The sequence below is a fragment of the Equus asinus genome, chromosome 14, assembly GCF_041296235.1.
Source record: "Equus asinus isolate D_3611 breed Donkey chromosome 14, EquAss-T2T_v2, whole genome shotgun sequence".
Taxonomy (NCBI): Eukaryota; Metazoa; Chordata; class Mammalia; order Perissodactyla; family Equidae; genus Equus; species Equus asinus.
This window is the reverse complement of record NC_091803.1, coordinates 6,290,772-6,425,241: the sequence shown is the minus strand read 5'-3', so window position 1 is coordinate 6,425,241 and position 134,470 is coordinate 6,290,772. Positions and strand designations below refer to the sequence as shown.

At 43.1% G+C, this 134,470-nt stretch overlaps 1 protein-coding gene across 1 annotated transcript; it reads left to right on the top strand.

Annotated features, from left to right (window-relative positions):
- Nucleotides 1-16,954: 16,954 nt before the first annotated feature.
- On the top strand, nt 16,955-129,410 carry SMURF1 (SMAD specific E3 ubiquitin protein ligase 1). The gene is made up of 20 exons (XM_044747758.2): nt 16,955-17,009; nt 18,361-19,116; nt 99,098-99,136; nt 100,287-100,395; nt 101,605-101,738; nt 101,888-101,953; nt 103,195-103,270; nt 104,805-105,046; nt 105,764-105,848; nt 106,468-106,545; nt 107,441-107,587; nt 108,657-108,855; nt 110,633-110,736; nt 117,518-117,632; nt 118,852-119,030; nt 120,197-120,334; nt 121,313-121,433; nt 122,466-122,667; nt 124,319-124,403; nt 126,045-129,410. Exons 1-20 carry the CDS (start codon nt 16,955-16,957, stop codon nt 126,142-126,144), a joined length of 3,030 nt encoding a protein of 1,009 aa, XP_044603693.2. The 3' UTR covers nt 126,145-129,410.
- The last annotated feature ends 5,060 nt before the right edge of the window (nt 129,411-134,470 follow it).

Here is a 134,470-nt window from a genome sequence, read left to right as displayed (position 1 = left end):
TACGTCTTTGAGGGCCAGCCCCGTGGCCAAGTGGTTAAGTTCACACGCTCTGCTTCAGTGACCCAGGATTTCACCGGTTTGGATCCTGGGCACGGACATGGCACCGCTCATCAAGCCATGCTGAGGTGGTGTCCCACATACCACAACTAGACAGACCTACAACTAGAATGAACAACTATGTACTGGGGGTAGGGGTTGGGGAGAAGAAGAAGAAGAAAAAAGATTGGCAACAGACGTTAGCTCAGGTGCCAATCTTGAAAAAAGAGTCTTTGGGGAAAAAACTGTAGTTAAAGTTTGAAACGCTGAGGTTAGTCATTGTTGCCTAAATGGTCTGACCTTGTTGGTTCAACATCCTGTCCGCCTTTTCTCTCCTCTCTGTCAACTAGTCTTTACTAAAATTGCATAACAAAAGAGCATTCGTAGTTTAAAGATACAGATACCAACTTGTCTAGCAAGGTTTTAAAAAAAGGAGCTATTTGCCTATTGTACATGGTTTGGGTGCAAAGAGATGGTGTTATTCACCTTCTGGCTGGGCGCCCATTGCTTGGACTCATCGTGTTAGGATGACTGGCAGAGCAAGAAAGAGAGAAGGAAGGAGGAACCGGCTCTTTGTCGGCTTTACAGTGTAAAAGCTGAACTGGAACAACTCTGATCCTCTTGCATTTACCCTAGATTTGTCATGTAGCATAGAAGGAATGCAGTTCTCTTGGTTCCCCACGTACAATCCATAATTTACCTGCTGTCTGTTTTCCTGACGCACGGAGTGGCCGTGTTTAACGATAATAGCAGGTGATACTTTAGACATAGTGGGGAAAATAATTGCACTTGGAGTCACCAGCTCTGGGTTCCAGTCTTGGCTCTTTCTCTAAATAGTTGAAACCTGGATGAGTCAGGTGATTCCTCTGTTCCTTAGAGCCTTATCTGTCAATTCTTTTCATTCCTTTGGGCTTTAGGTTTTCACCTGTAAAATAAAGGAGTTGGATTAGATAAATTATGGTATAATGTTTTCAGATATTTTATCTTATGAGACTCATAACAACCCTGAAAAGTAGGTGAGGCGAAAATGGTCATCAATTTCCAAATAAAGAAAGGAGCTCATGAGGTTATCCAACTTGTCCTGCATCTTTAAGCAAGTGGTAGAGCAGGGACTTGGGTACAAATCCTGATGTATTAATTATCTGCTACATAACAAGTTTTCCCAAAATTTAACAGCTTAAAAAAACAAAAACAAAAAACATCACTATGTATAGTTTCTGTGGGCCAAGAATCTGCAGATAACTTAGCTGGTGGTTCTGGCTCAAACTCTCTCGTGAGGTTGCATTCAAGCTTCCACTGGAAATGCAGTCTCATCTGAAAGCTTAACTGGTGGAGAATATGCTTCTAAATTCACTCATGTGGTAGGTAGTAGGTTTCAGTTCCTCCATGGCTGTTGACTGGAGACTTCAGCTCCCCACCACATGGGCCTCTCCACAGACTGCCTCAATCTCTTGACCACAGGGCAGCTCACTTCTCCCAGAGCAAGTGATCTGAGAGAGTATGTGTGGGAGAGAAATAGTGTGTCCAAGACAGAAGCCATAGTTCTTTAGAACCTAATCTCAGAAGTGATATACCATCACTCCTGCCATATGCTACCGGTTACATAGGCTAATTCTGGTAGGATGTAGGAGGGGCCACGCAAGGTGTGAAGACTAGGAGATGAGATCATTGGGAGCAACCTTGGAAGCTGACTATCACGCTCTGCCACTCTCCCATATGTTCACATTTTAAAAGATATCATTTAGATGATAGCCTAGGGTCAACGAAGTCTCAGCAAAGAAATAGAGATAAACAAGAACCATGTGGGAATTTCAGAACTGAAAAATACAATAACAAAACTTTACTGGATGGGCTCGACAGCAGAAGGAAGCAGACAGAGGAAAGAATCGGTGAACTTGAAGATAGAACGATAGAAGACATTAAACATCTAGATGCAACTACCAACTTACAGGAAATACAGAAGATGGAGAAAAATGTTAAACTACACTTCAGAGCTACAGTCAGCAAAATCCAGACTGTGAGAAACTCTGCAGAACAAAAAACTCAGTTTCTTCATCTAATAAATTCTAATTAAAAGATTATGTATGGGGGAGCCTATAGATTAAGGGAGACTTAAAAGATATATCAACCAACCAGAATCTGTGGACCTTACTTGTATTCTGATCGCAACAAACAAATGCAAAAATAAAAACACGTGCCGTGAGACAATTTGAACGTCGGATGGAGTTTTGATATTAAAGAATTGTTTATTTTTTTAGGTTTAATAATCATACTAAGGTTAATTTAACTAAAAATGTCCTTACCTTTTAGAGATATGTACTGAATGATTACAGATGAAATGATGGTTGGAATTTGTTTCTAAGTAATATGGGATAAGGGAAGTGGAAGAGAGAGAGATACCGGGCAGAACTGACAATGTCATGATGGCTGTGGGGCTAGCGATAGTCCATGGGGGGTTATTATACTATTCTGGGTTTTTTTTTTCCTGTGGCTATTTAAGTTCTCCATAATTAAAAGTTAAAAAGAAGCCATTATATCCTCTTATTCTACGAAGCTGATCATCTGCCCCTTTCCCTTCCTACCGGTAAACAAAGGTTTTCTCGATTGGGTGAAAAAGGTATGTGCACTGGAAACCGCTGGGCGAGGTTGAAAGCAGATTTATCACGCTGGATGCAGGGGGATTCAGTAAATTACTTTGGGAATCGTGAGCCCTCCTCACCCCTACATCCCACTGGGTGAATGGAATGCTGCCATCCAGGTGTGTATCCTCCAGGAAGGAGATGAGAAGATCCTTGCCTAGAAAATCTGACCATCCCAAGAGGAAAGACATAAAGACACTGACATTGTGGGTTCCGCAAGGAAACAACCTGGCCCAGTTTCCCCAGGCTCTCAGAGCTTCTGGTCAGCTTTTTAGCACCTCACTCCTTAGGAGCAGACCAAGAAGCACCAAGAATCACCAGACATTTGAGAAAGGCCTCTGACATAATAGAGACAAAAACAAATAGGGTGGTGGGGGATTTGGAAGAAAAACCACACAAAGAAATGAAAGTCAGATAAAGAACAATCCTAGCATACTGGAGAGATAAGAGATTATACTGCTTCTGTGATGCAAAAATAAGATGCTGTTTTACAAAGTCCAAAAACGAAAAGGATTCTTGGAAATGAAAAATATAGTAGAACTGAACAACTCAACAGGAGGGTTGGAAGATAAGGAAATCGCCCACAAAGTAGATCAAAATGACAAAGATAAAAACATAGAACAGATGAAATTATGTAAATCCTGGAGACCAGGAGGTCCGAAATCTGAATAGAGGAGTTCCAGAAGTAGGGAATGAACAAAACAGGGAAGAAAATTATCAAAGAAATAATTCAAGAGCATTTCTCAAAGCAGAAGGAAACCGGTTTCCAAATTTAAAGGATCCAATGAGTGGCCCAGAAAAATGGATGAAAGCTAACCTATGTCAAAGCATATCTTGTGAAATTTCAAAAGTCTAGTAAAAGAAAAGATCCTACAGATTTCCAGAGAGTAAAAACAAGTCACATACAAAAGATCAAGAATCAGGATGGTTTTCTTCTTCCTCACCTGCCAGTCAAGAAAACTTTTATCGCATCCTTAGGGCACCCTGTCTACTAATCTATTCCCATGTATGTATATATACAAGAAATCTGAACCAATTGTCCAGAAAAATCAACCCAGGCTCCATTCTTAAATATGATTAGGCACAAGAAGAAAACCAGCATGATGAAAGAAAAAGACTAAGGCAAGTGAACACAACTGTTCTCAGAAGAAGCAGACATAATTCAGAGAAGCTAGGGAAATTAAATAACTCCGTACTCTCAACAGACTTGAGAAGATACTGCAGCCGTGAAACAAGAGGATGCTGTGAAACAGGGATAATCGCAGAAATTAAATTATTACAAAAAAAAAATTCAAGAGAAGGGTTAGAAGATAAAGGTAAGTAAATCTTTCAGAATACAGACCAGAAAATTACAAAGAGATGAAAAAGTTGGAAGGAAAATAAGAGGACCACTTCAGGAGCCCACTCTCTGTGTAACTGGAGTTCTAGAAAAGACAAAAGAGAAAACACAGGGAAAGGCCTTCTTGAAGAAAATTTATCAGAATTGAAGGAAGTGAATCTCCAGGCTGAAGGACTGACTGAAGGCCCAGCAGAAAAAATGAAAAAAAAGGTGAATACCTACATTTAATGCTGTGAAATTTCAAAACACAAAGAATAAACAGAAGATCCTAAAAATTTCCAGAGCAAAAAAATAAGTTACCTACAATAGAACAAGATCACTGACATCAGATTTCTCTTGGGGACACTGAATGCTAGAAGATAGTGGAATAATACCTTCAAAGTTCTGAGGGAAATTACTTAGAACCTAGAATTCTATAGCTATATAAGGCACACGATCACATCACAATCATATTTAATCATAATATTGTCAGATATAAACTCAGAAGGATTACCTTTCAGATACTTTTTAGGTAAGCAACTTGAGAACGCACGTCATCAAAAAAGGATGAAAACAATCTATGCCCTGCCAAAATAAAAGACATAAAATACAAGAAATGGTGGAACCAACCCGGAAGTCTAAGGAAAACAATTGCAGGATAAGAGCTGCATAGCAAACCTGGAAAGCTGTTTGTCCCATATCAGAACAGAAAGGCAGGGAACTCCAGGCAGAATGTCTTCAACAAGACGAGTGAAATAGATCAGAGCAATAGAATGCCTAAGAAGCCAAGTGTGGTTAATGACATGATGAAATAAACATAAATCTGTTTCTTCCATCAATAAGAAAGTAAGGCAATCAGAAACAACAGGGCAGGGGCTGGCCCGGTGGCTGAGTGGTTAAGTTCACACGCTCCGCTGCAGGCGGCCCAGTGTTTCGTTGGTTCGAATCCTGGGCGCGGACGTGGCACTGCTCATCAAGCCACGCTGAGGCGGCGTCCCACATGCCACAACTAGAAGGACCCACAACGAAGAATATACAACTATGTACCAGGGGGCTTTGGGGAGAAAAAGGGAAAAAAAAGGCTTAAAAAAAAAGAAACAAGAGGGCAAAAATTGAGAAACTCATGACAGGACGTGAAGCAAACCAAAATGTGGTGTGATTTTGGTCTTGATTCTGAAACCACCAACTCGTGGAACCAACAGACAAAACCGGGAAGTTAAGTCTGCATGCAGAAGAGAATGTGAATGCTGTCTTTGACATTGTCAAAGTTCAGCTGACAAAAGATGAAAGTGGGAGTGTAGAGGAGAAGTGGGACAGAAGATAGAGGTACCAATATCTTCATCTAATGTGGAGGGGATCATGGGTTACAGGCTGATAGAAGAGCAAACACGGGTTTAAAAAATTACTTAAAAGTACAAATAAAAGAACTGAAAATAGTAACTACAAAAGCGAAGGTAGGAGGACAAAGTGTTAGCTACCTAACTCCTCACCTTTCATAATGGGGAGCCAACAGATGATGTCTTAAATTGGTGAATCAAGAAATACCAGTGTGTATATATTATTATTTATAAGAATATTGGGGCCAGCCCCATGGCCGAGTGGTTAAGTTTGCGTGCTCTGCTTTGGCAGCCCAGGGTTTTGCCGATTCAAATCCTGGGCGTGGACGTGGCACCATTCATCAGGCCATGCTGAGGCGGCGTCCCACATGCCACAACTAGAAGGACCCACAACTAAAAATACACAACTATGTACCAGGGGGCTTTCGGGAGGAAAAAAAATTAAATCTTTAAAAAAATTAATTAAAAAAAAGAACATTATATATCTGGTAATATATGTATAGAAAAAGATTCTGGGAGCATATTCACCAAACTGCTAACCTCTGGCTGGGAGATAGAATAGAAGGGCATCCCAATTTTGTCACTGGTAGTTTTTTAGTAATAAGTAAAAATAAAATATCTCTGGGCTGGCCTGGTGGTGCAGCAGTTAAGTGCACACGTTCCGCTTTGGCGGCCCCAGGATTCGCTGGTTCGGATCCTGGGTGCGGACATGGCACTGCTTGGCAAGCCATGCTATGGTAGGCGTCCCACATGTAAAGTAGAGGAAGATGGGCATGGATGTTAGCTCAGGGCCAGTCTTCCTCAGAAGAAAAAGAGGAGGATTGGCAGCAGATGTTAGCTCAGGGCTAATCTTCCTCAAAAAATAAAATAAAATGGCGAATTAAAAAATAAAATTTAAAAAAATTTAAAAATCTCGAAGACATTAGAATTGTGTAGTCTCATGGTATATTGCATGCATACAGATCTGATTCCTGCATCCCTGAAGCATGAGTACATACACTGAAAGATGAGAGATGACTTGGGTGATACGAGTAATAAAAAGGCTTTTCCGCCTGCGAGCTTCTCTCTAAAGTAAACACGCCTTCACTCAGTTTGGGTGAATCATAAATGGGAAAATATTCCATATCGCTGTGCTCGTCTTTGAGAAATGTGATTGTTTAGACAACATTTACAGTGGCTTTTTTGAGGGGGATCATAACATTTAACAATTGTTAAAAATTACGAGAACTTTTATTATTTGTAAAGTTCTGGTCACTACCTGCACATTCAGTTGAGTAAATACATGAAGGAAGCGAGGTCTCTCTCTGGCAGGCTGCAGGTTTAGATCCAAATAGCCCCGGATTAAGAGCAATCATTATGTGACACTTTTATAAAGTATTTTCACAGACATCATCTTACATAGCAGTAATGCTTATAATAACAGTATGATGTGTTATATCTACTTTATAGATGAAGAAAGGGAAGTTCAGACATTTTAGGGAATTACTCATGATCACCCAGCCAGAAAATAGGGCGGTATTTAAGCCCGCTCTGCTGACGCCAGATCCGCTCAGGTTGCAGCCCTAACGTGGAGATTGCCAGGCCGGTAATGGCTCTGGGTTCACCCTGGTCCTTAGATGCCTTGCGCTTTCAGTCCTGTGTGCATTTTGACGGAAGGAAACTCTGATGACTGTTAAACAGTTCCTGGCATGCGTCTAGCTTTGAGGAAAGGTGCGGAAAGGAATGTCTGGGTGATCAAGAAATCAAAATCCACCCGAGGCTTGAAAGCGATTTTTATGGGACTTCTCTACAAGGATTTCCAAGAAGCATCCCCACCCTAATAACCCTGGGATACTGTAGACACAGGCTTTCTTTTTGCCCACGGCCATAAATCTGGCTTCCTAACTACAGGTACTCCTCTTTTATCAAAACCCCAGGAATTTGCTAATCTAAGTGACCTAGGGTCAAGGCAGTAACTCTTTCTTTTGAACTTCTAGGCCAATTCTTCCCAATTAGAGAAATAGCTCTTTGGCAAAACAACCCAGTGCTACCCAAATACTAGATTCCAGGCACCTGGCAGGTTCACAGCTTTCCTAAGTCATTCATCACAGGCAGCAATCCCCTGACAGCCCCTTTTCCCTTCCACTTATATGGGAATCATTCCACAAAGGATGGCATTCAGGGAGTGGCAACTCCTTCAGGCGAAGGAGGCGTTAGTCCAATGGGTTCCACGAAACATCTTTAATGATACTCGGCCCCACCCTTTTTCCAAGAGAAGCCTTCTTCTCAGACCAGCCCATAATTATCAAAATATTCCATGCAGGATATCGATTAACAGTCAAGTCTCTTAATTTTCATCAACGAGTTGAGAAACCAACTATAACCCGTACATTCAACCGTAGTAAGTAGTTTTCCTTGCAGCTAGGACTTGCCTTACTGAAAATAAAAGTTTTCCTGTTTGATTGCGAGGACCTTCCCTTGCCAAAGAGAGGCAGGCAGCCCTGTCCTGGGTTCAGTTAAGACATCATGGACTTTGCCCTCCGAGCAAATGGCAGCATCTTCATTGATGAGACCTCTAAGTGACAACCTAAGATGAAAACTCACTGCAGAAATAAATGTGGCTTGTTGAGAAAAACTGCTTAAGCTTTTTATTTCTTTCTTTTCTTTTTTTTAAAATTGAGGTAACATTGGTTTATAGCATACATATTTCAGGTGTACGTCGTTATATTGGGACTTCTGTATACTACTCTGTGTTCACCGCCGGAAGTCTAGTTGCCATCTGTCACAGTACATGTGTGTTCCTTTACCTCTTCCACCCTCCCCAGCTCCCTTCTAGTAACCACCAATCTGTTCTCTGTATCTGTGTGTTTGTTTATTCTCCACACATGAACAAAATCATATGGGAATTGTCTTTCTCCATCTGACTTACTTCATCAAGCCTTTTACAAAGCAAAGGTTGGGTGTTGTCTTATGAGAAAGTTATCAAGCACACATACCAAGTGTATTTAAATTGGTGATGCTCCTGAATTAATCACAGCTATTATTACTATTTTTTTGGTGAAGAACATTGGCCCTGAGCTAACATCTGTTGCCAATCTTCCTCTTTTTGCTTGTGGAACACTGTCACTGAGCTAACATCTGTGTCAATTCTCCTCTACTTTGTATATGGGACACCGCCACAGCATGGCTTGATGAGTGGTGTGTAGGTCCACACCCAGGATCTGAACCCGTGAACCCCAGGCCGCCTAAGTGGTGTGCACAAACTTAACCACTATGCCACCTGGCCAGTCCTTATCACAGCTAATTTTTGAACCTCTTTAGAAACTTGCTGCTTGAGATATGAGGCCAAAACGCTCAGCAAGCTAGTCACCTTCCATAGGCATCCAGGTGAAGCAGCTGAACCCACTTATATTGGTGTTCACAAGAAAGGGAAGCCTTTGGTCCAGCTCTTCTCATTTGTACGCTCTTCTGATGATTTGCTTATGTGACGGTCTCCACTACTAGATGTGAGCCACAAAATGCAGGGACCATACCTAACCCACCTTTTAAAATTCCTTGCCAAACAACCTGACCCAGAAATGGGCAAAGGACTGGAATAGATATTCCTCCAAAAATATACGAATGGCCAAAAAGCACATGGAAAGATGCTAAACATCATTAATCACCAGGGAAACACAAATCAAAACCACAATGAGGGGGCCGGCATAGTGGTTAAGTTTGTGCACTCTGCTTCAGCGGCCTGGGGTTCGCGAGTTCCGGTCCCAGGTGCGGACCCACACACTGCTCATCAAGCCATGCTGTGGCAGCATCCCACATTCAAAACAGGGGAAGATTGACACGTATGTTAGCTCAGGGCCAATCTTCCTCAAGCAAAAAGAAACCACAATGAGATACCACTTCACAGCCATTAGGATGGCTACTCTCAAAAACCAGAAAATAACAAGTGATGGCAAGGATGTGCAGAAATTGGAACTCTTGTGCACTTGTGGCAGGAATGTCAAATGGTATAACCGCTATGGAAAACATGATGTTTCCTCAAAAATTAAAAATAGGATTACCGTATGATCCAGGAATTCCACTTCCGGGTATATTCCCAAAAGAATTGATAGCAAGCTCTCGAAGAGACATTCATACACCCATGTTCACAGCAGCTTTATTAACAGTAGCTAAAAGGTGGAGGCAACCCAGTGTCCACGGACAGATGAACGGAGAAGCAAAGTGTGGTCCGTCCATGCAACGGAATATTATTTAGCCTTAAAAAGGAAGGAGATTCCGACACATGCTCCAAGGTGGATGAACCTCGAGGACATGCTAAGCGAAATAAGCCAGACATAAAAGACACGTGTTGGGCGGTTCCACTTACATGAGGTATTTAGAGCAGTCAAATTCACAGAGACAGAAAGTAGAAGGGTGTTGCCAGGGGCTGGGGAAGGGGGGGATAGGGAGCGAGTGAGTAACAGAGACAGAGTTTCAGTTTGACAAATGAAGAGTCCTGGCAATGGATGGTGGTGACAGTAGGACAACATTATGAATGTATCTAATACCACGGAACTGTGCACTTAAAAATGGTTAAGATGGTACATTTTATGTGTATTTTGCCACAACAAAAAAAATAGGGAAAAAACCCTGATAGCTCATGTCCAAACTCCATAAAGAATGCCTATAAATCATTAAGAAGGACAGACAATCCCATAGAAAAATGCACGAAAAAACCCCAAAACCTTGAACGTGCGCTTCACTAAGAGGATTCCAAACAGCCAAAGCAATACCCTAAAAAAGTAAATTAGGGAATGCAATTTAACAAAATGTTCGTATTAGTCAAAATGCAATTTAACAAAATGTTCATATTAGCCCCAAACTGGAACAGTCTGAGAGTCCGTGAGTGGGTAACTAATTTGAGGCATAGTCATACAATAGAATACCATACAAACAGTAAAAATAAATGAACTATGTCCACAACACAATAATATGGATGAATCTCAAAAACAACGTTTAGTAAAAAAAAATAACAGATGCAAAATAGTACATACCAGATGGTTCCATTTATAGAAAGTTCAAAAACAGGCAAAAGAAAACTGTGTGCTTAGGGAGTCATACTTAATTGATAAAACTATGAATAAAAATGAAGAAATGACTACACTGACTCAGGAGGGTGGTCAGGTCACCCTGGGCTGGGGCTGGGAGAGATGGGAGTCAGGAGGCGGAAGGCGGGGGTCTTCTGGGGCCTGGCAATGTCCTATTTCTTTACTTAGTGGTGGCTATATTGGAGTTTCATTTTTCTGTAAGTGTGTCATATTTCACAATAAAAATGCTTTTTTTTTTCTTCTTCTTCTCCCCAAAGCCCCCCAGTATGTAGTTGTATATTCTAGTTGTAGGTCCTTCTGGTTGTGATCTATGAGACGCCACCTCAGCATGGCTTGATGAGCAGTGCTAGGTCCGTGCCCAGCATCTGAGCTGGCGAAACCCCAGGCTGCCACAGTGGAGTGTGTGAACTTAACCACTCAGCCATGGGGCTGACCCCCCAAAAAAGGTTTTTAATAGCAAGAAAAAAAAAATTCCTGCACCCTAGCACATTGTCTGGTACACTGAAGGTTCTTAATAAATGTTTGCTTAATATTCTCCCGTGCAATAAAGAGGAAAAGTGAACTAATATAAATCGGTGCATACAAATGACAAATTGTGTTTTCTAAAGTATGGTTCCTGGGAAGAAACAAACGGAAGTCTTAAAGCTATTCTGTGGCCTAAACCTCATTCATTCAGGGAGATCCTGAGCAGACAGAAGATTGAGCAAGCTTGAGAGATGGCTAGATGGACAAAGTGTCGTCCATCAGCACAGTGCTGTGACAAGCACCGCAAGAGGGACGAACCTGGACTTGAAATAGCTATCCTACAACATCTTTATAATGTTCACTAAGCAGGAATGGAAGCTAATAATTATATAGCATCCCTCCTTCACACAAACCGGAACCCCAAATTAACTTAATTTGTTTATACCAATGCCTTTAAATAATGAGGTTCAGCTCCCACCCCTTTCTGGGGACGAGGGGAAACTTTGGCACATTCATCTGCACTTGTTTCTATTTTTGCACAATCAGGGTAAGATAAGAGCCTCGCCGGATGTCGGCAGAAAGATGAGTTTGATTTAAACACAGTGCAGAATGCAGAGAGACTTGATTTGGTTACGGGTCCAGCGCATCTGTCGGACTGGGGAACAGGGTCAGCTCTTTGCTGGCAGAAACTGTGGTTAATACTTGCCACAGATGGGCACTTGTTACAGCTCTTCTCTGATAATTAATGCAAGAGTGCGTGATTCATGAATTTTCCAGTTTGTTTTAAATCACAGCCTTCAGCCTTTCCTCTCATTAGGCTGTCTCCGTCTTCGCATTAGAGTCAGTGTGCGCTCAGGGGCTCAAAATCAGAACTCTAAATTATTGGGATCAGTTTAATCAAATTATAAGAAATGTTGATCTGCGGCCCTCCTTCCCTATCACCTTCCTGAGGCAGATGTTAGCCACTGGGGGGCTGTTCAGTTCTCTTCTTATTAGGGAGAAAGCCCTACTGTGTGTCGTTTGGGCAGGAGGCAGTGGCCCAGTTCCCACTACAAAAGTAAAAGGGGCTTCATCTTTCCTTCACCCTGTCCCCAGGCAGCCAAGGCATGAGGCCTGGTCTAGACTTAGCAAATAGGGAACTCCTTCTAGAACTTACAATCTTGAAATGTAAATAAAGATGGCATTAATTCCTCAGGGAGCAGGGGCTGAGTCCTGGCCGTACTGTTTCCTTTCTTTTTTTTTTTTTTTGGTGAGGAAGATTGGCCCCAAGCTAAACTTGATTGCCAATCTTCCTCTTTTTGCTTGAGGAAGATTGTCCCTGAGCTAACATCTGTGGCAATCTTCCTCTATTTTATATGTGGGATGCTGCCACAGCATGGCTTGATGAGGAGTCTGTAGGTCCAGGCACAGGATCTGAACCTGCAAACCCTGGGCCACCATCGCGGAGCACATGAACTTAACCACTACGCCACTGGGCTGGCCCCTGGCCATACTGTTTCTGATAAAAGAATCTGCTCCTTGGCTGTTCAGATATGTTGATCACGACCCATGGTCTAGCTTAAAATCTAGCAAGGATTCTATGAGCCCCTGAAGTTCATCTAATATATCCCATTTTTGCTTAAGTTATTGAGAGTTTTTTTTTTGAGGAAGATTAGCCCTGAGCTAATTATTGCCAGTCCTCCTCTTTTTGCTGAGGAAGACTGGCCCTGAGCTAACACCTGTGCCCATCTTCCTCTACTTTCTATGTGGGACACCTACCACAGCATGGTGTGCCAAGCGGTGCCATGTCCACACCCGGGATCCAAACTGGTGAACCCCTGGCCGCCGAGAAGCGGAACATGCGCACTTAACCACTGCACCATGGGGCCAGCCCCTATTGAGAGTTGTTTTTAACATTCTGGCCAAAACACCTTCATTTTGGATTTTGCGCATCACGGCTCTCTTCCTTTAGTTAGGCCAATAGAAAGGTAACTAGATGCCTTTCACAGTGGTTCTCAAACACAAGCCTGTGTCAGAATCGCCTGGAAGGCTTGTTCAAACACAAGATTTTGGGCCCGCCTCCTGAATTTCCGTTGCAGTGAGTGTGGGGTGGCGCCTGAGAATCTGCATTTCTAACAGTCCCCAGGTGACTTTGCTGCTCCAGTGACCACACTTTTGAGAGCCACCGGCCGAGAAGATAGCGGAGCTTCCCCCAACCCTGGCCAAAAACTAGCAAAAATATTTAGCCGGTAAACAATGATTCGGGGTCTTACCTGGGATTTCTTTTGGCTCGTTGATTTCCCCGGTTATTGTTGCTTATATATTATAGATGCGATACAAAGAATTTGGATAATTTTTTATCTTATTTTGCTGGACCAACGACAATCATAAAACCTTGAAGGAGTAGTAGACCAAAGGCCTGGACCTCTCCTTTGTTTATTTGCCATAAAATTGTCATGTCTGCATTTTATTTTATTTATTTTTTAAAGATTTTATTTTTTCCTCTTTCTCCCCAAAGCCCCCCGGTACATAGTTGTATATAATTCTTTGTGGGTCCTTCTAGTTGTGGCATGTGGGACACTGCCTCAGCGTGGCCTGATGAGCAGTGCCATGTCCACGCCCAGGATTCGAACCAACGAAACACTGGGCCGCCTGCAGCGGAGCGCGCGAACTTAACCACTCGGCCACGGGGCCAGCCCCCATGTCTGCATTTTAACATTGAGCTTATCATATTCTTAATAGTGCCTTAATTACTTTTATTAGGATAATAAATTAGGATAATAAATAAAGTGGGAACTACTCTATAAACAAAATTACATTTTAAATAAATAATAGCACTTCAATTTCCTCATTTTCACTGATGACCTTAGTTGTATCTGGACGTACACTGTGGGGTTCAACTAGGATCTTTAAAGAAAGACTTTAGGGGCCAGCTCTGTGGCCGAGTGGTTAAACTCACGCGCTCCGCTGCGGCGGCCTAGGGTTTGGATCCTGGGCGCGGACACGGCACCGCTTGTCAGGCCACGTTGAGGCAGCATCCCACATCCCACAACTAGAAGGACATGCAGCTAGGATATACAACTGTGTACAGGAGGGGTTGGGGGAGATAAAGCAGAAAAAAAAAAAAAAAGATTGGCAACGGTTGTTACCCCAGGTGCCAATCCTTTAAAAAAAAAAAAAGAAGATTGGCAACCGTTGTTAGCCCAGGTGCCAATCTTAAAGGAGAAAAAAGACTTTAGAATTATTTTTCTAGAATTGTCCCTAATTACCTGGCTACATATATTTCAAGAAATAATCTATATCTCAAGAAACTCCACAGCTATGAAACACAGCTACACACCTGCCAGGATGGCTAAAAGGAGAATTAGTGACAACACCAAATGCTGACAAGCATAGTGAGAAACACTGCTGGTAGGAAAGTAAAATGCTACAGACACTCTGGAAGATAGTCTGGCAGTTTCTTGTAAAACTAAACATGTAACTTCTAATATGACTCAGCAATTGCACTCTTGGGCACTTATCCCAGAGAAATGAAAACTTGTGTTCACATAAAAAGCTGTACACAGATGTTCACAGTAGTTTATTTGTAATAGCCCCAAACTGGAGTTAGCTCAGGTTTCCTTGAAACAAACTGGGATGCATTGATACCATGAAATACTACTTAGTAACAAAAAGGGACACACTATTGATACATGTAACAACTTGGATGACTCTCCAGGGAAATATGCCTATCCCAAAAGATTACCTTCTGTCTGATTCCATCTATGTAACATTTTTGAACTGAAAACACTGTAGAAGCAGAAGACAGATTAGTGGTCACCGGGTGTTGGGGGCGGGGCAAAAGGTGAGGTTATAAAAGAGCCACAGGCAGGATCCATGGGGGGTTGGGACCGTCGCGTGTTCTGACTGTGGCGGTGAATAGTTGAACCAACACAGGAATTAAAACCGTATAGAACTTAATAAACACACATAAATCAGTACAAGTAAAACTGGGAACATCTGAACATCATTGGACTGTATCCTGGTCAGTACCCTGGTTGTGATAGCATACTACAGGTTTGCAAAATGCTACCGTTGGGAGAAAGTGGGCAAAGTGTACAAGGGATTGCTCTGCATTATTTCTTACAACTGCGCGTGAATCAACAATGATCTCCATACAAATTTCAATTAAAAAAACCAAGCAATAAACGCTACCAAATGATAATAATATGGTAAGACTTGCATATTGGTAATATTAAATTTAGGTTGTAATTCAGAGGAAGATCCTAAAGGCTTCTGGGCATAAAAGAATAAATAAATGTACTAATTAATCACAATTTTGTACATCCAATTGTTTTAAAAACTTCACGTTCAGGTGAAAAGCAATGGAAGCCTTGATCCTAGATGTAGAAGAGACCTTAAAGGTTAATCTGATCTGGCCACTGGCCTCAGAGGCACCAGCTCAGGTGAGCAATGTGCTCTCAAGGGCTATTTGTTATAGCTGTCCATTCCCCCCAGAAATGCCCCGCGCAATATCCCAAACATTTCCCTAGGGGAATAGCACTCGTAGGTGTTGGAGCAAAGACTAGCACACACATTTTACATATACTAATAAGAACTACCATTTACCGAGTGCCTGCTGTATTGGACTGCTAAATCTATATCCACGATGTAATTTAAACCTCTAACTTTCCATTCAAACCACTAACTTTGGGTGAGAGGCATTATTATCTCCATTTTACAGATGAGCAAAGTGAGGTTTGGAGAATTTAATGAACTTGCTCTGGCACCAGCAGGTAATGTGGTGGAGTCAGGGTAGAGCCTGGGTCTGTGTGGGTCATAGCTGCCCTCTTTGCAGCATAGCTGCTGCCTTCAGAAGGGGTGCTACTGTGCTGGCTCCTCAGCAAATACAGAGGGGACATTCCCAATGTAACTTGCTTGATCATTTCCTTTAGATTAGGAGTTCTCAAGCTAGGGGCTTTGGGACCTTACAGGATCCACAAATTGGTTTCAGATCACGAATCCACTGAAACCAGACGTAAAATTTGGTGTGTATTTCCTCATATGAGTTTTTCTGGGGAAAGGGTCCACTGTTTCCATCAGATTCTCCAAAGAGGTCTGGGGCTCAAAAACAGGTTAAGAACTATTGCAGTCAGATCCAAACAGAGATTTTCTTTCCCCACTAGAAAAATGTTTCAAATGCCCAATAACACTGACACAAGGAAGTGATACATTCGGGAGAAATAAAATCAGCTGCCGGGTCCTATGTAGAGAACAGGGTCAAAACTGCTCTTTGTAAAGTCATGGCAAAGAGGATACTTAAAGAGATTCACCGAATTTCATCTCTTGTCTCTGCAGAGTTGTTTGAAATTTCCCATCTATTTGTTCCAGATCGCTTTAGAAGATAGTATTTTTGACGGATCCGACACACGATGAAAGGGATATTAAGGTACACCTTAAGTTCAATATAAGGGCTGGCCCACTGCCTTAGAACAAAATAGTGCCTGATGACTTTTAAATGGGCAAGTATCTTCTTACCATCTTTACCAACTTTTAATGGAATAAGATGTAAGGACAGAAAATAGAGCAGCTATGTGACTGCACTTACACTGAAAACTGTGCTGGAAAATACATTTTCATGCCTTTGCACACACTGTTCCCTCTGTCTGCAATGCCCTTCCCCATCTCTTTGCTCAACAAACTGGAACCCTAGATCAAGGTCTTCTGTGACTCTTCTGAGATCTCCCCATTTCTCTCCATCACTGTATCATTGTCGGTTGTTCATGTCTGTTTCATCCAGTTAACTGTAGCTGTGAAAAGCTGTAGCTGTCACTTATTTTGTGCTCCTTGTCCCTAGCCGCATGGTAGCTGGCTGATGTTTGCTGATGAATAAAACACTAGCTTCCATTTAGGAAGGTCCTCCTTGTGTAGGCTGTGTTGCAAGACATCGTCAGGTGTATCCAGTGAAATGACAACAGCAATTAGTTGTTAATGAGTAAACGAAATGCCTTTCAGTAACCTCCAGGAGTGACCTCCTGACTTGGGCGTGAGGAAACAACCCAGAAAAGGAAGGCCCAGACATCTAGGCAGGTAAGAAAACAATGAGGTTAAGAAATGAAAGGTTTGGGGGCCGGCCCCATGGCCGAGAGGTTAAAGTTCCACATGCTCCACTTCAGCAGCGTGGGGTTTGCGGGTTCGGGTAGTGGGTGTGGACCTACTCCACTCATCAGCCATGCCAGGGAGGCATCCCACATAGAAAGTGGAAGATTGGCACAGATGTTAGCTCACAGTAATCTTCCTCAAGCAAAAAAAGAGGAGGATTGGCAACAGATGTTAGCTCAGGGCAAATCTTCCTCACCAAAAAAAAAAAAGAAATGAAAGGTTAGGTCAGAAACAGCTGGGGACCAGAAGCGGGGCCAGCACTCAGGTAAGTAGAGATAACGATGTTTAGTCTGGTTTAGAGAGGAGACTTCTTGAATACGGGAATAAAGAGGAGAGAGAACTACCCACTGGACTGAAAGGAGAATGCAGATTACTTGGGGGTGATGGAGATTCCAAATGGATTTATTCAGACCCAGGCACTCACTCTCAGTGACAGTCACCTACGAAGAGAAACAGCTGGATTCCGGATCTACTGCTGTGTTGCTTAGACATAGCTTGTATTCTTGGATATGTCACTAGAATCATCGGAAGTCTGAGCTGGAAGGGGCCCTGGAAACGATCTAGGCCTGTCCTTTGATTTAAATGGTCGAGGCTCCAAGGGGCAGCCTTGAATCCAGCCCAGGAGACAGTCTGCTTTCACTGGGCTCAGCCTGAGGCAGGCGGGCATGTCAAGGGACTCTGGGGAGAGGGCTCTATTCTGAGGACCGCGACCCCAGGGAAGGCCCCCAGACGCAGCGGACGGCTGCAATGGCTCAGAGCCTAGTCTTCCTAGGACACAAACCAAATAAAGGCATTCAAAGAATTGGGTAGTTGGTCAAAAACAAATATGACAAACAACCCCCGCTTTCCCTCTCTGTGACAGGTTAACAAAGAGAGGAGTTTGTTTGCTGGAGAAAGCAGAACGAGCTTTCAGTTCTACCCTGCAACTCCGGGAAGACGAGAAATGTCAGCAGCAGGCAGGGAAACACAGGCCGCAAAGCTGCCTTTTTGTTTGGGTGGTTAAATTGTATGCAGATTGGATAATCACAAACGTCTCAGCTACCTCTCAGCCGTATCCTTTTCTCGCATCGTGTTTACCGTGTCCATATATGGCACTTCCTGCGATCCTGGCAACTTCGTTAGGGGTCAACGGAGCGCACTAGTTGCACAGAACGCACCTCTAGGGGACTTTGTCTCTTTGAGAAGTCCCTCCCTCGAAATCGAATTCCCTAAAGGTTCTTCACTCAAAAAAAAAAACAAGGTATTGCACGCCTATTCGTGCACGGCGCTCGGTGTGCAACAGGCCACGGGCTCTCGCAGCGCTCCCGTCGGGAGGCAGCAGGAGCCCGGAGCCCTGAGTCACAGGGAGACCTGGAAAATCCATTTTCTTCTCTGACCCTCAGCGTCCGCATCCGCAAATCGCGCCCCTCGGAGGACGCGGAGAGGACGAGGGCTACCGGGCGCGCTCCGCCCCAGCCCCGCCCGCCCGCCTGCCTGCCTGCCTGCCGTCCGCCTGCCGCCCGCCTGCCGCCCGCGCCCGGCACCGCCTCCGCCCGGAGGAGGCGGGAAGCCCGGGCCACACGCTCCAGACCCCGCGCGCCCGAGGCTGGGCGGGCGACGCAGCGGCGCGGCGCGGCCCGCCCCGACGTGGCCCGCGGGGGCGCGCACGCACGCAAGGCGCGGGGGCGCACGGCGAGGGCGCGCGCAGGGCCGGGCCGGCACGGCGGCGGGCGCGCGCGCGGCTCCGGGAGGCGGCGGCGGCGGCGGAAGCAGCGAGGGCGGCGGGCGTCCGGCTCTGAGGTGCTGGTGGAGGCGGCAGCGGCGGCAGCGGCGGCGGCGGCTCCGGACTGGGCTGGGCTGGGAGCGAGTGAGGGTCGGGGGTGCCGGGCGAGCGGCCATCCCCCGGCTCGACCATCCGCCCGCCGCCCGGACGCCTGGGCCGCGGAGTTTGTGTCCCGGCTCGGACCCCGGCGCCCAGCCCGGAGCCGTAACCTTGAGGCGGCGGCGGCGGCGGCGGCGGCGGCGGCGGCGGCGGCGGGGCCGGGCCGGGCCGGGCCGGGGGGCGGCGGCGCTGGATCCGCGGCTGCCCGATCGTTGGCGGGAGATGTCGAACCCCGGGACGCGCAGGAACGGCTCGAGCATCAAGATCCGTCTGACAGGTACGGCCGGCTGGGGGCCCCCGCGCCCCCCCGGCGCCCACTCGCACCCCGCGCGGCCCCCGGGCAGCCCCGGAATTTCCCGCAGGGCGCCCCGGGGAGGTGGCCCTCCCCCCACGCCGGCCGTTGTCCCAGGACCTCGTCACCCCCTCGGCCAGTGCCCCTCGCCGCTCCCTCCCGGCCCCGCCCCCTCGCTGCTCCCGGCCCCGCCCCCTCGCTTCTCACCACCCCCCCCCATCCGCCCTATTCTCGCTTCCCTCCTTCTCCCCCCTCCTGCCCGCTCGCTTCTCCCCTCCCGGCCCCGCCCCCTCGCTTCTGCCCTCTGGGCCCCTGTCTCACCCCCTCCATCCTTCTCCTGCACCCCTCCCTCTCCTCCCCCTTACCCCCTCGCTTCTCCCCTCCATCCTCCTCCTGGCCCCCCTCCCTCTTGCCCCCTCGCTTCTCTCCTCCTGGCCCCCCTCCGTTTCACCCCCTCCATCCTTCTCGCTCCCCTCCCTCTCCTCCTCCTCCTCCTCACTCCCTCGCTTCTCCCTCCTGCCCCTTCTTCTCACCCCTCCCCCATCCTCTCTCCTGCTTTCCTCTCCGTACCCTCCTCGCCCCCTCGCTTCTCCCCTCCTGGCCCCGCCCCTTTCTTCTCCCCCAGCCCCGCCTTCTCACTTTTCCCCCTTAAGCCCCGCCCCTCATTTTCGACCTAGTCCCGCCCCCGCTTATCTCCCAGCCCCGCCCCCTCGCCTGTGCCTCGCGGCCTCCACCCTTTCCTTCAGTCTCGAATTCCTCAATCCTATCTCGCAGCTTCTCCCGGTCCTGTTCTCCTCACTTCCCCTCCGGTCCAGACCTCTTCTGTCTGGTCCACTTCCTCTGCGGCCAGGCTGCTGTTCGCTCTTGACTGTGCCGCTTCAGCTCTTCCCTTTTCACCCCCACCGCCCAGCATCCTTGAGCCCCAGGATTAGGCACTGATCCCCCTACCTCCGCCCCTTGCACACTGGAGGCTTTGGCAGCTGCCGTAACGCAGGCTCCTGGATTCACTCTCGTTTAGTCTTCAATGAAATGCCCGTGTCTTCCAGGTGGCTCTGTAGTGCCACCTTCAAGGGTGAGCGCGAAGCTCTGCCGTGGGCCTGCGACGTGGTGGTTTGGGCGTGTGTAGATGCTCATGTGTGTGCTGGAGGTGGCCCTCGCTAGCGGGCTTCGGAGGGCCTGGACCAGTCTGCACCCTCGTCCGTCTGCCCTTTCTCCCTGTCATCACTGCCACGGGGCTGCTGCTGCCCCGTCTCCCGGTTTAAAGTCATACCTGAGGCCGGACTGTAGTGTTGCAAATACGGTTCTGCTGGGGGACTTTCCAAACTCAAATATTTCCAGCTCCGGAAAGGAAACACAAAGTTCGGGCTAATCCCCGGCAGGGGTTTCCCCCTGGATTTTTCTGTTCAGTGGCGGGTCTGGTGAGGACTCCAAAGCCAGAGTCTGGTCAGATCCTTTCAAAGAGAGAATAAGCGCTGGGGACACTTTCATGGTAGATGCGTAGCCCTAAGTCATTGTAAAATCTCTGAAAACAACAATGGGTGATTGTTTTCAAACTAAAATTTCCTTTGAAAGTCATAGTTGTTGCATGATCCAATTTTTGTTTCAAGAGAGGTGTTATAATTTTTTTGGTATAAAGATGTCAGAGCAGGTTATGATCGGATAATAGGATCATATCAGATGATGATTTGGATTCAAACCCAGACCCTGGTTTTGCAAAGAGACAGGCATATCCCAGGGATCTTTGCTTCTGGAGAGCCAGAACCCTTTCTTCCAGGGCTGGTGGGAAACGCTTCTCACTATGTCTGTACATTGTTATTTTTATGGTTGCATAAAAGCCACGTTTTTGACTTTGCAACGCTTGTAAAACTTTAATTACTGGCACCTTTAATTTGGTTCTCATTTACAAAGTAATCTATAATTGACATCAGATTGGTTTCAGTTTTCTTGTTAAAAGCAGAAGTAACTGATTTTGTGAGTTCGAGTAGAAATGTGATTAATGTTTTAGAAGGAATAGGTTTTAATTACAATGTTTGTGTTCAGGTGTAAATGTATTAATTCAGGCTGGCAGGTCTGGGCGCGGGCCATTTTCTCGTGAAATGGAGGGCTTGGTTTGTCCTCCGGAATTATTTTTGGATTCACGAATTTAGAAGTCATAGATGCAGAATGCTTTCAAGAGTTTGGGGTGGCATTTGATACTGAAGGATCAGGTGGTGAGCGTTCCTTCCGAAACACCGTTCCCCTTTCCCTCAGTTGGTGTTATTAACGATCTGAAAGGATCCGTGAGTGTGGTCATAAGGGTTGCGGTTAGTGGCGATTGTGGACGAACGTAATGCCACTTGTCTGTTGAACGTTAATTTAAGTGGAAACGTTGGAAGTAGATATTTTGTTGAAGATGGAATGGGTTTCTGCCTCGTCTTTAAGGTCATCAGGGGAAGTTGGATTCCCCTCACTTCTGGCACATTGGGTCCCCATCTTTCAAAAGTTGTACACTTTTATTACAGGTTTCAGAGTTTATTTCCACGTGTGATATTTCAAAAAAATGATTTTTAAAAGTAAGGGATAGTCTAACTAGTCAGTGAATACCACGCAGAGTGTAATTCAGTGCAAAGTATGAAAACGTTGGAGCTGCCAGAGAGCATTTAGAACTTTGGGGGCCACAGCTATATTTGATGGTGAGTAGAATATTGGCTTTAGAGTTGAGCCTTGATTCCAGTCGGATTTACCATTAAGTGCATGATAAGGAACAGATTCTTTAACCTTTGCCGGTCTCCGTTTCCTAATATAAAATGAGATTTCAACTCCATTATAACATTCTTTGTCTCTTTTTTTAAGTTTTGTTGTTTTTTTGGTGAGGAAGATTGGCCCTGAGCTAACATCTGTGTCAATCCTCCTTTATTTTGTATATAGGACGCCGCCACAGCACAGCTTGACGACCGGTGTGCATGTTCGTGCCTGGGATCCAAACCTGCGAACCTGGGCCAACCGAGCAGAGAGCATGAACTTAACCACCACACCACTGGGCAGGCCCAAATTCTGTTTCTTATAGTATTTATCAATGTGGCTGCCTACTTATTCCAAATTATCATTAGGTGCTGATCCTTTCTGTTAAGTGTCAATCCTGATATTCAGAAATTTGTGTTAAAATACAACACTTGTGTTTGATTTATGCCAAACATTAATTTTGTGTATTGATTCCACTTATGACTTTTTTTTTTCTTCCTTTGGAATCCCTTTTGGTTTTGAAAACTATTGGGTAGTGTGTTGAACTGCTTTGGACCCTGGCCTAAATAGTGGAAGAATACTTGAGTATATTTAAAAGAATATAATTTTAATCAATGTCTGTGCTGTTTTAGCAGGGAAATAGTTGTTAAAGGTTTCGGTAGGTTCATGGGCAGCATACGTGCAAAAGTGAGTGGTCTTTGTTAGGGAGCACTGTCTCGCAGACATTTGAGACTTCGCTGGCAATTCAAACACTTTGGAAACATTTTTCTTTTAAATTCAAGCAGGATTTGCAAAAACTTTGTTCTTATGTGGTACACAAATGAATCCCAGATACGTTCCTGAGGCCACTTTGGGTAAAAGAATGGAATTTTGAGCTCTGAAGGTTCCACAGTACTCTTCAAACACATTAAATTGTATTCTGATGCGAAGCAGTTAGTTGAAATCCCAAGTGCCTAAACTTTCTGTGCTTTTATGCCTTGAAATCCTCTCAGACCTCCTTGTGTTTTTCTATCTTTCGGAGCATGACTGCGTATTGTCAAGAGAGAAATTCTAATTCCAAGGAGAGTGTGGGGAAGACAATTTTCTTGATAGCCAATGGCAATGGAGACTACTTTTAAAGTTGTAGCATCTGTACCGTGAGGCTGACTTGTGTTTTGGCATCCAGATGATGCAACTTGGAGAGAAATAGTCAGAGTAATAGTTGTTAATAACTTTAATTGACCAATAAGAGGTGGCCTAATACATCTAAAATACTTAAGTTCCTCTTAAGAAAGGTTAAGAGAGCTGTTAAGAGTGTTGCCTTCATCAATTTCTACCAGCCAAGAATGTGACTTACGTAAGGCAGGCAGAAGCTTTAATAACTATAGCTGTCATAAGATGGAACAAGTCGTCAGTTTTTAGCCGTGCTTTGCACCTGAGTTTTCGTAACGTTTTCCTTACGGTCTGCCTCAAGCTTATGAAGGTACGGTCGAGGCACTTCTCTGAGCTGTGTTCTCGGAGAGTGCGGGATGGGTTAAATCAACTATTACTGCAAAACTTAAACTGCAATTATACTGTAAAGGGAATCACATTCTGGGGCCATCCTGGTGGTGTAGTGGTTACGTTCCCACATTCTACTTTGGTGCCCAGGGTTTGCAAGTTTGGATCCCAGGTGGGGACCTACACACCGCCCATCAAGCCATGCTGTGGTGGTGTCCCACATACAAAGTAGAGGAAGATTGGCACAGATGTTAGCTCAGGGACAATCTTCCTCACCAAAAAAAAAAGAAAGAAAGAAAGAAAGAAAGAAATCACATTGTGCCAAATACAGGTTTTATTATTGATTTTACTTGTGATTTAATCTCATGTGTATTAAGAAGAACCTTTTTTAAATCCATTTTTTTTCTTTTTAATCTTCTTGACCCACCTGACAGACTTGAGAACTGAAACAGTTCATAGACTTTATTTCTATGGGTGTTTTTATAGTAGTTGTGATTTATCAAACTAGAATTTTTCACTTCGAGTCTGTTTGTCGGAGGTCGGAACTCCTATTTTTGCAATTGTGAAAGTTGTGTCTCACTTTGAGTTTTTCCTTCTCTTCTACAAATTTTCGTTTTCTCAGTTTGGTCGAACTGTAAGGTTCTCGCGTGCGGCACTGGGCGCAGGGCAAGGTTCTGGGGGCTGACTCACTTGTGAAGGAGTGTTTCCTCACAAATCAAAAAAAGCAAAGAAAGACTGACCCATAATATTTCACCATCAGCTCAATGATCCAGTTAACTAGACTGGCTGTTTTGTAACGTGTTTGTGGGCATTTGTTGAAAGTTAAAACAGCTGAACTGTGCATTTTATTGCGTGCTAAGAAGAGCAAAAGGGAAGTTCAAAAAACCTTCTGAAATAGATGAAATGATTTGATAGCCTCACAAGGCTCTGATTTTCTGGTTGAGAAACCCGAACTTTTAGGATTCTTACCTGTGTCAAATTTTGGTAATTTCAAAACCATTTTAGAGGTTGAATATTTTTAAACAAATAGAGAATAAAAAAATATATGGATTTTGGTCGCCGAATCACTTAAATTACTGGTATGCCTATTGTTTCATTAGTGAATTTTATTGAGAGAAAGCCCCTGACTTAAATTGGCTTGCTGCCCACGCGTTCTCACTCTAGCTGACCCAAGTCCCTAAGGCCATTCTGGTCACAGAAGAGCCGGGGCTGTGTTGGAAAAAACAAGCTCACAGCCGTGTGCATCGGTGTATCTTTTTAAAATGTTGCAATTAGTTGTGTCTACCGATGCAATTTAATCTGCTTAGATATTTAAACTAAGTGGAATGTTGTTTCCATATTTCTGGATTAAAGGAAAAAAAAAAAACCCTTTTATTGTTTTAAAACAAGGCTTAAATAAGGGACAATCAGTGCGCCTGGGGATGCGCCCAGCTCTGTCATTCCAGCTGTGTTCACCTCTATTGCAGCTGAAAGGAATTCTAATTGGCTGAAGAATGTCGGCACCAGCATGTATCACTGAGCATGAACCTATGACGCTGGCTGCTGGGTGATGCATTTCAGATGTTTTAAGCTCCGGAGTCCAACTTGGAGCCTGCTCTCCGGAGTCTGGAAGACAACGTTGTGAAGCTGCAGGTTGTAGACGGCAGCCTGCTTCTTTTGCGTGTTGGGCATCTGCTAAATTCTCTGAAGGCCGTGGTGCTTTCTTGTGGCGTAAACTCTGGATTGGGAATCAGAGGTCTGAATTTTATTTCTAACTCACAGAAGTGCCGCAATGAAGAAAGGGGTGGGCAGAATTATATATAATCTTTTCCTATCTCAATTTTCCTTAGTCAGTTTTCCTATCTGTAATGTGAGATACCTGCCTTTTTATATCGAGCAAGGACTTAATGTGGATTAAATATTTTGATGAGTAGTTAGGAATTATTTATAGAGTAGCACAATGTAAATACAGAGTCATAGATGTCTCTTATTTCTTATTCCCGAATCATCACGTAAATGCTAAAGCTGACAATGTACTTTGACACTGAAGAAAATCTACAGGACCTGTTGATAAACATGGACGAATAACGCTCAAGAAGAATGAATTGTGAAATTCTCTGTGCCTTCAGAAAGTTCCTTAGAGAAACAGTGTTACAAGCCCAAACCAGCGTGTCCTTAATTGTGAAAGCTTGGAAGCATTCCCGTTAAACTCAGGAACCGTACAGGGATGGACCCTGTCACAATTGTTAGTAACTAGAGACGGACATCAGAAAGCAGAAAGCAAAATTGCTATCGTTTTAGATGATCTGATTTTATATCTCTAAAAATCCCAAAGAATCAGCTGAAAAACAGTTATAAACAATAAAGAAAAGTTTCAGTAAAGTAGTTGCATAGAAAATTTCTCCATGGAAAAATAAAATGGATAAAAATTGATATGCAAAGACGAACTAGGAAAAACAGTTTGCAATCTGTATGAAAATGAAAGACTACCTTCCTTAATATATAAAGAGCTTTCAAAATCAATTAGAAAAAGGCCAAAGACCTATTTGGCAGAGAATGTGGACAATTCACAGAAAAGAATGAAATTGCCTTTCAAACCTGTGAAGAGACTCTTAGCCCTGTTTGTACTAAATTTACAAAATAACAGTTAAAACTAAGGGCGAGATAAGTTTTTCATCTAGCAGATTGGCAGAGACCAAAGAGGGAAAATACGTCATGATGACAAAGGTGTGGAAAAGCGGAAATTGTTTTCCACTGTTGGTTGAGAATGTAGATTGATACAATAGAATGAGGAGAGCAGTTTGGTGCTGTCACATAATAAATGTGTGTATATCCCCTTTGAGCTCACAATTCTGCCCTAGAAATTTTTCTTACAGATATATTCACACATTTATGTAAAGTCTTAATGTACAAAATTATTGCAGCATTGTTTGAAATTATAAAACACTGAAAACAACCTAAATATGCGTCAATAGAGAACTAGTTAAATAAATTATGGTATATCCCCGGGGACGTGTAGCAGTTTAAAAGAAAGAGAGAGTGCTTTATATTCTGATATGGAACATTCTCCAAGATATATTATTCAGAGGAGGCAAAAAAGCCTGATTCAAAAGAGTGGATATTGTACATGCTATCTGAGTAAAAATAAAACGAAAATAAGGGCTGGCCCAGTGGCGCAGTGGTTTAGTGCGCATGTTCCGCTTTGGCAGCCTGGGGTTCGCAGGTTCGGATCCCGGGTGCAGGAATGGCACCACTTGGCAAAGCCATGCTGTGGTAGGCGTCCCACATATAAAGTAGTGGAAGATGGGCACGGATGTTAGCTCAGGGCCAGTCTTCCTCAGCAAAAAGAGGAGGATTGGCAGATGTTAGCTGAGGGCTAATCTTCCTAAAAATATAAGTAAATAAATAAATAAAAGGGGAGATTTATAGATGTATTTGTATAGCCTGTCACCAGAAGGATACTGTTGAAAATATTGATGTGATTTCCTCTGGGGTGGGGAACTGGGACCTGGGGGGTCCAGGTGAGGTCTCTCACTGTATTCTTTTCTCATTTCTTTTTACTGTACTCAGTTCTTTTCGCTATATTCCGTCTGTACTGTTTGATCTCCTCTCTTGAGCAGATGCTGCTTTTCAACAATTAAAAATGTTAAAAACAAAACAAAAAAGAACCTACAGTGCTTAAGAAAAGAGTTTCTTCGAGTAACTAGTACCTTAATTGCCAACAGTAAGTGTTTTCAAGTGTAGGTGTTCTGAAAATTCAGAAGAATTGTGCCGAATGCATTTTAAAGGACTCAAACGGCATTTCAGGGCATCACCTGTGTTCAGGTGTGATTCCCTACCAGGAAGATTCTTGGGTTCCAGAGAGTGAAATACTTTGCATCCTTTGGAGGTCTGAACAAACTTTTTTCCCAGAGAATATGTTCATTCTGATACGGAGACACCCTCCTGCCAAAAAAAAAAAAAAAAAAAAAAAGAACCACCTGCTCCAGCAGGATGTTAACATGAGCCCGCACGATTCTCCCCAGCTTCAGGAATCTGGGCCTCCGTAGACCTACTTTCTATAAGCGAGTCCTTTGAAAGACTGGGGTCGTGATTCTGAATAATAGTGCTGGTTTACATAATTTCTTTGGAATATCATTTGGGGTTATCTCTGGCCCATTTCTGTAAAATAACCTCACCCCTAAATGGGAGTAATAAGCCAGTAATAATAATTTGGTATTTTTTCCCCAAGTATTTACAATCGATATGTTTGTTTTGAACTTCTTTAATGGCCCATTCGTTAATTTTAGCGGTACCCGAAAAAGAAATATTGGTGTGACTCTGTAAAAGTAGAAAGAGCTGTAACCATCTGTAATTTATTGCCTTTTTATTCTCGTCGATCTTTGGGATAAAAATCCTAAGTTTTACTGAATGGTATTTCTCCATATATTATTTACAGATCATAGATTTGAGAATTGCTTGATGCCTGTTCATACATGTCAGGAATAGTAATGCGTTATGTTTATCCAGCATTTCATAGTCCCAGAGAATCCTAATATACGTTTCCTCACTTGAGCCGAGACAGCAAGACAAGCTTAAAAAGGTGCTTTTTTTGTGTGTATTTTTATTTCTAGCTTAAAAAAAGAACATGCAATTTGTTTGGGTCTTTAAAAACACATTTTACAGGAGAGAAAAGGCTAGTTTCTGTTGTCCTAAGTGGATAATCATTTCATGTGCAGCTAGAAAAATCCGCAGAAGCACACCCAATCCAACAGTAATAAATTCACGTGCTTTACAGTAATCAATAGTCATGGGCAGGAGAGGGCCTGCAAGGACTCATGGGACATTGATTGAACACTTCTTAGGTTTTAGGATAATTCACACTCACAAAATTAAAGAAGTTTTTTGGGGGGGAAGGTAGCCTTTTTTCTCCTTAATTATGTAAGGCTGGAAACGTGACATTCCTCTTCTCCCCCAACCATGCCTAGTAGACGCCTGAAGCTTAACTTGCCCAAAACAGTCTTCTTGATTCCCCCTTCCCCAGAAACCGTCCTCTCCCTGGTCTTCCCCACTTGATCAAGTCTATCCTGTTGCTCAACCAAAGATCAGGACTCATTGTCGTTCTTCATATCTAACTGATCCTCGAGCCCTCTCGTGTCAGCCACCACAGTTTATCTGGAATGTGTCTTCTCTTCATGTCTGTTGCCCTCATCCTAGTTCAGGCTGTGATCACCCCTTGCTTGGACAGCTGCTTCTTGCCCCTTTTTATTTAAATGTTACTCGCAACCAAAGCTATCCTGCTACAGTCTTAGTTCTTTCTTTATCTCAAAGATGTTAAAAGATTAATTAACATCGAGATGGAAAGAGATTTACTAATTGCCCTTTCTCCTGGCGAGGGCAGCCCCGTCCCTCTTGGCTTCTGTTTTCACTGCCTCCAGCTTCAGCTCCAGGAGCATTGGTGAGGGTGGCCGGTTGTCTCTGTGCAGGTGACACGGAGCTGCTCCTGGTCCGATGATTTAGGGATGGCCAATGACAGGTTTAACTGTGTACAATGGTGGAGAGACATTAGGAAACCAAATGGAAGACTACTATTTAAGAGTGGGGGATGGGAAATATATAGTCTTTATGGTCCAGAGCACATGTTACGTTCTCTCCTACAGCAACAGCGCAGCAGGTTGTGTCTGGATGGCTGGTGATTTTGTCACCCAGGCAATCATTCCCCAAGATGCTCTCACCCTAGTCTGCCCCATCTTAGTAAGTGACGTCATCAACCGGTTGGTTGCTTGGACCCAAACCCTTGGTGTCCTCCTTGATTCTCTTCTCTCTCAAACTCTAGAAGTTTCGACTCTGCCTCGTATACCATATCCTGAATCTTTTTACTTCTCTCCAGCTCCGCTATTACCACCCGAGTCCTAGGCATTGTCACCTCCCACTAGATGCCTGCAGTAGTCTCCTCCATGGTCTCCCTGCTTCCGTATATTGAAATGCCATACACACAGAGAAGGGCAGTGTACGGTTTGTTGATCTTTGATGAACTGAACATACCTGTGTAACTATATCTTAGGCCAGTGGTTCTCAGCTGGGAGAGTTTCTCCCCCAAGGATGTTTGGTAACGTCCGGAGACATTTTTGATTGTTACAACTTTGTGAGTGCTGTTGGCACCTGGTGGATAGATGCCAGGCATGCTGCTAAACATCCTACAGTGCACAGAACAGACCTCCACACCAAAGAATTATCCAGTCCAAAATGTCGATAGTGCTAGAGAAACTGATCTAGATCAAGAAATAGAATATTACTAGTGCCTGGAAAACCCCACAAGCTCCCTTCCCAGTTTCTGCTCCCCACTCCCCACCAGCCCCAAAGATAATCATAAGGGAATCATACAGCATACACTCTTTTGTGACCGGCTTCTTCTACTCAACGTTATATTTGTGAGATTCGTCCATATTGTTAGGTGTGGTTGTGTAGCGTTCATCCTCTCTGTGGTATAGTACTCCGTTATGTGAATACACCGTGATTATCCCTTAGCAGTTGATGGGCAGTTGGGCAGTTTCTAGTTTGGGTTATTATGAATAGTGCTGCTACGAACATTTGCGTGTGCGTCTTGGCGAGTGTATGTCTGCATTTCTGTTGGGTGTATACTTAGGAATGGAATTGCTGGGTCACAGAGTAGGCATATGTTCAACTGTAACAAAACTGCCAAACACTTTTTCCAAAGTGGTTACTTCAATTTACATTCCCTCCAGCCAGTGTATGTGAGTTCCCGTTGCTCCGTATCTTTGCCAACCTTGGTGTTTTCTTTTTCATTTTAACCCTTTTGGTGAGTCTGACATGCTATCACCTTGTGGTTCTGCTTCTGCTTTCACTTTTCTCTAATCACCACCTTAAATGGCAGCCCTAGACATCTTTTATTTTTAACTTTTTTTTTTGGTAGGGTGGAGCTTTGGTGTAAGCGTTGTAATACCTGAGGTTTTTTCCTCTCCCAAGAAACAATTTTCACATCCTTCTAGGCATTCTGTTGAGAATGAATGATCAGAGTGTGTGTCAGAGTCATCTGGGGGGGGGCTGGTTAAAACTCAGATTGCTGACCTCTCCCAGCCACTAGCAAATATGTTTATATAAACAAATCTAGGTCTGTATTTGGATATAATGTAAAAAATGTAAAAAAATTTTAGTTAAAATCTTGAAAACTTGTTTCTGTGAATAGTTTCTAATTTATTGCTTATATAAAATTTTGTCTGTGTGCCAGGTTTTCTTTCTGAGATCTCCTGTATAGGTTCAGACTCTTTCTTTTCAATTAGCTGGTACTGTGTTAAAATAATATGAACCGAGAATCATATGGACTGCTATGTTATAAACATAACTTTAATATTTTTGGTCCAAAAAGAAATAGATGCATACTTTTCACACATTCACCATGTGACTTTTATCAATTTAATCTTTTATTTTTATGAACACATCTATTCTCCCTAAAGCCCCAAATAGAGTAACTTGTATTTTCTGGGTCAAATATTATGAGCGTTATCTTAGGATTTGTTTAAATATGATTTAGTTACACTTTTAGTTTCCTTTTTGTTTGTGTATTTTTAAATTGAGGTGTAATTGACAGGTCACCGTTTAGGTGTACAACATAATGATTTGACATTTGTGTGCATTGTGAAGTGACCACCACAATAAGTCTAGTTAACATCTGTCACCTTACATAGCTACCAAAACCATTGTTTTCTTGTGATGAGAACTTGTAAGATCTACTCTCTTCACAACTTTCAAATATGCAATATATTTTTAACTTTTAAATTTGAAGTAATTATAAATTCACAGGAAGTTGCAAAGAAATGTACAGGGAGGTCTGCGCGCCCTTCATCAGGCTGCCCATTTTTAACCTCGTGCGTAACCATAATATCAAAACCAGGAAATTGACACTTGACACTGGTGCAATCCACTGGGCTTATTCAGATTTCAGCAGTTCGACGTGCTCTCGTGTGTATAGAGTTCTGTGCAGTTTTGTCACATGAGTGAATTTTTATAACCACCACAGTCAAGATATGGAACCGTACCGCCATCGCAAGGCTCCTGTGAGCTACCCCTTTATAGCCACACCTGCATCCTCTCCCCCCTCCCTGGGACCCCTGGCAGTCACTCATCTGTTCACCTTCTCAACAACTTTTAAAGCATAAACCAGATCATATCATTCGCTTCCTTAAAGTCCTCCAGTGGCTTCCTAGTCAGGATAAAATCAAATCCCTCTGGGATCCTGCCCCGTCTGCGTCTCTCGCCTCCTCTCTGTCACTCTCTCCCTTGTTCTCTAGGCTGCAGCCACCCGGTCCTATTGGAAGAGGCCGCATTGTGTTAGTAAGCCTCTTCTTTTTGGCCACGTTGTGAGTTAGGGCGCCTGGGGACTGGGCAATCAGAGGCTTTTGTTAGCCAGGCTGGGGGTTTTTAGACCATATGACACTCAAAAAACCTAGTCTGCTTTCTCCTGGGCTTCTGGGCAATTCCCGGAGCTTGAACCAAAGCCTGAAATGCTCTCAGGTCTAGAATTTGGCTTATCTTTTTATTTTTCTTCTTTTTCTCTTTTCTTTTTTGTGAGGAAGATTTGCTCTGAGCTAACATCCGTTGCCAATCCTCCTCTCTTTTTTTTCTTGAGGAAGATTAACCCTGAGCTAACATCTGTGCCAGTCTTCCTCTACTTTGTATGTGGGATGCCTCCACAGCATGGCTGATGAGTGGAGTAGGTCCACACCTGGGATCCAAACCCGTGAACTCCAGCCACCGAAGCGGAGCACACAGAACTTTCACCACTCAGCTGTGGGGCCGGTGTCTTGGTCCATCTTTGTAGCCTTTGGTTTCCTAGCTTTCTCCTTAGCCTCTCTGTCAGGGCTGGTGGTGACAACTGGTTGGAGTGGAAGGACGCCATTAATTTGTCTCTTGTCCATGGGATGCTTGGCAGTTGCATCTTAAGTGATGTTTCCCATTTTCAGGCTGAGAATACCTGTTGGGGACAGAGCTGCGGGTCAGGATTCTTTGTCCACTCTGCCCCACAGTCTCATCTCCTGCCAGGTCCACCACTTCCCTCCCTCCCTTTCTCCTATTCTCTCTCTTCAAATCCCTTGCTTGCAATTTGTAGCAGAAAGGGCCTCTTTCAGCAAAGCCATATTTTCTTCCCTTTTCGCTTGTCTCCTTACAGATCCTTACTGTACGCTGTGAGAAGCAGTCAGAGCCTTTCCTTATCTTGAAGGTTTCCTACCTTTAAGTCTCTTCATGTTCCTTGTCGCCTTGGTGGGCACATCAGGCCACAATCTGATTGTTCCTGTCCTAGATAATAAAGGCGGTTAAGTGCTCTGGCTGGGTTGGTAAGCTTTGTTGAGTTTTACCCACCCTCCTTTCTTCAGCCAATTTCGCATTTTTATTTCTGTCTTGTATTTGCAATACCACGCTTCCTGATACTGATTGTTATTAATTTTTAAAAAAACAGAGTGCTTTCAGATGTACGTAGCAGAAAACTTAAGTTGGCTCAATAGAGTTTTAGTCAATAAAATAACTGAAAAGTCCAAAAGTAGTCCCAGTGGCATGGCAAGGACCTGGCTTCTCCCCATGTCTCAGTGCTGTGGCCTCAGAACTATCCTTGGCTGTCTCTTTTGCGTGTGTTCAAAATGTGCCTCCCAGCAGCTCCCGTGGCTGTTCGCTCCTCACTTTAACCAGGAGAAAAGTTAAAAGTCCACCTCCTAACAGCTCATTCCTGGAGTGGAAGTCCAGGAGTTGAATCTGCTTGTCTCATTGGCCCGATTGGGGTCATGTGTCCATCTCTGAACCAACCCCTGTGGCTGGGATGACGGGCTGTGCTGGTTGGACAATAAGGGTCCATCTTGGAGTCCAGCAATGCTGTTAGTCCCATCCAACATCTAGAACTGGGACATTTGAGGGAACAGGAAAATGGATGCTGGGAAGGCAACCAGCAAATAACCAGACTGTATAATTTTTTTTTTAATCACTGAGGAACAGTAGCCCCAGCTAACGTCTGTGCCAGTCTTCCTCCACTTTATATGTGGGTCGCCGCCACAGCATGGCTGACGAGTAGTGTAGGTCCACACCTGGGATCCGAACCCATGAACCCGGGCCACTGAAGCGAAGTGTGTGAACTTAACCACTGTGCCATGGGACCAGCCCCCAGTATAGTTTTTTAAAAAACGTATAATATTAGCTTTGTGTATGCTGAGTGTAAGGATGTTAGAGCTACCATTTAATGAACTTCTGAAAAAGAAGTATGCTTTCTTTGTAGTAGTGTGAAGCAAAAGATGTATTTTTGTAAAAGTTCCAGACATTTTTGCCAAGAATTAAGAATGGTGTCTTTATATGCGAACTTAGCCGACAAGTAATCGTTGTGGATTTGTATTACAGAACATTTCTGGATTGTTGTATAGTCTTGTTTTATTTGGGACTATTTTAATACTAAGATTTAAACAAAATTCAGATACACATTGTAGGAATACATTCTTAGATCATTTCTCTAGAGATAATGGGGTATTTTTAAGAAAGAAAAATACATGTTAATTGTAAATTGAATTCAGGATGTATCAAAAGGGAAAAAATTTGGTTTTTATGCAAGAGTATAATTTTTTGTAAGACAATGATTACCAACCCTCCCTGTGATAAAGGCTTTGAGTTAATATATCTGTTCTTGATGTTTGGAGCTCTGTGTTTTCCCTCCTATATTCATTAAAAAGGGGGCTTGACTGAGCTTTGAACCTATGCTCCAAGGAATGGTTGGCTCTCTCAGACCCCGAGCTCTTCCTTCTGTGGAGTCAAGGAGGCAGAGTGGTTCAGAGCTAGGCTGGAGCCGGCCTGTGCCTTCAGACAAGTGACCTCGTCTCTTAGTTTCCTCAGCTCTAAAAATGGGGAAAATAAGCGGAACCACTTCAGAGCGTTGTGGGTATTAAGTGAAATAATCCACATGTGGTGTCTGGTACATAGTACTGAATATGTGTTAGCTGATATTAACATTGTCATATTTCAGCGAATCTAAGATGACTCTGATTGAAAGTCACACTGTTGTTTTATTTACCACTAAAAAAAGAAGCCAGTAATTACACTATAACATACGATTCATTTAAAGATTTCCGAGGTGTTAAAATATGAAAAAAATGTGTCTTCGAATCAGTGATAGATGAGATTCTGGCTGTCTGGGACTTGAAAGCCCTGGACGTTGTTTGCACACCCACAAATTAACGCCATCTGTCTTCAGTTTAAACATAACACAATGTGATCAAAAGTTCCTTTTCTTTTTTTTTTTTTGTCCTAAACTTACATTGGATGTGGTCTCATGTGTCGCAGCATTGGCAATTGACTAGTTGCTGATTCACTCTGTAGGTTTACTAATGGATTAAACTAGACCCACGATGGGCTTGGCAACTTTGGTTATTTGCTTTACTTCGGTGATTTAGAAGAAATTTGAGATGGCTTTTTGGAAATCATTAATATTGGTTGAATAAACCTATTTAGAAGTGAAAGGCAGGTTAAATGGTAGTGCCTGTAACCTTTTAGAATAGCACAAGTTGTTGGCAGAAAGCCTGTTGAGGAAAACACCTTTGATACACCCAAACACATTCAGTTTAGAAAGCATAATATTGATATTTGAAAGCAATGCGTGATAGTTGATTTTCCACGAAAATATAAATGCGGACAGTATATTGTAAAGCTTGCGAGCTAGTCGCAGGCGGTTTAAGTACCAAGTTGGTGTAGTAAAAAGCTGCTATGTAATGTGCTTAACATAAATTTAGACGTAAAACCCATGAGGATATCACATAACCTTGAGAGAATGCTATTTCTCTTGAAGCCTGGTGTACAGCGTGTTGTGAATGGGATGGTAGACGCCTGGTTGGGTTTTTTTAGGCCCATTTTTGATATTAAACTTGGAGTGAATTATGGAAGTCTTTTTGGAGACCTGACCTGTTTACTTAATGGATTATTTATGGCTTACTTCATCAGCTGAATGTCAGTGGGATTCTACTTTTGTTTAAGATGACCGCATGAGTGAGGCAGATGAGCTGTTGGGTTACCTTGTCATAAGCCCCAGAGGCTGGCCTCTGGCACATGTGGCACATGAAGTATTTAAATATTATTTGAGGGTATGGATTATGAGGGATTTTGGAGAAGACTATATCCCAGTGCATTCTGTATTTTAATGCTTTCTGACACAGCAGTGTCGTTTTCTTTTTGAAAACCCAGGAGGGTTTGTTTGCTGGGTTTTGTATCAGGTTCAGCTTAACAGTCCAACACAATAGCTTTTCTTTTAGCAAAGGAGTTTTACTTTAGAAAATGGTACCTAAATTGAAATGGGGAAATTTTTTCAAAAGGAGACAACTTAAGTCCCTTTTTATCAACTTAAGTTTATCAGTGTATGTGCTTTTCTCATCACCTGCGTAGTAGTGATGTTTCTATTTAGAATGGACAGAAGCGAGTCCAAGATCTCTCAACAAGGCTTCACAAAAGGGTACGATTATGTCAATGGTACTCCAGGTGTTTAATTTCAGGCAGTATGAATCAAGGATTTGATGTTTCTTATATTAGAAAAGATTGGACTTGATTCAGAAAAAAACCAAAACAACTCATTAATTTGAAGTGTATACATCACACCCTAAAAATTATTCTAGTTAGAGTTTTAAAATAGATAATGCATGCATATGATATAAAAGGGTATCCATTCAAAGTAAGTCTCTGTTCCTCCCTGTCAACCAGCTTGCCTCCCAAGAGATAAATATTCTTACCGTGGTATTCCTAGTGTCTCCTGTGTTCTTCTAGAGACTTTCTGCTCCCTTCCCTTTCTCCCTCTGTCCCTCTCTTTCTCTTTAACACACGGGATAGCATCCTATGTGCACTGTGGTACATCTTGCTTTTTTCACAAATCAGGGCTTGCTCCATTTTTGTGTCTCCGGAGCTGCCTCTGTGGCAGAAAGGTCGCTGCTCCATGACTGTCCGCGTGCTCTTCAGTCTGTCCCGGCTGCTTTGAAGTTAGGTGGGACCGTGTGGTTGGTTCTGGCTAGTGAACTGTGAGACGTGCTGTGTCCCTCTCTGGGGCTGAGGCGTAGGAGCCTCCAGCTCTGCCATGGGGCACCCTGGGCTGTGTATCATATGGGAGCTTCTGTCAGCCTGGGTCCCTGAATGATGTGGAGCAGAGGGTCCCCTTCCGCCCGGGCCTGCCCCCCAGACCCAGCCTATGCTGGATATATAGTGATAGCAAGGAGTAAACCTCTGTTGTGTTAATTTGTTTCTACATGGCATCAGCCTCTCCTAATTGATAGAGCCTGCTTCTTCTTAACAGCTGTGAAATGCATAACGCTTTGAAGGAACCCAGTTCAGATGATCTGATAGGTTGTTAAAGAACAAAAGGGCATCTAATTAAAGAATAATCATTTGAAATAAACAAGTACCAGAGAAATACATTTTACCCCAGTGCGTTACTACACGAGCGTAGCATCTCTGTCTATCTCGGTAGTTTTTTTTAAAGAAATAGACATCTATTGAAAAATAGAAAGGAGAAATAAACATTTTGTTATTTTAATGAGGCTTGATTCTTTAACGTTGTAGTTCATAATTTTTGCATTCAAATTTGTCATTAATTTTCTAACGGAGATTATTTCTAACAGAGGGTAAGCACCAAACCCATAGACACCAGCTTTACTTGTTATCGAACGTGATACTCAAGGATGGGAGGAGTGTTGCAGAAATGTCGGCATCTCTCCCAGGGACTTCATCATGCAGAGGACAAAGAGACGTTCACTAGAAACAGTTCAGCACAGGAAGGAAAGTGCCAGGTCCAAGAGGGAGCTCCTTGTGGGCCAGAGAACAGAGAAGTCTAGCTTCTGGGGAGGCCAAATCGGAAGTGGCTCTGAAAAGATCTGGATGGAGAGAGGGAACATGCAGTAACAGTCCATGCAAAGACAGAGTGGAGCAAGAGCGTGGCCTTTCAAAGGTCAGATCGAAGCGAGAGATACCGAGAAGGAAAGGGACAGGGACAGAGGACACAGGCTTCCGCCGCAGGCTGCGGGCTCTGGGTAGCCGTAGTTAGACGTCGGAGAGATTCGATCAGGAAGTGAGACAATGAATTCTAATTTTCAAGGCCTGCCAGGTCGAAGGGGCTCTTTTGCGCCCAGAGAGCAGCTCAGGATCCAGCAGATAGAGCAGTGTAGTGGCTAAGAGCCGGGGGACCGGAGGCCTGGGTTCCAATCCTGGCTCTGCCACTTTCCAGCCGTGGAAAGTGCTGGGAAGGTGGCACAGGGTTAGCACTTAGAGAACATGACTTGTGATGCCTTGCGAAAGGAACTTAGTAACAGTGAGAAGTGTCTAGTGAGCGAATCCGTGATGCCCTTCAGCAAGTAGTAAGCGTTGTGTTACTGTGTTTATGCAAGTCCTGGGTGATAGTCTTTCTAGGGTACTTTACAAGGAATCCTTGACTGGGGCCAAGTTTGGACTAAATGGTCTACAAAGTTTCTTCTAACAAATATTTATTGAGTAACTACTATGTGCTAGGTTGTCTGGCAAGCACCATCTGGGACATGATGAAGGGGATAGAGACCAGAGGAAGGAAGTACTTATTGTTTACCCAGTCTGTGCATTGTTACAAAGTTAACATCACACGCCCTATTTGGCCCTTGAAAAACCATTCGCACTGAGATAAGAAGTGTCTGTAAAGCAAGTTAAATGTTGCAAGTACTCAGTGATGTTCCACATCATGATAAAATGCAGCCGCTGATCAGGGAAGTTGAGTTAGCCCTTCTCGGATGTATTCACTTGAGTATCTTTCTCGTTCATTGCAACATGCTTTCTTAAAACCTTCTTCGAAGTTCTAATTAGAGCCCAACTGTGGCTGCTCCAGTCTTGATCGTAAGTTGGTGCTTGTGCACTGTTTCTTGTTTGTTGACACTGGGCCTACTTCACTTTACAATCACGTACTCTTTAAAATCTTTTTGTGGGCAAAGGAGGTCAAGTGTAAAGTGCCCGGGAGAGAATTGCTCAGGGTGGAGAGGCAGAGCCCGTGGACGGTTCTGTCCCATTTCCCTGCCCTCAGCTCTGCCCTGGATCACTTCTGCTGGGCTGTGCAGCCTTCACGCCCAAAGTCTGGAGTCTCTCCAAAAATATTCTAGGATGAGAGTCTGCCAAGCGCTAGCATTAAAGCTTCAGTGTTGGGCCGTAGTTTTTTGGAGTGCCCCTTCTGTCCTTTGGCCTTTTTGATGGGAACCAGGTCAGGTGTGCACTTCATGCTGTCAAATTCTAAGGTGCACACTATGGGTGGAGTACGGGTTCCAACTTTGCTGCTCAGGAGCTGGGTGACTTTAGGCAGTAATCATAAGATATTTGTCAATTATTGAAATTTTTCCTACTTGCCAGGGAGGCACTATATGGAGCACTTTTCATGAATTATCTTATTGCCTCCTCTCAATAAACTTACGAGGTAGGCATTCTTCTTGTCCCCATTTTGTAGACAGTGGAGTCGGCCGACCCAGTTCCACCGCATACCAGTGGCCTTGGGCTGGTCATGCATTTCATCTTTAAGTGTCTCAGACGTAGCTGCCCGCCTCATAAGGTTGTTGCAAGGAATAAATGAAGTAAGCTGTTGCCCAGCGCATGGTAGGAGCTTGCCTGCCCTGGTGGTCTAGTGGTTAGGAGTCAGCACGCTCATCTCCACCTTCTGAGTTCACTTCCCAATCAGGGAACCACACTGCCCGTCTGTCGGTTGTCATACTGTGACAGCTGCGCATTGCCGTGTGCTGAAAGCTATGCCACTGGTATTTCAAATACCAGCAGGGTCACCCATGGCGGACAGGTTTCAGCGGAGCTTCCAGACTGAGAGATTAGGAAGAAGGACCTGGCCACCCACTTCCGAAAAAAAGCTGGCCATGAAAACCCTATGACTAGCAGCTGAGCATTGTCTGATAGAGTGCCAGAGGGTGAGAGGATGGAGCAAAAAGGCCAGGCAGGGTTCCGCTCTGCTGTCCACAGGGTCCCTAGGAGCTGGAATCTCCAGCACTGAGGACGGCAAAGCTGGCCTGAGGCTACACTGAGGATCTCGGAAGTGGTCTAAAGTTTAACTGCTCTGTGAAGTTACTCTGCTTCTTTATAAATTGGCGTAGACGTTGTTTCTGAATCTAGTTCTTTTGCCTTTTGTCTCCAAATTAAAGTCTTCCTTAAACGTCACTCAGTTAGGAGCTCCCCTGTTCAGTCAACCTTCCCAGGAAGCCATCTCTTCAAGGGTGTTGTAAATTGTGATACCTATGAGCAACAAAGTAAAAGGAAAGAGAATATTTGTTCTCCCCAAACTTCCGCCACTTCTTACGAACCTAATATTTATTATTTATTGCTGTTTCCTGCTTAGCCTACACCCTTATTGATTACTTGCTAAAAAATCAGAATAAACTGTGCCTTATTATTATTTATCACATACGTATTCCTGAAATGTTACTCTATAATTGTGGTTCCACTAGAAAATAAATGTAATTTTGGTTTTAAAAAAATTTCAAAAGTTTGAAAATTCTTAGTTTGGGCTCACCCTGTGCTGGCTTTCTATCTGGTTTAGTCCTCAGGCCTCATCACCCCCCTCTGTCTGTGGAAGAACTTTATATTCTACTTTGTGTCATGAAGCTGGTTGTCACTTTGAGATGGAACATTTTGTGGTCCCACTTGATCAGGCTTTGAACTCATGAACCAAGTTTAGGAGAGAATTTGCTAGTATAGATAATTGTTGGATCCTGGAGACAATTTGAACAGGACCCAAATACAACCCCAGTGGTCGTCCAAAACACACAAGAGAAATGATGTGAAATGATGATTATGTAAAAAAAAAAAAGTGTGGTTGATGTCAGTGTGATTGAGTCAGTCTTTTTTAGGAGTGCAGGGACAAAGACGTTAACATTTCAAAAATAGTCAAAACAGGGCATTCTAGTTGTTTTCATTGTGTCCTAATGATGAGGAAAACTGCAGATGAGAAGCAGGCTCTGAGGACTGGAATTTGCTTGCCCTTTTGAGAGACATTCGCATTTGTGAAGGAAGGGAGATGACCTTGTCTCTAGAAACTCTTAATGGGGAAGGCAAGAACTTAAGTTGGTTACTATCTGGCAATCTTATGTAACTGATTTAGGGTGGTGGCTTCTGGCCTGTACTTAATCTGATTTGATTCTTGTCTAAAAGTCATGGCATCACCCAATAGCCAGATCCCACCTGCACTGATACCATTTTAACCTTTTACATGTTCTTTCCTTTGTCTTGTAAAGAGATGGCTCACATACCCATGCCTTAAATTTAGCCTTACTCTCCACTCATGTTTGCAGCAGAAGCAGCGGCAGCAGCGGCTCCTCCTGCCCGTGGGCCCTGTCCCCACGCAGCAGCCTGACTGCCCATGGGTCCTGTCCCCACACAGCAGCTCTGACTGCCCATGGGTCCTGTCCCCATGCTATTCCACACTATTCTCTAAATAAAAGAGCACTACTGCCAGATCTTGAGAGTCCAAGAAATCTTTCTTTTGACTCCTCGGCTCACCGACCCCGCATCACTAATAGCATCAAGCAGCTCCTGGGGTGGCAGTGAAGGAAACCTGCAGATGGTGGAGATTCTGTTCCCCTCCCGGCTCCCCGCAGGGAGTAAGTGCTGTTGGGAGCTCATTTGAACAATAGTTCCCCCTGAAGTTTGAGGAGCTTGTCCTTGGGTGGGGTGTTTCCCTCCACCATTGGTATAGTTTCCAGACTGCTATGATTTTATCTCTCAGCAATGTTCCCCGAGGTTTCAGTGAACATATAAAACTGCCAAACCGCCTATCAAACTGAGTTTGCAAAAAGACCTCTTGGGAAAGGACGAACTAAGTATTCTAAGTGGTCTACGATCCAAAGCATTTCCTGGGTTTGAGTGTTTATCACGGCTGAGCTTTACTTCCAAACTAAGCTTGAGAAGGATCTGGGAATGTTTCCCAGCTGATTGGGGCTGGGGAGAAGAGGAGGGTGCAAGGCGGAATGAGCAGACAAAATCGCACTCTCTTTTTATCTCTTACACAGTTATCTGCTGAAATCTGTCTACAGATAGGGCGTGCAAAATAGAACCATTGTGGAATATGAAGTAGGCTAGGCTCTTAAATGTTAATTTAAAAATTATGTATAATATTTTAATTTTATTTTGGAAATGGAACATTGGGTAAGATTAGCTTTTAAATGGATGAGCCTTATTCTTCAAGGTTAAAAAAATGCAGAGCAAAGAGCGTTATCTTTCGGTTAGTTGTCATTAATCTCAAGTGACACCTTTGTTTTTGCTGTGTCTCTTATCATCTCAGAGTTCAAGGTCTAAATTGACACATTTGGGAAGAGTGAGGTGTTGGGGAAATCGTCCTGGTAAGTGACTAGATGGTTTTTCCTTCTTGTCTGACTCAGGATCAGAGAACTCTTTGGACAAGGTGTTGATTTCAGTACCTCGATGCTGAATTGTATCATTACAGACATCTTGGTACATAGATTAGTTCCTTGCTCTCTTAGTAGAAATCTTATAAAGAAAACCTGTTTCCCTTATTTCACTGCTTCTTTCCCTAAAAGTTTTTGTGGTCACTAGTCATTTTTTGAGAATTAAGATGGTGGTGGTGCCAGCAGAAAATTTCTTTGGCCTGAATATGCCAGTTTCACTTCCCTCAGTGATGGCACATTCATATTTATTTTAAAGTTGTTGTGTTGTGTTGTCGCCCCGCCACCCCCAACCCCCCGCTAGGCCACCGCGCACGTGGGTTCTCCAGCTGAAGAGGCTGGCATCGGTGGTGAAAGACTTCAATCTAAATTTAGATTCTTTTCAGAGGTTTCGTAGAATACTTCCTGAAATCAAGTCACAGACTGCAGAAGCTGCTCCTGTGTGGGGCTTCCAGGTTTGTTTTTTTTCTGCTCTAGAAATAAAGAAGAAAGGGCAGGAAGGACTGGCTGTCACTCCCAGCTGTTTTGGGAGGTTCTGCCATTGTAGCAAGAATCACTAGCAGCTTCTGTAATGAGTTCAAAGATCAGGGGAGAAGATCTGGTGGTAATCTGGGAGAAATGGAAGACAGTCACCAGTCCGAGGGAGTGTGGGTGAAACAAGTCACTTGGTTTGGTTTGTCCTGTAGGTTGTGGGTACTAATGGATAATGAGAGGACTTCTGTTTCTCTGACCCCTGTAAATGTACCTGGAGACTTATAAACCGTGAGCTAAACCAGTACATTTAACACGTAGGGAGAGCGCTACAGTTGGAAGATCTTCAGAGTTAAGTGGAGAATGAGCTGTTGGACTATAATCATGGGTGTCTCATACCATCTTCCCCTCTCTCCTTGGATCATAGACAAGGTGCTTTAAGGCTCCTTTCAATGTGGAGAACTAGCTTACCTGTCAGCACTGCAGGCCCCAGACTGGAGGGACTGGAGACACCGGAAGTGGAGGGAGGAAGTACCCGGATTTTCCCGCCCCTGGGCAGTCAGGGGTCTGGGACTACTTGCTGGTCGTGTTTAGAGTCGGCCAGCCTGTCGTCACTACTCAAAGAGCCTTTCAGATTCTGTTGTGTAAGCATCACATAATGCTTTATATCATCTTATATTTGGGAAATGTGTGATTATATTCGTAAGGACGATTCCAGCGTCTGCCACTGTTATACGCATGGAGAATCTTGGTGCCAGTGTTTTTCCCCCCAGCGTGGATCAACAACCTTCCGGTGAGCCTATTTTCAGTGTATAACCACCCCTTTATTTAAATATTTACTTTTAAAAAGGTTAATTTGGTTTCAGGGGAAAGGTAGTATATACACGGTGCAACGTTTAACTGTACAAGATGGCTTGTTTTGAAGAGGAAATCTCTTCACGCCTGCCCCTTGCCCTTGAGTTCTCTTCCCCAGAGACCATCCACGGGTAACGGTTTCTTGCATATTTTTGCAACGATATGTTAGACAAAAATGCATATACATTCTTCCTCTATCCGCCCCGTTTTTAAGGGGGAACAAATTATACACAGTTCTGTTCCTTCCTTTTTTCGTTCAATAATATATCTTGGAGAGCTTCCCATATCAGCATATAGAGAGATGCTTCGTTCTTCTTCTTTAAACTGAGGTAAAATTCGCCATGTATATTTCAGTGGCTTTTAATACATTCGAGTGCTGTACAACCATCACCACTATCTGACTGTAGAACACTTTCATCACCCCAAAAAGGAACCCAATACCCATTAAGCAGTCAGTCTTCCATCCCCCTAATCCCAGCCCTGGCAACTGCTGATCTGCTTTCTGTCTCTATGAAGTTGCCTTTTCTGGTCATTTCATAAAAATTCAGTCAGACAGTAAGTGGCCTTTGGTTTCTGGCTTCTTTCACTTGGCGTAATGTTTTCAAAGTTCATTCATGTTGTAGTATATTTCAATACGTCACTCCTTTTTATGGCTGAGTAATATTTCGTTGTATGGATATACCACATTTTGTTTTTCCATTCGTCAGTAGATGAACATTTGGGTTTCCACTTTTTGGCTAGTACAAATAATGCTGTGAATGTTTGTGTGCAAGTTGTTGTGTGAACATGTGTTTTCAGTGCTCTTGGGTATATGCCTAGGAGTAGAAATGCTGGGTCAGGGGCCGGACCCAAATTCTTGTGCTCCGCTTTGGTGGCCCAGGTTTTCCCCGGTTCGGATCCTGGGTGCAAGACATGGCACTGGTCAGGCCACGCTGAGGTGGCATCCCACATGCCACAACTAGAAGGACCCACAAGTAAAGTATACAGCTATGTACTGGGGGGATTTGGGGAGAAAAAGAAAAAAAAAGAAGATTGGCAACAGTTGTTAGCTCAGGTGCCAATCTTTAAAAAAAAAAAAAAAGAAAAGAAAAGAAATGCTGGGTCATATGGAATTCTATGTTTAAATTTTAAGGAACACTAAACGGTTTTCCACAGTGGCCGCATCATTTACCGTCCCACCAGCAGTGTGTATGAGGGTTCCAGTTTTCCTGCATCCTAGCCAACACTTGTTATTTTCTGTTGTTTTTCTTTAAGTTACTATTATGGCTATCCTAATGGGCATAGTAGTATCTTGTGGGTTTGATTTGCATTTTCCTAATGACTAACGATGTTGAGGATTTTTTCAGGTGCTTGTTGGCCATTCAGATATCTTTAGAGAAATGTATGTTAATTGAGTTGTTTGTCTTTTTGTTGGTAAGTTGTAAGAGTTCTTTATATATTCTGGATACTAGGCCCTTTCCAAATATTTTCTCCTGTTCTGGAGGTTTTCTTTTCACTTTCTTTTTTTTTCAAATGTAATTTTTTCCTCCATTCCCAAATTGAGTTATGTTTCAGACTTGGAACCCTGCATTGGTGGATGCAGACTTGATTTCTCTTTTCTCTCTCTCCTCCTTTCTTTCTTTCTTTCTTTTTTTTTGCAGGGAAGGATTTGCCCTAAGCTAACATCTGTTGCCACTTTTCTCCTTTTTTCTTCTTCTTTCCCCCCAAACCCCCAATACATAGTTGGGTATAGTTATAAGTTCCTCTGGTTCTCCTCTGTGAGCTGCCACCACGGCATGGCTACTGACAGGCGTGTGGTGTGGATCCGTGCCCAGGAGCTGAACCTGGGCCACCGAAGTGGAGCGTGCCGAACTTTAACCACTAGGCCATCCAGGCTGGCTCGTGTCTTTTCACTTTCTTGATAGTGTCCTTTGATGTAAAGAAGTTTTAAATTTTGATTAAATCTGTTATTTTTGTATTTGTTTGTGCTTGTGGTGTCATGGTCAAGAAACCATTGCCTAATCCAAAGTAATGAAGAATTTGCCCCTACATTTTTTCCTAAGAGTTTTATAGTTTTAGCTCTTACATGTAGGTCTGATCCATTTTGAATTAATTTTTTATATGGTGTGAGGTAGGGGTCCGATGCGTCCTTTTGCAGGTGGATATTCAGTTGGCCCAGGACCATTTGTTGAAAAAGACTTTCCCCCATTGAATGGTCTGGGCACTTTGTCGAAAATCAGTTGACCATAAATGTATGGCTTTATTTCTGTACTCTCAATTGTATTTTATTGATCTATCATATAATGTCTCTCCTTATGCCAAAATCACACTATTTTGATTCCTATTGCATTGTAGTTAGTTGAAGCAGGAAGTGCGAGTCTTCTAACTTTGTTCTTTTTCAAGATTGTTTTGGCTCTTCAGGATCCCTTGCAATTTCATATGAATTTTAAGATGAGCATGTCCATTTCTGTAGAAACGCGGTTGGGATTTTGATAGGAATTGCTTTGAATCTGTACATCAATTTGGGGAGTGTTGCCATCTTAACATTATTAAGTATTACAACCCATGAACATGGGGGTACCTTTCTATTTATTTAGTTCTTTTAAAATTTCTTATAACAGTGTATTGTAGTTTTCAATGCAAAAGTCTTGTGCTTTTTTGGTTACATTTACTGCTAAGTATTTTATTCTTTTTGATGCTAATGTAAATGGAATTGTTTTCTTCATTTCGTTTTTGGATCGTTCATTGCTATTGTACAGAAATACAGTTGATTTTGGTATGTTGACGTTGTACTCTACAATTTTGCAGAGCCCATTTGTTAGCTCTAATCGTTTTTATGTGGATTCTCTATGGTTTTCTGTATATAAGGTTATGCCATTTGTGAATAGAGATAGTTTTACTTCTTTTCCAGTCTGGATGGCTTTTATTTTACAAGAGCAGACGTTCTAGTCTTATTCCTGTTGTTAGGGGGAAACCATTCAGTCTGTCACCATTAAGTATGATGTTAGCTGTGGGTTTTCATAGATGACCTTTATCCAGTTGAGATAGTTCCCTTCTGTCCCTAGTTTGTTAAGTGGTTCTTTTTATCATGAAAGGGTGTTGGAATTTTTCAAATGCTTTTTCTGCATCAATTCAGATGATAATTGTGGTTTTTTTCCCTTGATCCTATTAATACGATACATTCATATGCTGCATAATAACATTTTGGTCAACGATGGACCGCATATACGAGAGTGGTCCTATAAGATTAGCCATATAATCTAGGTGTGCAGTACCATCTAGGTTTGTGTAAGTATACTCTATGATGTTTGCCCACTGACAAAATCGCCTAACAATGCATTTCTCAGAATACATCCCCATTGTTAAGTGATGCATGACTGTATATTACATTGATTGATTTTTTGATTGTTGAACTACCCATGCATTCCTGGGATAAAACCCACTTGGTCATGGTGTATAATCCTTTTAATATGCAGCTGTATTCAATTTGCTGGTATTTCATTGAGGATTGTTTGCATCTGTATTCACAAGGGATGTTGGTCTGTGATGTCTTTGTCTGACTTTAGTGTGAGGGTGATACTGGTCTCACAGAATGAGTTGGGACATGTGCCTTCCTCTTCTGTTTTTGGAAGAATTTATGAAGGCTGGTGTTCATTTTTTTTTAAATGTTTGATAGAACTCCCCAGTGGTGCTGGGCTTTTCTTTTTTGGAGTAATCAATCTCTATTTATTGTAAGTCTATTCAGATTTGCTATTTCTTCTTGAGTGAGTTTTGGCGGTTTATGTGTTTTTAAGAATTTGTCCATTGCATCTAGGTTACCTAGTTTGTTGACATACAATTGTTCATACTATTCTCTTATAATCCTCCTTATTTCTGTAAGACTGGTAGGAATGACCCCACTTTCATTCCTTATTTTAGTGATTTGAACCATCTCTTCTTTTCTTGGTCAGTCTAGCTAACGGTTTGTCAGTTTTGTTGATATTTTCAAAGAGCCAACTTTTGGTTTTGTTAATTCTCTCTATTGTTTTATTCTCTATTTCACTTGTCTCTGCTCTAATGTTTATTATTTCTTTCCTTCTTCCTGCTTTGGGTTTAATTTGCTCTTCTTTTTCTATTTCCTTTAGATGGAGGGTTAGGTTATTAATTGAGATCCTCCTTCTTTTTCACTGTAGGCATTTACAGCTATAAATTTCCCTCTTTGCACTCAGTGTTTGCAGCGTCTCATTTTGATATTTTGTATTTTCGTTTTCATTTATCTCAAACTATTTTCTAATTTGCCTTGTAGTATTTTTTCTTGATCCACTGGTTTTTTTTTTTAAAGTGTGTAGTTTAATTTCAACAAATTTGTGAATTCCACAATTCCTTCTGTTATTGATTCCGAATTTCATTCCACTGTCATTGGAGAAGATATTTTGAATGATTTCAGTCCTTTAAAATTTATCGAGTCTTGTTTTGTGACCTAATATATGGTCTCTCCTGGAAGAGAGTTGCGCATGCACTTGAGAAGAATGTGTGTTCTTCTGTTGTGGGACGGAGTGTTCTATGTGTGTCTGTTAGGTCTAGTTCAGTTATAGTGTTAAATCTTTTGTTTCCTTGTTGATCTTCTGTCTAGTTGTTCTGTCCATTATTGAAAGAGATATATTGACGCCTCCAACTATTATTGTAGAACTTTGTATTTCTCCCTTCAATTCTGTCAGTTTTTCCTTCATGTATTTGGGGTTCCATTGTTAGGTGCATAAATATATGTTTATAGTTGTTTGATCTTCTTGATGAATCAATTCTTTTCTCATTATATCAGGTCTTTCTTTGTCCCTTCTAACAATTTTTTGTCTTAAAGTCTCTTTCATCTGACATTAATATAGCCACTCCAGCTGTTTTTGGTTAGTTTTCATGGAATATCTTTTTCTTTCCTTTCACTTTTAACTTACTTGTGTATTTGGATCTAAAGTGAATGTCTAGTAGACGGCATATAGTTGGGTCGTGTTTTCTATCCATTCTGTCAATCTCTGCCTTTTAATTGAAGAATTTAACCTATTTACATTTATGTAATTGTTCATAGGGAAGTATTTCTACCATTTTGATGTTTGTTTTCTATATGTCCTACGTCCTTTGTTGGTTACCCTATTCCTCCATTACTGCCTTGTTTGTGTTAAATCAACTGGCTCTCTTTGATGGACACATAGGATGTGTCCAGTCTTGCACTTTTAGACGTGATGCTGCAGTGAATGTCCTTGAATATGTGTCGTTTTACACATCTGCTAGCACATCTGTGGATAAATTTCTACTGTTGGAAATCCGGCTGCTGCTGGAGTGATGCTGACAGGCATATGAAAATAGGGAGCAAGCCTCTTTTTCTGTCCTCTCCTCTTTCAGCCTCTCTCTAAGACTTCCCATTGGCAGAAGTGCATGAGGAGCCAGCCAGCATGAGGTCTGGGAAATGGAGTTTGTGGAGCTCTAGCCCCAGCGTCACAGAGTAGAGTCTAGCAGACTGGACTTGGAGAGAGAACATGGGTGAACGATTGCACGTAAGAAGTCATCATATTCCCTTAACGTCATGTTTCCAAATGTGCAGACTGATTTTCAGCTTCTTAAAATTAATTTAATGTAACTTCTTAATATCATATTAGGAGAAGTAAATCTCTCCTATATTACTGGTCACATCACAAATTTGTTAATCCTTAGATCCTGAATCCCATCCATGGTTCTTACTAACCTCCCTTGATTTAAGGTGAGCATATTACTTTAGGCTTGCAGTTGTTTCTCTAGTGACTGAATTGAAAAAATGGCTCTGGAAAGCGCTGTGCATCCGATGGGCAGCGCTGCTGTGTCCGTTTCAAACGTTGGATGAGCAAGAATGCTGTCAGTTCCTGCATTAGTTTATTGAACGAACAATGTATTTCAGTATTTCAAGTCTTAGCCATATCTTATCTTTCCTTTTTCCCCCAGTTCCTATTATTCCACCATTATCAAATAGCATGCCTAAGAAGAAGTGACTTATTGCATGCTTTGGCATCTTTAGAACAATAGAAATGTCTCTTGGAACTGGAAAAAAGTTTGATCTGGTGGGCATATTCTAGAGTGGCCATATTCTCCACTCTGCCTGGAACAATTCTGTTTTAAACCTGTTGTCCTGGTAACTATAATAGCACCCTTTCTTCTTCTGAAAAGTGCCCTGGTTTGGTTGATATGGTCACTTGATGTAAAACTTAACCTATGTGAGTGCTGTTCAAGCCATCTTCTTGGTGTGGTTCTATTTTTAGAAATTCTAAAACTGAACCTCTCAGATGTTTAGCTGTGTCGTAGGTCACCATGTGAAGAAGTCATACAGAGAGAGGCTAGAGTGTGGGGTTGGGGTTTACAAAAGGGCCTGCGACTGAAGGCATGTGTGGATAGTAGATACATAGACGTAATATACAGTGTCTTCAACATATGTGCTTTCATAGGGCCAACACTCATATATGCGAACTCATTGTGTTGTTATTAAAGGAATGATTCTTTTCAAGATGAGACATCCTATTAGTCTTTTTTAAACTGAAAGTCTTGGATACAAGGACATAACAGGGACTGCTTGGTATGGGCTAGCTGCTAAGACTCCACACACAACAATGGCCAAGTGTTCTGTAGGTTGTGAGTAAGATGTGAATTTCATTATGGTTTGATTAGATCTGCTCTGTTAGTGCCTTTCAAGGGATTTTCTTAAACTTTTGAGTGAGTTTGAAGATGGCTATTATGAATGGTTTTTTAAAGAAGAATGACTTTTGAAAGTGTTGTCACTTAGGCAGATTAGGTTAACAACCTCACTTTTCATCCTTTTCACACCTTTGGGATATTTGTCATATCTTCTGGGACGGGTGTGGATAAATGCAAAGAAGTTTCCTGGGGAGGTGAACAATGAAATGTCTCACTCCCCTAGTGTTGTTACTGATACTCAAAAGAATGAGTGAGATTTGGTTAAGGGTAGCCTCGTTTCTCCAGGAATGCCATTTGATGCCACCCTGGGGCTGGCTTTGGGAAGGCGGGGACCGGCTTCCCATTGCTCGCTCCCTGTAACTGCATGCTGCTTGGCACAGGGCAGCCCGCAAATAGGACAGAAAGATCGTTTCCACTGGGGACTACTGGAGGTTGTTACCCAACTTTCTCTGTGTCCAAGAAGAGTTGTTGCCTCGTTGTTAGTTGTGTTAAGTCCAAGGGATTTCCGGGAACTTTTAATGAGTCTCGATCATAGGAATCAACCAAGCCCCATCAGAAAGACCTCAAGGTTTCATATTTTTCCAAGTGAAGCTTTAGTTTTTGAAAGGAATGTGCTGTTTGAGGTGCTCCTGCCTGTGAGGGTTCCTCCTGGTGGCGGAGGAGTCAGTGTGTTAGGCAGTCAGATGAGCTTTCTTAACTTTGACTGAATCCCTAAATCACTGGAGGAAAACCAACTGAAGGAAGAAGAGAGATGGCAGAAGGCAATGGGATTCCGAAAGGAGAGCTGGCCACCTGTCCCATTTTCCTGCAGTCATGACCCTCCCTCCTTGCTGTAGTGGCCGCCGGACTTGAGGCTTTTTCCTTGTGGTTCATGTGACCTTGGGTTCCCAGTGTTTACCAAATATTTTAAATAGTTTTCCAAAAAATTTCCTCCCTCATTTCCCACAGTGTGCGCACTCAGGCTGTAAAAGGACCTATTGAGATAAATGTTAAAATTCCACAAATGATAGTGTCTCTTAATGACAGGTTTTTAGATTGAGATTTACAGGGGCTTAGGGTAGTTTAATGATAGGCTGAATTTTTCTAAGCCTTTGATATTTCCCGGTTTACTTCCTTGGAGCAGTCCATCTTGATAAGAGAAGTCTGCAACACCCTCATTTCCTTCACCTGAGTGGGCATTAATTGAGCAACTGCTTCTTGCGGTAACCTTTTTCTATACAGTGGACGACAGCAAATAAAAGAAGGGAATTTATCCGATGTAGTCCCTGCTTTCAGGAATCTTACATTGGGAAGGAGGGGAGGGGGGAGAAAACTGGCAGATTGCAATGCACGCTCCACCGGAGGTAAACAGAATCACAGGAATATAGGGGCAGGCAGAGTCTTTCCCTCTGGGAGGGTGTGAGGAGGGTGTGTGGAGGATGTGGCGTTGACCTTGGCGTTGCGTTATTGGATGAAAGTAGGCGGACGGGTGATGGTTGGGAGGGCATTTTAAATGATGGAACTAGCTCGAGGGAAGGCTTGGAAATAGAGCAGCACTTGGCCTGTGTTGGGGAAGGAGAATGGTCCATTGTTCTGTGTTCTGGGCTCGTAGTCTTAGTGGGAGAAGCCGTAGAAGAAGACAAGGTATTTATTGGAGTCCAGCTGTGTGGTAAACATCCTCTTGCCTTTTAGATACCAACTGTGACACGTTATAATAGAAATGTAATATGCGATCAGAATTTAAAACTCTGTCATAAGGCAAAAATCAAGAAGCAGTATATATATGGTGGTTAAGAACACATTTTGAAGCTGGATCGCCTGGGTTCACATCCTGAATAGCTGTGTGACATTGGGCAAGTTACTTGATCTCTCTGATTCCTCAGTTTCCTTACATATAACATGGGATAATAACAGTAACTACTTACAGGTGTATTGCAAGGATTAAATGGCTGATACGTTAAGTATTTACAACAGTGCGTGGCATTGAGTAGAGTGGTATATAAGTATTAGAAGTAGGAGTAGTGGGAGCAATAAAAGTATTAGGATTTGGGTGTAATGTGCAAGTTGATTTTTTTCTCTGAGAAGGATTAGATTAGTCTTTCTGTAGATGATCTATTCTGTGTGGTTTTGCATCAGTGAAATCGTGGCATCCCATAAGTGCGTGCAGACTCTCATAGTAGAGTGTTCATTGGAATACTGCAAATGTCTTTCGTTCTGAGAACCTTGGTGTTTGGCATTGCAGCTGTCTGCTTTTACTGACTGCATCCTGGAACGTAGCAGATTGTGAAGGTTGGTTGGTCGTGTGGTTTATCGTTTGTGTGTGTGTAATAGAAGATTATGGAAGAGAATGAGACCTTGTATATTGGTCAGGTGTTTTGGTTACAAGCAACAGAAACTGACTTGAGCTAATTTAAGCTTGAGAAAATGTATTGGGAGGCTGTTGGGAACTCCTAGAATGGCGAAGGCTGGGCACCAGGCTTGAGAAAAGGCAAGAACTAAGATAGCTCAGGCGGCCAGGAAGCACACCAGCCATCTCATAGGCAGTAGCCTGTGTGTAGCCCTTGTCACTGTCACTGTGATTTAGGACATCCACCTGCCAACCATTCCTCGTCTCCTGTTGTAAAGACCCCACTGTAAGAGCAAAAAATTGGAAACACTTTAAATGCCTGGCAATAGGGATCAGAATACATTGTGGACCAGCCATGTAATGAAATACAGTGTGGCCTTTAAACATTTTATATAAAGACATGTAATGACATGGCAACTGTTGACACATTCTATTAAGTGCAAATGGCAGGTAGCAAAACTGTATGAGTAGGATAATTATCTTTGAAAATTCAATGAAGTAGCTACTATTACTATTCCTATTTGACAGACAGACAAAGAGCTATTGACTAGTTTGCCCAAGGTCACGTGGCTAGTAAGTGGAAGAGGCAGGATTTAAATCTGGGAGTTAGGCTCCAGAACGGGACCCTTAGCCACTTCATTGCACACTCTCTGACAGAGACAGAACGTTCTAGATGAAAACAGTAGCGGCAGTTATAGCTAGATGGTGAGATTATGGGTGCTTTTGTTACTTACTCCGATTTCTACAATAAGCATATGTTACTTAGTGACCAGGCTAACTTGTAAGTTAGTGTAAAAATTTTAAGTTTTAGAATACTTTTCTTCCGTTTGAAAGTTACGTGTCCAGAGATATTCATTGCAAATTTCTTTTCATAGGTAACAAGAAATCCCAGTAATTATCTCTGTAGTATATGAATTTCCTCTTTGAACTTGTATGTGTCATACAGTGTGTGATTACCATTGTTAAAAGCAGAAAATGTTATTGGGATTTTAAACTCAGTGTTGCTGCATTTTCAAATAGTTGGTGTTTTAAATGGAAGATTGAAATCTGTGAAGCTTTTTAAGATTTGTGTTTGTCACGTCTTGGCACGCGTTTCTCGTTTGTAGTCTGATTATGAAAAGACTCTGGTTTCCATATGTATATTTAAAATACTCTGAGTCATGGATTCAAATGAGTAAGAGACGTTATATCTATATCGGATTTCTGCTTTGTCATAGCTTAACCTGAAGGCAGTGCATTTATTTTAGTACTTGCAATAGCAAACACTTTGAATGGGTGAAGTGGTATTCATTTTAAGTATTCCTCCCAATATTTTTTATTACTTTCCAGAAATTACTTTATTAGAGTGAAAATTGCTGTCTGACTTCATGGAAAGTTTAGGAAAAGGGCCCGTGTGTATACGCTCATAGGCCCGCATATATGGCACTGTGAGTAGTGTCTGCGTAGTTGTTTGCAAATTAAACGTTGCACGTCTCCATTTCCTTATCGTTTTTATTAAGTCTCAACTCAAATCTAAAACCACATTGAATGTGAGATGTGCCATTGTAGGCACCACCAGAAGAGAAAAATGCTATGAATTAAATGATGACAAGGCTTTCTTATTATAAATAATTTTTATTTATACTATTGAGAGTGACAAGTATAGATTTTTATCATGTAGTATTCTTGTGCATCATCATTAAAAAGTATAAGCAAAATAGATGAAAGAATTAAAATATCTTCACATTCAGTGTCCATCTCTTGAGTCAGCTGTTTGACACAGAATCAGCGATATTTGTGTATTTCCACATATCATGCCATAAAAAGTGTTGGCAATGCAACTTTTTTAGAAGAGTGGTCCATTCTTTGTAAGTTTTTAAAAACCGCTTTGTTGAGATATAATTCACATACCAAACAATTCACCCATTTAAGTGTAAAATTCAGTGGGTTTTGGTATATTACATTATTAATTTGCAAAAATTGTGAACTATATGTAGCAAAATTTGCCATTTTAACCATTTTTAAATATGCAATTCAGTGGCATGAATTGCATTCATAATATTGTGCAACCATCACCACTATCTATTTCTAAGACTTTGTGTGTGTGTGAGGAAGATTGGCCCTGAGCTAACCTATGTTGCCAATCTTCCTGTTTTTGCCTGAGGAAGATTGTTGCTGAGCTAACATCTGTGCCAATCTTCCTCTATTTTATGTGGGATGCTGCCACAGCATGGCTTGATGAGTGGTGCTACTTCTGCCCCTGGGATCCGAACCTGTGAACCCTGGGCCGCCGAAGCGGGGTATGTGAACTTAACCACTATGCCACTGGGCCAGCCTCCCCAGAACTTTTTTTTAATTGCCCCAAACAGAAGCTCTGTAACCATTAAATAATAACTCTCCATTTTCCCCTCTCCTGAGCCCCGGGAACCCCTAATTTACTTTCTGTCTCTGAATTTGCCTAGTCTAGATATTTCGTAAAAGTAGAATCATACAGTATTTGTCTTTTTGTGTCTGGCTTCTTTCACTTAGTATAATGTTTTCAAGGCTCATTCATGTTGTAGCATGTGTCAGAATTTCCTTCAGTTTTGCATGACTGAATAATATTTCATTTTATGGATATAGTAATATAATTTGTTTATCCACTAGTCAGTTGATGAACACTTGGGCTAGTTCCACCTTTTGGCTAATGTGAATAATGCTACAGTGAACATGGGTGTGCAAGTATCTCTTTGAGGCCCTGCTTTCAGTTCCTTTGGGTATATACCTAGGAGTGGAATTTCTGGGTCATGTGGTAATTCTGTGTTTAGCTTTTTGTCCTCTGAGTTTTAACGCTGGTACTTTTGATCTCCACACATACACAGGCAGTGACAACCACATCCCAGCTGTGACTGGCTGGCTGTAAGATGCATCTCGATTTCAGAGGTGTTCGAATGCAGCTCTTAGAATGGGTGACATATTGTATTTTTATATTCCATAAAGCTGAATACCTTTAAGGATGTAGAGAGTCAGCATGCCTATATTAGGAGATTTTCATCTGAATGTATTCTTAAAAATCGTTTTTAAAAAATAAAAGTTTTGGGGCTGGCCCCGTGGCTGAGTGGTTAAGTTCTCGCGCTCTGCTGCAGGTGGCCCAGTGTTTCGTTGGTTCGAATCCTGGGCGCAGACATGGCACTGCTCATCAAACCACGCTGAGGCAGCGTCCCACATGCCACAACTAGAAGGACCCACAACGAAGAATATACAACTATGTACCGGGGGGCTTTGGGGTGAAAAAGGAAAAAAATAAAATCTTTAAAAAAAAAAAAGTTTCTCAGTATAAAGGAATACATCGTCTTTGTATGATATTTGGAAAAAACCAGAAAAATATGAAGGAGAAAATAACCTGCCATTCTCCTTTTCTCACTAATACTAATGTTAATCTTTTACTCTGAATTTTTTTTCCAGTCGTTTTTCCAGGCATATATGTTTTAGTTTATATTCTTTATCTTTAGGATCCCTGACAAAAGTAGTATACACTCAATTTTTAAATTACAGAATTATTTCCTATAGAAAGTGAAAGCCTGCTTGCTGGTCCCCCTTCTCTGCCACATTAACCCATAACATAACTAACTGTTGGGTACAGAATTAGGAATATGAATGAACAGATTTTGTCTTGTGCCTCTGTCAACCTTTTTTTTTTAATTTTTGAGGAAGATTAGCCCTGAGCTAACATCTGCCGCCAATCCTCCTCTTTTTTTGCTAAGGAAGACTGGCCCTAAGCTAACATCCGTGCCCATCTTCCTCTACTTTATGTGTGGGACGCTGGCAACAGCATGGCTTGATAAGCGGTCTGTAGGTCTGCACCTGGGATCTGAACCGGTGAACCCTGGGCCGCCAAAGCAGAGTGTGTGCACTTAACCACTGTCCCACCGGGCCGGCCCCTCTATCAACATTTATTGCCATAATTTTATTGTCATTATATTCTGTTGTCGTGGGATCATACTCACATTGTTTTCTAATTTTTTTTCAATTTAGAAACAGATCTATATGTAAGGAGACCTAGCAACTTCCTTTTATTTTCGTCTTAAATACCTGCATATGGTAATAAGTAAAGTAGTACAGAAGAGATTAGAATGAAAAATTGACACTCTTTCCCTTCCTCTCTCCACTCCCCTGAGTTTCTATTTTTAGTTCCTTTGGTAACTCCAGATAATACAAATACACTTTCCAGCGTTTCCTTAATTTTGCAGAACAGCGTAAGTATGCTGTGAGAACTTCCAGGTTTGCATAGATTCTGTTAGAAGAGAGCTGGCATCTGTCGTTTTAACTTTTGCGTCACTGTCCTCACCCTCTTTTGTTCATAAGTGTCACCTGCACGTTCGACCAGGGCAGAGTCCGTGCTCCGTTATTGACCTTCTCTCAGATCTTTCTCTTTTCTTTTTTTTAAAAATTATCTTACTGAGGTCGTACGGGTCTATAACGTTGTGTAATTTCAGGTGTGCATTGTTATATATCAGTTTCCGTATAGACTGCACCGTGCTCACCCCCAGTAGTCTAGTTTTTTTCTGTCACCATCCATATGTGCCCCTTTACCCCGTTTGCCCTCCCTGCCACCCTTTCCCCTCTGGTAACCACTAATCTGTTTTCTTTATCCATGTGTTTGTTGATCTTCCACATATCAGTGAAATCACATGGTGTTTGTCTTTCTCTGTCTGGCTTATTTTGCTTAATATCAAGGTTCATCTGTGGTGTTGCAAATGGGACAATTTTGTCTTTTTTATGTCTGAGTAGTATTCCATTGTGTATATAGACCACATCTTCTTTGGCCATGCATCAGTTGATGGGCACTTGGGTTGCTTCCACTGTCTTGACTATTGTGAATAATGCTGAAATGAACGTAGCGGTGCGTAGATGTTTTGAATTGTTGATTTCACGTTCTTTGGATAAATACCCAGTAATGGGATACCTGGGTCATATGGTATTTCTGTTTTCAATTTTTTGAGCAATCTCCATACTGTTTTCCCTAGTGGCTGCACTAGTTAGCATCCCCACCAGCAGTGTATGAGGGTTCCCTTTTCTCCACATCCTCTCTGACATTTGTTATGTTTTGTCTTGTTAGTTACAGCCATTCTCAGACCTGTTTCTATTCCTTGGTTTCTTTAACCAGTGAATCTAGGAATATACTCTCCTCCCTCATCATACACCATGCCTTTGTTAGGATATTGGTGTGACTATTGAGTACAGAAACTCTTTAGAGACAGATGTATAGGATGTTAGTAATACATACAAAGAACAGGAAAATACTGAGATGATTCCGTCAAAATGTTAGTGAGATTTTAGAATAAACTTTAAAAATTTCAAGCTGCTTTTTATAGAGGATCATATTTTGCTTATATTTTGCGCAGAGTATAGATTTAAATAGGATCAAAATTCAGAATCCCGGCATGCTCCTATAAAAGGGTGGCCAACTTATGATGCCTTCTCGTCTTCAAATTTCATATGCGCACCATAATATCATACTTTTTATTCCCCCTGACACCCTGCTCTCCCAAATACCATATTAAAATTGTCCTTGAGCTTGCTAGGGATGGAAATGCAAAATAAGGAACACTAGATTTTTGTGTATTTTTGTATATATCATTTTTTCCCCTTTAGTGTGAGGTTGAAATGTCTGGACCTTCAGATGTGGAATGCCCATCTCCATTTACAAAAACTGATTGCACATCATACAATAAATAAAATATACGTATTGTGTTTCAGTTTGAAATTTAATTGTGCATGTCTCCTATAGAATATTTATTTGTGGCTAAACCTGCGCTCCAAACATGAGCCAGGAATATAGTATCTCAGTTTTTAAATGGGTGGAAACTGCATGTTACCTTGATGGGACATTCTTATCACTACTCTTCCAACCCCTCATTTCTTCAGGACGTAATAATAGCATTGTTCCTTATCAGGAATCAATTTCATTGATAACTTTTCAGAAAATTGAACTGAGTTCTAAAATGAAAATAAATGGCTGAAAAATTTATTGTGTGGTTAAAAACTGGTTACCTCTTCCACTAATTAGTGAAAAAAAAAAGTCTCAAAATCACAAGTAGAGTTCTTTTTCCTGCTAGGTTTATCTCTAGCCATTGTTTTTTGGAATTTGATTTTAAAATTTGATGGGGATTATTTTGTGTGTCTCTTTGGCTTTGAATATTCTTGTTGCTTCACAGAGTCGGTGTAAATTTCATCTCTTCTTCACTCCATATCCTGAAATCTTCCTTCTCTGGTCTTCTGTTTCACTCTCAGTTTGATCTGGATAGAATGTTTCTAGTATCAACTTGTAAACTATGACTGAGTTAATGATCGTTGTTTTAAGAAAGATATAAAACTGCTTCATATAACTGTGCATCTTTCCACGCATCACCTGGGAAGGCAGATATATAGTTCCAGAGTGTTGGGCTGAGAACTTGCAACTGCATCTTTAAATTGAGGTGCTGGTTGCTCTCTTCCTTTTTCACTAGATACAGTGAGTGCAAAGTCTTTCCAGTGCTAAATTCGTAGATTTCCTGTCATCTGGCCTATTGTTAACCTCAGTGTACTCAGGTGAACATTTGAGTATTTATAAGCCTCAGTTATTATTAATGATCCTAGACCAATTATTTAAAATACAAAACAGTCTCTTGTAGTTTTGAGCATAATTTGCTTCAAACCCTCTGAACAGAGGAAATCAACACCTGTTCTTCCATTCTGTCCCAAGCGATTAAGTTGTGTCAGCCCGTGTCTTTGTCAGGTACCTTTCCCCCTTTGGTGTTGTTGTTTAGCCCACATGCCTGAATAGCTCTGAACTTTGTAAAAACAGAGACTGTTGATTGCACTGAAGAGATTAAGGTGACAGTTTTTAAGTAGATCTTATCCTGTACATTTAGAAAAAGTGTAGCATGTTGCCATTATTTAAGGTTACAAAATCTTTCAGAGTCCTGTCTCTTTGATGTTCAGCCCACCTTTGTGATGATTTTCTGGTTCAGTATTTTTCCAAATAATTTTTAGCTGATTGTTTTTAGAATAAAAAATAACCCATCAAAACAGGTAACAGTTTAGTTGATACACAATAGGTGGGTACCATCTTTAAAAAAATGTATATATATAAAACAGCTTTATTAAGATATAATTCACATACTATGAAATTCACCTTTTATTTTTTTTATTTTTAATTTTTTTTAAAGATTTTATTTTTTCCTTTTTCTCCCCAAAGTCCCCCGGTACATAGTTGTATATTCTTCGTTGTGGGTCCTTCCAGTTGTGGCATGTGGGATGCTGCCTCAGCGTGGCTTGATGAGCAGCGCCATGTCCGTGCCCAGGATTTGAACCAACGAAACACTGGGCCACCTGCAGTGGAGTGCGCGAACTTAACCACTCGGCCATGAGGCCAGCCCCCACCTTTTAAAAGTATACAATTCAGTGACTTTTAGTATATTCACGATGTTGTATAACCGTCACCTCTTTCTTATTTTAGAACATTTTCATCGCTCTAAAAAGAAATTCTGTACCCTTTAGAGTTCAGTTGTATCCCCTCCCCCCAGCCCCTGTAGTCATTAATCCACTTTCTGTCTCTATGGATTTGCCTATTCTGGACATTTCATATCAATAGAGTCAGACAATATGTGGTCTTTTCTTTCTTTAATTAGCATAATGTTTTCAAGATTCATTCATGTTGTATGTATCAGCACTCCATTCCTTTTTATTGCTGAATAATAGAATAGTATTCCCTTGTATGGATATGCCATATTTTGTTAATTCGTTCATCAGTGGATGGACATTTGAATCGTTTCCACTTTGGGGCTATTCTAAATAATGCTGCTAATTGAAATTGATGTCCGAGTTTTTATGTAGACATATATATTCAGTTCTTTTGAGTATATACTTAAGTGTGGAATTGCTGGGTCATCTGCAACTATACTATGTTCAACATTTTGATGAACTGCCAAACCGTTCTCCAAAGTGACTGAACCATTTTACAATCTCACCGGTAATGTTTAAGGGTTCCAATTTCTCCACATCCTCACCAATACATGTTATTGTCATATTTATTTTAATCATGCTAATGAGTATGACTGCACGATCTAGTGGTTAAGATTCGGCTCTCACCTCTACGGCCTGAGTTAATTTCCCCGTCAGGGAACCACACCACCTGTCTGTCAGTTGTCATACTGTGACAGCTGCGTGTTGCTGTGATGCTGACAGCTATGCCACCGGGATTTCAAATACTAGCAGGGTCACCCATGGTGGACAGGTTTCAGTGGAGCTTCTAGACTAAGACAGAGTAGGAAGAAGGACCTGGCCACCCGCTTCTGAAAAAATTGGCCATGAAAACCCTGTGAATAGCAAGAGAGCATTGTCTGATAAAGCGCTGGAAGGTGAGAGGATGGCACAGAAAGACCAGGGAGGGTTCTCCCTGCTGTCCACAGGGGTGCTGGAAGTTGAGTCCACTTGATGGCGCTAACAACAAATGGGTATGAAGCAGGATCTAACTGTGGCTTTGATTTGCATTTCTCTGATGAGTAATGATGTTGAGCATCTTTTCATATACTTATTGACCATTTGTATATTTTCTTTTGAGAAAATGTTTCTTCCAATCCTTTGCCCATTTTTAAATTGGTTGTCTTTTTATTGTTGATTTGTAAGAGTTCTTTATATATTTTGTATACAAGGCCCTTCTCAGATATTTTCAAATAGTTTGAAGTAGTCTCTGGATTGGCTTTTTTACTTGATAGTGTCCCCCGAAATACGAAAGTTTTTAATTTTGATCAAGTACAATTTATATATTATTTCTTTTGTCACTTACACTTTTGGCTTCAGATCTAAGTAGCCACTGCCAAACCCAAGGTTATGAAGACTCACTCTTATATTTTCTTCTAACAGTCTTTTTTTCTGAGAAAGATTAGCCCTGAGCTAACATCTGCTGCCAATCCTCCTCTTTTTTGCTGAGGAAGACTGGCCATGAACTAACATCTGTGTCCATCTTCCTCTACTTTATGTGTGGGACGCCTGCCACAGTGTGGCTTTACAAGCAGTGCGTAGGTCCACACCCGGGATCTGAACTGGCAAACCCCGGGCCGGCGAAGCAGAACGTGCGAACTTAACCGCTGCACCACTGGGCCAGCCGCTCTTCTAAGAGTTTTATAGTTTTATCTCTTGTATTTAGGTCTGTGATCCGTTTTGAGTTAATTTTTGTCTATGGTGTGAGGCTCCAACATCATTCTTTTGCATTTGGATATTTAGTTGTCCCAGCACCGTTTGTTGAAAAGACTGTTCTCTCCCCATTGAATTTCGTTCGCTCTCTTGTCCAAAATCAGTTGACATAAATGTAAGGGTTTATTTGTGGACTCCCATTTCTATTCCATTGATCTCCATATGTGTCTGTTCTTATGCCAGTACCATACCATCTTGATTACCATAGCTTAGTTCTAAGTTTGGAAATTGGTAAGTGTGAATCTCCAACTTTGTTCTGTTTTTCTAGACTGTTTTGACTTCTGGGTCCTTTGAATTTCCATATGGATTTTAGGTTCAGCTTGTCAATTTATGCAAAAAAAAAAAAGCTGGAATTTTGATAGGGACTGCGTCAAGTGGGTGCCATCTTATTTGACCAAATCTTTAATGTTGATTGCCTTTGACTTCTGGAACACATCTCAGCAATTGGGAGTATGCATAGAAGATTTGTATTTTGGGAGATAAATTGATGCAAATCCCAAACTAGATTATTTGAGGAAACACTGGATGGGTACTATCTATCTATTGACCCTTTTCCTTGATTTCATTATTTAAAAAAAATGTATACATGGCATCCTCTGCTCAGCATACTTGCTGTGCAGGTTTTTTAACTCTTCCCACCAATGTTTGGAGATCAGTGAAGAGGTGAAAAAAATGAAGATACGGGAAACCTGAGAACCAAGATTCTTCAGGATCTTGCCAGTATGTTAGCCTAGCGTGAAAGACATTGGTGGTCTTATCAGAGTCATCATGATGTGGCTTCTTTTTTAGTTTTTTTTCCTATCTTGAGAAAGGAATTGCCTTAGAAAGCAGGAAAGCACTTTGTAAGAAATTTAGTTATTTTCTCTTAGAATCAATTCAGTTCGTTCAGCATGATTGTTCTCTTAGTACGCGGAAGGCACTGTGCTAGCTGTTGCAGGGGAGGAAGTTGATTTGAGACCTCCTTAAACCGTTGAAACAACCTCCGAATAGGTCATCTTCCTGCCTCCTGCCTCTCTCCATTCCTTTGCGTTGTCTACTCCAGAGCCAGAGTTTGTAGCTTCCTGGAAAAGCCAGTCTGGTCCTGTTTGGCTTCTCCTTGTCCACAGGGTAAAGTCCAGTTCCTGAGCGTTGCACACGAGACCTTTCCTCGTCTGGCTCTAGCCTTTCATCTTGCTCCTGAACCAAGCATCCGCTGGAAGCATATGTCCCCCTGCATGCACCGTGGCTCTCCACATGTCTTCATACATGTTCCTTCTCTGTCGATTGACCTCCCCCTGCCTTTGCTGCTTGGCAGGGGCTGGCCGCCCTTTCTAGTCTTCCCACAGCAGTGTCTTCAGGACCTCGTTCGTATTCATTTCTTTGTCTTTGCTGCTGCCAAAGATGAGAGGCAGAGACTCAATCATCTCTCTTTCTCCAGGGGCGCAGGGCTTGGCCAAGAGTTCTCAAGTGCTATTTTAAATGAATGAGGTTGAGTACCTGCTCAAAGGACCTGACAGTCTAATGGGGAGGGAAGATGGTCAAAGGGCTGAAACTCATGAGTGTGTGGTGGAATGGAAAACAGTGTATTATTCAGCTAGATTCTGCAGTTTCTCTTGACCAGATCTGGTACAAATAGATAATCATCCATATGGCTTAGTGTTCTGTGCCTTTCTCGAGCTCCGTGTTAGGTGCTATGTTGCTGACCTTTGTTCAGTAAAGCTCCGGGCAGAGTGCCTGTGAATAGGGGGCTGCTGTGTGGTGACACAGGGCAGAAATATGAGTCAATTAGTGACAAAAATGAGGAAGTGGACTGTTCTACATTATAGGCAGTCATGTCAGATTTAAAAAAAAAGTATTCTCCCTGTATCGTGAGGCCACCTGGCATTCAGTGTCTTGTTCTTGTCTCGCTGGCGCTCTCTCTCTGATTACCAAGTTCATAGACAGAGATCCCTCTGTCTCCGTTGCCTTTTGTGATGTCCCTAAGAAGATGTTCATTTGGGGATTAAAATATTATATTATAGTTTCCCTTACCCCCACTTCAGTTTCTTTACCTTACCAAAAAATAAGGTTAGGGGCTGGCCGCGTGGCCGAGTGGTTGAGTTCGCGCGCTCCGCTGCAGGCGGCCCAGTGCTTCGTCAGTTCGAATCCTGGGCGCAGACATGGCACTGCTCATCAAACCACGCTGAGGCAGGGTCCCACATGCCACAACTAGAAGGACCCACAACGAAGAATATACAACTATGTACCGGGGGACTTTGGGGAGAAAAAGGAAAAAAAAGAAAAAGAATGATCTCTAAAAAAAAAAAAATAAGGTTTTATTTTAAATTTGAGGATCAGATTTAACTCCTGAATATAAGGTGAAGAGGGTAGATTATTTATTCTTAGATTATTTATTCTTATGGTAAATTTAGCTTTATGTGTAATTATTTTATATAAAAACTTCACTGATTGGGAACTTTTTTTTTTCTTTTATGTGTATTTTAAATAAAAGCATCTTGTGATGGTAACAATGACAGTTTCTCTGGTGGCTAACTCAGGCTTTGTTTGTCTGAAAAGATCTTTATTTCATCTTGATTCTTGAAAGCTATTTTTGCTGGGTAGAGAATTCTAGGTTGGTATTTATTTTTTTGAGATATCCCCCTGCCTTCTGACTTCCGTTGTTGCTTTTGAGAAGTTAGCCATCAGTACATGGAAAGTAACCTTTCCTTTTTCTGTGTCTGCTTTTAAGATTTTTCATTTTGTCTTTCATTTTCTGCAGTTTCACAGTGATATAGTCAGGTGTGTGTTTCATTTTATTTATTCCGCTTGGGCTTTTTTGAATTAATGGATTGATTTTTTTCTTTTTAATTTTTAAAATTTTTCCTTTTCCTCCCAAAGCCCCCGGTACATAGTTGTGTATTTTTAGTTGTGGGTCCCTCCAGTTGTGGCATGTGGGACGCCACCACACATGGCTTGATGAGCAGTTCCATGTCTGCACCCAGGACTTGAACCCACAATACCCTGGGCCACTGAAGCAGAGCGAGTGAACTTAACCACTCGGCCACAGGGTCAGCCTCCTAGATTGATGTTTTTCATCACTTCTTGAAAATTCCCAGCCAGGATCTCTTTGCCCCTTTCTCTCTTCTCTTTCTGGAACTCCAGTTAAACTGAAATTGGAGTTTCTTACTGTAACAGTTTATTTTGCTCTTCTTTTTCTAATATCTTGAGAAATAAAGTTAGATTTTCATTTGCAACTTTTCTAACGAAATTTTTTAATCTTATATGTGACATTTTATGGATAAATATCTTGACTGCTAATTATTTAATATATTTTAAGAGATGTGAATTTGTTATTTTGTACATTTTATCAAAATAAGCTAGCTAATTGAGACTTTTTTTCAGAACTGCTGTACCGTCTTTTCCTATCACTTTTAGTCTGTTAATTTTATTTAGATTAATTAGAAACATACCCTATTAAATACTTGAGTTGAAAATTTTAGTCCAGATTGGTTAGGACACTCTTTGGACATCGAGGCACACGTAAAAAGATGCTTTAGCGGCTGGCCCAGTGGCGTAGTGGTTAAGTTCATGGGTTCCGCTTCAGTGGCCCGGGGTTCACAGGTTCAGATCCTCGGCACAAACCTACACACTGCTCATCAAGTCATGCTCTGGTCGTGTCCCACATACAAAATAGGGGAAGATGGGCACAGATGTAGCTCAGGGCCAATCTTCCTCAGCAAAAAAAAGATACTTTAAACATTTTGTTATAGTTTTTCTTAGTAACTTTGGTTTATTAATGACTTGAGAGATTATAGAAGTGCAGCTTAAATCCGAGTTGGTGGTTATTGATTCTTAGTCTTAATGTGGTTACCTACTGGTGGGTCTTCAGCGCACTTTCACCGTATTGGCTGTCAACTCCCAGAAAGTGCCTAAAGCTTAATTTTCAGATATGTCTCTACTGTGCCCTTTACATTAGAAAAATAGAGAAAAAAAAAATCTATCTTATAAATTTCCTTCTAAGTACTGCTTTAGCTGAATTCCACCCATTTTGATATATTACTTTAAAAATTTTCTTTCGGTTCAAAACGTTCTTTAATTTCCCTGAAGACTTTCCCGTTCTCCTGTGGATTATTGAGAACTGTGTGTTTACCATCCAGGTGTTTGGAGATTTTCCTGTTGTCTTTTTGTATTGCTTTCTAGTTTAATTCCATTGTGATCAGAGAACCTGCATTGTACAATTTCAGTTCTTTGTTAAGATTTGTTTTATAAATGTTCCATGTGTATTGAAAAGAATATGTATAGTGCTGTGGTTGTGTGGAGCGTTCTGTAAGTGTCAGTTTGGTACGGCTAGTTGACGGCATTTGATCCTTCTATATCCTTGCTGTTACTAGTTCTGCCGATTACCGAGAGGAGTGTTGACGTCTCCAGCTGTGATTTTGGATTTTTCTGTTTCTCTTTTCACTTCTGTCAGTTTTACTCCATGTGTTTTGAAGCTCTGTTGTTTGATGCATACACAATTAGGATTGTTATGTCTTCTTGGCAAATTAACCTTTTTTTCATTATGAAGTGTCCTTCTTTATCCCCTACAATTTTCTTTTTTCTGAAGTCTGCTTTGCCTGATATTAACACAGCCATGCCAGCCTTCTTATGATTAGGGTTTGCATAGTTTATCTTTTTTCCCCATGTGAGTTGCAGTTTTCCTGGTTCTTTGTATGCTGGGTAATTTTGGATTATATCCCGGACATTTCAAATATTATGTTAGGAGACTCTGCATCTTGTTTAAATCCTCTGGTGAATGTTGATGTATTTGTTCGAGCAATCATTGACCTAGTTGGGTTCAGGGTGTGTGTTCTAACCAGCCTTCTGTGGGTGGTGATTTCAATGTCGGTTCTGTTTTCATAGTCTTTGCAGTGTTATTTGTATCTGACCTATCTGTGTGCCACTAGTGGTCCCCTGGAGCTTGGTCAGTGGTTTGCCCCAGAGTGCAGATGTGCTGGACGTTTATATTTGAAAGTTATCCGCAGTAGTCCAGAATCAAGGCTTGAGATTTTCTTGACCGCCCAGCTGATACAAAGCTGGGCTGCCGTCTGAACCCCCACCCCCAGCGTGCTGCCTCTTGAGGATTAGCCCACACTGAGAGTTCAGCAGGACTGCATTCTTGGCAGGTAGCAGATTCCAGCCCTCATCCTCCAAGCCCTTTAGGGACACCTCTCAGCAAATGACCCCATGGCAAAAGCAGCTGGACTTCTGGGTTCTCTCTAGGTTTAGGTGCTGACTCAGATCTGGGCTCAGTACATCCTCACTACCTCGTTGGCTATTTGGTGCTTTCAGGAGGATGCTTGTTGTATTTCCTTCAGCTTTTGTTGTTTTCAGCTGACTGACTGACCGCATCTGCCATTACCAGGAGCTGGAAGTAATGATAATTTTTGGTATTTTCCAGTTTGTGAATTAGAGGTTGTGATGGGTTGCATCGTGTCCCTCCAGAATTCTTATTTTCAGTACCTCAGAATGCAATCCCGTTTGGAAATAGTGTCATTGCAGATGAAATTGGTTAAGATGAGGTCATGCTGGAATAGGGTGAGCCCTTCCTCTAGTGACTGGTATTCTTATCAAATAGGGCAGTTTGGACGCAGCCACACATGAAGGGGAAATGCCATGTGGACGTGAAGGGAGAGATCGCTGATGCATCAGTCGGCCAGGGAGCCCCAGAGATGGCCAGCGAACCACCAGCAGCTAGGAGAGAGCCCCGGAACAGAATCTCCCTCACAGCCCTCAGAAGGAACCAACCCTGCCGACACCTTGATGTCGGACTTCTAGTCTCCAGAACTGAGACAATAAATGTCTGGTTTTGAGCCACCTAGTAGCTGGGACCTTGTTATGGCAGCCCTAGCAAACTAATGAAGAGGGTTTGTTTCTCTAAGTTGAGGTCTTGAAGAAAATACCTTCTTTTAGGTCCTTAAGTTGAACTTTAAGAACCTAGCCCATTGCCTGTACCAGTAGGTAGGCACTCGGTAAATGTTTGTGTTCCCAAAAAACCTTGCATTCTGCAAATCATGCACTAAAAATAGTGTCTTATGAGAAAAATAAGATTGTGGCAGATCTCTGAAAATCTGTGCAAAAGCAATCATTGGTACCTCAGGAGATTACATGGGCCACCTGCGCAGACATCTCAGTGTGGCTGGATGCTGCTAAAATAGATACTAAAAATGTACAAAAACAGCAAAGGGGAAATTCTAGCAGTGCTTGAATTGGTACATGGATGGTGGGTGTTGAGACAATGCAAATAGGAGTGAAGTTCTGAGCCACTGGGGCTGCTGTTAGGGTGAGCGTTGAAGGAGCCAGGCAAGAGCAAGCTGAGTGAGACCTCGGCCTGGTGTGGGTGCAACCTGGGTCTACCTGGGGAGTGAGACCCAGGTGCAGGCACTCTGACAGCATTCTTTTTTTTTTTTAATAGTTTATTATTTATTTATTTATTTATTTTTTGAGGAAGATTAGCCCTGAGCTAACATCTGCTGCCAATCTCCTCTTTTTGCTGAGGAAGACTGGCCCTCAGCTAACATGCGTGCCCATCTTCCTCTACTTTATGTGTGGGACGCTGCCACAGCATGGCTTGCCAAGCGGGGCCATGTCTGCACTCGGGATCCGAACCGGTGAACCCTGGGCCACCAAAGTGGAATGGGCACACTTAACCACTGTGCCACCGGGTGGGCCCCATGACAGCACTCTTAAAATACAGCTTCTTGTTAAGGCCAAGTTAGGTGAGGGCCTTTTCCTTCCTTGCCTAAGATTTCAGATAATTCCATTCCCTCCACTTCTTCGCTTTGGAAACTCACAAATGAATCAGTGAGACTTCCGCGTCTAATGATGTCATTGCCACTTACCAATCAAACACGAGCTCCTCTGTGTTACGGAAAGTCAGAGCAGAACAGATGCTATTTGGATCGAACTGAATTCCCTTTTGTATTCTTCAGATTCAGCTGTTAATCTCCTGTGTAGCTGCTCATGTTAAATTTAAGTGACTTAAAAGGCATAGATTTAGTCAGAGCTGGAGGTATTTTAAAAATTAGTTGTGGAGTTATTTAAAAATTAAGATCATAAATATTGCCCTAAACTCGTTTAGTTTTAACATTTTCAGTTAATAGATAATCTGTTTATGAAATACAAAGCTATTCATTGGGGCTATTGAGTTCCTTACAAAAGGGATTATTTATGATTTTTTAGTTTGATCCATTTGTATTTCTAGTATTTTTAGTTTGCTGTCCTGAAATATTTAAGGTTACTTTTGGATAACAGTTATTGGATTTTAATTTTGAGATATTATATATATATGCTTTCAAATAACGTCTCTTTCAATTATTTTTAATCTTGTGCATAAATTTCAACTGAGCTATTAATGAAACTTACAATTTGGTTTTTGCTATCTGTTACTTTTGAAAATTCAAATTAATGTACCACAGTGTAGAAAGTCGGTTTATTTGTCAAAACTTTGATAGTTAGACAGCAAATCTTTTATTTTAGCAAACTGTTTATAATCAATTTATAGTTGAAAAATTGGTTTATCTCAATTCAACCTGGGGATATATACTTGGCTTTTTAAGAAATTGGAATGTACATACAGAAGAGGGCACATGTAGGATGATATACATTGGAGTAGATTAATTTTTATAAATAAAATATCTTAAAGAGCAACCCTCTGTAAGGAGAAAAGAAATCATAAACTACACTTAGCTTGGCATAAAATGATTTTCGCGTAAGAATTTTGGGAACAAAACTGCGAAAACTCCTCAGGATTTGGGTGCCTTTTTGTGGGGCTCTGGCAATTTGGTAATAATGTCATGTCATTTGGGGGTGGTTGTTCTGGTGCCTTTTATTGAATTTTTGGCAGTAAATTCCAGGAGAATCTTTATTTCCGGGACAAAACATAATAAATCTATAATACTGTCCATATTCTCACCTAATCTCTATAGCTCGAGTGGAAAACAGAGTAAAAGTGTGTCTTTGAAATGAGAGGAAAGGAAATTTGATTATCAAGAATGCCAGACTGAAGACAGCTTTTCTTTTCTTTTTTTTTTTTAAAGATTTTATTTTTTTCCTTTTTCTCCCCAAAGCCCCCCGGTACATAGTTGTACATTCTTCGTTGTGGGTCCTTCTAGCTGTGGCATGTGGGACGCTGCCTCAGCGTGGTTTGATGAGCAGTGCCATGTCCGCGCCCAGGATTTGAACCGACGAAACACTGGGCCGCCTGCAGCGGAGCGCGCAAACTTAACCACTCGGCCACTGGGCCGGCCCCTGAAGGCAGCTTTTAATTTGAGTAATTTGTAATTCGCTTTTGGAAACGCTTTCTGAATATAGGGAGTTCAGAGATTATCAAAGCTTCTTATAATTCTGGAAGTAGGAAGGAGCAGAGAGTTAGCACTGTATGTTTTTAGTGTGTAACTTGCATTCTCCCCTCTCACTTTCTGATCAATAAGATGCTTGGAATGCCATATTGCTACATCTTTTCTTCATTTTACTCTCGTTCCTTCCTACGCCAGCCAATTCTTTCCCCACCCGCCATCGATGTGTCTGATGAATGGTGTGGTGTAGGCAGTGGGAGTGGAAACTTCCGGTGTGAGTCTGTGTTAGTGTCTGAGGTGTGGATAATACCAGACCTTACGGTCAATAGAAGGAGGATGTGGGGTTGATTCTTGTTATTCTCGGTAGCTATTCTCTGTTATCACTACAAACACTGAATTAGTGGATACTGAACCATTCTCCCTAGGGAATACAGGATTCTGTTCCTGTGAGCCTCTGGTGACATTTTTGTCAGCTGATCAAGACATAAGCTTGTGTTATGTGTGCTTCTGTGTAAAGTCAGCTTACTTAGTATATATTGCTCATTCATTAACATTGAACTCGGGGCCGACAGCTCTGTAAGGCATGGCTGAAGGAAGCCTATCGAACACATGTATCTTTTCCGTAAGGCACATCACGGCCTTCTTGAATTTAGGAACACTAGACAGATCTTCAACACTACACTTGGGGCTATTTTATACAGCAAAATCACCAACAAAGCACAAAAATGTGAAAAAAGTGGCACTGAATAGACCACAGAGAGGACATGTGTTTATAGCGTGAGAGTTGAAACAAGAAGGCAGAATGTCGCCCCGTTCGACCACTGCTAGGAACGTGTACATTGGATGACTCAAGTCTTTTGTCACTCTGACTTGTCTGTGAATGACTGGGAAAGTGCTGTGAGTGTTGACTTGGGGGCTACAAATACATTTTAAGAAGGAGGTGAATTCACAAATACGGAATCCACGAATAATGAGGATCGACTGTATTTGAAAGAGTAGGATTGGAGTCCCGACCCACCGCTTAATAAATGCTTTACCTTCAGCAAGTTACTAACCTCGCTGTCTGTTTCCATCTTTGTAAAACGGGGACAAATATTACATACCTCAGAAGTTTGCGAATTTATTGAGGAAAGTCGCTGTCACATTGCCAGACGGATGGTAACACCTTGACGAGCTGTGGTAGTGGTGGCAGCAGAATTAGTAGCAGTTATTAAGACAAGTCAAAGCTGTTGCTCAGGTATCCCAATGACGGTCTTGACAGTGGTCTTCCCCTGAAAGTCGTAGCTTAGAGATGGGTCCTTTCTTTGGGTGGTTTTGGAGAAGGGCTTCTCATACACAAATATGTCTATAGATGGAGTGAATTGGGAGCCCTCCAGTTCTCACGGAGCCCGAAGTGTCTGCTCTTTGGCGAGTACAGGCCTCCCAAGGCCCCTTTCTCCTTTCCCCTCCCGACACCGGCGTAGAGATTTTCCTGAGCCACGGCTGAGCAGAGTGTCGTGAATGCCCAGACTCTCAGAGAGACTCATGGCAGTGTTCTATCATTTCCTACTTGGAGTCTGCAAATAGTTTTCGGAAGACTACAGCATAGCAGTTGGAGAGGAATGCTTCATGGTGTCCTCGTGGAATGGTTATTCCTTACATCTGGTTCAAATTTGGCCGGTATGCATTGCATGGATTTCACCAAATTGTGTTTGTCTTTAACATCCATATAAATAAATGAGTAAGTAGGCAAACGCCAGGGTAGGATTTTGGCGACGTGTTATTCTTATTTCATGAATCCTCAAGAAGTCCGTCCACTGGGGTTATTATGTCTATATAGTTGGTTCTACTGTACTTTGGGAGCAGGTGCCTGCAGCCTTCTGCTGAAAGGCCCAGAGAGTAAATATTTTATGCTTTGTGGGCCATATGGTCTCTGTCCCAGCTATTCAGTTCTGCCGTTTTAGCCGTAGACGCTAAGTACACTGATGAGCGTGGCTGCATTCCGATAAAACTTTATTTACAAATATAGGCAGTAGGCCTGTTTACAAAATTTGGCACACAGGCAGCAGTTTGCCAACCCCTGACCTAGAGCAGAGCAGTTCCTTTAAGACCTTCCTACCTTCTTTGTAAGGTTAAACCCTAGCAGAATTGTGCATGTGCAGCATTTTAAAGTTCGCGTTATAACCCTGGGCAGTGAAAGTAATGTTGTATAGAAACTTGTCATCTCTTAGGAATTTTGCTTTGAGAAAAAGATTCTAATACCAAGGTATTAAGTTCGTTGAACATTTTTTCCTTGGTGGTAGGAAAGGAAGTTGGAATTAAGTACCAAGATCTCTGACTGCTAGCTCACCTCATACTTGTTTTTCTTCCATTGCAAATTGTGTATTGTGATCAATTTGGGGGTAGGTAACATCCCAGGGTAGAAGGCAGAGATCGCTAATTTGTTCTTCTCCCCTAAAATGTAACACATTCTGTCTCTCTCCTCCCCCTTTCCTTCTTTCCCTCTCCCCGTCTCCTCCATATTGGTTAGAGAAGGTGACTATAAGGGGACATGGATTTTAGGGGAGGAAGAGACAACGGGGTCCTGATCCAAGATGTCACCGCCTCCGACCCTGAGGTAGCTGTAAGCTGTGGGGAAACAAAGGGGCAGCTGACGGCTCTCAACCCATGGTCAACTTGTTCAGCCTCCCTGCTGGTTTAATCATGACCAGTTAGTGGAGGATCTGTTTCTAAAGAGCTTTATTTTAATGCCTCCTTCTCAAAACACTTGAGATTATCCCGGGACCTTGTGTCACCTGGTCCAGGCCACAGAGGAGTCGCAGCGTCTGTGTGCAGCTTCTGCTGGGAAAAATAGTGCATGTCAAGTAGCATCAACAATTATCCGTCTATTTCCCACTATCCCTTTCCAAACTGACTTCTATTAATTCATGTCCATGAAAGTGTGTTTTCCTGTAGTTGCCAATCTTCGTAAATTCATGGTTGGGTTTTTCTTTTGCCCCAGGAGGTCAATTCTTTTCTTTTCTTTTCTTTTTTCAGTGAAGAAGATTGGCCCTGAGCTAACATCTGTTGCCAATCTTCCTCCTGCCCCCCAACCCCGAAGCCCCAGTACATAGTTGTACATCCTGGTTGTAGGTCAGCCTAGTTCTTTTATGTGGGATGCCACCACAGCACGGCTTGATGAACGGTGTGTAGGTCCGCGCCTGGGATCCAATCCAGCAAACCCCTGGCTGCTGAAGCGGAGCATGCAAACTTAACACTTGGCCACAGGGCTGACCTCAATCCTTTTCCTTTATGTGCTGTCATATGAAGGCCACACATCCTTTAAGCACTTGTGATAATGTTATAATATGAAAATGAGCCCCTTCCTACCACACACACTCTCTCTATTTGGAGATTTAGGTTGAGTGAGCAGAAAATCGTGTGGTTAAAAGATCCATGCAGGTGGATTTGCAGAAAAGTTAACCCCAAATCTGTTACCGGGGAGTCCCAGACTGAAAACACATACTTCCGACTGTGTCATGCAAACCTCGGGTGGATCAGCGCTAGTTTACTTTCCAACATTATTTTGGTGAATAGCATAAAATTTTGAAAGGCAGCAGAGCAACTAATCACTGTATTTTGGAGACTCAATTTGTATCTGTGTCTGGATCCTCCCTGCAAGATACAAGCAATTGACACATGGATGCGGCAATATCCCTCCCCCCCCCACCCCCCTGTCTGATTTCTGGCAATATTTCCTCTGGGTAAGTGCAAAACCTCCCCGCCCTTTGAAACCCAACTTGTCTCACCTCAGAAACAAACAAACAAAAACAAGCTTTCTAGGCATCCTCACAATAGTATTCTGTTTCTCTGAACTCTTGTAATCTATCCATACTGCTCATTTTGAAATTCAGTTCCGTATGGGGGTGTTTATTGAGGGAGATGTTAGTCTTCCATGTGCGTGTCATGGATCCTGCTTTCAGTGAGTTTAAAATCTGTTTGGAGCATTATATAAGAAATAAAAAATGTCTAACTCTACAGGGCAGTCAAGGATAGGGGACAGATGATAGAAGAAGGGAGCCTTGAACGAGGCCTGGAAGCAGAGATCTGGGTGGGCGAGGAGGAGGAGGGGGGCGCTGGGAGGTCTGGGAGTCAGGGAGGGCCTGGTCTGACCGCTGATGGGGCGGAAGGTCCTACGACCAGAGAGCGAGGGCGACGGGATTATGGCAAGCTCTAGATGCTAGATGCTAAGAATTTATATTTTCTCTCTTTTTCAGGGAACAGGGAGGAATTTATATTTCATTTTGGAAGTGGTGCTAAGCTCAAAGGTTTCTGTGTAGGAGAGTTACATAATGAAGTGTTTTATTCATTCATCCAACAACTAATTACTTCATGATGAAAATGAATGAGAGAAAGGAGATGCCAGAGCCTATTGTGATAATCCAGACATGAGACAAGAGTTGCCTGGAATTGAGCAATAGCAGTGGGACTGGAAAGAATAGATTTAAGATACTACAAAAGATGAATTGACATGACTCGATGAGTAATTGAATGTGGTTGGCACAAGTCATCTGCTTTGCACGGTGGTGTGGTTTTCTTGGGCATTTGTCTGTCAAGCTAAAGTGTAAGCTCTTTTGGGACAGACACTACATTTTTTACTCCTTTTGAAGTAGGTGTCCTTGTCTCTTAATTCCTGTTTAAAGAGTTTATTGGGCACCAGTTATCCCACACGGCCTGGCACTTTAAACAGTGACCTACAACTCGCTAATAAGATCAAGCTAATACTGAAGGGTTTGTCTTGTGAGAAACAAGCACGACTTATATTAGTCTTCAAATCACTATTGCATTTAAATTTTTTAATTGGAATATAGCTATTATACCATAAAGTCTAGCCTTTAAAGTGTACAATCCAGTGTTTTTAGTATATTCACAGAGTCTGTAACCATCACTGTCTAATTTCAGGATATTTTCATCACCCCCAAAAGAAACCCCCTCATACTTCAGCAGTCACTCCCTCTTCCCTTTATCCCCAGTCCCTGGGAACCACTAATCTCCTTTTTGACTTTGTAAATGCCTTAGTTTGTTTGGGCTACTATAATAGAATGCCACAGACTGAGTGGATTATAAACAACAGACATTTATTTCTCACTGTTCTGAAGGCTGGGAAGTCCAAGATCAAGTGAGGGGCCACTTCCTGGTTCATAGATGCTGTCTTCTCACTGTGTCCTCACGTGGCTGAAGGGGCAAGGGAGCTCTCTGGGGTCTCCTTTATATGGGTACTCATAACATTCGTGAGGGCTCCACCCCATGACCTAATCACCTCCCAAAGGCCCCACCTCCAAATACCGTCACACTGGGGCTTAGGATCTAACATAGGAATTTTGAGGGGACACAAACATTCAGTCGATAGCACCAGATTTGCCTGTTCTGGACATTTCATATAAATGGAATCATGTAATATGTGGTTCTTTGCGTCTGGCTTCTTTCACTTAGCATAATACGTTCAAGGTGTATGTATGCTGTAGCATATATATCAGTACTTTCTTCCTTTTTACGGCTGAATAATATTCCATTGTGTGGATATACCACATTTTCTTTATGATAGATATTTGGGTTGTTTCTACTTTTTGGCTACTGTGAATAATGCTGCTTTGTGTATAAGATTTTGTTTTCAGTTCTCTCGAGTATACCCAGGAGTAGAATTGCTGGTTCATGTGGCAACTCTATGCTTAACATTTTGAGGAACTACCAAGCTGTTTTCCAAAGTGACTCTACCATTTTACGTTCCCACCATCAATGGATGAGTGTTCTGCCTTCTGCATATCCTTGTCAACACTTGCATTTGTCCATCGTTTTCATTTTAGCCATCTCAGTGAGTGTGAAGTGGCATCTCCTTGTAGTTTTTATTTGCTTCTCCCAGACAGCTAAAGACGTTGAGCATCTTTTAGGGACTTATTGGCCATTTGTACGTCTTCTTTGGAGAAATATCTGTTTGGATCTTTTGTGCATATTTTATTCGGGTTATTTATCTTTTTATTGTTGGTTTGTAAGAGTTCTTTATAAATTCTGTATACAAGTTGCTTACCAGAATTTGCAAATATTTGATTTACAAGTATCTTCCTCCATTTTGTAGTCTGTCTTTTCACTTTCTTGATAGTGTCTTTTGAAGCAGAAAAGTTTTTAATTGTGATGAAGTCCAATTTATTTTTCCTTTTGCTGCTTGTGCTTTTGGTGCTACATCTAAGAAACGACTGCCTGGGCCCAGGTCATGAAGATTTATGCCTATGATTCCTTCTAATTTTTGTCTATGACATGAGGTAGGAATCCAGCTTCATTGTTTTGCCTGTGGATATCCAGGTGTCCCAGCACCATTCGTTGAAAAGACTGTTCTCTTCCGATTGAACTGGCTCAGCACCACCATTAAATTTTAATTTTCACAAGTTTGACAGCACATTCATGAAATAAGGTGCTGACATCTACTGTTTTAACAGATGAACTTTAAATAACAATTACTGTTGATTGAGTCTGAATTTTACAGAGATTGCTTAAATTAGTGCTGATTGTAGATTTGGAGAGTATTGGGACTTTTTCGAGCAACACTGTGAGAACAACTGATAATGTCATGAAACTTGGGGTCCTTTCCAAAGCCACAGTATTTGCAGCCAGGAGATGTCACCACACGTATCTCCCTGTGTTTATGGATTGGCTTAGTGATACCCCTGAGTTCTTCTGATAACTTTATGGTTTGCATCAATGAGGATAACTTCAAAGGATTTGCGTATGGAATTTTCGCCCGCCTAGTAAGAGTTCAAGACTCCTAGGGCCCTGGTGGTGTCCAGTTCAGGCTACATGTCAACTGCAGTTGGTTGGCACCCATGATGGCTAGGTTTGTCGTGGGTTGCACCTTTAGGGACCCAGGTACTTGCATCCACCACAGCAGACACAAATCTGATAAATGGCATGAGCCATGCTAGCCTCATACCCAGGCTGTTTGGTTTATTGGGTGACATTGGGGTTAGAGGGGTTTGGGAGCACTGGGGGCTGGTGTGCAGCACATGAGTCTGTGTTCTCCACTGCAGCTCCTGGTGTACTGTGAGTCACCCATCTGGCTTAACTGATGGCTGCCACCAAATAGAAAGGCCACCCTTGTCTTTTATCTGGATGATAAGAAATTTTCATTAAAGTTACTTTAAACATTAGGTGGTATTACTTCCCAAGGAGAGCAGTATGGCTACTCAAAATAACTTTGATGTGTTTAAGCCCAATTTTGTAAGACAGAAAAATGTGAAAAATAAAAAATAATGCAAAGGCCACAGACAGGGAGAAAATATTTGCAAAGGATATATCTGATAGAGGACTGTTAATCCAAAATATACAAAGAACCCTTAAAATTCAATAATAAGAAAACAGAGGGGCTGGCCCTGTGGCATACTGGTTAAGTTCACTCATTTGACTTCGGCGGCCCAGGGTTCACTAGTTCAGATCCCGGGCACGGACCTACACACCACTCATCAAGCCACGCTGTGGCAGCAACCCACGTAAAACAGAGAAAGACTGGCACAGATGTTAGCTCAGTGACTGTCTTCCTCATACACACAAAAAGAAAACAAAACAAAAAATTCAGTTAAAAAGTGGGCAAAAGACCTGAGCAGACATCTCACCAAAGAAGATATACAGATGGCAGATAAGCATACGAAAAGATATCCTACATCTTATCTCATCAGGGAAACACAAATTAAAACAGCAGCAAGATGCTACACATTACATATTAGAAGGGCCAAGATCCAAAACACTGACAACACCAAATGCTGGCAAGGATGCAGAGCAGTAGGAACTCTCATTCATTGCTGATGGGAATGCAAAGGAGAGTTTGGCAATTTCTTATGACGCTAAACACTCTTACCGAATGATCCAGGAATTGCACTCCTTGGTGTTTAACCAAAGGAGTTGAAAACGTATGTCCACACAAAAACCTGCATACAGATGTTTATACCAGCTTTATTCATAATTGCCAAAACTTGGAGGCAACTGTGGTATATCCAGACAACAGAATATTATTCAGTACTACAAAGAAATGAGCTTTCAAGTCATGAAAAGATATGGAGGAACTGTAAATGCATGTTACTAAGTGAAAGAAGTCGATCTGAAAAAGCTCCCTACTATATGATTCCAACTATATGATATTCTGAGAAAGACAAGACTGTGGAGACAGTAAAAAAAGATGAGTGGTTGCCAGGAGTTAGGGGGAGGGAAGGACAAACAAGGAAAGCACAGAGGCCTTTCAGGGTGGTGAAACTATTCTGCGTGATACTGTAATAGTGGATACATGTTGTTACACTTTTGTCAGAACCCATAGATTGTGCAGCACTCAGGAGCCCTAATGTAACCTGTGGACTTTGGGTGACAGTGTTGCGTCAATGTAGGTCCATTGATTGCAACAAATATAGTATCTGCTAAGGGATGTTGATAAGGGAGGCTGTGCTTGTGTGGGGGAAGGGGGTATATGGGGAATCTCCGTACCTTCTGCTCAATTTTTCTGTGGCTCTAAAAACTAAAGTCTACTTCGAAAATATAATTCAAGGCAGTAGAGATTTATGTGTCAGAGGCAGGAAGTACTTTAGAAGATCAGAGAAAGGAGAGATCACAGTTGGCTTAACAGGAAAGAGATAGGATTTGAGCTGTAACCTAAAGAATAATTGAATTTCAATCACCGGACAGTGGTTGGATGTGTGTAGCCTTGGGTGAGTAACCTCTCAGACCCTTAGTTTCTTCACAGGGTTTGTGGAGGGATTACAGGAGATAACGGACGTGAAGTGCTTAGCACAGAGTCTGGCATAAAATAAGAAATAGAGCCCTTTGGTGAATATTGATTGAGCACCTACCATGTGCCATGTGCTATTGTTGAGCTCACATTTTAGCTCAAGAAATAGTGGTTAGATGTCATAGAAAGAGGACAACAGGGGGCTGCCCTGTGGCGTAATGGTGAAGTTCAGCACACTGCACTTCAGCGACTCAGGTTCATGGGTTTGGATCCCAGGCGCGGACGTACCGCTCATTAGCCATGCTGAGGCAATGACCCTCATACAAAATAGAGGAAGATTGGCACAGATGTTAGCTCAGGTCGAATCTTCCTCACCAAAAAAAAAAAAAAAAAAAATGAAGAGGACAACATGGAACACGAGGAAAGGCCCAGAGGTAAGAATTGCTACACTGTTGTATGGGAACAGTTAAAAGTAAGCTATATTTGGGTGACTTATAGTTGGTAAAGTAGATCAAGAGAAATTGTATTTTGAACTCCAAAGAAAACAGATTGTAGGGCAGTGGAGACCTTGAGATATTATCAAAAAGGATTTCGATAATGTTTTAAGAGTAATTTGGATTTGAATCAACAACGGAAGCAGAGATTTCAGCTGAGAGACTGTTTCAATAATTTTGAAATCATTGCAGCAGCCTTTAGTTGGTTTGTTTAATGGGCATGTTATTTATTTGTCAATCTAAAATGTGCTTGATCGGGGCCGGCCAATCAAGTGGCGCAGCAGTTAAGTGCACACGTTCCACTTCGGCGGCCCTGGGTTTGCTGGTTCAGATCCCAGGTGTGGACATGGCACTGCTTGGCAAGCCATGCTGTGGCAGGCGTCCCACATATAAAGTAGAGGAAGATGGGCATGGATGTTAGCTCAGGGCCAGTCTTCCTCAGCAAAAAAAAAGAGGAGGATTGGCAGATGTTAGCTCAGGGCTAATCTTCCTCAAGAAAAGAAGTACTTGACCAACTTTATAAACGTAACAGCAGATTATTTTTCTTCGTCTCGTTTAACATTGTGACAGTCATATCAAACTTTATTTCAGACTAATTTAACAGGAGTTAATGTTTCCCATAAATCACCCGTGTCTTAACAGTGTCTTTTTGACATTGGCCTGGGGAAGTGGAACCTCTTTCCTATTGAGATAAGTGAAAAAGTACAAAATGCTCAGAGTTTGTTTCGTCTACTCGTTGGGGTTCATTCTCTGTCTGTCTGTCTCCCTCCCCCATTCTCTTTCCCTCTCTCTTTGGTAATTTGCCCTGAGCTAACATGTGTGCCAATCTTCCTCTATTTTTTAGTATGTGGGCCACCAGCACAGCATGGCCACTAACAGACTGGTGTATGTCTGTGCCCAGGAATCGAACCCAGGCCACCAAAGCGGAGCGCACTGAACTTAACCACTAGGCCACTGGGGCTGGCCCTCCAGTAATGTTTTTATTGAAATATAACTCACATATGTAAAATCTACTCTTTTAAGTGTACCATTCAGTGTTTTTTAGTATATTCACAGAGTTGTGCAACCATCACAGCAATCAATTGTAGAGCATTCTCATCACCCCAAGAAGAAACCCTGTACCCCTTAGCTATCAACCCCCAAATCCCCTCATCCTCCACTTCCATATGCAACTGCTAATCCACTGGAAAAGAAATTGAGAGAGAGTTCCTTTTAAAATAGCATCAAAAAATTAAAATACTTAGGAATAAATTCAACAATAGAAGTGCGAGACTTGTACACTGAAAACTACGAAACATTGTCAGAAGGAATTGAAGACCTAAGTAAATGGAAAGACATCCCATGTTCATGAAGCGGAAGACTTAACATTGTTAAGATGGCGGTACTCCCTGGACTCCTCTACAGATACACAGCACGGTACCTACCTATCAAAATCCTAGGAGGTTTTATTTGCAGAATTGGACAAGCTGATCTTAAAATTCATATGGAAATGCAAGGCATCCAGAATAGCCAAAACAGTCTTGAAAAGCTAGAACAGAGTTGGAGGCTCACACTTGCCAATTTCAGAACTTACTACTAAGCTGTGGTCATCCAGACAGAGTTACTGACAATAAGGATAGACATGTAGATCAATGGAATAGAATTGAGAGTCCAGAAATAAACTCTCACATTTACAGCTAATTGATTTTTGACAGTGATGTCACGGTAGTTAGATGGGGGGAAGAACAGTCTTTTCAACAAATGGTGCTGGGACAGATAATAATAAGTGGTGGCAAGGACGTGGAGAAATTGGAACCTTTATGCATTGCTGGTGGGAATGTAAAATGGTGCAGCCACTTCGGAAAACAATTTGGCAGTTCCTCAAAATGTTGAACATAGAGTAACCATATGACCCAGCAGTTCTCCCCCTAGGTGTATAAACAAGAGAATTGAAAGGTATATCTACATAAAACCTTGCTACATGAGCGTTCATTAGCAGCATCATTCACAGTAGCCAAAATATGGTAACAATGGAACTATCCATTATCTGATGGATGGATACACAGAATATGGTATATCCATATAACTAAATATTATTTGGCAATGAAAAAGAATGAAGTACTCATACTTGCTACAACATGAATGAACCTTGAAAACGTTATGCTAAATGAAAGAAGCCAGTCATGAAAGGTCACATATTGTATGATTCCATTTATGTGAAATGTCCAGAATAGGCAAATACCTAGAGACAGAAAGTAGATTAGTGGATGCCAGGGGATGGGGAGTGGCTGCTAATGGCTACAGGGCTTCTTTGGGGCGTTATGAAAATGTTGTGAAATTAGCTAGTCATGATGGTTGTACAAGTCCGAATATACTACAAACCATTGAATTGTATTCACACTTTAAAAAGTCTCAATTTTATGGTTTGTGAGTTATATCTTAGGTTGTTGTATTTTAAAATGTATACTTAACGAGTTACCACTATTTTCCCTTTTTTTCATTCTCTAGTTAGAAGCAGGATCTAGTAGAGTTCTGTTTTTGTTGTGTTTTTTTTTGTCATGTTTGTTTGCTTTTTAAAAAATACATGTTTCTCTAGAGTATTCTGGCTTCCTTATGTTGTATGTCAACTTGTCACCATAATTATACCTTTTCCAAACACACTGTTTGGAGTATGGCGCAGCGTGGAGCGTGGGCTCCGGAGTCCCACAGACTCGAGGTTTCCCTCTTATAGGCTGTGTGGTCTTGGGCGAGTAACAATCTCACGTAACCTTCATTTCCTTTTCTGTTGTGATACTAGATAAGATATGATCTGGAACGTGCTGTTAATAGTTTGGCACAGACCAAGCTTAATAAGTATTAGCAATTGCTGTTGTTAGCTTTACAATTAATAATTATTAAATCTCCCTCCAGATGTATCTGTCCATATTGGGGCCACTGCTTCCTACAAAATCAAACCTGGAAACTTTTTTGAAAAATAAATCTTATGTTTATTTTTCCCCTGGTTTAAAAAGAAGATAAACAGAAAAAAAAATGCACCAGTAAATAGTTTAGATGGTCTCATATCTGTCAAAAGGGTGGTCTGAACAGCTCTTCCAATTCAAGATTGTACAAATACTGTGAGATTTTTCTCCAGATGGTAAATTTTCAATGAATCTCTTCCCTCTCCCTCCCCCTTAACTGACTTCCCTCCTTCCAGCTTTCCTTCTTCCCTCTCTTCTATTCATTCTCTTTTTCTCCTCTCTTTTTGTCTTGGACCTATGAGATTTATCTTTAGTAGCAATATATAAATAAATACATTTTCACTGTGGAAGAACAAAAATGTTAGGCTGAAGTCCCCATTGTCCACCAGTTCCCAGCCTGGTGTTCTCCCTGCACCCTCCGTCTGTACCCTCTCCTCCATCCCTCCCCCATTTCCCCAGGTAACCAGTATTCAATTTTTGCACGTGCTCGTTGTGAGTCACGGAGGGCTGTTTTCCACGTAAGCCATTCAGACATCAGGGCGGATAGGGCTTCTGCTGGTCCACCGTCTCAAGCCTTGGCGTCAGGCTTCACAGAGGCAGGGACGTCTCTTACGTTGTGTTCTGTACTCTGGCCCAGAAATGACACCCACCGCTTCTGCTCCAAGTACTACAGTCAGATGATCCCGGCAAACTCAAGGGAGCTGAGAAGCACAGTCTTGCATTTGCCTTGAAGGAGAAGAGGACTAGATATTGGAAGCATTAGGGAGCTCCTCCACAGCTTGTAATTTGCTTTTTTATTCCTGTAGTTTCTGGTTTTGATGTCAGCCTCATAAACTCAGTCAGAGTGGCTTCCCTTATTTTATTTGTTTTATAGGGTGGGAATTATCTCTACTCTGAAATCTTGGTAGAATTCTCCTGTAAAACTATCTGGGCTTGATGCCTTATTTTTGTAGGTAGGTTTTCAATTACCGTTTCAACTTCTATGGTTACTGGTCAGGGTTTCACTATTTTGGGGGCCAATTTTGGCAATTTAGATGTTTCTAGAAAAATTTTCATTTTGGTCATTGTTTTAAAGTTGTCCCTGTGATGCACTCTTAGAATTTGTAAAATTCGTTCTTGTGTTATCTCCTGCTTTTGTCTTTGTGTGGGTTATTTGTGTTGCCTTTCTTTTTTCTTGAGCTGATTTATAAAAGATTTGTTCACGCTTTAGAAATCATCTTTTAAAAGAACTGGCTTTGGATTTTATTGACAACTCTCCTATTTACTTTTTCATAAATGTTTGCTATCTATTAATCCCTTCTTTCTGCAGACTTATTTTATTTATTTGTCTCTGTTGAGTTGGAAGCTTAGTTCATATATTTTCCATCTTTCTGGATTTTTAATGAATGAAGTTAAGCCCGTGCTTTTTTATTTATTTATTTTTTTGGTGAGGAACGTTGGCCCTGAGCTAACATCTCTTGCCAGTCTTCCTGTTTTTGCTTGAGGAAGACTGTCGCTGAGCTAACATCCATGCCAATCTTCCTCTATTCTATGTGGGACACCTCCACAGCACGGCTTAATGAGCAACGTGTAGGTCTGCATCCAGGATCCAAAGCTGTGAACCCCGGGCCACCAAAGCAGAATGAGCGAACTTAACCACTACGCCACTGGGCTGGCCCCCCATGCATTTTAATATATAGTATATTTTGTTTTCATTTGATTTAAGTAGTTTCTTATTCCACTTTGACTTTCTTTTTAATGAGTTATTTACAAATAGGTTTTAAACTTTCCAGATGTGTGGATTTACTTAGGATCTATATTTGCTGTAGAATTTTGATTACATTTAATGAGTGAATGTGGACTGTTTATCAATTTGGGAAATTTGTTTAAGTTTCCTTTGTCATTTAGTACGTAGTCAGCTTTTCTAAATTCCATGCATGTTTGAAAAGAATGTGTAAATCTCTGCTTTGGGAGGAAAGCAGTTTTGTTGAGTTCCTTTACTCTCTTGTGATGTGGCTTCCCGTGAACCTTTGGTGATTCTTAGTTATGTATTCATTCTTGCAGCTGGGATTTCCAGTTTTTCAGTCAAGGTGTGAGAGGGGTGGGGCGGGGAGGGGCTGTTGTTCTGTGTAGTGCGTGAGCTCTGAACTCGTCAACCGTTCCCCACCCACGACACTGCTGTGTCCCGGAGCCACGCTGCTATGCTCAGTCTTGCAGCTGGAGGCAGAGCCTGGCCCTGGTCGCTGGCCTCCATTGGACAGTGGCCACACCTACTACATAGCTCTTTCAGACCCCAGCTCACCGCTCCAGTGGCCTCTCCTGGGCCTCATTTCCTCGCTCCCACACCTGGAACGCCGCAAGTGTTGGTGTCCCTTTCTGCAGTCGCCCGTGCCTGCATGTGGCTGTGCCGTCTGTCTGTAGCTAAGGTGTCCCTCTCCTTGTTTGCTGTCCATCTTCTAGGGGTTCCTTTAATTTGTGAGCAGAGTTGTGTGTACATCTGTCTTGAATTTCCATTTTACCGTTCCCGTTGGTTTTTGAGGAAGGGGCAGACAGCAGCCGGTCGTCAGCCTGGGAGTCTAGAAACCTAATAACCTGTCAGCTTCATTCAACTTGGAAGTGGGATCAGTGTAGTGCTACTATTTTTTATTTTAAATAAATGAAAAGCTACACGATTTCAGATAGGAAAGAGCGGAGTAATTGACCACTTTCAGGGCTCTGTGAAAACCATTTTGTTTGTGAATTAATTTTTGAAAAGTTTACCCTCAGGATAATCTTCAAAGCTTTATATTCTGTGTTCTTACTAACTTTAGTGATGTCCCTTTTCCATTTGCTCCTGTCTCTTCTAACATGTTTGTGTTCCAACCTGGAAAAATGGGCCATTTCCAGCCCTATGAGTTGCCTGATGGTGGAAATCATAAATGGCAGATTAATAATCTGGATGAAGAACAGGAAGTGGAAGAAGGGGTCAGCCCCGGGGCTGAGTGGTTAAGTTTGTGTGCTCTGCTTCGGTGGCCCGGGGTTTGCTGGTTCAGATGCTGGATGCAGACCTACACACCGCTAATCAAGCCTTGCTGTGGTGGTGTCCCACACAGAAGAACTAGAATGACTTACAACTGGGATATACTACTATGCACTGGGGCTTTGGGGAGAAAAACATAACACACACAAAAAAGAGGAAGATTGGCAACAGATGTTAGCTCAGGGCCAATCTTCCTTGCCAAAAGGCATACCTTAAAGAAAGAAAGAAAGAATGGGGCCAGCCCGGTGGTGCAGCATTTGGGTTTGCATGTTCCACTTCTGTGGCCCGGGGTTCACCAGTTCGAATCCCAGGTGTGGATATGGCACTGCTTGTCAAGCCACGCTGTGGCAGGCGTCCCACATATAAAGTAGAGGAAGATGGGCACGGATGTTAGCTCAGGGCCAGTCTTCCTCTGCAAAAAGAGGAGGATTGGCAACAGTTAGCTCAGGGCTAATCTTCCTCAAAAAAAATAAATAAATAAAAAATGACAATAAAAATAAAATTAAAAAAGGAGAGAGTGGAAGTAGTGTTAGTGACTAAGCTGAGAAGTGGATTAAGAATCTTTGCTGACATTACAGTCTTTCTCACGAAGTCGTTGATTTTTTTTAACTTAAAAAGTAAGATTTAGGAGGCCAGCCCTGTGGCCGAGTGGCTAAGTTCACACACTCTGCTTTGGGGTTTCGCCGGTTCGGATCCTGGGCACAGACATGCCACCGCTCATCGAGCCACACTGAGGCGGCGTCCCACATGCCACAGCTAGAAGGACCCGCAACTAGAGATACACAACTGTGTACCAGGGGGCTTTGGGGAGAAAAAGGAAAAATAAAGAAAATTTTTCAAAAAAAAACCCAGTAAGATTTTATTTTTTCCTTATGAATGTTGTTCATATAGTCATTCTTTTCAGAAAATTTAAAGATTATAGCCAAACAAAAAGAAGAAAATACATTATACCATATTAGTTTATATCATTCCAGACTTTTAAATACATATTATTTGCACACACAATTTTACCAAAAGAGTCATCCTGTACATGCTACTTGTTCTGTAACCTGTTTTTAATATTTTTATTCCTAGACCTTACTTTTTAGAACAGTTTTAGATTTACAGAATTATTGCAAAGATAGTAGAGTTCCCTCCCACACACCTGCCTACAGTTTCCCCAATTATTAAAATCTAACATTAATGTGGTACATTTGTCATAATTAACGAATCAATATTAATGTATTATTATTAACTGAATGCTTTTTTCAGATTTCCGTAGTTTTTACCTAATGCCTTTTCCTGTTCCAGGATCCCATTCAGGATATGACATTACATTTAACTGTCATGTCTCCTTAGGCTTCTCTTGGCTGTGACAGTTAGACTTTCCTTATTTTTGACGGCCTTGACAGTTTTGAGGACTACTGCTCAGGTGTTTGTAGACTGTCCATCAGTTGGGATGTGTCCGATGTTTTCCTCGTGGCTAGGCTGGGATTCTGCATTTGGGGAGGAAGACCACAGAGATAAAGTGCCACTCTCATCACATCATGTGAAAGTCCACGCTATCGCATGAGTTATGACTGTTGACGTTGACCTTGATCACCTGGCTGAGGTCGTGTTGGTTAGGTTTCTCCCCTGTAAGCTTCCTCTCGCTCCTCCTTTCCATTCTCTGCTCTTTGTAAGGAGGTCACTGTGTGCAGCCACCACCGAAGGAGTGGGGGTTCTGCTCCCCCTTCCTCAGGGTGGAGTGTCATCATTTACCTGGAGTTCTTCAGCACGTTAGATTTGTCTCTTTTCTCCCGTCGTTAATTGACTCAATTATTTGTTAATATCAGTATGGGCTCATGAATATTGATTTTCTACTTGGGGTTACAACCCAGTACTACCTGACTTACTTTGTTGCTCAAAATGTGCCAGCTTTGGCCATTTCGAGCTCTATCAGTTGGCTCCTGTCCCCTTTGTCATACCCCCATCAATGTGGTGGGATTTTTTCTTTTTTTTTAGCATTTCCTTACCTTCTCTGACTACAAGATGCTCATCTTGTATATTACCTGTCCCAGTCCTAGAATCATCTGTTTCCCCATGGAGCCCTTTTTCCTTTTAGTGGATGATGATATTAGAAATGTAAACCTTTTCCCAATTCATTATATCTATTATCGTCTCGTGTCATTATATATTCTTGTACAGCCCTATGACTTTTTTTACTTTTAAAATAAACTCGCTGGGCCAGCCCGGTGGCACAACAGCTAAGTGCACATGTTCTGTTTTGGTGGCCCGGGGTTTGCAGCTTCGGATCCCGGGTGCGGACATGGCACCGCTTGTCAAGCCATGCTGTGGTAGGCGTCCCACATAAAAGTAGAGGAAGATGGGCACAGATGTTAGCTCAGGGCCAGTCTTCCTCAAAAAGAAAAAAAAAACTCGCTCTGAGCTAACATCTGTTGCCAATCTCCCTCTTTTTTTTGCTTGAGGAAAATTAGCAATGAGCTAATATCTGTGCCAATCTTCTGCCACTTTATATGTGGGTCACTGCCACAGCATGGCTAATCAGGGGTGTAGGTCCGTGCCTGGGATCCAAACCTGCAAACCCAGGCCACTGAAGCAGAGCATGCCGAACTTAACCACTATGCAGTGGGGCTGACCCTCAGATGTACTCATTTTAAGCGTATAGTTCAATGAGTTGTAACAAATGTATGGCACTCGTGTAACCAATACCCAAGTCAAGATACAGAACATTTCCATCACCCCAGAAAGTTCCTGATGACCTTTTCCAGTCAGTCTTCCCGCCTGACTCCTGGGCCCAGTCCACTAGTGACTTTCTTTTTATATTGATTAATTTTGCCTATTCTAAAGTTTTATTTACATGCATTCATATAGTATGGACTCCTCAGTGTTTGTTAATGTTTCTGAGGTTTATCCACGTTTTTGCATGTACCAGTGGCTTATTCTTTTTTATTACTGTGTTGTATTCATTGCATGAATGCACCACCATTTGTTTGTCCATTCACTTGTTGATGGATATTGGGTTATCATTTTTCGCTCTTATGAATAAAGCTGCCATCAACTTTTATGCACACCTTTTTGTGGATTTATGTTTTCGCTTCTTCAGGTCAAAACCCAGGAGTAGAATTACGAGGTCATGGGGTCAGTATGTACTAAACAGTTCTCCAAAGTGGCTGTTCCATTTTATACGTCAAGCAGTGATGTATGAGACTTGTTCCCCGCATCCTCACCAACACTTAGTATTGTCGGTCTTTTTAGTTTTAGCTGTTCTAGTGGGTGTGTAGTGGCACCTTATTATGGCTTTCACTTGCCTTTCACTGGCGATTAGTGATGTTGAGCATGTTTTCACGTCTTTCCTGGCCATTCGATGTCTTCTTCAATGAAATGTCCAAGTTTTTTTGCCCATCTTTAAATTGGGTTGTTTTTCTTTTGATTATTGAGTTGTAAGGGTTCTTTATATATCCTCCATACAAATCTTTTTCAGATATATGTATTGTGGAGATTTTCTCCCCTCTGGGAGAATTTTCTCTTGCCTTTTTGTTTTCTTAATGCTACCTTGTATTTGTGTTTAAGTCTGTGCTCCATTTCAAGTCAATTTTTGTGTATGGTGTGAGGTAAGGTGAAAGTTTATTTATTTTTTTCTCCTTAGGATATCCCATTTATCTCAAGTAGATAGCCATCCCATTTTCCATCTGGAAAAGACTATCCTCCTCCCGCCCCCATGGAATTATCTTGGCGCCTTTGATGAGAATCAATTGACCTTAGACCTGTGGGTCTATATTTGGACTTTCTATTCTGTTCCGTTGATTTTTATGGTTGATTTGTAAATATTTAAGTGTATAGCTCACTGAATTCTCACAAACTGAACATGCGCATGTGTAATCAGCACTCAGATCAAGAAACAGAGCCTGACCAGTTCTCCAGACACCTTCCTCATGGTTCCTTCCAGTCATACCTTGTCCTGCTAAAGGATAATTTTAGCTGACTTCAACAGCGTACATTTGTTCTCCTGTTTCTGTGCTTTATATAAATGACATTGTACAATATATATTATGTCTTTTGTTGAGTATCATGCTAATGAGATTCATTCATAATTTTGTGTGTAGTTGTAGTTTGTTTTTTCATTGCTGTATAATATTCCGTTTTGTGAATACCACAGCCTCTTTATTCATTGTACTGTTGACGGGCATCTCAATAGTTCTTAGTCTTTGGCTATTACTAACTGTGCTGCTATAACCATTCTACTATGTGGTAAACATATGTATATGTGCATTTCTGTGGATTACACACCTAAGGGTAGAATTGCTGGATCACGACCGATTTTTTTTTTTTTTTTAATTTGAATGATCTTATGAATCCAGTGCTGGCCACATTGACTCGAAATTTTTAATGTTGTGACAAATTGTTTCATTCTTAACACTCGGTTGTCTTAATGATGGAGCATAATTCATTGAGCCTCTGTGGTTTTCATTCATGGATGGATCAAGTTCTTATCTCCATCACTAACTTTGCCGGGTCATCGTGAGCAAGTTATTCAATCTCCTCAGCTTCTATTTTTCTCGACTAAATTGAGCATGATGATTTTACCCTGATTTACACCATGATGTGAATGATTAGCTAAATAATTATAAAAGATTTTATGATAAAACCATGCAAAATAATACCTTGAAATACTTCAGTGCTGTAGAACCTAGCACTATAAAATGACAAATAGGGAAGAAATTATAAGGGACTTTGTTCTAGAAGGTTGTATATCATGGGTTTTTTTCACAACCATGCGTGAGGATGTTTGCAGTGTGACACCTTGCTAAACTTTGTCCTCACCTTTGGGTTTTCTGTTGACATTTCTATGCATCAAATTAATAAGGCCTCATTTGTCAGCTCAATAACTGAAGGAGAGAAAATACCGACAGAACTTCGTTAATTTATTCATTATTACCTTTTTCCCTTTCCTAATTGTTGTAGGTCTGGTCTGATTATCACGTTGCAGACCAGTTTGCTTAATTCGAGCTTTCTTCCCATCAAATCCGTCAGTTTCCCCTTTCCCCTCAGCAGTTGTCACCTTGTTTAGACTGGCTTCATCAGAAGAACACAGCTTCATTTATATGACCGGGTCTTCAGGAGGTCAGGGGGTGAGGCCATTTGGATTTATGCGGGGTCCCCTCCCTCTCATCTCCTCCCCGGCTTACCTCCATGAATGGAGTCCATTCAGGTTCCTTCGAGGGTGACAATCAAATAGAATTTACTTAATGACCGGCTTTTGGGGGTCAGAATTCATTTCCTTCCTGACACAGTTGAGTTTTATTTTATACTGTATAACCTTAGGAAGACAGTCCAAGCTGGAGAAGTCAATTTGAAGCAGTTGTTTAAGAAAAAAAAAAAAGCATGATCTTAGTTTAGTTTTCTTAAAAATCCCTCTGGCATGGGAAGGACCCTGAGGACAAGCACCATTTTTTGTTGTTCTTCATGGATCCTCTGAGTTTAGAACAAGGCTTGTTAAATGGAGGAAGACATTCAGTACTCAGAAGCAGCAGCTATTACTCACTGACCTTGGTTTGTCAAGTTATGTGACCTTTTAAAGCCTCAGTTTTCTCATCAGGAAAATGAGTATGACAACAGTAACTATCTCGCAGAGTGTGGTGTCGAATGAACGCAATCACAATGGCGGATACTCCCTCGGTATAGTGCCCACTGACCTTGTAGGCATTCACTGACTTTGGGCTGCTGTTGCTAGTTATACTCGGAATTAGATTGTAGTTTTAAAGTTTCACAAAATAATGACAAGGCTTCCAGGCTGTCCACTGTGATTCCATCGATGGGCTTCATCAGATGTTTCTGGCTGATGTCTCAGTCGCTCGGCTGGTTGCCTGGGAGACCGTCAGCTTCCAGGGCGGTTTGGGAAGCTCAAGTTGTAGCCGCTCCTTGGTTCCTGGTGTCCCGTCACCATGCGCTCGCTGTGCAGCAGATGAGATACTAGACATCCCGGCTGGAGTGTTGGAGTTAATAATAAACATTGCCATTGCGTATGGCGTTTGAATAAGAGCGTTAGAAAGGAAAAATAAACGTGTTTAAGGAGACAACATTTATAAGTAACTGATCTGGGAACTGATTACTTTTGGAATATAGCTTGAAATATTTAGCTAAAACTTTCTCTAATGGCAACTTGAATTTTCCTGTGTTCTAAGGCAAGGAAATATGCGTCACCTGTAACATCACCCTGACTCTTCATGCCTCTGTTCCACTCTCACATGGTTGGAAAACATTCCGTTTGGTTTATTTAAGACAGAAACTGGAGACAGGAGATCAGGAGGTAGAAATTAAAGACAGCGACTTTAAATGAGATACTACTTTCCTTGTCTTCCAAGGCAGAGGTGTCTAGCCTGGAATACTTGGGAAGAAATCAGAACGAAGCCAGCGGTAGCTTTGGAAGTCGCTCCCTGGGAGGCCTGTCTTCTTGCTTCATCTGCAAGAAGTGCTCCTACTGTAGCTTCTGCGGGACAAATCCAGGGTGTCAAGAAAAGCAGCATCTTAGGATGAAAAGTTAAAAATTAAAAATGTCCCTCAGTTACAGACTGACTTGGAAGGTAATGGCCTGATCAGTCCCTGGAAATCGTCCTTATGATGTAATGAATGTGTTCATTAATGAGGGCTTTGTTCAAATAAAAAGTTCCAGATGCCCTCTGGACTTTATTACTTGTTTTTTGACGTGGACTTATTCCTCCTGCATTGTGATATTACCTCTGGTTTGATTCATGGGAACGTTTTTTTCCCTAGTGCCACCAAATGTCACTAGTGATATGTTAAGAAATAGCATACAGTTGTTCTAAAGAAGATCTGTCAGGTGGTGATGTGTGCAAAGCTGCCAGGCCCCGGCCCCTGGTGGAGTGTGGGGTGGGGGTCAGACACACTACAGTGGAGCACTAGCAAAGCTATCTCATTCATTCATTCATTCAAGCACTTATTCATTTATTTCAACAAACATTTCTTTTCTTTTTTTTAGTTATATTGAGGCCATAATAGTTTATAACATTGTGAAATTTCAGTTGTACATTATTATTTGTCAGTCACCGCATATATGTGCCCCTTTACCCCTTATGCCCACCCCCCAACCCCCTTCCCCTCTGGTAACCATGAATCTGTTCTCTTTGTCATTGTGTTAGTTTATCTTCCACAAACGAGTGAAATCTTACGGTGTTTGTCTTTCTCTGTCTGGCTTATGTCGCTTAACATAATACCCTCAAGGTCCATCCATGTTGTTGTGAATGGGACGATTTTGTCTTTTTTACGGCTGAGTAGTATTCTGTTGTGTGTATATATATATATATATATATATATATATACCACATCTTCTTTATCCAATTATCAGTTGATGAGCACTTGGGTTGCTTCCACTTTTTGGCTATTGTGAATAATGCTGCCGTGAACATTGGGGTGCATAAGTCTCTTTGAATTGTTGATTTCATGTTCTTTGGATAAATACACAGTAGTGGGATAGCTGGGTTATATGATAATTCTTTCTTTTAGTTTTTTGAGAAATCTCCATACTGTTTTCCATAGTGGCTGCACCAGTTTGCATTCCCATCAGTGGTGTATGAGGGTTCCCTTTTCTCCACATCATCTCCAACATTTGTTATTTTTTGTCTTGGTGATTATAGCCATTCTAACAGATGTAAGGTGATATTTCATTGTGGTGTTGATTTGCTCCTCGATGATTAGTGATGTCAAACATCTTTTCATGTGCCTGTTGGCCATCTATATATCTTCTTTGGAAAAATGTCTGTTCGTTTCTTCTGCCCATTTTTTTTTTTTGTATCAGGTTGTTTGTTTTTTTGTTGTTGAGTTGTATGAGTTTTTTTATATATTTTGGAGATTAACCCTTTGTCAGATATATGATTTGCAAATATTTTCTCCCAGTTGGTGGGTTGTCTTTTCATTTTGTTCATGGTTTCCTTTGCCTTGAAGAGGCTCTTTACTCTGATGAAGCCCCATTTGTTTATTTTTTCTTTTATTTCCCTTACCTGAGTAGACACGGTATTTGAAAAGATCCTTCTAAGATCCATGTCACAGAGTGCACTGCCTATATTTTCTTCTAGGAGTTTTATGGTTTCAGGTCTTACCTTCAAGTCTTTAGTCTATTTTGAGTTACTTTTTGTGCATGGTGAAAGATAATAGTCTACTTTCATTCTTTTGCACGTGGCTGTCCAGTTTCCCCAACCATTTATTGAAGAGACTTTCCTTTCTCCATTGTACCTTCTTGGCACCTTTGTCGAAGGTTAGCTGTGCACAGAAGTGTGGTTTTATTTCTGGGCTTTCAGTTCTGTTCCATTGATCTGTGTGTCTGTTTTTGTACCAGCACCACGCTGTTTAGATGGGACTTCAGAGGAACTGAACTTAGTTTGGGGGCAAAGCCACCTATATGAAGGGTGATCGAGCCCTGAACTGTGTGACTCTTATAGTAAATAGGAATAAAAAGAGGCAACAGATTGCTGGCGGTTAGAGTAGCGATTCCCAGATGAGTGAAAACACATTTATGTAAATGAGGCTATCCACGTAAACTTGCCCACTTTTTATTTTGCCAAGTCACTGTTGAAACTATCACTATTTTTTGTTACCTCATTTCATTAAAGATAGGACATTTTAATGCGAAAAAAGTAGAAAAGACATAACATGGGAGTGTTTAAAATGAATTAGTTCAGTTTTGTGAAAAGCCCACCGCATTGTCCTTTTGTTTTCATTTTGGCACCAGTAGAAATGTTATCACAGAGTCAGATCTGGGAGGCACTGGCTGAAGTGAGGCTTCCCTGAGACTCTGGGCCTCACCTGGCCCGCAACGGTGGAGCACAGAGAGAGGGAGGGAGGGGCTCTCCAGTGGGTTGAGGAGCAGGAATTACTGCCCAGCGGTAGCCCTGGGTGGGGCGGAGAGGAGCGGGGAGTGAACCCAACTACACTTTGAAGACAAGTGGGAGATGAAAGTGATACTGGAGGATGGAACGCTTTAAAACCCAGGGAGAAACCTAGATTTGCAGTAAATACAAGAGAGCCACTGGCGTCCTTTGAGCTCCAGGACTGGAAAATGGCATTTCAGAAGGTGGTTCTGGTGGCTAAGGGTAATGTGAATGGGGAGGCTCGAGTCAGGGAGGGCGCTGTGCTCTGGGGTTAAGCTTTGAGTAGGTGAAGCCAAAACGAGGAGAGTGGGTAGAAAAGCAGGGGAAAGGACGAGTTCAGGGAGACATTTAGAAGAAAGAGAAGTAGGATGTGCTGACACACAAATAGGAGGGAGGAATAAAAATTACAGCCAAAGTTTCTAGCTTTGGAGAACAGAAAAAGAGTGAAGTATTGACACAAATTAGAAAATTTCTTCTATGTCAACTATTTCTCATTAAAACTGGTGGGAAAAAAAACAACAAAAATTTCTTAAGTTGATATAATAAAATACTAAATTTGTGTCGACAGAGTGGGTGGAAGCACCAATGGGATCTTGCGGGCCCTGTGCTTTTGTCAGGGTCCTCCCAAAGAAGCTTGTCTTACTGATTGCGTCAACCTCAAGTGAGCAAAACATTGCGCTTCCGTGTATTTTCAGATGTGAAGTGAACATCATGCAGTTTACTCTTACTTTATGCCCAACGTGAGGAAACTCTGGTATGTGCTTAGGAAATTATGGGATGTAAGAGACGTGATTTGTCCAAAGTAGAGGGCACTTCAGAGCTGGAGTTGAAGGAACCATGCTGTGGCCTACACTGAAAAAATAAGCTTCGTTTTCTGGAAATGTCTTTTTTGTTCATTGTGGTCTTCCCAGAGCCTCACTCATAATTGGTGTATCACATGTTTGTTTAAAAATGATGGTAGATCTAGACAGAATTGGATTTTATGCGTGTAATGAATGACCTTTTATCATTATACCTCCTAGAGTGGACAAAGAGAATTCTATCTCAAGATCTTAAAATTATTCTAGTAGGAGAAATTATATCCCATTAACTAAAGTAGATTCAGTATGATCCCAAATGATCTTTGCACAAAATTGAGCAAATTTCTTTTTGTGCTGACACTATTGAGACCTTCTCCACTTTATGATGTAAGCAGATTCCACTGGAATGAGCCTTAAATTAAAACATTGCTAGTCTTGTAAATATGAACAAAGATTAGTCTTTTTGAGATGATACCAGAATTCTTCCAGTCAGGAGCAACCTAGCACCAGCACTTCAGAAAAACTAGGGCCCAGAGGTGGTGGATAATCTTTGAGGCTGGGGAGGTGAGGTTGGTTGGGGGCAGAGCGTGACAGGTCTAGAGTTTTGCAATGGGACGCGACTGTGGAATTTTTTAAAGGAAAGAGACATGAGGAGATTTAAATTTTGAACAGATTCCTTGGTGATGGCTGATGGTTGGGAGCTTGGCAAGGGTGGAGATGGTAAGAAGTCAACACGTGAGAGATTGAGAAGTAAAAGGATGATGACATGTAGATTTCTGGCTTGTGCAGTTGATGGGTGTTGCTGATGATCCTGAAGTGACCAGGGTCACTTTAGCAGAGTAGGAAGATTTTAACTTCAGTTTTGGACACTTTGAATTTAATCTGAGAGCCTTTGAGACTTTCAAAGCTGTGGGAAAGAAAAGCAAAGTTGAAGGAAAGAGAACATCACAGGCCTGTTTGAAGAGCGTTGAAAAAGATGGCTGACTTTAAATTAACTTAAGAAAAGTAATAGCTTTGCTATATCCAAATGACAATTAGAAAATGCAATGAAAGGAACAGTCCTGACATTCATGATAGTAACAAAATTCAAAAGAATGCAAAAAAAGATATTAGAGCTAATAAATGAGTTTAACGAAGGTGCACGATTCAAGTCGAATATAAAGAAATCAGTTGTATTTCTGTACACCTGAAATGAACCATCGGAAAATGAAATTGAGAAACTTCCATTTGCAACAGCATCAAGAAGAGTAAAATAAAAATAAAATAACTTTAATAAAAGGAATGCAAACCTTATACTCTGAAAATTACAAAACAAAGTTAAAATTAAAGGAGACCTAAATAAATGAGAGGACACCTCATGCCCGTGGGTTAGAAGATTTAATATTGTTAAGATGACAATACTCCCCAAATTCATCTACAGATTTGGCGAAATCCCTATCAAAATCCTGACTGGCTCTTTGGCAGAAATTGACCAGCTGATCCTAAAATTCATACAACAATTTAACAGATCCAGAATAGCCAGAACAATCTTGAAAAAGAACAAAGTACGAGGACTCGTGCTTCCCAATTTCAAAACTTACTACAAAGCTATGGTAGTTACTATGGTCTAAATGTTTGTGTCCCCCCAAAGTTCATATATTGAAATCCTAACCCCCAAAGGTGATGGTATTAGTAGCTGGGATCTTTGGGAGGTGGAACCCTAATGAGTTGGACTGGTGTCTTATAAAAGAGACTCCAGAGAGGTCCCCAGCCCCTTCTGCTGTGTGAGGATACAAGAAGAAGTCTGCAACCTGGAAGAGAGCGCTCGCCCAACCGTGCTGGCACCATGACCTCAGACTTCCAGCCTCCAGAACTGTGGGAAATAAATGCTTGTTGTTTATAAGCCACCTAGTCTATAGTATTTTGTTATAACAGCCCTAACAGACTAAGATAGTAATCAAGACAGTGTGGTCGTGGCGTGAGGAGAGACGTAGAGATCAGTAGAATAGAACTGAGAGGCCACAGATAAGCTCTCATGTTTCCAGTGAGTTGATTTTCAACAAGGGTGTCAAGACAAGTCAATGGGGAAAGAATAGACCTTCAACAAATAGTGCCGGTACAACTGAATAGCCACCTGCACAGGAACGAAGTTGGACCCCTTCTTCATATCCCACACCAAAATGAACTCAAAACAGATCATAGACCTAAATGTCTGTTTAAGAGCTAAAAGTATAAAAAAGCTAAAAGTATAAAACTCTGTGAAGAAAATATAGGAGTAAATCTTTAAGACCTTTGTTAGGCAAAGCCTTCTTAGACATGACACCAAAAGCACAAGCAACCAAAGAAAATAGATAAATTGGACTTCATCAAAATTAAAAACTTTGGTGCTTCAAAGAACACCATCAAGAAAGTGAAAAGACAGGGGCTGGCCCCGTGGCTGAGTGGTTAAGTTCGTGCGCTCTGCTTCGGCAGCCCAGGGTTTCGCTGGTTCGAATCCTGGGTGTGGACATGGCACTGCTTGTCAAGCCATGCTGAGGTGGCGTCCCACATGCCACGACAAGAACAACCCACAGCTAAAAATACACAGCTATGTACTGGGGGGCTTTGGGGAGTAAAAGGAAAAATAAAATCTTAAAAAAAAAAGTGAAAAGACCACAGAATGGGAGAATATTTTAAATCATGTCTCTGATAAGGATATCTTGTCTATAGATATGTAGATATTTATATAGAGAGAGATCTCTATAGATAGGGCTATATAGAGTAGAAAACAATTCTCACAGCTCAATAATAAAAGGGCACATAACCCAATTAAGAAATGGGCAAGACAATCTAAATAGAAATTTCTCCAAAGAGGATATACCAATGGCTAATAAGCACATGAAAAGATGCCCAAAATCATTAGTCATCAGAGAAATGCAAATTAAAACCAGAGTCAGACAATAACAAGTCTTAGTGAGGATGTGGAGAAATGAGAACCCTCATACACTTCTGGTGGGAATATAAAATGGCGCAGGTGCTGGAGGAAACAGTCTGGCAGTTCCCAAAATGTTAAACATCTAACTTAGCAACTCCATTCGTAGGTTTACAGCAAGAAATAAAATCTGTGTCTACGTAACAACTTGTACAGCATTATTCACAAGAGCCAAAAAGTGGAAACAACCCACATGTCCACCAACTGATAAATGGATGAAGAAAATGTGGTACATGCATACAATGGAATATTACTCAGTTATGAAAAGGAATGAAGTACTGGTTCATGCTACAACGTGGATGAACTTGAAAAACATTATGCTAATTGAAAGAAACCAGTCACAAAATACCACATATTGGATGATTCCATTTATATGAAATATGCAAATCCCCAGAGACATGGAGACAGAGAGTAGATTAATGATTGCCTAGTGGTGGGATTTGAGGTTAAATGAAGCGTGACTGCTAATGGGTGCAGGATTTTTTTGGGGGGATGATGAAAATGTTCTAAAATCAATTGTGGTGATGATTGTACAACCCTGTGCATATGCTGAAAACCGTCGAATTATACACTTTAAATGGATGAATTGTATTATATATGAATTGTATCTTGATAAAGCTGTTATATATTAAAATATACTAAGTGAAAAGTTTGCAGAACCATATATGAATATATTTTTGTAAATAATATATTTATAAGTTCCTAATAAACCAATTAAAAATTAGCAAAGTTTGTGAAGCAGTGGAAAAGAGACATTGGTAAATTTTCCCTTGATATAGTAGTTTTAATCATGCAACAGGTCTGGTGACAAAATTTCTTAGCAGTAATTGATACCCTCATTGATAAAATCATAACATCAGTAGCATTTATTGCCTCCCTTCTCTGTGCCAACATTGTGTTGAATTCTTAATGTGCGTTTTGTCATTTATTTTTCACAACACCTCATGATGGCCCCATATCTTCTGTCACTCTCCCCTTGCTTTCTATTCTCCAACCTACCAAAGTTTACATTTACAAAACTGTATTGTTTATCAGAATATCACAAATGCCCAGTTCCTTTTATTGTTGTTGTTGTTAGCAGTAGCTGTAAAGGTAAATACTGTAGGTCTTAATTTGAATTGGTATTTCTGTGATCCTGTGCAGTTAAAAAAGCCTATCGATAAATCCATCTGTCTATATTTAAGTGAGACTTTCAAATGAAACTAACACATTTTATATTTGTTATGGTCAATTCCCAGTTGGAGGAGAAAACACTTTTTAGTTACTTGTCAGATTTTTGCTTAATGCAGTACTAAATTTGAAAGACAATCATCGGCAAAGATAACTGAGAATTTTTTTTTCTGTTGCAAATATAGACTAGTGTCTCAGTCCGTTGGGGCTGCTATAACAAATGCCATAGAGTAGATGGCTTAAATGACAAACAGTTATTTCTCACAGTTTTGGAGGCTGGAAAAGCCTAAGATGAAGGTGCCCGCAGATTCAGTTCTTGGTGAGGGCCCTCTTCCTGGCTTGTAGGCGGCTGCCTTCTTGCTGTGTCCTCACACGGATCGCAGAGCGAGAGCAAGCTCTATGGTCTCTTCTAAGGGCACCAATGACATCCTGAGAGCCCCACCCTCATGACCTCCTCGAAACCGAAGCCCCTCCCTCCAAATACCATGGCATGGGGGTGGGAGGGTTAGGGCTTCGGCATAGGAATTTGGGGTGGGGGGTGGGGAGGCGAGGGCGCCATTCAGTCCCTAGCAGCTAGCTCTGGTGAAAATCTCGTCCATAAATGCTAATCCTAGCATTTTTTATTTGTTTTAGTATTATGTGCCAAGAACCTTGCAAAGAAAGACTTCTTCAGTAAGTAAACACCCATTTTTGCTCTCTTACAATAATAATATTCTTCACATCTTTCTGAAATGTTGAACTTTTTAAAAAACACTAGGTGTATTCTCATGAAAGTCCTGCCCTTTGCTGAATAGAAGTTATGGTTTGACAAACTTCATTTCCCAGTTGACTGCAACAGACAGGCTCCTTAGCTCAAGGGCCAGAATTTAGAGCTCATACGAGAGGAGCTCTCTCTCGCCCCCTGTTCTGGCCACACCCGCTGTTTTGTCTTCCCACCCATTCATATATTGCTTTCTGCTGGACGAAGTGTTCTCAACTCAAATACAGATAAGGCATTTTTCGGTCAAGTAGCTGGGTTTGAGTCAAATTGTTAGTCAGATTTTACAAATTAAATCGCATTTTAAAAGTCTTATAATTGAAGGAATTGTGAAAAATAGAGGATTTTTTTCTCAAGGAGGGAATCACCCCTTGACTTAGGAAATTTGCCCGCTGGAAAGTAGGTGCCTGCAGCGTGGAATTCTGCATGCTCTTTCTGATCCCCGCAGGAATGCTGCTCATTCTTAAGTGGTATTATTCGCACTTTCGAGATGAGGAAACTCAGTCTCACAGGCTTTGTGCCAGCAGCTAGGAAGATCCGGGCCATGGCTCACAGCCAGGTCTGTCTCTCAGACCCTCCCCGGGCTACCCCTCTGATCTCATAAACCTGCCTGATTCACGCTCCAGCATTTAGGAACTTCCCGAATTAAGACTTGGTGAATACTCGCTTCCTTAGATAAAGATGAGTAAACAAGATTTCTAGGTATTATTCTTTTGTAGAAAGTATAAATACAATGAATTATAGACAGTTTTTCCTCCACTTAATTAGCCCCACTTAGTGATCATCAGAAATGGAAATTCGAATTTAAGCCTATTTTTATTGTTTTATAGCCTCTAAAAATCGGACAGTGATGTCATACTGGGTTGCCTTTCTTAGAAACCTAAATGGAATTATCTTATTTTGCTGATTGAAACTAACCTTAAGTTAGAGAATAAAATGTACCAGGATAATCTTCTTTACCAAATTAGGTGATGTTGAAGCTCCCTTTAGCCTGCAGGACTGTGTTCTGTGTCACAGTGATAGGTCTGGAGTCTCATGCAGGTGTGGCTGTCCCCTCTCCGCTAGGACTCCCTGACCCTTTTGCAAAGATTGTGGTGGACGGATCTGGGCAGTGCCACTCAACGGACACTGTGAAAAACACATTGGACCCAAAGTGGAACCAGCACTACGATCTGTGAGTGGAATGTTATATATGCCATTGGGGAGCGGTAGGAAAGTGGGTATCTAGTTTTTAGGAGAAGAAGTTAATAAGAATAAAAATGTAAAAAGGGTTTACTGACTTCTTGTTAATAACAAAAGTGGATGGCCAAATGAAGACCTATTGCCTAATTCTAGAATTCATTTACTTGGAAGTCCTTGCATTTGACGTTTTCATAGATTTTTATGATTTGCTTCTGTAACTGTCATCCTCAAACTTTTCAATCTCCTGGCTGTTTTAACAGGAAAAAAGGGCCATAGCTCAGGTCCTCGCTATGCTACTGATTTTTCAGTGAAACCCTAAACCTGGCTCTAGAGTTTTTACTTTAAAAATGAATTATTGTTATCCATATTTATTATGCAAATATATAGTATTATATGTGTTTCTGTTGATTTTTTAAAATTTTGCCTTTTAGTACAAATATATTTTCTGCAAGAGAAAATATAGTTTGGTGTGATTGAATGTATATAAGCCGACGTACAATCAGATAGTTTCTTATATTCATTCATAAAATGGACTGCACTTTGAAAACCACTGTTTTATGTTTTCATGTCCCTGTTAAGAAATTTTCGTCAAAGTAATACTGAGTGATTATTGGTTTTTAGCAGCACAAATTGTACTGGGTTTGGGTGGGAGTTTTAGTAGTTGGGTTCTCAGACTCAAGTTCAGTTACACTGACGTATTGTAAGTGGCCTGGACTGTGCCACTTCCAACCTGGACAGTGGTTGTCAGTCCTTGTCCTGAAAGCTCCCCACTATGGTTGACTTGCCTGGAGAGGATGTGGGGGGTTACTATCTGAGTTAGTACCCTTTAGTGTACTTTGGATGGATCTCTGGGTTTATAAGCAGCCCCTTGTTGCAAGCTAGCATTCTATATTAAGTGTAGTTGGGGGGAATTTATGAATCATGTCATCGACGTTTGGAATGATTAAAATATAGTAATTCTCTGCTACAAGCTTGTCATCATCATGCGCTCGTCTATATTTGCTTCTTACATGGTTGGTTGTAGTCCTTCTCCCAGCCCACTGAAGTTAGTAGACCTGTATTTATGGATTACCTGTTGCATGTCAGTATGGAGCCAACATTATCTTAACAGGATTCTTCTGTACTAACAAGTCAGATAAAATCTCCGTGTGCTCTTGTAATTCAGAAATACGATTAAAATGAGTTTGCCTATTGTTTTCAGATATGTTGGGAAAACCGATTCTATAACTATCAGCGTGTGGAACCACAAGAAAATTCACAAGAAGCAGGGAGCTGGCTTCCTGGGCTGTGTGCGGCTGCTCTCCAATGCCATCAGCAGATTAAAAGATACTGGATGTAAGAACCAAACGCTTTTCTGCCTCCTAATGCAACTGAAGAAGGCTTATGAGGCACCTATGTTTTTTTTTTAATGCTGAATACAGAATTCCTGCCTTCCTCCCTAGTTAACATTTCCCTGGGTTAAGTTTTGAATTGTTTGTTTGCAGACCAGCGTTTGGATCTATGCAAACTAAGTCCCTCAGATACTGATGCAGTTCGTGGCCAAATAGTGGGTAAGAACTTTCTCATCTGTATAAAGAGATGCTTTTACAGAGCTTAACATTCAACTCCTCAGCACTGCGAAAACACAAGTGGGCACTGACAGTGGTGACACACTTGGAAGGACAAACCACATACAGGGCCATCTCTTCAGTACTAAAACGTTTCATCTTGTGTGGTTCTTATTATTTTAACCTAATTCCCATCATCCTGTCATTCAAAGTTGAGTTAAAATGACAAAACGATTTAGGGTTATAATTTTAACCATCGCATTAATGGACAATTAATTTGTCAGTGTATTATCCAAGTGTAGGTGTTAAGAATAGTGGCCACATATGCAAGAGTTGACAAGTAGTTTCTTCAGGAAGACCCGTCACATATGTAAAAGGCAAAGATGATTTCTGAAGACTTCCATGTAATATAGAGTCAGAGGATTGAATTATTTAGAATGAAAAATAAAGTGTGCTAATGTTACAGAGTGTCGACTGGAGGTGTTCCATTGGAAGTGATTTATCTGTTAAGTAGCTCATCCTATTATCCATCCCATTTTTATTAGCATTTTAGGGCAACTCAGACGTTGATTGTATGTGTTGCAAAGAATCAAAACATACTATTTCAGCGGCACACCAGAGTGACTCATGACCCCAAGTGTTTTAGATATTGTCTTATGTAGACTTGACCCAAGATAAATGAACAGTGGATATAGATCCTGAAAACGATCATAATTCCTGAGTGAAAAAATGTTCTCGCTTAATGCTCTTCTGCTTCTGATTTCTTCTTTTCTCTGTGGAAGGCCGTCAAAGGGAAGAACAGATAACTGGAAGCAACTTCATAAATGTCTTTGTTGTTCATGGCAGAGATAGAAAATAAATATTTAGATCCATGTAGACTTCGCAAATGCTGAAAGTGCTCTCTGTGTCCTTATTGAACATAAGTCAAAAGCTTCTTAAAAAATAAGGTAACTTAGAGGAAGTGAATATCGAGTTCTGTTATTTTTATGGAGAGCATGAAAACGCAGCACCTCTTTCTGCTCCACATTCACAAGGAATGTTCCAAGCGGTGTGCGGTGGTGTGCAACTACTGGAGTAGAACGCTTCCTACCTGAAAGCATAGGCATATATGTGTGTATGTGTATACATATGCCTCGCTTTTTTCATAATAGTGTGCGTAACTTATGCATTCGCAATGGCTCACTGTGTTACAATTGTATAAGATACCACTGGATTTTAATGCAAGGCGTTCTTTTCTCTTTTAGTTGGTTTACAGACACGAGACAGAATAGGCACTGGAGGGTCTGTGGTAGACTGCAGAGGCCTGTTAGAAAATGAAGGGTACGTACCCCCGTGGCGATGCGGCGGAGTTCTCTGCTGCCTTGGGCTCTCGCTCTGTGTGAAAGTGTCCTTCACGCCTTTTCTCTGTGCTGAATGCTTGAGGTGCAGGAGATGACTTTGGGATAAAACCAGGATCCGGTTTCCTTGTCTCTAAAGGAAGCTGTAAAGACTAGTGGGTTTGTGCCCCAAAGACTCAGGATCCTACTTAAAGAGGGTCCCACTAGCCAAAGATGGGACACGTTGAGCATCAATAAGAATTACAACTGCAATGGATTGAAACACATCAAATATATTAAAAATCTTCGAGTTCATAATGATACAGGGAGGAAAAAAACTTAAAACACTAAAAAAAAAAAAAAAGAACCCCATCAAAAACTCTCATTGGTCCTTATCACAATTTTGTGATCCTCAATAGATTAATTGGAGCTGGGCGATAACCATTAATGGTTGCTAACAACATCACAAAAGAGAGGGAATCTCACACTGACATACCTCTTGGAAACGCAGGGGCCAGAGGAATGAATGTGCTCACAGCCCCGAGAGAATGCAATAAGCGCCATCTGGACGGGGGCCTTCTGTAAAGTGTAGAAGACACAACCCAGTGTCTTTCAATGAATACACTAGAAGAAAAATAAATGAAAAGGAAGGAAGAGAACTTATAAATTAATAATAAAAGAGACTTGGGAGCCATACCTATTAAATGCAATGTGTGGACCTCCTTTGGATCCTGATTAATGAGAACTGACTGGAGAAATTTGTACACTGACTGATATTTGACGATATTAGAAGAACTGATGTACATTTTTTTTAGTCGTGATAATGGAGAAAGTCCTTATCTTCTAGAGGTAGATGCTGAAATATTTAAGGATGAAATGGTAAATTGTTGGGATTAGTTTCAGAATAATCCAGTGGAGGGAGAAATTGGAGGAGTAGCCACGAGACCATCATTGCGTAGCTGGGTGAGGAGTCGGGGGTTCATTGAACCAGGCTGTGAATTGGTGTATGTATTTGAAGTGTTTCAGTGTGAAATGTTTTTGAAAAGCACTTGCTTATAAAGGAAAATAGCCTAGTCAATTGTCTTCAGTTATTCAGGGAGGTGAAGATTTGTGTGAAAGAGAACTTAAACTCATTGCAGTGTTTTATGTAACTAGAAGTTCTGTTATAGAATCAAATAACAAGGCAAATGGAGTATTTGGATTTGATTTAAATCAAGAAAAATGAAACCTCATTTCACAGGCTCCTTATAATGCAAAGCTGATTTTTTTCCAGTCCTTCAGCTCTACCCAAGGATGAAATACCGTAGGTGGCCTCCGTGGCACTTTACATATGGCTTCCTTTGGCCACTTGTGCCTCGTGAAAATGTCTATCTTTCTATTTAAATAGGACAGGATGAATTTTATGAGACTAAGCACTTGGGATGCTCTATATTGTTCGAGAAAAGCCAAATAAACAGATGTGAGAGCATCGCGTTGAATTTGAAGGTACTCGTCTTGGGCCGGTGTTCCCATGTGTGCTGTGTTCTCCTCCCTTCCAGAACCGTGTATGAAGACTCAGGGCCTGGAAGGCCACTCAGCTGCTTCATGGAGGAACCAGCCCCTTACACAGACAGTACTGGTGCTGCTGCTGGTGGAGGCAACTGCAGATTTGTGGAATCCCCAAGTCAAGATCAAAGACTTCAGGCACAGCGACTGCGGAATCCTGAGGTCCGAGGGTCACTCCAGACACCTCAGAACCGACCCCATGGCCACCAGTCACCGGAACTGCCTGAAGGCTATGGTGAGAGAATTCACCCTGCCATCCTGAGCGTTATCTGGAGCGTGTCAGAGAGCTTTGATTTTTAACACCTTTTTTTAGTAACTTGTACATTCCTTCACTGCCGGTGTTGGCAGAGCTGTGCCATATGATGGTTGTGTCAGTGTAAAGACCAGGAACTGGAAAAAGATGGTGTTGAATCTTGCTTGTCATGAATTTGTCAGCAATTGTTCCCATCTCTCAGTTTAGCAATTGTGTGAAAATTTTGGGCAAATGAATACCAAAGAAAGCGAAGAGGATGCGTGGGCTAGTTGAGGGTATTTGTAGCGCTCTGTAATTTGAATGTGGTGAGGACAGCATGGGGTAGAAGTGAAAAGAAGGGAATATTTCACAACCACAGAGGGAGAACCTAAATGACGGAGGCAGATCATACCAGAGGAAAGAGCATACGGAGGTAACAGAGGTCAAGGTGAGGTCAGTCCTGGGGCGCAGCAGGTCGCTGAGTAAGGAGAGCCCCGCCTGTCCAGGAGTGAACAGGAGGAAGTCAGTCCGCCCAAACGTTTACATAGGGCTTGTGAGGTGAGGAAGTCAGGCAGAGGTTAACCGCTGCCCTCGCAAATCCTTCTTTCAGTGATTTTAAAGAGTGTTGAAAGGAAGCTTAGATTCCGTGCTTAGAGGATTGGCTGAAAACTCTCCTGGGAACTGAACTGAACTAATCGCGTCCCCCGATTTCTTATGCAGAGCAAAGAACAACAGTGCAGGGCCAAGTGTACTTTTTGCACACGCAGACTGGAGTTAGCACGTGGCACGACCCCAGGATACCAAGGTAGGTTTTCTAAAACTCACACCCTCGAAGGCGGTTTTCCAGCGGTTGCCTGGACCCCCCCGTCCGATTGCGGATGATACAGCCCCTTAGGTTTGAAGCTGTGAGCTTGGAAGAGTGGCAGTGCAAAGAGCACGTCTGTCCCAGGGGTCTCGGCCTCAGGCCCTCTGCCGGGGAGTCCCAGCTCTGCTGCCCCCTACACTCTCCACCTGGTAAACCGGCAGCTCCTATAACGCAAGTGGTCCTTGAGGAAGCAATCCTGTGTCTTGAAATCAGATCACGTGACTGCAAAAGCCCCTCACCCCTAAATTAGATCCAATGTGCTCTGACTTGATAAGCCAATAAACCATTCAAGATGGGTTGCTCTCATTTTAAACTAAAAGTATTGATCGATACAATGATATGATGTCTGGGATTTGCTTCAAGTAATTGGGGTGGGGGCGTGAATGGGGTATATTTGAAACAGGTTGACGATGAGTTGATGATTGTTGAAGCTGGTTATTCACTGTGGTCTCTCTACTTTTTTATATGCTTACAATTTTCCATAATAAAAAGTTAAAAAGGAAATATAAAGACTCTATTACCCTTTCTCTCTTCTACTTTACTGTCCCTATTGCCTCAGCCCCTTGGGGACCATTCCTGGGGGAGATGAAGCTTTTCTATACGAATTCCTTCTACAAGGCCAAACATCTGAGCCCAGGTCAGAGAGACCCCCACCCCCACCCCATAATGGAGTTAAGTTTCTTTTTTTTCTTTGCTTTTGCTTTCCTTTTTTTTTTTTCTTTCAATTTTTGTGTTTTAGAATAGCATTACTACCTAATAACATTTTTAGTAATGCTCATTACCTTTTTATTCATAATTTGTTTCATCTGAGAACAAGCTTCCTGTCTTTGATTTTCCAAGTCTATGTTGAATTTACGATTCCGTATCCATAATTAGAATGGAAATAGTACCTGCAAATGAATGAGGTGTCTCTTTAGTACCCACTGTAAGAACTGTCAGGCTTTTGTGCTAATTAGAAAAGCATCTTGGTCAGTAATGCTCTGCTCCCATATGACTGTAGATTGTATTGAAATAATTAATCAAGGGGTAGAATTAGAAATACTTGCTTCGCTAAGCCAACTAAAATTAAGAATGCCTTTTCCCGGTGCAACTGTTTGCAAATGTGAGATTTCAAGTGCATGTTAATACCTCCCCTTCAGCTTTAAAACACTTGTGCTGTCTGGGAGCTCTTCAATGAAGAAACCTTTGTGACCTTGAGCATTTCGTTTAACTCCATTCAGGAGGCATTCCGATACTCCCTGCTAGTTTGGCCCTCTTGCGTGTAAGAAATGATGTTCCCGGTAGACCACGTTCTGTGTCGTGGTTATAGGCTCTGAAAGGCGGTTTTTATCTGTTGGTTTTTGCCGCCACTGGCGGCACAGAGGCCTGGACTCAGTGGGAGTTTGGCGTAAGTAGCACCGTGACCGTCCCTTTAGCAGAACTGGGACATGGCCACATTGATAAGGGGCTCCTGTGGTTCCTCTCGCTGAAGTTTCGGTCTTATGCCTCCATACTCAGACGGACAAACCTCTCTGTGTCTTCCGTTTTGGTAGAGACCTTAACAGTGTGAACTGTGATGAACTTGGACCGCTGCCACCAGGTTGGGAAGTCAGAAGTACAGTGTCTGGGCGGATATATTTTGTAGATCATAATAACCGAACAACCCAGTTCACCGACCCAAGGTTACACCACATCATGAAGTAAGACTTTACAAAATCTTTGTTGACCTCGTACATTTATCATTTAATGTTTTCTAATGTGTCTTCGTTTATCTGCCGTATTGTTTGTTAGTGGAGAAAAACCATAAGCAAAATATGCTAAATATTTGGTGGCGATTGCATGTTGCAAACTCTCAAGTGAGCTGTGAGCGGTCCCGGAGCACATGTCGTTGTCACGCTGTCCTTGCTCGCAGCCTAAAGACAATTCACAGAGATGGCAGCGTTCGGCAGCTTCTTAACGAGCTTCCGCACGCAGCGCCTGATGAAATGTGTGGCCCTTAGAGGGAGAAGCAGTGAAATGAGGTTTGTCCTTAGTGCCCGTCATCGCTGTCTGGAAGGGCTCGGCTGTCCACACTGCTGCCTGCCGGCGCCTTTGCTGCATCATTCCTGGATCACTGGGACCTGGGGACTATCTGGGATCCCACGTTCAGTGTTCCAGGTGTGTGGTGTTCTCAGAACACAGAAGCCCACCCAGCTCTCGTCATTGACGCTGGCATTAGTGAAAACTTGAGCAAGACCAGTGTCACATTGCCCCTCTCCTAGTCCCCTTATCTTACTGGAATTCTGCTTTTAATGAGCGGGCTTGGAAATCTCGTGGTTACGGAAACGAGGAATGGTTACCATTAGATAGCACTTGAGTTCTTTGCTCTGTGACTGTCGCCCGCCTCCGCGATAATCTGCTTTAAAAATTTTTCGCGTTAACTCCATTTCATGCTAACCGTCAAGGCGCATCTAATAGGGCGCTGGTCAGTCTCATCCATAGATACGAGGTGCATGATGAATGATGGCAATTTCTGGTTTTATTTATGGCAGCGATAATGTATGCGGTAAGCCATTGCTTGGAACTGGGCTATTTCCTTTATTTATCCTAGGCCTATATTTAGGCTGTAGTTTTTACATATCTATGCGCACAGTTATGTCATCAGAGAAGGTTCTGTGTAATGAACTCTCGTCTGGTCGTTTGGTAAGGGGTGAGGGTGGGGAGGGCATGGCTTGCAGCTCCCTTGGCCGCTGCTTTCGGAGTGACTATGGTGCTTCTGTTCCTCTCAAGTCACCAGTGCCAACTCAAGGAGCCCAGCCAGCCGCTGCCGTTGCCCAGCGAGGGCTCCGTGGAAGACGAGGAGCTTCCCGCCCAGAGATACGAGAGAGATTTAGTCCAGAAACTGAAGGTCCTCAGACACGAACTGTCACTTCAGCAGCCCCAAGCTGGCCATTGCCGCATCGAAGTATCCAGAGAAGAGATATTTGAGGTATGGAACCAGCGCAACTAGCACGTCAGGCCTAGACTTTTCGTCCCTGTGAACAGACAGCGAGGTCTTCTGTCTGTTATTTTAGGTATCGATTTTATTACTCACTGAAGGGCAGGGGTTTATCAGGACCAAAGGCCACGTAGACACAGGGAACTATTTCCTCCTATGGTAAAAGGTTGAAAATTAGACAGCTTCTGAGGTGAAACCCTAGAAATTTGTACAGAATCTAGTTCTAATTAATATTGTAAATCCCCTAGTCTGCACTGTGCAGATTATATGTTCCTGCAGTCAGCACGCTTCCTCAGAACCAGTCATTCATCCCTTCTGCTGGCGCCTCGTGCGGAATTTCATCTAATGGCGCTGCCTCCTCAGAGAAGTTTAGTGGCCAAGAGGCCACCCTCGTGTCTCTTCTGGAAGTAGGAAGATCAGATGGTTCCTGGAAAGGGTTCTCTCCTTTAGACAGCTCCCCTGTGGGGTCAGGGTCCCTCAACAGGCAGGGCTTTCTTGTAGACGTGGCCCTTTTCTCAAGGAAGATATGCTCATGAGGTAAATCTCAGCTGTTTGGGCCACATCCTGCCTGCCTTTGTGGAATCATTGGCAGGAGTGATCGAATGAGCCTGGGTGAGAACTGAACCCAGATTCTCACTGGGCTCCGGCAGCTGAGGGAGGGGCAGGGCGAGGCCCGGCTGTGAGCCCCGCGCCGTCTCCGCAGTGGGGGCCCTGAGGCAGCCCAGGCCGGGCTGGGCGCTCGTGCACCGCCGGCGCCGGCTGAGTGGCTGGATCAGCTGAAGTCCCCAGTGTGGCCCGTTGAGCAGTTTGAAGGGTTGCCAGGGATAGGAAAGAGCTGAATTATTGACACTGCTGTCAGAGCATTTCCACTCAACATCCGCTTTCCCTCTTGGGGTGGTGGGGTTTGAATTACCTTAAATTTAAAGCATGAAAAGAACCTTAAGTGTCTCATCACTAGAAGTATCTAGAGACGTTTAGCTAGTTCCCCTGAAAATGTGGAAGCTGAGGGCCACAGGTTTTCCGTGTTTTGGGTAAGCTCTTTGTGTCTTACACAAAATCTTGTTTGCTTTTTGACTCAGTGGGAATCATGTGATTTTTTCGCTTCCGATATGGAAACAGGCTCAGAATTCTTTCAATATTCAGACTCTCTAGGAACTTCTTTTTGGTTAAAATATATAAATCGTTCATAGTATGGACACGTTAAAATTAATCTGTGTGGAGAAAATCCACTCTAGTGAGGACATTGGTTTTTTTTTTTAAGATTTTATTTTTCCTTTTTCTCCCCAAAGCCCCCCAGTACATAGTTGTATATATATTTTAGTTGTGAGTCCTTCTAGTTGTGGCATGTGGGATGCCACCTCAGCATGGCCTGATGAGCAGTGCCATGTCCACGCCCAGGATCCGAACCGGTGAAACCCTGGGCTCCCAAAGCGGAGCGCACGAACTTAACCTCGGCCACGGGGCCGACCCCAGTTTGTTCTTAAATCATTAGTGATTGGGCTGAAAACAGATCCACGTGTTTCCTTTAGGTGCCGGATCCCCTGGTGCATGTTCGCTTTGTTGTTGTTTCTGAGAGAGACAGTGGGAGAAAAGATGACAGAGGCTGCGATGTGCTAGATGCCAGATAAACCCTCTGAATAGGAATCAGATAGAACTCAGATTTGAGTGAATTATTTATTTGGGTTCCAATATCAGTAACCTTTAATCTTGTTATAACTTTAAGAATAAGAAAAGTTCTTTTCTCTGAAACTGTAATTTTGATACGTAGGAGTCTTATCGCCAGATAATGAAGATGCGGCCAAAAGACTTGAAAAAGCGACTGATGGTGAAATTCCGCGGAGAGGAGGGTTTGGATTACGGTGGCGTGGCCAGGTGAGGCGCTGACTTACCCGCCCTTTCTGCCGCGTGGATTCCGGCAGAACTGGAATAAAGTATTGTCCGAGGGAAGTTGTTTGTCCTTCTCGGGCTTGTGCTGGAGCAGTCAGGACCTCAGCGAGCTTTCTTAGAATAAGGCTCCTCAGAGCGCGTGGCCCTGGCATCTTGCCATCACCTTTCGTGTACGTGTCCCTGCTCTTCGCCACTCATTCGCTTCTTGTAAAGCGAGAATTCAGCTTTTAAACTCACCCCTTCTTCACCTGACGTGTCTGAACCTGAAACGTGAATGACCTGCTCCTGGAATTGCTCTGGGGGACAGCCTGCTTTTGTCATCAGAGGACTTTCAGGGGCGGCAGGAAGGCATGTAAATTGCATCTCTGTCGAAGGAATTGTGTAAAATGAAATTGTGGTCAAAATAATTCATGCAAATGATTTTAGAAATAGAATATGATAATGAAAAGCTACCATTTCTCGTTCTACCTCGTTTTACCTTCAAGACAACTGCTTTTTTGCTCTTTTAACCGTTTCTTTAATAGGTATCTGTGTATCACTATATGATTGAATTCAGTTATTATCTCTTAATTTCATGATTTGTGATCATAGATACAGATAGACTGGATAATGGTTTTGAGAATCGAATTTAATACTTTGACGTCCCAGTTTAGTCATATCAGTATTTTTAGATCGTTTATCATTGTCTTTGTAACTCTACATAATGTGTTTTTACCATTATTTTTTGATTCGTCAACTAGCGACATTCTCTCTTGACCTCTTTTTTCCATAAGAAAAGAATATTAACACTCCTAACTCTCCCTTCAGCATTCCTTCTGCCTCTTACCTTCTGTCATCTATGATATGACTTTTGTATTGTCGAGACTAAGATTTATATTCTGTTCTGTAACCAAAATTGAGTGTCCTGTGCTTGTCTCTTATTATTTGTAAGAGCTGAAAATCAACACTGTTTACATTATTATGACAATGTAAATATTGTTCGCTGAGGGGTTAAGTGGTATTCTGTAATTTATTTTATCTTTTTGATAAAATTTTAATTTTTCCAGGAATTCCTTCTTTTTCTTTTTAAAGCCATACTCTGTCTTTATTACGCAATCAGACTTCATCTTTTGCCATCCCCCACCCACCCTTTTCCCTCCGTGTTCTCCCTTGTGGCGACTCTGTCCATCTGACTGATGATTCTCTAGGTTTCTGGACAGTTGTCATCATGGGACTTCACTGCTTTCCTGGGTTAGAGCCATTTTCTTGTGGATCCCATAGCTTCCTCTTTCTTGGCTTACTCCCTTGTGTTCCTGGACTATATCCTCAAGTAGCTTTCTTAGAAACGGTGTGTGGGAGGTGAATTTTCCAAGATCTTTTGTGTGAAAATATCTTTTAATTTTCACTTTGACTAATAGTTTGGCTTTTTATAGACCTCTAAGAAGAAAATAATTTTCATTCAGACAGAACTTTGAAGGCATTGCTGTACTGTCTTCTAGCACCCGGTGCCACTGAGCGGTGGTCCGATGACAGTCGGATTTTAGTCACTTCTTCGCCAGAAGTTATTTGACGCCATCCACAACCACCCATCCATAGATTCCACCACCTATTTTGTTTTTCACCCCCATCCTATCCCCACTTCCTCCTTACCTGTAACCCGCCATCACAGTCCCCTTGCACCTCCGCTGGACTCCCTGCTCCTCTTTCCGTTTGCTGTCCTTGCCCAGCAGAAGCCCAGCCCTGAAGAGTCCCGTCCTCAGGCTGCTCCGGGCCTCACCTGGGCAGCTGACTGTGGCTGGAAGAAAACGCGCCTCCCCACCGCTGGCCTTTCTCTGCGTCAACAGCCACAAACCCAAACCGCGGGGGGTTGTGGCACCTGCTGTGGTTCTCCTGGGTTCTCTCGTCACCCCACCTGTCCTCCTTCTCGGCTCTCTGGCCTCACTGCCCCCATCCTCACTCTTAGCTGCTGGCTTTGCTTCCTCTCTAACGGAGGAAACAGAAACAATCTGAAGAGTCTTTTCTCGCCACCACCGAATATCCCACCTGCCAGTATCTGGACCCACATGCCACCTTCCCTGCGGGGTCCTGGATGGCCCACACGTGCTCCCGTGGAGGAGCAGCACCCCATTGCACAGTGCACCCTGGGCCCTGCTGCTTCTGCTGCTGTTTCACGTCTCTCTCATTTCAGTAAAATGTCCCTTTCTCTTGGGTCAACCTTGTCTGCGTACAAATGCGCTACAAGTCGCTTAAAGAAACAAACGTGCCCCCCCTAAGTCTGCCCTGGACACTATATCCTCTTCCTGTCTAAGATAAAAGGAAGCAAGAAAGGCAAATAATGCAAAGTAAAAAGAAAAACAATTATAAATTCCAGGAAAAACAAAAATTTGTTCAAGAATGCTTAACTCTCAGCGTTGCTCTGTTTCTTTGTTCTCTCTATAGCAAAACCCCCCAAAAGAGCGGTGTGCATCTCTGTTCTGCTTCCACATCCCTCGCTCTCTCTTGAACCCCTACCAAGCTGATCTTTCTGCCCTGTGAAGCCCTTTGTGTCCAGGTTTCTGATGACCTGCGTCTCCCTGGACCCAGTGATGCCGCCTCAGTCTTTCTCTCACCTGGTCTGTCAGCAGCACTTGATGCAATTGGCCGCTCCCTGCTTCTCGAACACTCTGTCCACTTGGTTTCTGGGACACTACACTCTCCTGATTTTCCTTCCAGCTCACTACGGTCCCCTTTGCTGGTGCTTCCCTCTCTCCTTACCTTGGGACATTGGTGGGCCTCCACGCTGGGTCCTGGAGCCTCCTAGGTGCATGGGTTCCGAGTCCCATGGCCGTCAAGACTCTGCATGCTGGCGACTCCTGAATGTGTGCCTCCTGCCCCTTTGCTCCCCGCAACTCCACACTTGCTACCCAGCTGCCTCTCATCTCTCCTTGGATATTTCTAAAGCCTCTTAAACGTAACAGTCCAAAATTTCTGACTTCCTCTCTCATACCAGCTCCTCCCTAGCCTTTCCCACCTCACTAAATCGCCCACTCAGCTTGTCTGGCTCAGATTGTGGAGTGGTCCTTACCTCCCAGAGCCAGTCCATCGTGGTCCTCACAGCTCTACGTTCAGAAGAGAGTCCCGCCCCAGCCACCTCCCATCCCCTCCACCTCCCATCCCCTCCGACCCCAGCGGCTCAGGCCCCCAGCCCCTCCCCTCTCGCTCCTGGCTGCTGCAGTAGTCCCTTCACTTCCCTTCCTGCTTTCTCACTTTCCTGACACGCCGTTTCCCAGCAGCAGCCCCTGTGATCTCTCTGAAAACTCAGCTCTGTCGCCCCCCTGTTCCTGAGCCCCCATCCCCATCCACCTGGCGGCCCCTCCAGGTTCCTACCCCGAGCCCTGCCCAGCCCGCAGCTGCTTTGCCAGCCGCCTTGGATGTTCCCTTTGCTAGAACTCCTTCCAAGGTCCTCATGTAGCTTGTTCCATCCGTTCGCTCAGGTCTCTACTCATGGGTGCCCCCAGGACGCCTGTCCTGGCCGGCTCTGAAGGAGCCTTCTCAGCTGGCCTCTTGGGCTGTGTGAGCTGCTCCCTCGTGTCTGCGTCTCTGGACACGAACTGTGGCCGGCAGGAGCTCTGTCTTGTGCACGGCTGAGTCCTTGTTCCTAGAGTACCTGACGCATGGCGAGCGCTCATCTTGATAAATATCTGCTGAGTGAGCGAATTTTCCTCTGGGAATTTCCTCTCTTTAGTCTTTCTGAAACGCCTGTTACTCGGATGTTGGATTCCCTGGATTGATCCTTATGTCTCTCATCTCTTCTCTTTTATTTCCCATCTTCGCTTTTTTTCCCTTTACTTCTGGGGGATTTCCTCAGCTTGTCTTCCAGGCTTCAACAGTTTGTATCTTGTCTCTTAAATCACCATAACATACTCGTTCATTGAATTCTATTATAATAAAATGTAAAATGAAAGAATGAAAATAAATAATATATCTATCACACACGGCATCTTCTTAAAGGGGAACACCCCTATAATTTGTATGCCCTTGTGAGAATTATGTTCGTTCATTAACCATTAAATATTGAGACTCTGCCATCTACTAGGTTCGGGGGATGCAGTCATGAGCAAAGTAAATTGTTCTCTGCCACCTTCACCCCTGCAAACTCCCCACGCAAAGGAGTTCTCAGTCCGGTGAGGAACAGACATTAATCAAAGAATTACACAAGTGACTGTCAGGCCACAGCTCGGGTTGCGCTCCAGAGGAGAGCCCGTGTGTCGTAGTGGCCCTGTCTCGGGGCCTCAGACCTTCACAGTTAGAAAACACAAGCAAATTCTCCGCCCTACAGCGGCTATCCCAAGGAAAATTCTGTTCCGATGAGCTTTATGTGGTCTCATTCCTTTTCCGGGTAGAGTTGGAATTTTTTTTCAGCAGTCAAAAGAAAAGAATTAGAAAGAAAGAAGTCACAGTGTGCCCTTTGGCCCTAGAAGAGACTCCTTCCTCTGACTTCTCCCCATCACTCTCTCCTCCTCTGTCTCGCCTCCTGGCCCTCGGCTGCTCCTGAGCCTCTCTGGGATGAAGCCCGCGGAAAGGCCTGCATTTTCCTCAGTGAGCTCACGTTGGACTGCCTTTCCACAGGAAATCGTTTTCCTTTCAAGATTGTCCCAAGTTTCTTCCTGGATCTTCTCGATCTCGATTCTAGAAACCTCTAGAAATTCTTTCTTTTGGCTAGTGTAACTTCTCTTTGCCCTTGATGACACTAATTCCATTTCCTGGCCAGAGGTTTAGGCTTCTGTCCGTCTTCTCAGGTGAGAATCTTCCTACTTAGTCATATTTGACCTAACAATTCAAATCGAGTGACGTCAGTTTTCTCTTCTATGCTATTTCCTTTGTAGTCTCAAGATATCTCAAGAGCTCAGTATCGCAAACTGTTTCAATTTACCATTATTCCTTTGCACAACTGGTATTATATATCCTAGGCATGCAGATGAATAGCTTGGTTTGGTAAGAGTTCTGTTCCTCCTGCATTTTCCAAGTTATCAAGGCTTCCACATGGAGACAGTCTCTGTGTAGCTCCCTTGATTGACATGATGCTGGAGTGGAAAGAGCTGGGAATCCTGGTCTTGCTGCCTCAGGTTTGAATCTCACATTGTTATTTCACCCTTGGATTATTCCTCCTGTGTAAACGGGATCACACTTATCTCGGAGAGCTGGGGAGAGATTTTAGTTACGCACGTGTATATGAGTGTGTTGTTATCTGGTCAATGAGAGTCAGTCTGCCTTCTCTTTCCCAGTGTTTGGCCCTGAACCATTTCCGCTCTCTCTGTGTGTAGTTAGTTCTCTCTTCCCTTCTCACTTCCGGGCCGTGCTGAGGTGCCCCTTTGCCCTGTCCATGCTCGGTCACAGTGCTCGCTTCTATTTCAGTCACTTCCCATCTAGACAGTTGCAGGTCTGTGGCTTTTGCGAAAATGATTCTTCTCAAATCCAAACTCCAAAACTTGGGGATGAATCAAGGTACTATATTGGAGTCGGGTAATTTTGCTTTTCGAGTAAAGAGACTTGATAAGATCCGGGGTCTCATCTCTCTGGCGGTTCCTTTCTGTTCTCTTTTGAGTTCGATACGTAACTGTGTTTGGGCCTAATCATTGTTTGTGTGTTCTCACAATTTTGGGGGATAAATTATTTGCGTTTGTGCTTATCTTTTTGTATTCTTTCTCAATTCTCTGTCTTTTCTACTTGAAAGAGTAAGAAATTCCAGAATAAAATTTGGGGGTGCTATATTAATGAGCTTTATTCACTTCAAAGGAATTTTGAGTAGAAAAAATAAAAGGCTATTTATATAACTGTCACAGGTATTTGCATAGGGTCCCCCATACCTGGGCTTACAACTGACTGTGGCATTTGAATCATACAGACTCTATTTAGAATGCTGTTTTTGATTTGGGGCTTTTTTAAATGAAATGATTCAAACATATTCATCATTATGCACCTCACCCAGATTTTAAAACTCTTACAGTTAATATTTTTAAGTTTTAAACAAGTTTTTTATATTATAAACGTGATAAATGTTTACGGTAAAAAAATAAGAATTCAACAGGACAGAAATGATGAAGGGCAGAAGTTGTTGTTGATCAAGCCCTGCCCTCCCTGGACTCTGAAATGGTTTCTCCTTATTTACAACATAGTACATGTTATGGTTGGAAATTTTAAAACTAGAAAGAAGCAAAAGAAAAAATGAAAATGCCCCAGAATGCTAATTCTCATTCACTGCTGTCAACATGTTGGTGTACCTCCTCCCCATCTTTTTCTGTGCTACACGTATATATTTTTTCTGTTTTGTGTATGTGTGTATGTACACACACACTTTCTGAATAAAAGTAGGGTCACACTGCTTTTGATCGCACTTTTGTCAGTTACTACATCATAAACATCATCACCTGAGATTTTGATCTTTGCGAAGTAGCCAAGAAAACCTTAGCTGGGGTGCGCGTAAACCGACGAGTAACCTGCCAAGAATACTGTACTTCTAAGATGACGCTAATTCTGGTCAGCCCCAGTTCTTTCTCAGCTTCAGAGCTATTGGCGTTTGGGCCGGAAAAGCCATTTCTGATACTCCCAGAAGCAAGCTTTTACTTCGTTAGATTATTTGCCCCCTTTGTACAAGTCACGTTCTCTCAGAGCCAGGAATCCTCACAGTTGCTCGCTTCACTCTGTATTGTTTTGGCCTCCGAGGGTATGATGAATCAATCCTTTTGTTAAGATCTAAAACTAGAAGTTTTAGCCCATATAAATGCTTTTTTGTTGTTCTTGGCCCTAGGGAGTGGCTTTATTTATTGTGCCATGAAATGTTGAATCCGTATTATGGACTCTTCCAATATTCTACGGACAATATTTACATGTTGCAAATCAACCCAGATTCTTCAATCAACCCTGTAAGTATTGATGCATAAAGAGGTAGGGAATTCAGTTGGAGACTTTTTTAAACGGATTTTCAGCTTCAGTCTCACTTCGTGGTCTATTCATTATAGACTTACTCAAAGACGATGGTAAAACTTTGAAAGGTAGAGTAAGAACTGGATTAACATGGATGATTTCAATTCTGTACTTTTAGTGATGGGGTATGTTGTTTTCAAGGAGAACAAGAGTGAAATTGAGCTGCTCATAGACTCAAAGCACTTTACTCCCCTTTGGGGACACTCTGGTGTGACGACCGTATTTGTTGACTGTCATTCTGAGAAGTGGGTTACAAAGTCCATCCTCCTTCCAACTGAAATATTTCTGTAACTGGCCTTCTTGGCCACCAGTGCTGACACTCTTAGCTGCTCGTTAGATGAGGACGTAAGCAGAGTGTTTGAGCGACAGGTAGCGGACGAGTGGAGGAGTCTCCCCATGGGGCTGTGTCGTAGGCCAGCCGTGCACCTGGTCCCTGAGGCGGAGTCGGGAGGAGCTGGACTCTGCAAGCATTCAAATGGGACAGAACCTTTTTCCAACCTGGAAACAAAGCTCTGACTCATTCTCTGATAGAATTGCAACCTGCCAGTAGAAGTGTGGGCTCCCTGGTTACAAACCACAGCAGCTCTGGGTTTAGAGTGGTTCTTTTACTCAGGTTGTTCATACTTATTTTCCTCTGTGTTCTTTTTCTCTCCTTCTTTGGATTTCTTCTCTTCTTTCTTGGAGTGAGGGCTGGTTGGAGAGGAGCAGGGGCGCTTGCCCTTTGTGTGTAGTGCGCTGCGAAGGCGGAGCGGGTGGCTCCCTGGCCCGTCTACCTGAGTGGAGCCTGAAGCCCTGCGCTCAGAAGGGCCCACGCTTGCTTACCTTCTCTGCTGTCACCATGAGAAAATTAACTTTTGAATAAGGGGCGCTGCGTTTTCATGTTGCGCTGGGTCCCGCAAATTATCTAGCAGTTCTGAGAAGTGTTCGGACTGAGAGCATGTAAAGTGTCGTTCAGATGATCTGTCCCAAAGACGTGCTCTCAGCTTCGACCACCCTAGCAGCCTTCTCTTGCTGGGTCATGAGCACACCCTGTGAGTGACTGATTCAGGGTTTGGTTGCCCATCAGACTGTTCCCCAAGAAGCTTGGAGAAAGCACAGGATAGCCGTCTTGGCTGGTCATGTTTCTAATGAATTCCTGTTCTCTGGTGCCCCCTACAGGACCACTTGTCTTATTTCCATTTTGTGGGTCGGATCATGGGTCTCGCTGTGTTCCACGGACACTACATAAACGGGGGCTTCACCGTCCCCTTCTATAAGCAGCTCCTAGGGAAGCCCATCCAGCTCTCCGACTTGGAATCGGTGGACCCAGAGCTCCATAAGAGCTTAGTGTGGATTCTGTAAGTATTGACTCACCTCAGTTCATTGGAAATTCATGCATTGTCACTCGTCTTAGTGTACGCCGGATGCATTTGTTTTGTGTGTGTGCACACACGTGTATATTTAGGGGATGGGTGTGAAATTAGGGAAGAGAAATAAACTATTGTTTTACAACCAGAAACATAGAAGTAGATTTCACAAAAATACTTAATTGGCTTGTTTTCCTCATCGTGTTCGGCCGCTTTCTCTTCATGGACTAGTCGTTTTGCTCCTTCCCTAAATTATTACGGGGTGATGGTGGATGTTAATCCCCAGGCCTGGCGGTGGGTGGTTGGTTTCTGACACTCGAGGGTGTCTCCAGCCAGTCTCTAGAGGGGCCCAGAAAGTACCAAAACAAAGTTAGTATCCAGTCACCTTTGTTTTAGGATTATCCTAAAACTCTCTTAAAAGCAACAGGCACAGTAACATGGCAACCGCAGGTGTCACGGGTCCTTGGGAATGAGCCGATTCCATGGGAGCGACAGGCAGATCCAGGAGCTGGTGGAGGGAGGACAAGCTGATGAACTGAACACGAGCCAGGCCTCCGATTGTATGCCATGTCTGGTCGGCCTCATAGCCCACGTCCCAACTTGAAATGGTGGTCGGTGGGGCTTAGGGCCTTCAACCTGTAGACAATCTTCCATTCCATCTGTGTTTCAAGAAATGTGGCCGATTAAGGAGCCAGTCGTAACTTTCAAGTGCTGCTCTGTTTGAATGGATACACTTTGAAGGGCTGCCGTAAAGGGGGAACAATATTTCCATCGTGCGGCTGTCTGCACGCCGATTCCCTTAGACTCACTTCCTCTCGATGGTTCCCCCCTTTCTGCTCCGAGACTCGGTTTACCAAGCAATCACGTTGCTGTGTCTCATCAAATCACAGAATGGTGCAGCTACCGTCACCCTCCTTCTGTGAGTGAGAAAGCCGAGAGTCGAGGACACATCTGGAGCTGTGCTCTCCCAGCTCTTTCCAGAACCAGCCCCCTCCAGCCCCCACATGAGCTCTGGGTCCTCCTCTTGCAGCCCTGGGTCTGGCAGTCACTGAATCCTGTCTCTGTCTCTACTGGATTGTTCCATTTAATGTTTCGTTCACTGCCCTCGTGGTGGGAAAGGTCTGACATCCATCTGTCTTCTGTCCTGACTTCCGCAGAGAGAACGACATCACCCCTGTGCTGGACCACACTTTCTGTGTGGAACACAATGCTTTCGGGAGGATTCTTCAGCATGAACTGAAACCCAACGGCAGAAATGTTCCCGTCACAGAGGAGAACAAGAAGGAATATGTACGGTAAGGTTCCGGGAGACTTGCTGGTCGCCAGTGGGGACACGAGGTGCTTGGCCCCGTCCTGGGCAAGGCGAGGTCCCTGTTTAGATTGCGGAGGCTCCTCTGCTGTGAGAGGCTTGCCTGTCCCTGCCAGCACTGTGACACAATCACATCAACGGAAGAGACCCCCAGAAACCATCGGGCTCAACGGTGGGAGCTCTGCGTGGAGGACCCTGATATGACAGGGGCTGACCTGTTGAGGGGGGTGGGAAAGGACTTTAAGTGACTGCCCACGTCTGGCTGTGAAGGTGGCAAGCACAGGAGAGAGGAGGAGGCCTGGAACCTTCCTTGAGATCAGTCTCAAGGAAGTCTATTCCAGTATAATCTGTTTTTCCACCTCATTAGGGCAACAAATGACTAGTCACTTAACATTGGAAATTTAGAAACACGTGGGCATGCCTGCGCTTAGGCTGTCACACTGCTGTGTAGTTCTCACATTGTCCTGCATTTTATTTTCAAATATACCTTTTTCTTCTTCTTCTCCTCCCCAAAGCCCCCCAGCACATAGTTGTATATTCTAGTTGTGGGTCCTTCTGGCTGTGCTGTGTGGGACGCCGCCTCAGCGTGGCCTGATGAGCGGAGCTAGGTCCACGCTCAAGATCTAAACCTGCGAAACCCTGGGCCGCTGAAGCGGAGCGCGCGAACTTAACCACTCGGCCACAGACTGGCCCCTCAAATATACTTTTAAATTGTGTCGGTTGTTGGGACAGGTCAGGTTAAATCCTACGGCTAATTTTAGCAAAGAATCATGTCTAAGGGGATGTGCTGGTTTATTTTTGACTTGCTACTTAGGCTACGTGCTACCAACTGGTGGGGTTTTCCTCCAGGGAGGCCAGGCGGGGAGGGTGCTAGGCTCAGCAGATGCCAGAAGCTACTGATGGAGCAAAGCTTTGTTTCACGCGCCTTTTGGTGTCGCTTCCAACTTGTGAATTTGTCTTTCAGGTTGTATGTAAACTGGAGGTTTATGAGAGGAATTGAAGCCCAGTTCTTAGCTCTTCAGAAAGGGTTTAATGAGCTCATTCCCCAACACTTACTGAAGCCTTTTGACCAGAAGGAACTGGAGGTACGTGCCCCCCAGGCCAAGCCACGTCAGCATCCACGGGCTCCAATGTGATGGGTGTTTTCTCGATTCACAACCCGGCTGCAGAGTGAGGCGAGCCTAGGAGTTTGTTGGGCCCCTCGAGGAGCAGAGTCCGGGCTAGAGGGAGAAGGCAGTGAGGATGTTTGAGCCTGATGCCGGGTGTCCACTTGGCAGCAGCGAATGTGGATTGTTCTCAAGACATTGTTCAAGGTGTTTGTGGCTTACCCTGTTTTCCAGGATCTCCAGCAGTGGAGAGTTCTAGCCCCTCCTGTGTCTTCACCTCAGATCAAGGAAATTCTCTCATTTATGACCAGATTTTCCCACAGTGTCAGCTTTTTGTTTTCATTCTGGCTAATATTAGGCTCAGAACAAAGTGTCACTGTCTTCTCTAATCAGACTTCATGTACTTGAACACAGTGATTCATTCATCTCTTATCCGTCTCTATTTGGTGCCAAATAGCTCAGGCCATTAAAACTGTTCCCAGCCTCTGCCACCAGTGAGCCGCCAAGAGCTTGTGAGCCGAGCAGAGCGTCCCTCTTGGAGCAGAGGCTCCGGAGGGAACTTTGTAAGCAAGCTGCAGAGACACGTACGTGACTCTTGCTGCATTCCCTTCTCGTCAGACTTTAAACCGCACGTGTCTTTGTCCCCAAGAGATCACGGGGCTGCGGCCCCATTTTCCAGTCAGCTCCGAGCACTGAATGTTGGTTCTTTCCTCCCCAGTGCAGTGCGAACACACAGACCCACACTTGGGTGTCAGACTTGGGTGTCACATCGCTGTGCACCGTGGGCCCAGGGGTGGGACCAGCCCGAGGGGCAGACAGACAGAGCGTGTGTCTCAGGAGTCCTGTGTCCTCCTCTTCTCGTCTAAATACGTGTCTAGTTTATTCAGACAGAGCTGCGGCTTTGCTTTGGGAACTGAGTTAACTCCCTTCACACACTGGGAACCTGGGAGGCTTGTCGTGACATTGGTGTAGACACCGGTAGAAATAACATGCCTTGCACCACCTCCCCAGCTGATCATCGGCGGCCTGGATAAAATCGATTTGAACGACTGGAAGTCCAACACTCGGCTCAAGCACTGTGTGGCCGACAGCAACATCGTGCGCTGGTTCTGGCAGGCGGTGGAGACCTTCGATGAGGAGAGGAGGGCCCGGCTCCTGCAGTTCGTCACCGGGTCCACTCGAGTCCCTCTCCAAGGCTTCAAGGCTTTGCAAGGTGACTGACGTGGAGGCGGGGCTGGTGGCACTGCACGCCGCAGGGGGCCTGGTCTCTACCATGCCGGGGCTGGAAGAGCTGGAATGTGCTGGGGGGTTCTTCTGAGACGTCGGCTAGAAAACGATGTGGGGGATGTGCTGTCCTAACAATTGCTGAGCCCTGCGGAGGCGCCCCCTGGCGGACGGGCTGCGCTCACTCCTGGTGGCCATGGGGACCCTCTTCCCTCCATGAAAGATGATGCTGCCCTCTCTGCCGGCTCCCGGTGCTCAAGGCTCTGCTGTCCTTTACCCAAGTTAAAAGAAAATCTCTCTAAATACGTGGGCGAGAATATCAGCCAAAGCCAACTTCCCCTCCGCCCCACCTTTCCCAGGGACTCCGCGGGCCACGGGCATCCACCGGTGGGACGTCCTCGGGTCGGCCCAAGTCCTTGCAGCAGCAGTGGCGGCTGCTGGCTGGCCTGGTGGCCAGTCGGGGCTGAGTTTGGAAAGACTTGAGCCAGGAAGGGCCCACTGAGCCCGATGCCTCCGCCTCCCCTACAGAGTTGGTTGACAGGGAGGGGAGAAACAGCAACAAGGCTTTGGGAACAAAAACCAGAGTTTTTAAAGTGTCCCATGGATTCACTTCTGAATCTTCTGATAGCAGCTCTTTAACTGCAGACCTGGGACCCGGGAGAGAGGGGCCTGGCCTAAGTATCAGGAGACTGAGTCTGCCGCTACCATGTGGGTCATTAGCTCCAGGGGTCTTCTCTGGCCCTCAGTCTCCTCATCTATACAAGTGGACTGCCTGATAACTGCTCCATGGTCCAGTTAGGTACCCATCCTTTCTCTCATCCCTTCCAGCCCTGACTGGTCCCTGGCTCACTCAAGTCTGGAGCTGGGGGGTGGAGAGGGGGAGGTAGAAATCTGTAGACGCCGAAGTTTCTGTACCTCATGAGGGGATCGGAGGGGCTCCTGGTCAGCCATGGCCAATTAGGGAGGTCCTCGCCGGCTTCCCCCTGGCCCTGTGATTTGTAAAATTGCAGATTTGTGTCTCTTGATCACCCTGAGAACTGGAAGGAGGAAGGTAAAGAATATTAATATGTTAAAATTTAGTAAATTGAACTTTGCATATCAATGGTGATAGCAGATGTATTTCATGTCTAGAAAGTTCCCTGTAGACTTTTCCTCATTTTGAGGGCCTCTTTCAGTGAGAGAAGTGACTTCCGTTCCCTTGGGCTCTGGTCCTAGGCGGTCATCTTTCCCATCATGCCTCTGTCCCGCCTTTTCTCATAACACTGCTGGCCTCTGCCAACGGTGGGCCCGCTTGCTAAACATTTCTGCTCAAAAAACCATCCCTGGTGATGTCAGGATTGGCCCCTCACAGCCCCCTCCCCCCCCCCCCCCCCCCCCCCCCCCAGGGCTGAGTGGGCTCACGGTCAGGGCGGCAGGCAAGTTCCCCGCCCTTTGCTCCGCCCTTGTGATGTTCGGCACTGTCTGGCCTCAGTCACTTGGTGGCCGCCGTAGGCCTGTCCTGAGCTGGGCAGGGCTCATGCTGCCCCAGGAACTCGCGACCCTCTGGCAGGATGGCCTGAGGCCTCGGGGCCAAGGGGGTGGCGGTCAGTGGGCCCGGCCTCTGCGTCTGAAGTGCATTAACTAGAATGTTGTCCTGTAAGGTTCTACAGGCGCGGCAGGGCCCCGGCTCTTCACCATCCACCTCATCGACGCCAACACCGACAACCTCCCGAAGGCCCACACCTGGTAAGGACGCCGGCTCCGGGCCTGTCCCCGTGCGCGGTCAGCACGGGACTTCCTGAGCTCCTTTCCCATCTGGCGCCCTCTGCCTTTCATTTATGCAGAGTCACGGGTAGACCCACAGTGGCAGCAGTGTCAAGGGGACAAGTGCTGGGAGTGTGTCACACATGAGGGTTGTCAGAAGGCCCGCTGGTGAAACCAGTTTTGTCCTTTTGTCGTTCATGTTGGCTCCTACTCCAGTGGGCTCCAGTGTTCACTTCACTGGGTCTTGCCACGTGTGTTTGTGTGTGTGTGTGTGCGTGTGTGTACGACAGTAGGGAAAATCGTAGTTTTTAACTTAGGGTTATTAGTCTTCCTGGGGCCCCATTTTCCTTCTGGAAACTTTGCTTGTGACAGACGTACCTTGTGTATTGAAAAATGTTTCCTCCCTAAATTTTAACTTGATATTAGCTGTAGTGGACTACTTCCTTTGTGGTTTAAAAGTCAAATCACTTACATACCCTTTGTCTCGGCGCCACTTATTGAAAGGAACAGCCACGTCTAGTCCAGGAGACCCAGTTCCCAATGTCGAGATGCATCGTGATGTAATGGAAGGTTCCCGAGTGGAACCCGAGGATGTGGGTTCAAACGTGGGCTGTGACACCTTCTCCTCTGTGACCTTGGGCAACTTACTTGATATGCTAACTAGGTTTTCCACACCTGTGAAGTCAGCTACTAAAGCTGTTGCTGAGACTGTGGCCAGGGGGCCGAGCCCCGCCCCCAGCATGGCCGCTATGGGAACAGCACCGTGTTGACGCTTGGCGGCTCTGTCCTCCTGAGGCTGCGTCTTTTCATAGTTCAGTGCTTGGAGTGAAACGGAGATGAGAAATATCCTCTGAGGCCAAAGCTCCCCCAAAAAGACAGCGTGCCATTTACTTCAACTCTTTCTTGGCAAAAACCATCCTTAATTGCTTGCCCCCTATAATTCAACAGGTCACTCTGGGTCACAGTTTTGTTATTTTTATTTTTGAGAGAATAGCTTCTTAAAAGTTTTCTTTTTCTTTGTGCAAACGTTGGAAATGAATTTCCCCATGGAAATATTGAGTCAGAAATTTAATATTTATTTCATCTATCAGGGGTTTGACATTTTATTAGTTTTGAAATGGAATTTTCCAGACTGCCCCATTTTGGTCTCAGATCCGGTCACAGAGGCTGAGATAGCATGCCGTAAATTGTGAGTGGTGATTTGACTGCCGGCCAGGCTGGATTATGGTGGTCTGCAAAGAGGGCGTTCCTGGTACAGAGAAATAATTTCTCCCAAAGACAAAAAACACAAGTTGAGAGGTTTGTCCTAATATAACCAGTAAATGGTAATTTGGTTTTATTTTGGTTTTAAAGATCTTAAGATTTATTTTGTTGTGTGTTGACTGAAAAATCTTTGCATTAGAAGCAGCAAAGCCCCAGGGGGACGAGGAAAACGCCCCTCCATCTTCCTTTGCCCCCCAGAATGAGGCGACGAGGCGCTTCCCCCTCTCTTGGCCCCATCCCCCCTACACGCACATGCACACACACACTGGCCTGTTGCTGCTCCTGCCTGTCCCTTCCTCGAAGCCTGTCCTAGGGCCAGGCGGCCCCAGCAGTGACTGTCGCTCTCTTGTCCTGCTCCAGCTTTAACCGGATCGACATTCCGCCTTATGAGTCGTATGAGAAGCTCTATGAGAAGCTGCTGACGGCGGTGGAGGAGACCTGTGGCTTTGCCGTGGAGTGAGCGGCAACCAGAGGCCACGGATTCTAGCTCACGACACCAGACCCAAAGCACAGAGCTTTCTGTGCGCCTCCCGCGAGCTGGCTGAGGCGCCGAGTTCTAGATGACCTGAGGGAAGGGTTGTCTCCCTTCCTTTTCATTGGGGGAGCGAGGGGGGCGGGGGGACTTTGGTCGGTGGCTCCCACCCACATTTTCCTCCTTCACGACAGTACTCCCGCCCCCTTCCATCACCCATCCAATAAAATGCAGCCAGGTCTAGCACTGGCTTCGGTCACACAGGATATTCCGCTGCGGTTGTAACACAGGGCGGTGGCTCTGCCCTGTGTCTTCCTAGGAGCCTCAAGCCGCAGTCGTGGACCTGGGCCTGGCTGACTGAGGGTTCGTACAGGTAGCGATGCCAGCTATTCTGTCTCAAAGCCGTCCTGAGGCCCCCTTCAAGTCCAGTGGCTCAAATTCCAAATCGCACCTCCTCGCAGCCTGCTCTGGGGAGCAGATTAATTTCTAAGGGAAAAATAACTGTATGATACATGCTTATTAGAGTTCTGCCACGGCAGGAAGCTCGAGTCACAAACGTACTTCCCTTTTGGAGAGGTAAAGGAATGGGGCAGCTGGTGCTGGAGGCCCGGGGTCTTTCTTTTCAGGGCATCCTGGCTGAAAAGTTCATTTTGCATAGAGAAAAATGATTTTTCCTTTTAAGAGTCCCTTTTGCCACATTATCTGTCCAGTTCAAAATATTTTTTTCAGTGACAACACCACATATCGGAACTGATAGAAGAACAGACGAAAACCAGCCGCAGATTCGCGCGGCCAGTCGCAGGCGGTGGCTCCACGTGTGCGTAGAAGAGCGTCACCTGGGTCCCTTGGTCACTAACAGCGATGATGCGGAAATTGCTAAGAGCTGACTAACAAGACAAAATTCTCTTATTGCAGCTGCTGGCTTTGTGCAAACTAGGTTCAAAGGGAGAGGGGGACGGGTCACCTCGATGACCTGAATCTACCACAGGTGGTTGCTTGACACGCAGTAGCACGTGGGTGTCAACCTGACAGCAGGGCGGTTCCACCCTGACCCATTCGGCCCATTTCCCCCCGTCAGATGGCGACACTAACAGTCGCTCCATAGTGCACTTGCCCAGGTGTCTTCAGATGACGAGCAAGGCCAAAGCGAGCCTCCACCCTGAGTTTCTACCACCATTTTCCAATTTGCACAGAAGTTCAAACAGTATTTCAACCAAGTGGCTTGATTTCGGGTAGCTAAGCTTCAGTGAAAAATGGCAGCAGAAGCAACTTTTCCCGTCTGGTTTTTAGTTGTTGTTTTTGTTTCGGGGGCAACGCAGGGCAATTCCTTAACATGACATTTCCCTGTTGAAATTTCGTTGTGGAAGTTTCCGCGTTCAGCGTTGGGATCCAGCTGTGGGTCTGAGGTGGGTCCGGGTGGAGCTTTCGGCCGACCGTTTGACCTGTTCTTTTTGTCACCAGTACCTCCAGACTGGGGGGGTCGGAGGCATCCTTCCCCTTGTGCATCTTGCTGGGGTTCTTTGGCTTGGCCCGGAAGTAGTCTGCGGTTTGGCATGGGGAGCAGCTCGGACCTCCTAGGACATGTGTACTCCCCATGAACGAGAGCTTTGCCCGGTTTGGTGGCCGAGGACTGCCGGCTGTGGGCTCTCAGGGCTGTGAGAGAGCCACGCTTCTGGGCACTCACTGAGGTTCCAGGATGGAAGGACGTCAAGTGCAATTGGCTGCAGAGGAAAATTGAGTCCATTCAAAAAGTCCAGGCCAAACTGTGGGCTTAGTCTTTCAAAAGTTCTGCCTTGCCCCGGTTGGGCTTCTCCTGTGTCTCGTTTACCATGATACCTTCTGAGGGCGTTCTAGAAGCTGGCTCCCCGGTGACTCCATCCGGGCCTCCCTCATAATCTTCCTCTGGAAGAGTGAGGAAACAAAAAATGAAAGACACCCCCTAGAGAGCTCTGCTTCCTACCATGGACGTAAACCGTGGGAGGAGGAGACGACACCCATCAGAGAATTCAGGGGACCTCACGCTCGAAGTAGGAAGACCCACCCGATTTTCCTGTGGTGTTGGCCAAAATCTGCAGTAGTTCGGAAGGAGGCGATGGTCTAGCAGGAACGTTGCACTTGACTCCTCTAAAGCCGCCTTCCTGCACTGAGGAGGAGGGAGCGAGCCCTAGACTGCCCCTGCCAGCCCCATGCTGCTCTCGGGTCAGGTGTCCCCTCAGCAAGATCCAGAGGGTCGTGTCCTGGCTGCTCCTTGCGTGCTCAGGACATGAGTCACCCGTCCCTGAGGCCCGGGGCCCTGCGTCTCCACTTACACTTGCACGCGCCTCAGCTGTGTGAGTGTATCAAAGCCTGGAAGGGCAGAACTTTCCAGAGCCCCGGTTTACTCTTGCCAACAGGCCTATCAGTGGCACTGCGCTTCTAGAACCTTAAATAGGGACAGTGGACGGGGCCTTGGAACCACCCCAAAGAACAGGATGGCAAGCAGTCGGTGGAGGCTCCCGATGATTCTTCTTGGGTCTGCGAGACCCGTCCACGCGTGCTCTCAGTTGTCACCCTTCTTGGTAGTCCCAGACCACCCACGGTCCCCCTTGCCTCTCCGCCCAGACGCTTCAGGGGCCCGATGTCAGGCTTGCCCTCCCCAGCGGTCATCGGCCGACCCTCAGGGACGTAGCGAATCACCGCTCTGCCAGGGCTTCAGGTCGGGGGACAGAGGGGCTGCCTGGTGACAGCAAGTGCAGCTCCCTTGACTAATGAAGGGGGAATCTGCCCGCCCGCTGGGATTGTGGCCCCTTGGCTGGCGCAGCCGGAGGGTCCCAAGTTCAGGGTAGGTGGTCCTCCCGTCTGAGCTGGCAGGAGTGGCCTTCTGCGGAGGAAATGCCCCGCCCCGCTCCCCGCAGCCAGGTGGGTGCCGCACGGCAGCCTTCCCGAAACGCAGTATGAATTTTTAAAATTTGTTTATTTTTGTTTCTCAACCACTTTATAATGTATTTTTTAATTTATTTTGTAATGTCTTGTTTTCAAGTATTGCTGCTATCCCTGTTAGCCTTCCCACTGTTTTTATTGCTGATTTATTTTGTGAAAGTTGTACACTAATGTTCTGTTTTGTCAAAATCAAAAGTATTTAAAGAAATACTAGTTCTATTTAATGTGGTTATGGAACCAGCTGGAAACACAAAACAAACAGTGATTGCACAGCAGGCTGGACCCGGGAGGTCAGGTTCATTTTGTTACATATGCAATAAACTCACGACTTTACATTTTTGGTATCTGTGATTTTGGTGTGGAAATGAGATTGCAGTTTTTTTTACAGCCCCACTAGAAAGGAAGTCAGTGGTCAGAAGTGCTGGCAAGGGCCTTCCGAGGGAAACAGACAAACTTAAGAATAGATTTGCGGAAGGAGCGAGTGGAAACATGGTCGTCAGTCTGAAGTGCCCTAGCCAGCAAAAACTGGGGGATCGAGAAAGTTTCGAGTCTGCTGACTTCTTCACACATTCGTCAAATTTGTTGGTTTGGGTCTTTATTTTTCTTTTTTATATATTTTATCATGGTAAAATACACATATTAATCAGTTTAACGGTTGGTAAGTGTACAGTTCAGTGGCACTGAAGACACTCACACTGTTGTGCTACCATCACCACTATATGTACGCAGCCCTTTTCATCTTCCCAAACTCAAGTCCCGCCTAGTCACCAATAATCCCCATAGCTCCTTCCCTCCCACCCCGGTCACCTCTGTTCCACTTTCTGTCTCTATGAATTTGTCCACTCCAGGTGCTTCACCGAAGAGGGATCACAAAACATTTGGCCGTCTGTGTCTGACTTATTTCAATTAGCGTAACATTTTCAAGGGCCATCCATGCTGGAGCGTATATCACATTTCATTCCTTTACATGACTGTATAGTACTCCATTGTAGGAACACACTATATTTTGTTTTCCCATTCATTTGATGGACACTTGATGTGACAGTTAACTTTGTGTGTCAACTAGGCCATAGTACCCAGAAAAGACATCAAGGACCAGTATCCGCGTCGTCTTTCATTTCTTTGGGTAGTGTTCTGTAGTTTTCACTGTGTAAGTCTTTTGCCTCCTTGTTTGAGATTATTCCTGAGTATTATATTCTTTTTAATGCTATTTTAAATGAATTGTTTTCTTAGTTTTCTTTTCGGATCGTTCATTGTTAGTGTATAGAAACACAACTGATTTTGGTGTGTTGGTTTTGTATCCTCCAACTTTGCTGATTTCATTTATTCTAATAGTGTGTGTGTAATCTTTGGGGTTTTTACATATAAGGCCATGTTATCTGCAAACATAATTTTATTTCTTCCTTTCCAATTCTGATGCCTTTTCTTTCTTTTTCTTGCCTAATTGCTCTGGCCAGGACTTCTAGGACTATGTTGAATTTAAGTGGTGAGAGTGGGCACCTTTGTCTTGTTCCTGATCTTACAGGAAAAGCTCTCCATCCTTCACCATTGAGTATGATGGTGGCTTGTCATATACGTAGATGTGGGACCTATATACGGCTTCTATTATGTTGAGGTATATTCCTTCTATTCTTAGTTTATTGAGTGTTTTTTTTTTTTTTTTGTTAAAGATTTTATTATTTCCTTTTTCTCCCCAAAGCCCCCCAGTACATAGTTGTATATTCTTCGTTGTGGGTTCTTCTAGTTGTGGTATGTGGGACGCTGCCTCAGCATGGTCTGACGAGCAGTGCCATGTCCGCGCCCAGGATTCGAACCAACGAAACACTGGGCCGCCTGCAGCGGAGCGCGCGAACTTAACCACTCGGCCACAGGGCCAGCCCCTTTATTGAGTGTTTTTTATCAGGAAAATCAGGTGTTGAATTTTGTCAAATGATTTTGCTACATCAATTAAGATAATCATTTGATTTTTTTTCCTTTGTTAATGTGGTATATTACCTTGATTGATTTTTGTATGTTGGGTGATCCTTGCATTCCAGGAATAAATCCTACTTTGTCATGATGTGTAATCCTTTTATTATGCTATTGGATTCAGTGTGCTGATATTTTTGTTGGAGATTTTTGCATCAATATTCGTGAGGGATATTGACCTACCGTTTTCTGTAATGTCTTTGTCTGACTTTGGTATCAGGGTGACGCTGGCCTCACAGACTGAGTGAGGAAGCGTTCCCTCCTCTTCAAGATTGTGGAAGAGTTTGAGAAGGATTGCTGTTAATTCTTTAAATATTTGGTAGAATTCACTAGTGAAGCCATCGGATCCTGGGCTTGTGTTTGCTGGGAGGTTTTTGAGTCCTGATTCACTCTCCATACTAGTCGTAGGTTTATACAGATTTTCTATTTCTTCATGAGTCAGTCTTGCTGGGTCATGTCTTTCTAGAAATTTGTCCATTTCATCTAGGTTATCCATCTTGTTGGCATTCGGTTATTCATAGAACTCTCTTATAATCCTTTTTATTTCTGTAAAATTTGCTGAAATGTCCCCTTTCTTTTCTAATTTTAGTTGTCATTGTCATTGTCTTTTTTGTTTTTTCCTTAGTCACCTAGCTGAAGGTTTGTCACCATGTTGATTTTTTTGAAGAACCAACTCGTGGCTTCATTGATTTTTTTTCTATTCTCTATCTTTTTTTTTTTTATCTGCTATAATATTTATTCTTTTCTTCCTACTGCTAGCTTTGAGTTTAGTTTTTTCTGTTTTTCCCCTAGTTCCTTAAGGTGTAAAGTACATTGTTAATTAGAGACCTTTCCTCTTTTTCTTAATTTTTTTTGTGAGGAAGATTTGCTCTGAGCTAACATCTATGCCAATGATCCTCTATTTTGTATGTGGGTTCCTGCCACAGCATGGCTGACAAGTGGAGTAGGTCTGCTCCTGGGATCTGAACCCATGAACCCGGGCCGCTGAAGCAGAGCACGCAGAACTTTAACCACGCGGCCACGGAGCCGGCCCCATTTTCTTTTCTGATGTAAGCATTTACAGCTATAAACTTCCTTCTTAGCACTGCTTTCACAGTTTTGGTGTGCTGTATTTTCACTGTCATTTGTCTCTAGATATTTTCTGATTTCCCTTGTGGTATGTTGCTTAATTTCCACATAGTTATGAATTTCCCTTCTGTTATTGATTTCTAGCTGCATACCATGCTGGCAAGAGCAAATACTTTGTATGGTTTCAGTCTTTTTAAATTTTTTGAGACTTGTTTTATGGCCTCACATATGGTCTATTATGGAGAATGTTCCACGTGCACTTGAGGAGAATGTTCTGCTGTTGTTGGCAGGCAGGTTCTGTATATTCTGTTAGGTCCAGTTGGTCTGTAGTGTTTGCTCAAGTCCTGTTTCCTTACTGATCTTCTGGCTGGTTGTTCTAACCTATGGAGAGGCAGGTATTGACGTCTCCTACTGTTATTACAGAGCTGTCTGTTTTGCCCTTCAGTGTTTCAGTGTTTGCTGCAGTTTCTTTAGATTTATCTTTGTTGAAGTTCATTGAGTTTTTTAAATTTCTATGTCCATTTCTTTCCTCAAATTTGGGAAATTCTTGTCCTTTCTCTCCCCTTTCTCTCTCTCTCTCCTCCTGGGACTCCAATAATGCATATATTGTCTTCTTACTGGTGTCCTACAAGTCCCTCAGGCCCTCTTCACTTTTCTTCATTTTTTTTCTTTTTGTTTCCCTGATTCGATGATTTCAAGTGACCTGTCTTCATGTTTACGGCTTCTTTTGCCTGTTTGGGTATGCTGCTGAGCCCCTTTATTGAGTTTTTCAATTCAGTTACTGTATTTTTCAGCTCCAGAATTTCTATTTGGTTCTTATATTATATAATGAATATATATATGAATATAATGAATATATATCTCACTCTTTTTGATATTCTTTTGTTCATAGATCATTTTCTGGATTTCCTTTAGTTCTCTGTTCACGTTTTCCTTTAGCTCTTTGAGCATATTGAAGACAGTCACTTTAAAGTCTTTTCTAATAAGTCTGCTGCCTATATTTCTTCAGGGATGGTGTCTGAAGATATATTTGGTTCCTTTGAATGGCCCATGTTTTCTTTTTCTTTGTATGCCGTGAAATCCCTTGTTGAAAATTACTCCTTTGAAAAAACAGCTGTGTCTTTCCAGTCTTTGCAGAGTGGCAGGAAGACCACTAATTAGAACACATTCTAAGACTTGTGATTGACCCAGGGTGATGGCTTAGGACTCAAGTCCTTTCTGGGCATGTGTCCTGCCTGGGCCTATTTATGTACTTTTGCTTTTCCCCATATACATGACTGATTTAAAAAGTCTTAATTTCCCAAAGAGTCTCGCCCCAGCTTCTTCTTGGGGCCTTAGATGTTCTATTGTATTCTTCTGCCCATACTGTCTTGTCCCAGGCATCCACAGGTCTGCATTCCACCTGCAGCTGTTACACGTGGTGCCTGCCGCTGCCTTCCATGGCTTTTGCCAGCCCGAGATCTGAACTGCGCTGTCTTTCCCTGTCTGAGCTCCACGTCAGGCGAGAAAGAAACTAGCCCCTTAGGCAATCCACAGACAGGTCAGAACATTGCCAATGAGCTCTCTGGCCAAGGGAGGAAACCAGGAAGTGGGCTGCTTCCTTCCAACCAGAGTTGTGCCAGGAAGGGTTGGGACAAAGGGAAGTTAAAATGCCACAAAATTTCCTACCATTTTGAATGTTGCTTTTTTTGACTAGGCACTTACCTGGTTGCTGTACATCTTTGACTGGTTTCCAGAGGTCCTGTAGAGTTATTTTAGTCAGTCTCTAGCTGTTGTTTTTATTTTTTAAATGTTTTCACAGGGGTAATAAGGAGCTTCTTAGCCTGCCATCTTCAATCTCTGTCTCTTTTTTTTTTTTTCACTTGAGGAAGATTAGCCCTGAGCTAACATCTGCTGCCAATCCTCCTCTTTTTTGCTAGGAAGACTGGCCCTGAGCTAACATCTGTGCCCATCTCCCTCTACTTTATACGTGGGACACCTGCCACAGCATGGCTTGCCAAGCAGTGCCATGTCCACACCTGGGATCCAAACTGGCAAACCCTGGGCTGCCAAAGTGGAACGTGCAATCTTAACCACTGCACCATGGGGCTGGCCCCCAATTTCTGTCTTTTGATTAAAGAGTTTAATATATTTACATTTAAAATAGTTACTTATAAGGAGGGACTTGTTTCTTCCATTTTATTATTCATTTTCCATATGCCTTATAGCTTTTTACCCCTCATTTCCTCTATCCCTTCTTTTATGTTTATTTGACTTTTTATAGTGACATATTTGATTCTCATTTCCTTTTGTGTGTATTCTATAGATATTTGCTTTGTGGTTACCATGGCGACTGCACCTGACTATAAGGTTATAACAA

What these genes read in the sequence shown, in the direction of transcription:
- SMURF1 (XM_044747758.2), top strand. Translation starts at nt 16,955, where the DNA reads ATGGCCGAGAGGTTAAAGTTCCACATGCTCCACTTCAGCAGCGTGGGG. An exon ending in AAGAGCTTAGTGTGGATTCT is followed by an intron (nt 119,031 to 120,196) that starts GTAAGTATTGAC and finishes TGACTTCCGCAG; the next exon opens with AGAGAACGACATCACCCCTG. An exon ending in AACAAGAAGGAATATGTACG is followed by an intron (nt 120,335 to 121,312) that starts GTAAGGTTCCGG and finishes TTTGTCTTTCAG; the next exon opens with GTTGTATGTAAACTGGAGGT.